The sequence below is a fragment of the Curcuma longa genome, chromosome 13 (genome assembly GCF_044706935.1).
Source record: "Curcuma longa cultivar G26 ecotype Majalengka, Jawa Barat chromosome 13, ITB_CL_G26_1.1, whole genome shotgun sequence".
In the NCBI taxonomy this organism is placed as follows: Eukaryota; Viridiplantae; Streptophyta; class Magnoliopsida; order Zingiberales; family Zingiberaceae; genus Curcuma; species Curcuma longa.
The window spans coordinates 8169685-8313863 of NC_133873.1; the positions used below are offsets into that span (position 1 = coordinate 8169685).

Below are 144179 nucleotides of genomic sequence, written 5' to 3' on the forward strand. Positions count from 1 at the left end.
TGTGTTCTTTTCGATCATCTCTGCAGAAACTTAAGCTTATGCACACATGAATGTTGATCCTTTTGTCATTTTATCTAATTTTTAAACATCTACATGCTTGTGAAGCCATTTTTCTTGTGTTGTCCAGTCAAGACATGTTCGACCAGTATCAAGCCCAAAGGTGGTGGGAAGAAAATTATGACGATGTCATGGAACTATACAATGTTCAGAGATTCAATCACCAGGCCATGCCTCTTCCCACACCACCAAGATCTGAGGATGAGGTTAAAAAAGGTTGTGCATTGGGGTGTTCAGCATCTGATTCACTTGAGCAACACAAAAGTTGCAGAGCCCATTACAATTCCTCTGGCATCTTAACTACAACACCAAAGCTGTCGAGCATCAGTGGTTCAAAGACAGAAACATCATCCACAGAAGCATCAACAAGAGCAAGTTCTTCGCCAAAGGAACTGGATCAGTCTGAGGAGATCTTCACATCTGTGAGCCATGCTAGTGATATGGAAAGGGAGTGGGTGGAAGAGGATGTACCTGGTGTGTATATCACAATCCGTGAATTACCAGGAGGAATCCGGGAGCTTTGCCGTGTCAGATTTAGGTCAGTCTTCCATCACTATATTTTTGAAAAAAATCAGCTGAATATGCTCCTTTCAAACATTTTTATAGCATCTCTTTCAGATCTTACTGTTTGATCTTCTTCTAGAGCTATGTATCATTGCACATTATTAGATTGCTTATCATACTGTTTAGCTTCCAGGCAATTATTTATTTAACATGTTCTCTTGGAAAATACAAATCTTAAGGGTTCAAAGATGACCAATCGATTTTACAATTAGAAAAATATAAAAGTAGACCAAAATATAATCAAATTAAGGCAATTAAGAATGATATATGAGATCTGAATACTAGTAGTGATACAATAGCATAGAGTTCAAGGGAGAGATTAAATAAATACATGAAGAAGCTGATTCCAAAAAATCAGGACTAACATAGCCCCTAATTATGATAAATATTTTCAGTTTGTCTTACAATGTAGCTTATGCTGACTCTATTTCTATTTCCATCATAATTTGCAGTCGGGAGAAATTTGGAGAGATGCATGCTAGGTTGTGGTGGGAGGAGAATCGTGCCAGAATACGACAACAATATCTTCGATAAAAGATGTCAAAAGCTTCCCTTATCTCAGTTCAAGCTAACAATTTGCCTTCTATGGAGTTTCCCTTATCTCTGCAGTTACAAATTTATGCTTTGAACCCATATCCTTTTCTTCTCCAGAGTCAAAACTTTAGTGGAGCCGAAGCAAAATTTTCAGGCGGTGTGTCACTACTCGTGCCATGTAACTTTGTTGCTTGAGTTTCGAATAATTTCCTGCTGCTTTGTCAAATGGCCAGAATAAGCATTCATAGGAGATGGGGTTTTGCTCAAATGAATGCCAATCAGTGTTATCTCTTTGTAGATTGTTTTTCCTAATGCTAATTGCTATTTTTGGTGATCTAAATATTTCAGTACTCTCTAGATCGGTGAAGAAGATTGGAATCGAGCTCGAAAACCACTAGTACACAATAACTGAGCTTGGATTACCAGGTGAGTCTCTCATCATTCAAAGTAGCTCTTAAGTAAATCAATACAATTTCCTTTTTATGATGTATATGAAGAGGTTACATACAAAGATGGATTACCTTCTGCTATTTCTTTTATCTTTGTCAATTCGAATAAATTGCTTGCACATGTAACCTCTTTTATGTAATGACTGTTGTTTCAATTGAGTTCCATGTTATCATATAGGCATAATCATATACATATATTGTGCTTTGTGAACATTGATCTCCCCTCCTTTTAAGAAACTTAAATAGTAGATAGATACTAAGTCTTGATCGATCGATCGATTATTTTGTACCTAAGTTTCGGTGAGGTTCAGTTAAGTATGATAAAAATGACATGGCTGATGAAAAATTGTTACCCTAAACATAACTTGGCAACTCAAATACAACACACAAGGAGTTTTTTTCCTTCAAGTATATGGTCACCATCCATGGACCCATACAGTGGAGGAACTGAAAACTAAGTTTTAGGAATACAATGTGTAGGAAATAATCAATCTTGACTTGTGAAGAGTCGATCAAATCATGGATGAAATACGATATAATCAATTAGATTGATTTGATTGAGAATAATTTATTCTTTGATAGAATAGTTTTCTTTCTTTAATTATTATTTATTCTCCCCATTGTAATTATAAAATGGCTTTTTGGTTCATGAATAAAGTTAAAGTGAGAATTTTTTTTATGATATCAAAGCCAAGTTCCCCTCTGTAAATAAACATGTGTAATTTTTTTCCTCTGAAGACAACCACGATGTCCACTGATTCTTCCACTTAGTTTATGATTGAAAAAACCTTTGTCGTCGTTTCTTCTTTTTTGGGAAGCGATGTCTCATCCTTGTAAATTATAGTCCATAATTATTTGCAATGAGCTTAATCAGTAAAGATAGTTATTTGTGACAAAGGGAAGTTGGGTTGTCTTATAGGTGACTCTTCTCAACCCATATTAAACGATGCATCGTACCAAATCTGACTAGTTCGAATTCAATCAGGCTTGCCTGACCGATTAACTCCATGGAACCCAACATCAACCTTCGTTATCTCTAGTTCAAGATGGCCAAGGAGGTGTGGGACGCAACTCGGATGATATATTCTAATCTGGGCAATACTTTCCAAGATTTTTGTACTATTGAAGCTGAAAGAATTGAAATAAAGTTCAAATTCTATGACACAGTACTTCTCTAATCTTCAAGATCTTTGGCAAGAACTTGATTTATTTCTTAAAAAGATTCAACGTGCACTGGCTGTAGTGTTAAAATTCACCGCATTATTGAAAAAGAGTGTGTGTTTGACTTTTTGATCCATCTTAATTGTTATTTAGATAATGTACGTGGTCTATTATTGCACGTGATCTATTTTCATCTCCTAAAGAAGCTTTTGTGAAAGTCTAATAGGAAAGGTCATGCTTATTGATGAGGTTATTGCACCACAATCCATTATGTTTCAGCTTTGGTTTCCACAAAAAAGTCCGTATCAAATCAGCATCAAAATAAACGCCCTTGGTGTGGACACTACAACCGACCAGGCTACACCAAGGATAAATGTTGGAAATATATGAGAAGCCAGCAAATTGGTAATTACGAAAAAAGAATGAAGGTTGTGGATTTCATACTTAATCGAGTTAAGAAAAATCTATTGTTTCGGTGTTGCAGCTCCCTTCACCAAAGAACAAATTGAATAATATTGTAAATTCTTCAACCAAATGGCCTTCAATGCGTCTTCCAGTTCTAATGTTAGCTCATGCTCTATGACTCAATTTGGTAAACTCAATTCATCCTTTTTTAACCATTCAACAACCCCTTGGATTATTGCTTCTAGGGCCTATGACCATATGACAAGTGACTCGAGTCTTTTTTGCTACTATTATTCCTGTTCTCGCCAAACAACTGTTAGGATTGTTGATTGATCATTAATTATAGTTGTTGGCATAGGCAATATTCAATTATCTCAGCATATTATTTTGAAATTTATTTTTTATGTACCTTCTCTAAAATGCATTTTGATTTCTATTAGCAAAGTCATCTTTGATAATTAGTGTTTTGTTATTTTTACCTTTGTCGTGTCAATTTCAAGACCTACGTACTATCGGAAAAACAATTGACAATGTTAGAATTCATGAAGATCTTTATTATTTTGAGGATAAAAATAGTCCGTCTTTGGTGTCTCATATTGCTTTTAATTCTGGTCTAGTAATAAGGAAATAATATCTTGTCATTGTCGTCTTGGCCATCTTAATTTTGGCTATTTGAAGTATCTGTTTCCATCATTATTTACTAATAAAGATCCTTTGCCTTTCAATTGTGAAATATGTCAACTAGGCAAGTGTACTGACATCTATTTTTTTCCCAAACGATATAAACCATCTACTCTATTTAGATTAATTCATAGTGATATTTGGGACCCTCATAAATTCATATCTCTCATGAAAAAAGATAGTTTATTTTATTTATTGATGGTCATACACGGGTTATTTGGGTTTATTTTTCTTAAGGATAGATTTGAAACTAGTAACATTTTTAAAGTATTCCATAAAATGATTCTAATCCAATTTCAAATAAATATCTAAATTCTTAGAATTGATAATGGAAAAGAATATTTCAATGTCATTTTAGATGACTATTTAATGAAAAATGGAATTATCATCAAAGCTCATATGTCGATACTTTACAATAAAATAAAGTTTCTGAATGTAAAAATTGTCATTTGTTAAAAGTTGCGCGTGCCCTTATGTTCACCATGTATGTTCAAAAATATCTATGGGGAGATGCAATCCTCACAACTATGTATCTTATCGATTGTCTCTATAGTCGTTTCATAAACTTTGTCACGCCTTTGTCTCTTCTCACTCAAACATATCTACAATTTTCTAGCTTCAATAATCTATCTTAGAAGATTTTTGGATGTATGGCCTTTGTGCATATTCATGCCCATAAGCACAACAAACTTGACTCTCGAGCCCTTAAATTTGTCTTTGTCAGGTATTCTCCTACTCAAATAGGTTATTGTTGTTATTGTCCACACGCAAAGAAGACATATGTTACTTGTGATGTCATCTTTTTCCAAGGTGTCACACCACACGATTGTGATCGTGATCTCCAGAGTGTGCTATGACTTTGTCATGTCACACCACATAGTCGTGGTCGTGATCTCCAGAGTGTGCTACGGCTTTGCCGTATCACACAACACGGTTGTAGTAGTGACGATTGTGATTCCCAGAGTGTACCACGGCCAGCTGTGTTACACCACACAACCGTGGTGACGACTGTGATAATGATCATGGTCTCTAGAGTCTGACATGACCTGATCGTGTTGCACCACACGGTCATGGGGAAGTTGTGATGATGATCATGGTCTCCAAAGTCTAACACGGTCTGATCATGTTACACCACACGACCATGGTGATAGTTGTGGCGACCGTGGAACGTCACCTGTCTCCATGTTTGATCCTATCCAAGTCAGCCCTCAAATTAGTAAAATAAGGGAAATATCAAGTCAAAAATCAGATTTCTTGATTTATTCAAGGAGAAGAACTTCTCAAGTTAATGAAGAAATTGTGAAATCTAGTCACAACTAAGAAGATGAACCAATGGTAAAATCCTATAATGAGTCAGGTACATTTCTCGATCTTGATACACCAATTGCATTCAGAAAAAGTGTCCGATCCTATGCCAAATATCCCATTTCGAACTTTATCTCCTATTCTAATTTATCCTCCATATTTAGTACTTTCACTTCAAAATTATCTAGTGAATTAATTCTTAGATCTGTCATGAAAGTACTAACTATTCTTGAGTGGAAGACTGTTGTTCTTGAAGAAATACATCCTCTCAAATAAACTAATACCTCGATTTGATAGAATCACCACAAGAGAAATGTGCCATTGATTGCAAATGAGTTTTCATGATTAAGTACATGGTTAATGGTTCTTTAAAGAGTTATATCATTTAGATATTAGATTCTCTTTATCAACATAGGCTTATGTTGAATTGCATCAAATCACTTTTGTCTATCTTGTATGTTGTCCTGATTTACTTGCTTATACATGTCTTCTCTCTTATGTGATCTTGTTTCAACTTATTTCCTTCGTGTTATCTTCTATTCTTGTGTCTCTCTGCCCATACAAGTTGCAGTTGACCACTACAAAGGAGGGCATTGCCTTGACTTTACCGAGATTCAACCCTTGCCCATTGCATTAACTTCATCCTTGCCCCGCACCATGAACCAACTCAATTATGCCCCAGGGGCCCACACGGTCAATTTCACGATCATCTGTGAGGAGACAAATCAGATGTTACAATTGGCCACTATGAGGAGGGCATTATCTCAACTTCGTCGAGATTCAACCCTTGCCCATTGCACTAATCAACTCAATCATGCCCCAAGGGAGGGCCATGAAGTTGATTCAAGTGCATCATAATCATTCACTCAGATTTGCGATGTCCCTTTCTTTTCTTCTTCTTCTTCAGTAAAAGGTGGAATCTATCACTCCAGCGATCCCACACAGTCGACCCCATGATCATCTGTGAGGAAGTAAATCGAGAAATTACAATTGACCACTATAGGAGAGGGTATTAGGGCATTACCTCGGCTTGCGATGTCCCTTTCAAACCTTATGTTTCGCGTGTTTGATAGAATTATGTGATGTAGTCGATCTTAAATAGTTGGAACAAAAGTATTGAGGTACAACATGCTCTCCATAGAGCTAAAGATAGAGTTTAAGGTAGGAATAAGAGTCACCTAATCAAATAATTAAAATCTCTCCAAGCTTTTGTGTTGATCCTTCCTTAAGTAAAATCCAAAATTATTGAAAAACAATAGTAATCATTTTTTTATTGGAAAATCTATTTAGTTGGGGAAAAATAAAATAGGGGCAAAACTGTTTCATGTCTGACCAAGATTAATGACTACTGTCCTAAAAACAGAAAACATGGAATTAATATCTCTGACCTTGTAAGTTTTTGCTTGGTTTTCAGTTGTACTCTTGTTGTTTTCTCTTTTGACTCTCTGTGTTTTTCTTACCACTTTGGTCCTCTACAAATTATTGAACTAGAACAGTGTAGTACACTGGTAAAAGAATAAATGAGAGGATTATAGTTTAAATTTCAATAGGGATGAATATTCTGAAGATCGATGTCTAAGTGTATATGAATTATACATTGGATTTACTCGATAGATGAATTAGGGGAAGGTCGTCTACTTCCAAATAGGGTTGTAAATGAACCGAACGTTCATGAACAAGCTTGGTATTCGACTTAATAAAAGTCTGTTTATATTCGTTCAATACACACAAGATTAATTAAATAAACAAACTTGAACAACTCATTAAACTAAACAAACAAGCTTATACACATATGTGTTCAACTCGTTAATATTTATGAATAATATTCGTGAACAATATTTACGAAGTATGTTCATCAATAAAACTTTTATCAATTTCTAAATAAAAAAATTTTAAAAAGAATAAATAAATTTGTATTATCAAGTTCAATAATCAATTAAACAAGTTTAAAATGTAAACATTTCAAACAATCAAATAAACTTGAATTGAGAGTTCGATAACATTTAAAGCCAAGTTTGAACCAAGCTCAAGCTCATAAAAAAGAAACAAAATCAAACTTAAACAATCATTTCAAAAGTTTGGTTGCTTTTAGGCTCGACTTGACTTGACTTGGTTATCTTATCAAATAAACTTGAACATCATAAAACTTAGCTCGGCTCAGTTCGGCTCGGCTTGACTTGTTTACAATCCTACTTCCAGGATTAATAGAGTGAACCCCTAGATTACCAAAAAGAAAAAAAAATCATTGAACTAGAAGCTTTAAGACATGAACCTAGTTAATTGAATCAATGCAAAAATAACCCAAAAAAAAAGAGAGAAAATAGTTTTGTGTTGTTTGTGTATGTAATTTAGATGATCTCTCAGATATTCTAAGTTATCTTCATCCATCACCTTCAATCCACCTTGTTATGAACTTCTAAGCTATCGAACATAGTTCACCCAACTTCATCGCATTAAGTCAACCAAAACAACTCGACCAAGCTGAGTTACAAGCTCAGCTAGATTTAGGTGCAATATGTCAAGTCTTTGTTAAATACATCAAAATGATTCAGATGGCCTTAATCACAACATATGTACACTTAGAAACCGACCTCCCGAATATTCATCCCTATTAATTAAGATTCGAATGTTGATCCTCTTATTTATTCTCTTAAGTATTTACGATGCACCATATTTGTGGGAGCCACTTTATAACATTAAAGGAGGCATACAACCAATCTCAAAGTGCGGAGTGATATGGTTAAGAGCAAAAGAGTGTAGTTGACAACTAAATAAGACAACGCCCCCTCGCAAAATCTTCCTCCTTGATGAAAAATGCAAAGAGAGTTCATTGTATACAACAACAACAATAAGGTTTTCTAATTCCTCCCCAAGATTACAATATTTATTTTATGATAAAATTTAAATAAGAAATATATTTTAACAAATCATTGGCTCCAAAAAATTACAAAGGACCACAGCACTAGTACAATGAAAGAACCTAACAAACAAACATGAAGAATCCAATGCCACCAACCAAACCCTAATTTCCCTTCTCATCCACAAAAAAAAAAGCATACCTCACTATCAACCACACAAACAAACTTCATCAATCTCAAATCTATAAACTTTCATTCCAATGATCGAGTAGTTTGTGTATCGATCTCTAGTGTGTCGGTGTATATCAATCGTATTGAGTGCACTACAAGTGGATTTATTTGAGTTGAGTGAACTTGACATTTCTATTATTTATCGTCATCTCAACCACTTGTTTTAACACTTATTGATCTATAGTGCATGATTTGAGCTCGATCGTAATGTTATCTTGATAGTGCTCGGTAACTAATTCAGTCAACACATCGAGCTAGAATGATAACACGATGAATTTATGTTAAGATCCCGATCATATCACATCCTTGCCATATCGCACGGTATGGGAAAGGTCAAAATTGGGATTATGTAGTGCAATAGTGTCGAGAAACTTCATATAAAATTAAACAATGTGTAAACATGATAAGTTATGCGAGAATTTTATCAATTATAAATATAGCAAATTTATACTATGAAGTGTTTAAACATACACGAGTTTACTAGACATTGATATATAGATTTTTCAGCAATTGACCAAAGGATGCACTTAAAATTACAGAATTCTCAAAATGTACATCTAATTTTTCAAAATTTTCAAATGACATACTTGTTTCCCATTTTATCTCTCCCACCAACTACTATGGTGTTGAATTTCTATGGTGTTGAATTTCAAAGAACATTGGACCGGACCGGCCAGTAGACTGACTACTTTTTTTTTTTGAATTTCAAAGAACATCACCACAGTAGATACATTTCAAATATCAACATCATGATATTGTTCTTTGAAATCCAATGCTATAATAATGTTGTTCTTTAAATGCAACACTATAGTGATTCACGAGAGAGATAAAATATAAAATAAATGCATTATTTAAAAATTTTAAAAGTTAAATATGTCTTTTGAGAATTCCATAACTTGAAGTGAGTCCTTAGTCAATTAGCTTAGACTTTTACATGCATTTTAATATCTTTGTGAAAAGATATCGTATAGTATGTCATTATTGCCCCCGGGGCATGGTTGAATTGGTTAGTGCGAGGCAGATTCATTGAAGTAGACAATGGTCGAATCTCGACGAAGCTAAGGCAATGCCCTCCTTGTAATAGTCAACTGTAATTTTTCGATTTACCTTTTCATAAATAGTCGTAGGATCAATCATGTAAGACCGTTGGAGTGACGGATTTTATCTTTTACTGAAGTATAGTATGTCATTGTTCACAGAATTGTATGTTAAGGGGGTCTTCACTGAAGTTTTATTTGTAGGTTAATCCGTTGGTGCTCCATTAGGATCCGATATCAATTTTATTTTTTACAATTAAACAAATTTAATTAATAAAGAAATAAAGGGCATAAATAGATCTCATCAATGATTATATTTTTCACACTTCTTCCACTACTTCAGCTTGGTGCCATGGTGCCAAGAGACGTCCCGGCCAAGCGCCGCCGCCGCCATCGCCACGGGAGTTGACGAAGGCCGCAACTACCATCGACGCCTTCTCCGAGCTGCCCTTCCTGCCCCCGACCCCGCCGCCAGCGGAGGCCGCCGGAACTACATCAGCCGCCGTGCGGCTCTTCGGCATCGACTTCCCTGCCGTCGTCGGCGAGGCCACGCCCTCGAGCCCCGCCGCCGCCGCCGGCGGGCGCAAGTTCGAGTGCCACTACTGCGGCCGCCAGTTCCCGACCTCGCAGGCGCTCGGCGGCCACCAGAACGCGCACAAGCGCGAGCGCCGCCGCGCCAAGCGCGCGCAGCACCTCCATTTCCGCCATCCTGCCTCCGCCGCCGCCCGCTCCCACCACTTCTGGCCTCCTTTGTCCTGGACAGCCGGCGAACTCCGCTTCCTCTACGCCACCGCAGCGTCGCTGCCACGGACAGTGCCGGCTGCGCCGCCTCTTCGTCGATCAGAGAAAGGCGGCGCCGTCAGTGTGCGTGGCGGCGGCCCGTCTTCTTCCTTAACTTCTCCGAAGCGCATCGAATCCAGTTGCGACAGCAGTTTGAGTTTGGATTTGCATTTGTAAGCTAATTAATCATTAATCATGATTTCATTTTGATTTATCTTTAATTATTTTAAATAAGTATTTTATATCATTAATTTATATCCAATGATATTCCTCAATCGTCAATACTTTATAATATATATATAGAGAGAGAGAGGGGATTGCTATGCTACGCGACGGGAATTTACGCGACCCGTGCGCGACACCCCCGACCCCCAGCCGCTGTCGCCACCGTCACCACACCGTCCGGCCACCGGAGACCGCCGCCCCGGGCACGATCGACGGCTCACTCACCGGTGCACCGTTCGACTTCAGATTCCGATCGGATAATGGCCGGAATCTGATCGAATTCGATTGGAAACCGCCGAATCCAGCACGCGACCACTGTGGGCCAAATCGCAGTCGATTTCTAGCCAAATCGCGGCCGGAGATCGGCCGAGGAAGGACCACCAACGGCCGACGTTCCTTCCTCGATCGGTATCCAACCACGATTTAGTCGGAAATCGACCGCGATTTAATCCACAGTGGCCGCATGCTGGATTCGACAATTTCTAACCGAATTCGATCATATTCCGACCACTATTCGACTGGAATCCGACTTCGAACGATGCGCCTAATAAGAGATAGAAAAATAGAAAATAATATAAATTTTAAATAAAAGTAAGGATTAATGATAAATTCATGAAAAATATAAAATAATGTCTAGTGAATTTTGTGTGTTCTGATAAAAATCATATTTTCAGTTGAATCCTCCTCTTTTTCATCTACTTCTTTATAAATATTCTTGGTCGATCTCTTCGTCCTTCTATACGATTGATCGAACACTTGACGCTTCATAGCATCACTTGTAGGCTTTGCCATGCGAGCATTTCGTTCTCGCATCTACCACAAATGAACACACTAGGAGCTTCTTCCTCGTCGGCGATTCCCACACACCTTGTGTGCTCCCGAACTTCGCAAATGTTGCAGCATATCATCCTTTCTCCATCCTCCTCCTTCACACCACAACCAACACAATCCACAATGTTGATCTCATTGAAGTCCTTCGCAAATTTCCCCTGTGATATTTCCTTTCTCATCTCCCGCGGGCAAATCTTCGATATGCAACTCGACTTCATTGTCTTTAACCAAGTGCTTAGCATCAAGAACACTTCTCGCTTCCATCATAATTGTGTCACGATCTACAACACTTACCTCATCGTCACATTCATGAATCTCCACTTTGATATTGCTTCTTTCATCTTCCGCGACCAAATCTTCGATATGCGATTCAACTTCAAATACTTTGACACTTATCGCTTTCATCGCAACTGTATCACAATCCACAATGCTAAACACATTGTCTCCTTCGGAGTCCCGCCTTCGATGTGGTGTTTTTCGTCTCCCACAATCGGATCTTCAGCTCGCAATTCGCCTTCAAAGTCTTTGACCAGCTGCTTGGCATACAAGACGACTTTCGCTTCCTTCGGCATTGTGCTCAGTATGTGCCTGTACAAGTACAACACGTCTCTCATGATCAGCACTCGGAATCTGTTCTCGCACTGATCCCTCATCGTCGAGATGTCCTCCAAGCAGTACTCGAGCACTCGGGTGATCGGATTCACCTTGCGACGCACAATGTAACCTGCAAAAACTCGATCTCCCAGTGTTTTCAGAACATAGTCTAGCAAACCAGTGTCGCCCACATATGCTCGGGCTGCATCTCTGATTGCCTGCCTAGTGACCCATTGGAGCTCAGAGTTCTTGAGCTTTTCGACAATCACTCGCGCTGCCATCATGACTCTTTTTCGGGACCATCGGCACGGTGGAGTTTCAGTCATGGCCTCTTGGCAGTGGTAGTCCATGGCATGTTGAGCACTACAAGAAAACACATTTTCGGTAGCATTTACAATAATATCACTTTCGCGCAGCTGAATGAACAATACTAACCTTGTAATACTTGAGCATCGCAAACCAATCATGAACCTGAACAGATCGCTCAGTGTCGACAAGATCTGCTCGGAGAATGACTGATATTTCACAATGATGGTCGAGATCAAATGATGACTCGAGAGGCAACGAAGAGGAAGGTCCCGTAGCACTTGTAGAGAATGTCGGTAAACCTCTTGGGTGGCACCATAGCTTCCGCAGCCAAATCTGTATCCCCACCTGCCAAACCAGGGCTCACCGTAGGCGATACCATGGACTAATCTCAGCTCCATTTCCCCCTTCATTGCGACGTCAATCAAGCTCACCTTTCTTCAAATTTTCAAGAATGCCAATGAATTCTCAGAAAGAATTTCTCAAAGAATGAAGAGAAGACGATATGTACCTAACTCGCAGAGCTGAGCAAATCCTGTCCCACAAGTCCATAATTTGGCGGCCAGAAATGAAATGAGAACCACCTCGAAAGCCATTATTGATCTCTACCAAGTGTCCAAAACCATTTGAGTGCATGACCCCATGCATCAAGATGCAATTTGTCTTTGATGGTTTCGCCGATCCTGAAGTATCTTTCTTTAGCCAGTCTCTAGCAACCTGATGGCTTATCGCTTGAAGCGCAGCTGATGAAGGCAACACAAAGTGAAACCTCTTGCTACAAATGATGTGGTGGCCCCAACCTGCACAAATAATTTAGAGTTCACTAATTGGCTACTCGTTTACATTTATGAAAAGGTAGATCATACCGGCAAAATGACAGTAATGACATCTTTGAGAGGCTGGCTCTTTGACATCCGCTTCTAAGACGAGAAGTTTAGTACTATGCTGATGGAGTTGGAGTTGAAATGAACGGCACTGCAGTTGATCTCCATGTCCAAGCAAAGAAGCTTCAAGGTGCCCAAACTTAAGTAAGGTCTCGATGTTCTCTCGGAATGAGCCACTGAAATGAGTTGGATTTCCGGGGAAGGTAAAAAAGCCTTGCTCCTCTGATCTCTTCCTCTTGTTCATCCTCTGTGGTCCTTTTGAGCTAATTGCTGGTCTAATGAGATAACAAAATACAGGGGTTTATAAAACCATGGGATCACACATTCAGTGCTTTTCAGTAATTAATTTTGAGGAAATTATATAAGAAATTTTGTTCTCAACAGCTAGCGAAATTCAGTAGCTAACTTGCTTTCGGCATGATTGAATTTTCTAAACTCAATCAGTAATCCACAAGGAATGACCAAATTTATTTATTTACTAATTTACAAAGTTAGCTCGCACTAACATCAATAGGATGTCCACTTTCTTTTTACATGATCACAATAGTACATCAGATCGAGTTGTCGAGGAGCTTTAACTATGAATTAATACATCTCTAGAATTTGTAGAATTTGAAACCTACTGTGAAGTGTGAAACATTTATTATTAACAGTTAGGTGGATTGGATGGGCTTTGTGATATTATTTTATTTTATTTCATTTGTTTTATGAGGAGAAACTGGAAGGTAGATTAGAAGCTGGTACCTATAACTCCAACTCTTATTGTTCATCATAAATCATAGGTTTTAGGATGATTTCTTCCATTCTACTAAATCTTTGGATTGTTTTATATGTTGCAATCTCTAATCCGAACTACAAGATCGATACAAAGCATCTAGTGGAGAATTCAGGATAAAGGTATATGGAGCTAAATTTATTATTATAAAAGTGACAATCAGGTATACTAAATCTTACATCATGATTGATATAGATAAACAAAATATAACAAAATCATGATTTATTGTGGAAAATAATGTCAGGTGATTCATAAAGTTCATAGGGCTTCTTGTTTAAGGGAAAGAACCATTCAGTTAAAAAGTTATGTTGAAGAATCATACCACTAGTCTGGGTCGAACGAGGATATTTCTGTTAGAAGAACTCCATCCAGATCAGTAGAGCTTGGTTGCATCCATCCGCAACTGAAAATAATCAATTCCAAGAGAAATATGCAATATTTTTCGCTTCTAGATAACAAAAAATATCTCATCATAATCCTCCAAGATTCATGAAAAAAATTCAAATTAAATTCTCAAGTGAAGCTATTTCTATAAGTAAAGTTGTGCTTACCAGGAGTGTTGCTATACTTGCTTCTTTTGATGATTTAAATCTCCTTTTAGATGATTCACTATGGATACTGTCACTAGCTTCTCATTCTACAAAGCAAAAAATAAAAAACAAAAAACAAAAATGACTGATACTAAATTATTTGAACTTAATGATGATCTTACTCTGGTTTCTTTTATCCCCTTCAAGTGAGACAAGGACTGAGATCGAACAAGGAATGTCTTAATTTTATCACAAAATTGGAAGAGAGACAAAAAAATATACATTTCTTTCAAAGAATGAGAAAGTGAGAAAGAAATTGCAAACATTTCCCAGCATCGACAGCTGAAATGGTCAACATTTTGCAGAGCCCATCATACTCTTTTGTACAATGTATCCTTTCTAAGGCTGTTCTACCACTATTGACACTAACACCGTCATCTTGTTGCATCAACAATGCCCCACATAAGAGATCTTTCAATAGAAAAATACTTGTCATAAATCCAAATTAGATTTTGGTACCAAGAACTTAGCAACTGCTTGATAAAGTTGTTGCTCCTCAAAAGGCTTAGAGACATATCCATCCATTCCAGATTTCATGCACTTCTCATATGTTGCTTGGATCACATCAGCAGTCATGGCAAGAATCGGCAGGTGCCACTCAGCCATCATAGGTTCCTCCCTGTATATAGAGGCTCCTTCAGTCCTGCTACGTTCATTCACCGTGCTTTCTACCAACCGTATAAGCTTAGTTGCTTCAAATCTGAAAAGCAAACCTCTATGTGAGCTCATTAGTGGATTATTATCTAGCTTTGTTCTGTTGTGTAATCACAAGTTTGCCTCCCAGGGTTTATAAGATATAAATAGTAATGCATTATAGAATTGTCGATATCGTCAAATATACAAGAAATGAATTTTTTTTGCTTTTTGGTGGGTCATAATCTAGCTTTGATCCGTAGATACAGATCAGCATAGTTAATTAGCATTGTCCATATGGACTCATTATGTAGGTATGAGAAAACACAAAGCTTAAAAGATATTCTAGAGAGTTACTAGTTCAAGAAATATAAGCCATCAAGTGAAAAATAAAAATTGGGTCCTTACCCATCCATTTCGGGCATCTGAACATCCATGAAACAAGCATCAAACTTATGAGGAAGTTGAAGGAGTGAAACAGCATCTTTCCCACTTTCAGCACATTCCACCCTCGCCCCATATTTCTTAAGGATGCCTGCAGCAACTCTAAGATTGACCTTGTTGTCATCAACCACCAATATGTTCTTCCCTGCTAATAGGGTATGCAGATTAGCTGGACCATTCAACATCTCCTTTTGTGGCTTTTCTATACCAAGCACTTGCTGAAGGCATGCTGCCACAGTGCTTGCCCTGAGAGGTTTCACGATCACAGTATTGATGAAGGAACAAGTTTTTGCTTTCTCAGATTCACGGGCCACCAAAAGTATGACCTTTGGCAACTCTAGAATGCAACCATTCTGCTTCAGCAACAACAGCTGATCATGCAAGTGAACATCCATGCCAGTGTACCATGAGTCCTTTTCGACAAATATAACATATGGTTGTCTCCTGGACACAATAATCACAGGAAAAAGGAAGAATGAGTCAAAATGACAATTGAGGTATAAGAAAAAGGCATGTTAACAAAATCGTGAATATTGTTATAATAGAAAGTATTTATGCAAATAAATCAGAAAGGTTACCATGACACTTTAGTCTAGTCCCACATGTTAAGCTATGGGCAAATGCAGAATTTTTAGTAGCTTTGATGGTTGAACCAAGGTTCAAAATAGCAAAAGATATTAAAGCAAACCTAATCCTAAGCATGATAAAGTGTTTGGAAAGGGTCACTTGAATGATAGCAGAGCCAATAAATGTTGTCAGCTAGGGATAATTTTGGGCAGCGAGTTGGGTTTTGAATCTTGAGGGAAATGGCAAGACTAAAGTATGGAAGATTTTAACACCCTAGTGCAGTGCCATAGTGCCACAAGATGAGGTGTTGGCTAATAAAGGGAGCTTAAAGTTTCATGATAGAGCTACTACTATCTTGAAGGTAAGCATTTTGGGTCAGTATTTGTGCTTGACAGGTTAGCTTATCTAGGTGGTTGTGACACACTAAAAAAGGATATAGGTTTTACTTGAACAAATGTAGGTAAGGCACACTATCAATCTAAATTGGTCAACAGATTGAAGCAAGGATTACAATGTCGATTTATATAAATGTTGATGATGGTATATGAAAATGTAACATGAAAACAAAGCATGATACAAGTCTGGTTCATGCCAAAGTTAATAAAGAGACAGCTATATCATCTTGTTCATGTGGTAGCAGCTGGATCAGGGACATGTCTTTCCACAATTTTGAATCAAGAAATCTGAACTAGGACACCTTTACATTAAAAAGTAAATCCTTCAATAGCGTGCATATAAACAAATATTGGGACATACCCAGTTTTTAGACTGCCATTACGTCTAGCCAAGGAGATTAATGCCAACTTGACTGTTCTTGAAATTTCAATAGCTAAGCCCAGCCTCTTCAAATGGTACTTTGTCACAGCACTTCTAACTGGTTTTCCATCAATTAGAAAAGCTTTCATTCCCTTGAACCCAGAAGGTAGAGCCTCAAAAGGAGTTCTCTTTGTATCTATAATTGCCTCTTTATTGCATCTTTTGACAACAGCACTAAAGGTAAATGTACTTCCAAGATTTGGTTGGCTGATGAAACTAATTTCTCCTCCCATCAATTCAACCAGACATTTAGTAATGCTCAAGCCAATACCAGTTCCTCCATAATTTCTGGAAGTCGAGCTGTCAGCTTGCATGAAAGGTGTGAAGACACGATCCTGGGCTCGTAATGGGATCCCTATGCCTGTATCTTCAACACTGATGATGAGAGTGACATTTTCCTCAGCTTTCTCAAACGGCATTTCACTTCCCGAGATTTCTGGTGATAATTTTTCATCTGAAACTAGAAGCTTGAAATTCTCCCAACTATTTCTAGCATCAGCAGCTTGAAACCCACTTAAAGTATTAAAGGAACCAACTTGTAGTTTATCTTCTTGTGTTTCCCCATGTAAGTCACCATAAACTTCTCCATCTATTGCTAGATTTGAGTTCTCAGCCAAATGCACTTGGATAAATATATGGCCCCTCTCAGTAAACTGCAAGAGAATATAAGGTATTATGAACAGGACATAAGCAAAGTGATGGATCAATTGTTCCCACAAGGTTTAGTGGCAGAGCATGCCAAAAGATAATAGAAAGCAGAAAACAAAAATGCATGGACTTACTTTAACTGAATTTCCCACTAGATTTGTTACTATCTGTCGAAATCTCCCAGGGTCACCAGTGACGACTTCTGGAACTTTGTCAGATACAAATACAGCAAGCTGCAATCAGCCGACACATTAGAAATTAGCAAGCAGTAAATTCATTGATAAAATCACCAAATCATGGAAAAGGAGAGTAGAACAACTCAAAATAGCTTTATCCTAAGGGATGTGGGCTTACCTCAATGCCCTTCTCTCTTGATTTTGAAGAAAACAAGGAAATCACATCATCAAGGGTTGACCTCAAATCAAATGGAACTGCCTCAATCTCTAACTTGCCAGCTTCAATTTTTGCCCGGTCAAGAACTTCATTGATTAGTGAAATTAATGCTCTGCCACAAACTTGAGCCGTTTGAGCATAATCCTTCTGAGTTAAATTAAGGTCAGTATCCAAAAGCATGTCCAACATTCCTTCCAAAAGAATTGTTAATGGTCAGTTTACACACTAGCAGATCATCTAAATCCATGAAAATGTCAGCTGAAAGAGGACTGATACCTAGCACACCATTCATAGGTGTCCTTATCTCATGTGATACAGTTGCAAGAAACTGTCAATTTAGCAAAAGGAAAGAAATTAGAAATATGAATGCAAGGGGAATTTCATGATCCAAAGGAAATGGCATACCTGAGATTTTGCAACATCAGCAGCCTCTGCTTGAAATTTTAGCTCTTCCATCTTCCGACAATCTTCTTTAACATTGTCATAATGATTTTTTGCAGCAAATACTATGTAACCTCCGAGCATGATGATTACAAAAATACCAAATGGGGTTGTAATAGCTGACAATGGAAGGGGAGGTTTTACCCTATACCTGCACAAAACTCCATTATTTTGGCAAAGCATGAAACACGGAAAAAAAGGAATTGCATGTGTAAACTAATTTGTAATGTCTAACCTGCAATGCATCTGGTGCTTCCTGAATGGATCTCCAAAATCAAGCATGTTGAAATGTGAAAGAGGCATATAACCCTCTGGATTTTGAGGTCCATACATGATCAGGGGTTCAGTAGCATTGGTAATGTCATAAACATTTACCATAATATCTTGACTGCCAGCAAGTTGCCTCAATAAATTTTCCACAAGTGACTCTACATCAAATGCACCCCCAAGATATCTGCTAAGCAGAAAGTCAAGGTGAACGATGGCAAAGGACTTATACCTGAAGATAAACTTACAAAAAATAGGTTGTATCTAGTAGAACATGATAAAGGAATATAGCTAATACAAGATTAACAGATTGGCACAGGGAAATTTAGATATATCATATATGCAATGCAACAATTAGCTGTGATTCCCAACTATGTGGCAGCTACCTGAATCTCCTCCTACCATTCAAATCTAAGTTGGCAATGTTGCTAGTAATATCCATTCTATTGGGAAATTAGATATATTTTTTTATTTTTGTTTTAGAATGATATGGCAAAATTCTAAACCCATTCAGGAAAAATGAATGCCATCATTGATAATTGATATGGCCTAGATTTGCCAATTTCATCTTTGTTAGGCAGGTTTTCACACAAGGCAAATCATAATCTACTTTAGCTATTAAATACCCGAAGGGATTAACCATAAATAAGATAGCATCTAGTGAAGATGGAAATAGAAATTGAAGGGAAACAGTATTTAAATAAATTATAAGCACACATATAAGCAACTATCTCACCCTGCAGTTGCTTGCAAACGTTGTCCTACTGTTGCATCCTTAGGAAGCCCGGCATAATATACTGGAAAGGTCAAAACCACACCAAGATGGTTTGACTTAAGAAGCCTAAAAGGTTTTGTAAGAACAGCTTTCCCAGTAGCCCTAGCCCGTAAAATATTCTCTCTATCCTCCTGCAAAAGATGCAGGAATCAACAAAAGCCAAAGGAACAAAGGCATCAGCAGAATTACTTAGTTATCAAGTGCTAAACCTCGCCGGACATCATATCAAGGGCGCCAATGTGAGATACAGTCTCCTGGGAGTAAATTACAGGAGCATATTCATCCTGCATGGGTGATGGCTCCCTTTTCATGGTCATGATGGTCCACCCCTGCCTACTCTCAAAGGTTTCCCTTTGGGAATGAACAACTCTCTCAGCATATGCTACCCCATTTAACAAAGGTCGTTCGAAAGCTGTTTTCGCAGTGTAATATGCAAATGTCTCCTGCAACCAAACTCAAGTTAATTCATGTGCAATGCTCGAGAAGCTAGAACAGAAAACAGATTCAACCAATGTAGACAAGTAAAGTATTCTTCCTATACGGAAGGACCACTGATATGAGATTTATACTCATGATGGTAAGAACAAAAAACATATTTAAACGATATGGAATAGTAAAGCATTCTTCCTACACAAAGAATCACAGGTATAAGATTAATTTATCAAGAACCACAAAGGAATTTTTTTGCAGCGTAGCATGTGAATGTATGATGTATCCTGCAATCAAAGTTTCAAACTCAAGTAAACTCAAGCACAATGCTCCTCCAGGAAATGCATAGAACCAAAACAGCCAAATTATTTAGCGGAGAGACCAGAATTTTGCTTTTGCCCATTCAATGGGTAGTAACAGCAAATATTCTGACATAGCCTTTCAGTACAAAAGGAAGTAAGACAGAAGAATAATGTCTTGGTTAATAAGCAAAAAGGGAACTGAGATAGGAACCATCAAACATGGCTGACAACAAAAGAGCAAGAGAAGACTAGGAGAAACCTCTGCCTCTATCGTTAGGCCTCCAAAAGAGAGGGGATTAAAAAGAAAGAACTAAAAGATTAGCCAACAAGAGAAACAGAAGAAGATTTTGACAAAAAAATATGGAAATTAATACTGACAAATCACTGTACTTGTCCCACCTGATCAAGCGCTGGGGGCTGCTTTTGGTAGTAGAATGTGGAGATGAGGATGCCGAGGGCATGCACATGGTTGACGCTTACAGCGAACTGATCCTGGATCATCCTCGCACGCTCCTCGCACATGCTCACCAGCGCCTCCTCCGCCTTGATCATATTCTCCCTCCGGAAATAGCAGTGCGACGCCAGGAACACGCTCACCGCAATCGCCACCCCGGCGACCACCGCCGCCCTCCGTCTCCACCACCACGTGCTCTTCCTTCCGGCCGCCATGAATGCTCACTTCCTTTTTCCAACTCAAAGTCGCGCCAACCTGTTGGAAAATTCCCACCTTTGGATCCGCCGTCTCACTCTGCGGCAGGAGAGCGTTCAAACTGCGGTTTAGCTTGGCTTAGCTCCAAGTAAATGGCATCAAGGCTTGTGTTGATTTGCGGGAAAGAGGATGAAGGCGTGGTTAAGACCTTCTTAAAAGGTGGAAAACCTCGCTTATTCCAATGACAATGAGGGAGACAGCCAGCTCGCCTCTGGCTTTCTTCTCTGTTCTCTCACCCTCCTCTGGTTTTCTTCTCTGTTCTCTCTCTCCTCCATTAAAAAATGCAAAGCATTGGCAAGTCCAGTTGCGGTTTGCTAATGGCGACAACACCAGAGCACGTTCCTCTCTCTCCCATTCCCCTCTGTATTAAAGAGCTCAAAAAAATCAACTTTGACCTCAAGAAATGAGATTGGGGTGGAAGCAACGTAATTAGCAGCAAGATCATAAATCATAATAATAAAATCCCGTCTTCCTCCGCGCCCGGAGCACAATTAAGCGAGAAACTTACAATATTTTGGAGAAAAATCGCTTTCCCAGGGTGGTTGCGTGGCGGATTTAGCTCAAGATTCGCTGCCATTAAAAAACTCCTTGTTCCTATATAAAATTCCGCTCCTTCCGCTTCCACCAAACTCCCACTCCCTAACCTACAAGTTTCTTTTTCTTCCCTTTCCCTTGTTGTCTTCTTCTCTCGCCCCTGGGCAATTTTTTTCCCCTTTTTATTAGTCGCAATCTACCTGTTCTCGAACGGAATCCCCAACCTCCGAAGCCAGATTTCGCAAGCCACAGTGTACTGTAATCTGCTACCGATCTGCGAACAAGAACCCCTTTTTGATCTACTCCCCTCCGATTCACCTCCGCCCGAAGCGGCCTCAAGTTCCAGCTCCAGCCCCCAAATGCGGTGATCGCGAAGGCTTCTTCGCCGTGGAAATGGAAACCCGGAGCTCCAAGAACTAGGGTTTTAGTGGTTTCCCATCACTGCGCAGTATCGGAGCGCAGTGCACTGCGACGAGGGACCACATCCGCGGCCCTTAGAACTGAAATGACCTAAATGCCCTCATCGTTGAATGTAATGGCATTCCCTACTCCCGAATAGATTTACCATTTATGCATATTCAAAAAGTAATTTTTTAAATATTTATTTTATTTAAAAATTTAAATTTTGATCTCCTACTGTTCCTTTTAGTGATTGCATTACACGTACGAAAGTCTCTTTATATATTTTTTTAATAATTTAGGTATTTGATCTTGAAGGTTGATTAATCCCGAAAATGGATCTTTTTTTTTCGTATTCATCTATCAAATAAATTTAAAAATAAAAATAACTCCTTCTACAGGAAGAAAATATCGTACAATACATTGTAATTAGGATTCGAAACATAGATGCTTTAATACTATTTACTACGGTAGGACATTCGAATTGTGATCCAGGGATTATGTGCTTCTCGATTTACCCTAATGTTCGATGGAAAATTTCCATGGAACCGAATCGGTCACCCCCAGGGATTGAGTCCATGAGACTGATTGAGATTTATCATTTTTTTAATACTGTTATTGCACTGTGCCCAAGGGCTAAGTTGTCAAATAGATCAATCTCATGATGAAGCGGATTAATCTATCGTATAACAGAGCGGGACAAACCAACCTATCAACATGATAGGTTGAAAATTTTTTAATCCAAGGCAAATTGTAAATTAAGCGAGTCAATCTACAGACATATCAAAATATAAAAAAAAAATATAGAAAATATTAAAATTTAAATTTAGATTACGATTTATATAGATTAAGTCCACTAGCTCATCGAATTTTTTATTTTAATTTTAAATTTTAAAAAAATTAAATTTTTTTATTCAACAAACCAACTCAAATCCATCCTGAGCCAACTTATGCAGGTCGTGGTTTAGACGGATTAATCCATCTAAATTTATTTTAAAATAAATTGATAAAATTTTAATTCAATCTATTTAAATTATTCAAGGGAATGGATCAATTCGATGAATCCAATGTAAATTAATGATTCTTGAGGATCAAGCAAATTTAATCAAAATTGTATCGAAAATTAACTAAAGCTACTCCCATTTGAAAATGGAGCAAAAACAGAGATTTTATTTTATTTTATTAAAGTTAGATGATCTTTTTAATTTATATATTTTTAAAGATCGATCTTTAAATTTGTCTTGATTTTCTTTTATTTATTCTTCTTTTACCACTAACTAGGAATAAAAAAGATATTTTAGGTATTTGAGTAAGTGGAGTGTTATTTTAATAATTTTAAAAAGAGATTTTTTTTATGGTACGAAATGATTAGGAGTGTCCCTTCAAATTGTATAGACAACAAATTTCTAATAAAAAACTTCTATGATCAATTAAATTAATTAAATTGATAAAGAAGTTGAGCGTTGGGTTGGATTGAAGAGTCTGTCTAATTTTTCGTCGTGATCAATTATAATTTTTTAATTTATCTTTTCATAGATGATCGTAAGTCTAATTGTATGAAATCGTTGGGATGATGAGTGTATTCAATTTTTCCCATTAAATAATTTAAGCAAATTAAATTAAAATTTTATCAATATATTATAAGATAAACTCACTAATTCACTTAAGTCCGTGATCTACATGAATCGCAATGAGTTTAGGTTGGTCAGTTAAAAAAACTTAATTTTTTCTTTAAAATTTAAAATTAAAAGAGAAAATTTAATGGACTAGTAGACTTATCCGTCTAAATCGTAATCCAAATTTAAAAATTTCAATTTCACTCATTTAAATCAAATTTAAAAATTTAATATTTTTTATTTTTTTTTTTGATAGACTCTTAGATTATTTCGTCTAATTCATAATCCACTATAAATTAAAGATTTTTCAATCCATCAAATTAACGTCCCGTCAAATAACAGATTTTCTAACGGATTAATCTGTCGGTTCTATGTAACACGTTTGTATTTTATTTTATTTTTTTTAAAAAGTATTAGTTGTTGGGTTTATTCTTTGGAGTTTCTTCTACGACTAAAAACAAAAACAAGTCTCCATCTCCTCGCCAAAAAAAATGTTTTTAAAAATACAGTTTTCTATGAAAAAAACAAAATTTAAAAATTGTTTTTTGTTTGTTTGTGCATGGAATTATTCCTTATCCCTCCTCACATGTGGGTGGCTTTAGTTAAATTTTTATTGTCCCCGGGACAATGGTACAACGATAAGGCATCCAGATTATGATTCAGAGATCTACGATTTGATCCCTAGTTACGGCGTATTTATGAGAATTTTCTTTTAAATGGGGTTCAAAAGTGGGCATCTGGATTAGCCGCCGTATGTGCTTCCTAATTTATCCTGGTGGTCGGTGGGAAACTTTCGTGGGACCAGACTAGTCACCTCAGGGATTGAGTCCATGAGACTGACCGGGATTTATCATTTTTTTTAGTTAAATTTTTATTTTCTAAAAAAAATATTTTTTTTTAGAAAAAATAATTATAAAAGCTCAGGATCATAATCGTGATCCTAGGTGATGTTTGAAGTCATGATCAGAGACTTCTGGACCAAAAAGAGACATAAGCTCATAATCGTCTTAACTTAGGATTGTATCAATTATATACAATCTCGGGACATAATTAAATTAATTATGACATAATAGAATTATTAAAGTGGATAAAGTCAAATTTCGACGAAACAGAAGTAATATCTTTTTTCATCGTAGCTAACTACAGTTTTTCAATTTACCTCCTCATAGATGGTCATGTGGCTAACCATGTGAAGCCGCTGGAGTGGGGGATTCCATTTTTTTTTTACGGAAGTATTGATCCTATACAATCCCATCAATTCTGCTTTGATCCCATCATAAAAATCATCTTATGCAATCTATGAGTGATTTAGTAAACAGAACGGATTAGTCCACCAACTTGACGGATTAGAAAATATTTAATCCAACTTAAGACGGATTGCTAATTAGGTAGGTCAACCCATGAACCTATTAAAAAATAAAAAATATTAAAATTTTTAAATTTGAATTACATTTTAAATTGATCAAGTTGAAATTTTTAAATTTGAATTGTGATTTAGATAAATCAACCCCACTAGTCCATTGAGTTTTCTATTTTAATTTAAATTTTTTTAAAAAAATCTCAATTTGAGAGCCAACCCAAGCCTGCGACGAACCGCCTACACGCGAGTCACGAGCCTAGGTGAGTCGACCCATCTGAACACTTAAATTATTTGATTGGACAAATTAATCCACCTAAATTATTTGACAAGACTAAATTATTTGACAAGACGGACTAATTTAACAAACCTAATCTAAATTGATGGTTATAATCAAACTATCTCAATCGTAATTCTACAAACTACGTTAAGGATGAAGAGGAAAAAAAAAATTCAAGTGTCAAAATTTTAATATCGTTAGGTCGTCACACAATCTCGATAAAAAATTTTTTAGAAGATTAGATTAACTAACTATTATTTTAAACTTCTTGAACACTATCATTAACGTGATAATTGAGTGATTAAGAGTTGTTTATAAAGAGATGAATAGAGTTAATTTAATTTATCCATTGGCTTAGCATCAAGTCGTTGGGTGGTCCAACACAGCACGACCACAACTATGTTGTGCCAAACTCAACTTAGCCTATGTCACAAGTCGAGCTACACGAAGGCGGCTTAGCCCAATCAAGATCATGCCGAGCTCAATACGAACCTAAGGCGAACATCGGAAAGTGGTCGGAATCCGACGAATTCGGCCAAAATTTGGCCAGAAACCGACCGTGATTTGGTCGGAACGGCCGGCGGTCCTTTCTCGGCCGATCTCCGGCCGGAATTTGGCCGGATTCCTACGCGATTTAGCCGGAATCGGCCGCTCGGCACTGGCAAGTGATTTCCGACCAAATCACGGCCGAATTCGTCAGATTCCGGCCACTATCCGACCGGAATCCGGTGCGGAGATGTGCACCGACGAGTTGCGCGTTCATCGGGTGTGACACGGCGGCCGACGATGGCCGGACGGCGAAGTGGCAGCGGCGACAACGACGAGGGGTCAGGTTGTCGCGGACGAGGAGCGCGGGATAAGGAGCGCAACATAAAAAAATTATATAAATATATATATATATATATAGAAATGATCTCCTGCGCGACACCCGTGCACACCACCCGACCCATGCCCACTGCCGGCGCTCCCGTTTCGCCGTCCGGCCACCTCCGGCCGTCGGACCGGCCCCGATCGACGCGCCACTGGCCGGCGCGTCGAATGGCATCGGTCCGGCGGCTGCCGGTGACCGGACGACAGCGAAATCGGCCGGAAACCGCCGCTCTCCCACCCACGCCCACTGCCGCCGTGATTTCATCGCCGTCCCGACGGTCCTCCGGCCGGAATTTGGTCGGATTCTGGCCGCGATTTGGCCGGAATCGCCACCGGCCACTGTGGTCTCGGATTCCGGCCGAATTCGCCGCCGTCCGGTCATCTCCGGCCGCCGGACCGACGCCGGTCGACGCGCCGGCCAGTGGCGCGTCGATTGGGTCCGGTTCGGCGGCCGGAGATGGCCGGACGGCGATGAAATCGCGGCGGCAGTGGGCGTGGGTAGGAGAAGGTGCGGACGGGATCGCGTAGGGACGGTGCGCGGCTGATCAATTTCGTATATATATATATATATTATTTTTTAAAAAGATATATTTTTAATTCCAATTTTAAAAATATTTTTAGTTTTTTGTTATATATAAAAAATGGGTTTAGGCACATGTCGGTCTAGGCATGACTGAATTAGGATTGGACCCATGTAGACAACGAGTCTAGAGTCCCAAAATATGCCTAGCATGAAAATGTGATAGATCGGACCAGGCTCGAGTCGCGCTCAGCTCCGATCAACCTATTCTGATGTGTCTAACTTAACCTGCTAAATTGTACCAATTTACTCACTCATTTTATAAATTATTACAAAAAATAAGTTTTCTTTTTAAATTTATTAATTACCCTAAATGTTTTATTCCCTAATAAGCTCTATAGTTATAGTCATGCATTACTCATCTTATTATATATATATTTTTTATAATATAGGTGTTCAAACTTCGTTGATTCACTTATCAAATAAATCTATAGTATAATTTATACACATTTAAAAGCCGACCTTTATAATATTCATCTCATATTGAAATTCAAACTCTGATCCTCTTTTATATATATAATTCTGATATTTTGTATACAACTACATCCGCGATAGAAGATTTAAGTCCGAAAGTATTCCAAGCGCACGGAATAGTAATAGTGTCATTTTTATTATTTTTTATATTTTTTGATTTATAATTAACTCATTTAAGATTTTCCTTAGGGTGTAGGAGTTGAGTTATAGTATTAAGCATAAAAAATTTCAAAATTAAAAAATTAGGATTGTCACGGGATGTGCCTGATAAAAAGTAAGGGATAACACCCCAAATTATTCTTATGAATAACTAAATTTTTATACTAATCCTATCACTTCAACTCTAAATCGCTTAAATCATAAATAAAAAAAATAAAAAATAGCACTGTTATTATTGTTGGGGCTACCAGAATCTTCTGCTCACGCACCGCACACGCAAGATCAAACGTGTAGGTATATATATATATACTCATGCGCGACATTCATGGGCAACTGGGTGCGGTTTCAATGCTCGAATCACTTTTGAACACCTTGCTCACTCAAACACGCATGAGGTGTTAAGCAGTAGGTGTGCAACATAAATGCTTTTGTGTAGGCTCCACGAGTGCAAAACCAATATGATTTGTAATAGAACTTCATGACTCTAGGAACAATAAACTTCTGAAACTATAGCAAGGAGTGTAAAATGTTGATTTCTTTTCCTTGATTGATGCAATGATGATGCTGATAATGATGCAAGTAATAACACATTTGCTTGAACGGCTAATCGAGCTACTTATCGCTTGTGGAGGTCGTATGTTGAGCACGAACTGAGAATGTTTGGTTGTCGGTGATCAAGCCACCAGTCAATATCCTTCCTCCCTCTTCGGAGAGCAAGCGTGAAACTGAACAATTGAGCAATTCCTGCGAGGAGCTAACGAGCTCTTCGATGGTGTGGGGTATCCATAGCATGACTCCCTCTTTTCGGCTCTCTATTGAATCCCTTGAGTGATAGGGGAACACTGTGCATCTCCTCCTAGATTGCATTCTCTCTTAAAGAGTAAAAGGAAGGTCTTTAGTTGGTTAGTATACATTGTGGTATGATATAATGGATCATGTTTACCTTCGAAACCGCTAGGAAGTTAGAGATTGATTGTTGGATAAGTTCTTGAGATATATACGAAGAAGAAAGAAAGAAATACTACCTTGGATTTCTTGCGCGCGCTCGGGATACTTGGAGAGTTCTTGAGATTTTGCATCTTCTAACAACATCACCATGGATTCGCTACCGCACTTCACTGCTTCATCCAAAGGGGTGTTTCCCCACCTGAAATGAAGTTTAGCCATTGCCACAGCTTGACTTAGACTCTAAATAGATTGCTCGTAGAGTTTGAATGAACGCGAAATAGTTTAGGATTCTTAAAAGAATGGATGAATCATTCATAAAGCGATACCTGTCGATAGAAAAGACGCTTGCCCCAGCTTCTGATAGGATCTTTGCAATGGCATAAAAACCAGAAGAAGCAGCTACATGGAGTGGGGTACGGCTATCGTAGTCCTTCGAGTTCAAATCGATTCCGTAAGCTAAAAGCCTTTTGATAAAATCAGAATCCCCCCTTGCGATGGCTGAACAAAGATGGCTACTGGGATCTTTAAGATTCAGTTTGGCTCCATTGCTGTATAGTAAAGAAGCCACCTTGTCATGCCCATTCTTCACAGCTTCAAACAATGGTGTGTTTCCAAAATTATCTGATCAAAATTGATACGCCATAAGTTTCACAGAACCAATTCGATACATTGATTTTGCAGGCACAAAACATGAAGCATACCGGAAACATTAACATCGACGCATTCTTGAATGAGGAATGAGGTGATGTCTTCAAACCCTCTTGAAGCTGCAAGATGCTGAGAAGAGAGTTGTTTGATTTAACTATGGAAAGCAAAGTAATGATACTTCAACAGCTATTGGTGGCCACATGTTAACAATAAGCAGTCTTTCGGAAAGAAGTTTTGCGACCAATTGGTATTCTTACCAAAGGCGAACGGCCATCATAATCTGTGTTCTTGGGATCAGCCCCTGCTTTGATCAAACCTTTCAGCTGAAGCAGATCACCATAGTAAGCAGCACTATTAACACGTAAAGCAAGTGCGGCTTCTTGCTTTCCAATATGAAATGTGATATCTGATTCAAGTTGTTTGATTCGCCCATTGGATTCATTCTCCTTCCATTCGTAGTGTTGTGTCAATAAAGCTTGTGAAACACAATTCACAAGGGAAAAAAGTCCCCCGAAAGAAACAACACTAAGGGAAGGAACAAAGCAAACTGAAATGAACATTTTACCTCAATAAGGTTGCTCAATATCGTCCTACCATCCACAAAATATATCTCCATAATATTTGCAAAAAGTTGTTTATCGAGACGCAAGAGTCTACAGAGTTCACAGACCCGAACGGTGTAAGGTTGAGGAATGTTGCAAAGGATGGAAATTTCTCCAAATGAGCTATTAGGCTCCAAGAGTAGAACAGTCTCTTCAGATCCATCTTCACCAGTTGTTATCCCTTCCTGGAGGAATAACAAGTGTCAGTAATAGGCAACGGAAATGTTTAACATCTGATGCTATTTGAATTTTAAAGTTACCACTGAATTGACCAAAAAGTACCATATGCCCTATCATTCAACCTTATTTTTGACAATGTAACACCATGAAAATTCTAAATTTCACATCCAACCTTTACGAACTCATACTTAGTTGTTTTTATCATCATCATCGCTAATGAATTATCATTAAGTATATTTTTCTCAACTATTTGGAGTCAGCTAAATGAATCTTGTCTCTTTATTTTGTATTGTAAAGAGCATTGTGTAAGGTTATTTCACTAGTAATGTGCAAATTAATTAAATCAATTTTATTATGTTAACTAAGCTTTCAAGTTTAATAGATCTCATTTTATAATCTAATGGGGATTACACCTAATCGCAATAATAGCCATTTTGTTTGGTGAAGAAAAAGTTCAAAAGGTATATTATAGTTTAAAAGATATTCTATCATTATCGTGAAGTCATATTTGTCTCAATTATTTTAGATAGGCTAAATGAATCTTTTCTCTCTATTGGGCTCTAGGGATCTATAAGACTATATCATTAGTAATATACTATTGTTCAAAAGACATTACCCCTACCGCATGATTTTTTAGATTCCAACCCCTAAAAAAGAACCAAACAGAGAAATTTAGAAAACTAGAGATCTTCAAATGAAGGAAAGTAAAAAAGCAGGAGATCCTTAATTATTAAGGTATTCCACATTTTCGATGTGAGAAACAAATATTATGAAACACTAAAAGAGGTGAAGGGAATATGAACAATACCAGAACACCATGACACACAAAATAAAATTGGTCGACTGCATTGCCTTGTTCCAATAGGACTTCACCTGGAAGGAAAAACTCCTCTTGTAGTCTGATTACCTACAATAGAATCAATTCATTTATGTTTTCATTTTGAAATAAAGTGCAATTATTTATATACCATGCAAACAAGATTAGCATTTACTATGTGAAAATTAAAAGTTGAAACCACGATGATGTTTAATTTCAGAGGGATAACTTGAGATATACGACATTTAGTCTAACAATGTAAATGAAAAGTTTCCAGGGGAAAAACAAAATGAAAGGGTGTCCTTTATTTTCAACATTGTCAAAAGGATGTTACTATTTTGATTATTATCAAAGGAGAGTCCCATCACTTATAGTATGACTACTTTATCATATGTTATCTTGATTTAATGAAAAATTTGTTCAAGTCTATTTGCTTATGCCAATTGAGGTAAAAAAATCACCCTACTTTTGACAAAAATATATGTGAATATTCACTCTTACAGTATTGACTATTCTCAAATGAAATTAGGAAATTTCTTACTTCAAATTAGCAAAAATTAAGAATAACAAATTGCAATATATCCTTAAATGTGAGTATTCTCTTGTCGTAGGTCAAGAATTACAAGAGCAATTAGAATAATTTTCCTCTTTAAATTAGTAAAATTGAACAATGTAAAATGGGTATGATAGAGTGTCCATTTGGTGATTTTAAAAATAAGGGGTCCTCTTTTGAATTTTACCCAAGTTTCATTCTGCATCAAATTCTGTGGACTTGCTAAAAACTTAGGTTTGATATCAATCTCCAGAGTGTTAAGATGAACTCGTTGCACCACAATTAATCGAAAAAGGAACGATTAAAAGAAAAGTAGAGACTTACAATCTGATTTATGAATTCCGTTGAGCATCCTTTGAATAATGGGACTTTTTCAATATATGGTCTGTACAAAGTTTGAGAAATCTGCAAAACAAGAACTTTTCTTATTACAAAAACAAATTCAAGTATAAAAGACATAAGCATCAAAATGGCATATCATTAGGAAATTAATTTCAATCTTTGAAATTGCGAACAAGTTATGCAATGACCATAAGATGCAAACTCATATAAAACTAGTATGTGAAAAAATTTCCAATATTAATAATCAGAAAGATTACGAGTAGAACAAGAGGAAGTGAAAGCCACATGAAGTGTTTTATTCATAATGAGCCAAGGATTCTGGTGGTTTGCACCTTAGCACGAATTGAAATTGGAATATCTTGGAGAACAGAAGCCTCAGTGTAGTTGCTCTCATATTGCAAACGCACATGCCCTTTGATCTGGTCGCGGATTTCTTTTCCCAATTTATTTCTGTTCATATACTTGAGGAGATCATTCATTTTGTCTCTAAACCTTTCTGTCTTTGATCCTTTTACAATCAGTGCAGTCATATTACCGATAAGGTAAGCTCCCAGAATCATATCAAAAGAGACATAGATCATGATAAATACCATTTCTCTAGTATTGACCGCATGTATGTCCCCATAACCTGTAGTGAATATGAGAATATAGAAACGAGTCATTCAGATAAAAAGGTAGACAAATAATGGAAAATTTGAACTATCAATGAAAGCATTACCTACTGTTGCCATGGTTACAATGGCAAAATATAAGGATGTTATGTAGCGTCTCCAAAGATCGATTTCTCGGAAATGAGAATAGTTGTAATCACCGAGCTTCAGGCTTCCAATCCATGTATACTCTTCCATCGACGGGGGGAGTGTTGTTGCAAGGTAGTAGAAGATACAAGCAGCTGTATGTGTGCAATAGAGTTCAACAACTATAAGCTTAACTATTCTTGTGAACAAGTAGTTGATGCGAATGTCCTTTTCCATCCTCTGGAAAAAATCTGTGACTTTTCGCACTCGAATTAATCGAATCCATAGTAGATATCTTACTTCTTCTTTATGTCCAGATAGCTATGTAGAAAAATTGAAACAAATAAGAAATTCTTCCCCTTTCTAAGAAATAAAATCAAACTTAAGAAGAAGCTAAAGTAGACAAGCCCCCCGGATGTCATGCAATGGTAAAGCACTTAGGGAAACAAATAAGAGGACCAGGGTTCAAATCCCAATAGGAATGAATATTCTAAAGGTCAACTTCTAAGTGTGTATAAATTGTGCTTTGGATTTATCCAGTAAGTGAATCACGGGAAAGATCATCTACCTCCAGGATTAGTCGAACAAAGCCTAGGCACCTAGATTATAAAAAAATAAAAAACAAATAGGCAAGACAAAAAAAGTACCTATTGGGAAAATTTATTTCATCCCATAGAGTTCACTAACCATTAAAATCGTGTCTTCTATTTTCAAACAACCCATACCAATTAACACCATCAACTTACTTGTCAGAAAATGATGTAGGACACATATGGCATGTCTTCCACAAAATTATTCCATTAGGTAAATTAACAACATTAATGGTTAGGTGGTGAAATAAAAATACTTTGAAAAGTTTGACGTTTTTGCTTTAAAAAGAGGGAAATTCCAAGGAGAAAATGAAAATTCTCCAAAAAAGAAATAATCATAGTTTTGAAATGCAAATCTTTTTAATTCACAAGTACATGAATTTCTTCACAACTTTAGTGACACTACAAGTTTTTCACATACATTCCAATTATTCCCTAATGATCAATATAATCAACATATGAACAACAAACAATAAAAAATCTCAAGAAAGGTGAAATTCAATTGAAGATTATGCTTTAAAGGAATATTACATATCAATCTCTTGAACCAAAAAGGGAAGGTGCCATTAAAAATGATACCGTATAGATGTAATCCCATGGCACACATGCAAGAACATCAAATACAAAGCTTGACTTCAAGTACCTGAAATACACATACGAAATCTTAAAGTGGAGTTCCAGATCAATTCTAAAGAGGTTCATATTGAGAAGAGAGATGAACCTAAAGGCAATGCTGGTGGGATTATAGATCATGCGATAGGTGTGGGAGTCACGATAGGCAAGGAAGAAATTGACTATGATGTCAACTAGGAAGGCAACCTGACCAGTGATGTCAAGGAAGAAAAGATTCTTCGGGAGGCCACGGAAGAAGCCAAACTCCAATGGAGTGAAAAAGGATGAGTACACTGCCCATAGTAGTATGAATTGTGTCCATGTCTCGTACCACCTGCACCACCAAGTGAGCACCATTAAGGACCAAATATACACAAGGATCTCAACCCTTCAATAAACAATTATAGCATCATTTCAGCGAGTGCCTATACTCTCTAGCTATCTAACGACAGTATTACATTAAACATAATAGCCTTTTTGTTGTTTCATGTGCATAATTTGCATTTGATTGTTACAAATAATTTTTTTTCACTATAAATTTTCAAAAAATATTCTTATGTTTTAATTTTTGGAAAAAATATTTATACATTTCATTGTAAAAATAAATTTAGAATATCAATTCTATGAAATTGTAACTCTGTATTCATAAAGAATAGTTCCGGAACAAGAAAAGTGAGATGAACAAGTTGGGTAAGTCAAACAGTCGAGGTTAGTTGGATGCATTAGTCAAATTAATCAAGCTAGCCAAGGCCAAATGGGCAAGACCAGGCAAGTAGAGTAGGTTTACTGGATAAGATAGAGAGAGGTAAGCAGCCTAGGCAGGTCGAAGAGAATTAGCGGAATTGGGTAACCTAGGTAAGTTTGGGCACATCGTAGGGTCTAGATAAGCCAAGCTCATAGGGCTAAGCAATCGGTTCAAAACCAAACCAACCGAACCGATTTAACCGAAACCAAACAAATTGAATTTTTTTTAAACTAATTTAACCGACTAAACTTTCCAACAAAAACAAAACAAACCGAACCGATAAAATATCAGTTAATTTGGTTTTCGACTGAATTAGCCGAACTTTTCAACAATGATACATTTTTATCCGATTTTAACTTTTGAGTTTTAAATCAGCGACTGTGGTGTTGGTTTTCAAAATCCAGCACCATAGTAGTGTTGTTCTTTACCAATTTAGGGATTTAAGTTCGGTTTATTTGGTTTAACCGAATTAGAAATTTTAAAACTGAAATCGAACTGAATTACCCTAAATAATTGATATTTAAAAAAAAATCAAAATTCTGAAATAACTTAACCAAACTTTTAAATTTGGCTAGTTCGGTCAGTTAATTTGATTTAACTGAACTTTTGCTCATCCCTTCAGCGAGCCAAGCAAACAAGTGAATTGAGCACATAAACAAGCCAAACAAGTAGCTTGAATTAAATGAGTGGATCAACCAAAGAGCTAATCAAGCAAGCTAGGTCAACAACCTAATTAAGTAGGTTGAATTAGTTTGATTAAAAGAACCAAGTGTGCTAGTCAAGTTGGCTGATCAAACAACGTAAGTTGGTCGAACCGATTGGCACAATCAAACTAAGCAATAGGGAAGAATAGTTGGACAACTCAAGCTAGATGGTCCAATTAAACTGGTTAGTTGATTGAACTAGATGAGTTGAGTGGGTTTGTCGAGCAAGTTGAACGGGTCATTTAGACTAGGGGAAGAGCAGTTGAGCTAATCAAATGAGAGAGAGGACTAACCACAAATAGATCACTTGGATCATCCGACATATCGTTCAAGCTAACAAGTCAAATAAAATATTTCATATTATTTTGTTCCATAAATGAAACTAAAGTAAAAAAAACTTATTCCTATTTTGTTTCTTATATATTTATTTTATAGGAATAATTATTTTATTTTTTTTATCAATTCCATTAGCGAACAAATGCACCATAAGTGTATTTCTACTGTCTCCAGTGCTTCTGCTTCCACCTCATTAGTTCCCCTTTTTGGGCTTTTTTTAATGGCTTAAGTAAGCCACTAATAAATGCCATAAATGATGCATGGGGCAATAAGGATTGGTTGGGATGTGAGTTTTTGTCTTCTTTCTCCCATGATAATATATCATATAACGCAATGGCCGTTGTTCCATTGCAAAGCAAAAACTAAAACTAAAACTAAAAATAGAAACAACTTTCTATAACTTTTGTGGAGATGATTCATTGATTCAGGCCGCAATACATAGATTGTGCACATCCACAGGATCTATTCTGGTCCAAGAGAAAGAAATCTCTACTAAAATGGCAAAATCCTTGGCATTTATTTTGGGACTAACTATACACACTGCATTTATTATTACCTCACTAAAAGTAAAATTCCCCGTGATTAATTTGTTTATTGTTAAAAATTGAAGTCATATAGATTTGAGAAAAATTGATCACTTCACTTTCCATAGTTTACTTTCCTTCTCAGAATACTTCTAAAAGTTTAGAAACAATCAATACTTTACCCGTTAATAATCGAAAGATAAATTCCGGAGTAGATTTTAAACAAGGTAAACCACTGAAGGTAAAAAATTTCACTATCAAAGAAATAACAATACTAATACTACCAAGCATATTAATAAATTCTGGAATTTGGAAGGGGGATTATTCAAATTTTTAATATTTCAAATAAGCTGCTAACTCACAACCTTAAGTGAAGAACAATAAAGCTGTAAAATAACTTTAATTGATACTATTGCCCATAATTTTGAAATCTTTCAGTTTGATCGTTTGTTAAAATATTGACTATTTTGAAATGGTATTGATATATTTTAGAATGGCAATTCAATATAATAACTAAATGAATCAAAAGTAGCGTAAATTGAAATCAAACAGCTATTAAATTATGACAAGAACATACCGTGTCAATTTGGTCAATTTGTAGCATCACGTTATAAATGCAATATCGTGATTTGTAAGCGATCATGATAATACCACAAACCATATCGACCTCAAAAAATTAATAATTAATAATAATTTAAAAATGGATCTTACCCGTTGTCGGGGCGGAAGATGAGCCGCGAGAGGAGCTCGTCGCCCGAGGCCCGGCGGAACTCGTTGGCGAGGACCCTCAAGCGGCTTCCGCGCGACGATCCGATCCGATCGTGAACATCCTCGACTCTGTACTCGTCCTCACCTCCGCCGCCGTCGGAAGCCAATCCCGCCGCCTCGTCCTCCGCCTCTGACGGCCGCGGGGCCATCACCGCCGACATAGTCCGCCTCCATTTCCTCCGCGAACTGTCCCGCTCCATGGAGCTCGCTCGACCCGAGATCGTCCCCTATCGATCGGATCGTAGCGGGAATCCGCCCTCTTCTCCGTCTCCGCCGAGATCGAGATCGAGATCGATAGAGATAGAGAGGGGGAGAGAGAGCGGAGGAGGGAGTGCTGGGGGAGTTCCAAGGAGGAGGAGATGAAGAGGTTGAGCTAAAAAGGGGGCATTTATAGGCGCGCCACGAGCTGTGGCGAGGAGAGGAGAGGGATTGAAATAGTGGGGACGTTGGAATAGTTTAAGGGAGTTGGTGCACCGGCGGTGTACCTTACCCACTCTGCGTTTGAATTGTTAATTTTTTTAAAACCGTACGTCTTTTTTTAATGTCTTTTTTCAAAAAATAATAAAAGGACTTTTATTTTTAAAAACGTGTTTAATTTAAAAGAAAATTTTATTAATTTAATCAAAATTATTCAAAATTAATTAAAATTATTTTAATATGATTAAATTCATGATAAAAATATCATAGTGATATTACTAATCGACTATAATAGTATAATAATAAATTAATTAGTTATTATAATATTATATTGTAGTTGACTATTGTAATTGTTGCTATAATAATATAGGACAACAATGAAGAAGAAGTTTTTTTTTCAAATTATTCAAAGAGTATCCTACTTTAATTTTTTTATTAAAATGACGTCTCATTTCACTGTTTAATAATGTATAATTATTTAATTACCCTTCTAAATTGATCATTACTATTATTTTTTTGTCTAATTTTTGATCGATTCAATACATTGTAGAGCTACGAAATCATAGCTATTACAATATGTCCGACCGATTTAAAATTTAGGTGGAAAATAATAATACTAAATAGTATTCGATGGCAATTAGATAATTATATATTTCAACAAAAGGTGAAATTCATCACACGGTAGACTCCACAACCATCTATAAGGAGGTAAATCGAAAAGTTACAGTCACTACAAAAATAACAGCCATTTGCGACAAATTTTGCGACGAAAAAATCAAGAATTTTCGTTGCTAAACCATTTTGCGACGAAAATTGCGACACAAAATTTTTTGTTGCGAATAGCCTGTCGCAATGAATTGCGACGAAAAATTATGAATTCGTCGCAAAAATTCGTCGCAAAATTCGTCGCAAAAAGTTCGTCGCTATTTTCGTCGCAAAACTTTAGCAACGAATAAGAGATTTCGTTCCAAATTAGCAACAAAAACTAAATTCGTCGCAGATTTTCCTAAAATGCAGACGATCAAATTTTGCGACGAAATTTCAAGTTTTGTCGCAAATTTTCCGACGAAAATGCAATTTCGTTGCAAATTCGCGACAAAACATGAAATTTCGTCGGAAATTTGCGACGAAACATGCAAATTCGTCGGAAATTAGCAACGAAACATCAAATTTCGTCGCTAAATTGCAACGAAATTGCATTTTCGTCGGAAAACTAACAGAGATAAAAGTCGATATTACAGTGTATACTGTTCCTATAGTTTGCGACGAAATTACATTTTTTGTCGCTAATTTCCAACGAAACATAAGATTTCGTCGCAAAAGTGCGACGAACTTTGCATTTTCGTCGGAAAATTGCGACGAAATATTAGGTTTTGTCGCAAAATAGCGACGAATTAAGGTAATTCGTTGCAAAAAGTCGCGACAAGAATTCGATAAGTTACGATACGTTTGCGACGAAAACGGTTTTTGTCGCAAAAATCGTCGCAAATCAAAAAAAAATTTCACAGATTCAATTTGTTTGTTCGAAACATGAAACCTGTTTACATACAAATTTGCGACGAATCCACTTATTCGTTGGAAATTTGCGACGAATAAATGGATTCGTCGCCAAATCAAGTGGGTCCCGGCTAGATAAGTTACGGCGCGCGGAAATGCCAAACTTTGCGACGAATAGGTTATTCGTCGCAATTTGCGACGAATCTACGAATTCGTCGCAAAGTTTGCGACGAATTTATGAATTCGTCGCATAATTTGCGACGAATTACATATTCGTCGCAAATTATGCGACGAAGAACCTATTCGTCGCTAAATTGGGTATTTTATTTTGCCAGGATCGCCCAACTTTGCGACGAACATGTTAATTCGTCGGAAATTAGCAACGAATTATTAAATTTGTCGCAAATTTGCAACAAATTTGGCGACAAAGTTAGGTGATCGCAATTTTCGAGACAAAATTATTTTTGTCGCAAATTCCGTTCCAAATTAGCATCAACTTCATTTTTTGTCGCAAAATTTGTCCCAAATTTGCGATAAATTTATTTTGTCGCAAAAATTTGTTGCTAAATGCCCTTATTTTTGTAGTGCGTTGTACTCAACTCTTCTGCAAAAAGGTGGAATCCACCACCTTAGCGGCCCCACACGATCGGCCCACGACTATTTGTGAGGAGGTAAATCAAGAAACTGCAGTTGGTCACGACGCAGAAGGGTAGTATCTGGCTTCGTCAGGATTCGAACTCTTGCCCTCTTCTGCAAGTCTGCTAAGTCATAACCAATTCAGCTATGTCTCGGGGGCTAATACTCAACTCAAGTATACCTCGGGGGGTCATTTAAGAGTAAGATGAGGTGTCATTTTGATAAAAGAAATAAGAAGGAGACATTTATGATTTAAAAAGATTATTCTTTTGACTTTTATCCATAATTTCATAGTGAATTTAATCATATTCAAGCTATTTTGATCAATTTTATATAATTTTAATTAAATTGATAAAAATATATATTATATTATTTTTTAATTAAATTGAAATAATTTATTTTTCCATATTATAAGTAAAAGATGCATTCCTTAATTAAATAACTGACTTTGATTTTTATATATGTATATTTTATCTCCATATGGCAAGTGTAAGTTTGGATTAACTATTAATTAAGTAGCCACTATTTTGAGCAATTTTATATAATTTTAATTAAATTGATAAAAAAAATTATATTATATTATTTTGTTAATTTTGAAATAATTTATTTTTGCATATTATAAGTAAAAGATGCATTCCTTAATTAAATAACTTACTTTGGTTTTTATATATGTATATAAAAATATTGACACGTCATCTCCATATGGCAAGTGTAAGTTGGGATTAACTATTAATTAAGTAGCCATTAGCTGATGGGTGATAAAAAATATTGACACGTCATCTCCATAAGGCGAAGTGTAAGTTTGGATTAATTATTAATTAAGTAGCCATTAGATGATGGGTGATATTTGTGGGCCCTTCTAATTCTAGTTGATTTAAAAATTGAGTTAAGTTTGTTTTTTTTATTTTTTTCCTTCCCAAAAAAAAAGTTATTTTTAAATCAATCAGTCTCCACTCAAAAAAAGTACTATTTTAAGTGCATTATTGCGTTCTTCATTTAGTGTAAATACGCCGTAGTGACCCATCGAGTGCGATAGAGGCCAATTTAGTATTGATGCACCAAACCGATCGAGTCGACTAGAGGGAGGGTTAGCACTAGGAGAATTAATATATGACTTTTGCGATCATTAAAATTGTCGCATAAAGTAATTTGCAACGTCCAAAAGTGATGAAATTTCTTATTCCATTGGCGCCAATGGTTCCGGCCTTAAACATTGTTCGAATCCGACGACACCTCTGGAGGCGTCACACGTGCCCCCGATCATGTGGAATAGTGAATGGATCGGGATTTTAAACTTATACTTTAATAATAACTTAAGTTAATAATTTTAAATAGAAATAATTTAAATAGATTTAATTAAAATTTTATAATATTATAATATTATTTTTAAAAATATATATTTTATTTTTTATTTTTAAATATGTAAATTAATTTTTTTAATTAATATATTTTATATTTTAAAAATATCGACATTATATCAGCCTGAACGGCAACATATAGAGCAGGGTTGTATTGCTTCACAAAATTGTGTTGGAAATGTGAATGGAAATAAGGAAATGGAAGGATGGAGAAACCCTCATATGGAAGAGTTTAGTTCCACATTGGTAGTTAAGGGGCAACTTGGTTGGTTTATTGTATCACAAGCATTGATGTTGTGAATAAATGCATGATAGGTATCTCTATCACGCGTGGGTGCACAAGGGAGTTGCAAATCTAGGGTCCAGATTGCACGACGAAGGTGACTCATGTGCAAGTGTGCCCTGTGCGCATCGAATGTATGACCGATCAGGACATTACAGTTTCTCAAGCAGAAGATTATAAAAGAGGCAGTGACCGATCGTGTAGAGTCGTTGATTTATCGTTTTTCTTTTTGTCAATCGCTGCTAACAAACTCCTCATCTTCCCCTAGATTGATGGTGATTGCCTTTGGATGTAACACAAATGGTAGGTGAATGATATTTTTGGTGTAACAACTACGGTCTTGTCGTATTTTGGGAAACAGTCGTCCATCACCTTCTAAAGCACTTAAGGTGCATGAAACGAATCCAGGTTGTCAAGGAATCATTCATCTCACCATGCATCTCCTGCATGTGTACTTGAGTTTAACTTCCTCCATATATCTGTGAGGTCGGTTCTAAAAGGACCGCTGAAGTGACAGATCTTTTTTTTTTTGTTAGATCACTCTTGAGTCGACATTGCAAAATATGTTTAAAATAGAAGGTTGCGTTATGATGCAAAACTAACTCAAGAGGAATCGAGTTTTAATAGAGACTTTTGACTCAGATATTAAAATGAAACATTTTATATGTCAAATCGAAGTTCATTTAGAATGAGATGTTCTACGCACAAAATAAACATTGTAATAGGCTAGTTTTGGATCCAAAAAATATCATTTATGGCATTTCGGAGGCTCCAATCATTTTCATTACTATATTTAATAATTTTTTATTTTAGAGTTTAAGGATTAAGATTTTAGTCTATTTACACGCCCTATTAGTTATTTTAGGCATTATCTTTTGTTATCGAATTAAATTCTTTGTTTGATAAAACCTAAAGGCGATAATTTATCTTCATTTGTTGATTTCTCGTATCTTATTTTCTTTATAATCCTTTTCTAAACTTCCACCTCCACCTTCAGAATAATCGATATTTTTGACAATTTTAAAATGTAGAATACAACTAGGCTAATGTACTATAATATTATCTCTAATGGTTCTTTAAATCCCACCATTATCGTGTCTTTGAGCTAATGCTTCCTTATCAGATCACACTTTATTCCAAAATAATAATCATAATAAAATTATATATAAATGCAAGTATTAGGTATTTTTAGGTGTACATTTAAATAATAAATCGCAAAGGGAGAAGAAAAAAAAATTAACAATCTAACTAAAGTTAGGTCATCATACTTTTCGCATATTCAAAATTTTTTTAGAACTAGTTGCCAAGTCTATCGATCGATCGATGAACTATAATAAACTAAACAGTAATATAACTCGATCCTTTTTATAGAACCTCTTTATCAACTATTCAATATTTAAAAATTAATATAATATTAATTATCATTAAAAATACTATTAAATATTTAAAAAATATTTCTTATAACATTAAGTAAAAACATTTTAAATATATTGAAAAGCAACGAAGAATTAAGTCTCTATTTGATGAACTAATATGTGACAATATGAAAATGGTCCCGGTAGGACTAGATTCGTATAAGAAAAGAAAGTTAATATTCATTCGAGGGCATGACGTTGAATTATTGAACTTCTCTTCTTCTTCTCCTTTCCCTGTTGAGATGAGACTACGGTTGTCACTCAATCTCCTATAGAAGACCTTTTGTTGTGTTACGGGTATATTCAACCATAATATCGTGGGACAATGGCATGGACTTTGAATTCAAGTTAGCCTTTTGGTTTTGTTGTTGTTTCGATATTGATATTCAATTTAGTCATATTGATTGATGATAATTAGATCGTGTAGATGTATCATTTGATTTTGATTCGATAGAGAGGAATTCATCGAGAATGAGGCTAAAGAGATCCTCGACATTCACTTGATTGTGAGTTAAACTTACGATGAAGAGAGGAATTCATGGAGAATGAGTCTAAAGAGATCCAAATCTAAAATATGACTCAATTTTTGTAAGGTTTGATTGATTTGGAATAGAGCAGTCAAACGGATTAACTCATGATGGAGCGACTCAACCTAACAGAAATCCATCATATGATGGGACAGAGCGGGCCGACCCATCAACTTAGTGGGTTGAGAAATATCCAACTCAATTCAACTCAAGGTGGGTTGCAAGTTAGGATTGGTAAAAAAATAAAAATGTATAAAAAATAATTAAAAATTTTAAATTTAGATTATAGTTTAAACAGGTTAAATTAAAAATTTTAAATTTAGATTGCAATTTAAACAGATCAAGTTATTGAGTTTTCTATTTTAATTTTAAATTCTGAAGAAAAAATAAAAATTTTCAACCCACGAGCTTAATCCAAGCCCACTATTAGTCGATACAGGACGCGAGTCTGTCCACCTGAATCCATCTTAAAATTGATTAATAAAATTTTAATCTAACCCGCTCAAATTGTTTGACGAGGCGAGTCAATCTAATGACTCAAATTCAAATTGACGGTTCTAATTTGAATATCTATTTGTGATAAATTATTATTTTCTTTAATTAATAAGGAATTAATATATGATTATGAGCTACTGGGCAACTATGACGATATATAGTGATTTAAGCGAAATTGGTTTATCGATTGGACAAGGGTAAAAGCTTGTATAAGAGTGTAAGTGGTAGATATTTGTAAACTACTGACTTGAGTCAATCTGAAAATTATTAGATTCGAGTGAGAAGTTTTTGGATTCGAGTCGGATTTAGATTGAAAATTTTGGATTGAATTGAGTTTGGATTAGATTTGGATTGACCCAAATTGACCTAAATTTATGATTTAAGGATTTGTTAGGGTTAAATTAAATTTTATTTTGAAAAATAAGATGTTTTAGTAGGATGTTAGTATGACAACAATCAAATATTAAAATAAAAATGAAAAATTATCGAAAAGAATAACAAAAAATGGTTTTTTGTCTGATCATTCTGGTTGATCGGGTTATACGAGTTTGGAATTGGGTTTAGAATTTTCATATTGAGTTTAGATTCTAGTCAAATTCGAATTGAAATTTTTTATAATATTTTTACTTCGAGTCAATCCTATTGACACCCTAGTATTAGAAACAAACAACAGCCAAATGGGCTGCTTTTGTATTGGCCATGCACTAAGCTTCTTTACATAGGCTTTTTGGGTTAATGTGGATAGTCGCAAGATTAAAAATGAATGATATCGTTTTAAAAGAATGAAAGTTTTATTTTATTTTTAATTTAAAAAGTTTGTTATGACAACGAATTAATGAGTTGTGACTCATACCATGCTAAGCTATTGATGATTCAATGAATTCATGATCACTTATAAGCTTTTGAAAGCAATAACAAAATATCGAACTAAATCAATAATGTATATACAAGAGCTAGTTATCATTGTCTATAAGGGCCGTAATTATATTCTCAAAAAAAAAAAAATCATGGAAACTGTATTTCTCAATAGGATACAAAATATTATTTAAATATTAAATTTGGTGTTGTGGTGTAGTTGGTTATCATGTGATCAGTCTAACATGTTGAAGGTCTTCGGTTTAAGTTCGAGCAATGTTATTTAAGTTATTTTTTTCAAAGTTAATTTACATTTTAAGCAAACAAAAACAAATAATGGTAAGAGGGGCAAACAAACGCCACATAAAAGTAGACTCTTTTTTCTCAAGTAGACTCTTTTTTCTCTTACAGATGGTTAGAACTTCATCTGGGTTCGAATCTTATTGAGAGGTTCACTAGAGATAAAAAAATTTTAAAGAAAAAAATAAGATGTTTCTTTTGTCCCTTCTAGGTGAGCAAAAAATAAGGAAATGGTTGGTATATTTAAGATAATTATGTATTTATAAAATACCATCTCAATTCATCCTATTTCATTCTTGAACAAAAATCTATTTTTTGATTTATTTCATCTATTCCATGATCGGAACAAAAGAGAGTGTAAGTTTGATACCTGATATAAAAAACATTTGGCTTAGATCCTTAGGAAATATCAAGGAAATTATATTTTTAGGATGAAAAATTTTGTCTGAATACTAAGCATGGTGTCGTGGTGTAGTTGATTATCACATCAATCTAATACACTGAAGCCTGAAGGTCTCTGGTTCGAATGTAAGTTGGATACTTGATATAAAAAAAAACACAACGATGAGATGTTTTCTCATTTCGTAGATCCTCAGAAAATATTATGGAAACTGTATTTGAGTTTTTTTGTATTATACTTTTCCCAAGTAATCAGGGTTTAAAACTCATGCATGCATTTGAACAATTAGTGATGCTAAAACGTTGCGTCAAGAGTCATCTCACTTCTTGGATTAATTGTTATAAGTTGGATACCTGATATAAAAAAAGAGTAAATTTTGGCTCACAATGCTACGATGCAATGGTGAGATGCTTCGACATTCACATAATTAGGGATGAGCAAAAGTTTGATTAAACCGAACAAATAGATCAAATTTAAAAATTCAGTTCGATTATTTTATATTTGATTTTTTAAAAAAAAATCAATTAATTCGATTTGATTTTGACTTATAAAAAATAATCGATAAATTCCTAAGTAAGTGACTTATAAATCTTTATTTAATTGATAAATCTTCCATAATACTTTAAAAATTTATGTTTCGACCGAATTAATTGATATTTTATCGGTTTAGTTTGTTTAATTTTTATTTGAAAATTCAATCAGTTTGTTAGCTCATAAAAATTCTATTCGATTCAATTTCGGTTAATTTGGTTTTGTTTAGTTTGCAGGCTTTAACTAAATACTTAACCCTATATAAGGCTAAAATTGAAAACTAAATGCAACGGCATAAACCAAAATGCTGACCTAAATCCGATGCTAAAGTTATTGTCTCTTACAGGGATCGAACAACAACCGAAGTTTCTTTTCTATGGGGAAGAGAGGAAGAAGAAGAAGTTTCCATTCAGATCATCATCATGCCCAATTGAGAGAGGTTTCTCCGCTTATATACCTTAACTCATCTATAAGGATAATCTACATAAAGTTCATACCCGTTAACTCATTAATTTGAATGAACCGAGTTGATGGATATACACATGGAATCTACATTCAATATCTAAATCCCTTCATGCTACAAGCATTAAATCACTTAATTGAGGTTTACTTCCTTAATTGAGGATTTTCAAATAATCAATCAACTAATGCAGAGTATCAATTGGCTAATTTTGCATATTTTTGACTAAAATAGGACGTTTAAGTCATTTAACTTCACTCATAGGGCACATTTAATTCAGAACTATTATTGATAACCTTGGTTATATGTCCACGTTTATCAACGATAACCTTGTTTAGTTTAGATTATAATCGATTCTTAAGTAATATAATATTACTATTACATCAACAAAACATTAGCAAATGAGTTAAAAACCAAGAATGTGATTACTTCGGCAGTCTTAAGGTTTTATGTAATTTTGGAGATTAATAAAAAAAATTTATATGATTACCTTTCGATTTTAAACTGAGTTAATTGAAATGTACCGTGAAACCTAATTGAAACCGAGTTAATTAATTCAATAAACTTTAATTTAAATACTTGTAAAATTAAAAGAGATAATTTATTTTAAATTTTAAAAAATAAAATTAATAAATTATATTCATTAATTTAATAAATTATTTTATTAAAATAATTATTTTAATGAATTATTTTATCAAAATATATATAAATTTATTTTAAATTTTAAAAACTTATAAATAAATTATATTTATTTATATATATTATTAATTTATTATCATCATTAATATTATTAATTTATTTCAAAAATAAATTGAATCAGGGTAATATAGTAAATATTAAACTAGTTATGTTTTATTCCCGACCTCCAAATAAATAAGTTGAACCAAACAATATTAGGTTATGTTTTATACCTCATAACCTTGGTTATATAATTACCTGATAATCACATAATCAAAGTTTTGTATGATAACTTGAACCAAACACCCTCTTAGAGTTTTTATCTATCCCTAATCCTTTGATATACATAGATAAGTATTCAAAGATAATTTTCTTGATGAAAATGAGAAAGGGAGGTTAAAAGGAAAGGAATGAAATTTAGATAGAGGTTTAGATTTAAAGTTGATTTTTTAACCTCATTACTTATATTTTGGATTTACTAACAGTTTAGAAACTCCAAATTATTGTTAGTGCAATGATTAAAGTTGAAGCATACTTTGAGAGGGAAGTCTTCCTTAAAGACATGATTTCAATATAAAAAGAGGAGAATGTAAGAATTTGAGAATGAGTGAACGAATAAATAATTGTATGCTCAAGATTGAGCATTGGAGATAATGGAAGGTAGGGAACCTCCATTATGATGTTGGAAGTTAAGAATGGAATGAATAAGATAAATGAATCTTGAGAAAAGATTTGATATGTGTCAAAGGGGAGAGAATATAGGGTTTAAGTTAGAAAATTCTCATTTATATGTTATATTGAGAGGTGTCCTAAAGCAATCGCCCTTATGATTATACTATTTATTTGATAAATAGAAATTCACTATTTAAGTGCACATTCTCTATGTATTTGATTGGATCTTAAACTTATTTACTAAATGTTCACAATATAATTCATAGCATGTGAGAATTTATAATTGGATCACAACTAATGAACATCTCTACATGTGTAATTATGAATGTATTGAAATTATCTCTAATCGATGAATTGATGAACACAGACGTCATCAATTCTGTTGAGACTAGCACGTTTTAAATTCCTTGATATTCTAAGCAACTGTTCTTACTGACTGGAGATATTAGTGTTGGATCGAGATCGCGCTAGAGGGGGGGTGAATAGCGCTCGTGGCTTTCACTTGATTTGGAAACGAAAAACTTGCAGCGGAATAAAAACAAGACACGGGACAGAAACACCAAGATTTACTTGGTTCGGAGCCTTGAGCAACTCCTACTCCAAGGCCCGCGATCGTTGATCGCTTTCGATGGGCAATGATGATTTAGGATTTTTATAGTTTAAACTGATTCAATTTTGGGCTTTTACATTTAAATAAATTATAAAATGGATCGGTTTGACTTTAATTGTCCTATATTGCTTAAATTGAGGCTTGATATAATTTTTATGATTTAATGGTGAATTTTGGATTAATTGATTTTAATTGATTGTAGGGCTCAAATCGGGTCAAGATCGAGTTCAATCGCGATCGAATCGAGCCAAGTTCACCCAAATTGACCAAGCCACATTCAAGATATGATCTAACTCAAGCCCGATTAAGATCCATGAAATTTTCCAAACCCTAGACTTCCTTTAAACCTCAAATCAAGCCCCCTCCATCTGATCAAAAACGGACGGCTGAGATCAGCCGATTAATCAGAAGATATAAACCAAAGTTTCGCGAGTGAACAGTGTGGCCGCACTGTTCATCGTCTCCGCGCGAAGCCACCCCTGCTCAGCGACGTAGCTCTACGGGCAGCGATTTCCACCCAAACCTTTTCCATTGCGTTCCTTGATCAACGAAGAGTACGAAGCCGGTCGATTGGGCATATCCCAGCAGCTGGATGAGGCACGCCGGCGGGGGTTCTTCCGGCGGCTTTCTCCCCTGTCTCGGCGTGTTCCGGCCAACCACAGGAAAATACGGTGCTGCGAACCTTTGAGGGGTTCTCCTAGGAGCGTCAAGCATCCGGGAACTACCAGAAAGTCAATCGGAGCACGAAGAAGAGAGGAAATCCAGTTTTGCAACCTCAATCCCGCTGTGCAGCAACCTGTTCTTGGCTGGGGAGGGTTTTTCCGGCCGATTTCGTGTTGCTGACAGTGAGCAAAAGCCACAACGACCAGTTTCAAGCTCTACGTGGATCAGTGAAGCCACATTGTGGACTCACCTGCTGGTTTGACACCCATTTGAGGAGACACAATCGGAAAAGGGACGCTGAATGCATTCCTTTGTTTCTGCATTTCTGAACAATCTCATTTCTGCAATTCCAAATTCTGAATTCGTGTTTCTAATTAAACCCTTGTCAATTAAATTCAACTAGTTAATGCTTAGCTTGTGTTTGGATTTGGAATCGTTTTAGAATTTGATTACAGTTTTGATTCTTCTTGCAACCGGATTTTGCTAGGCTTAGAGTCTGATTAGCTCAGTTTCTTTCTGATAACTTAGTTTGTTTCTTTCTTTTTCCACTGTTCCGTGCCATTTGAGTGACATGTATCAGTTTGTTAGGCTTTACAACTTAAGCATTGGAGTGATGTGAGTTGAGTGAACACGGGTATGTTAAGCAATTGGCACTGTTCCGTGCCAAAGGATAGGGTTTTGTTGGTTGAATTTGTTTCTTCATCGTTTATAAGTTAGGATTTTGCAACTCTAGGATTCATGCTTGATAAGAATAGGTTTAATTTTTGCATTTTGCATTTAGTTGTTGATTTTCAATTTCATTTCATTCAAAAACACCAAACCCCCCCCCCCCCCCCCCCCCCCCCCCCCCCATTTTTAGAGAAAATCCAAAAACACGACACGATAAGCTCAAATTAGGTGATTTTCTACTAGTCCTTGGAAAAATACGACTCGAGGCCCCTATACTTCATTTATTTGTATTTATTGTGGGTTTTCGATAAAATTATAAATTCTAATTTGCAACCCTACTCGTGACATTTCCATAGCAAATCTAGGGTTGTCAGACAACCAGGGGCGGAGCTACAGGGGGGGCGCCTGGGGGCGGTCGCCCCCCCTGCCCCCCTGAGTTGGATGGTGAAGTGCAGCTGTGCACCAGACGTGGTCACGTACTCGACGCTCATCGCCGGGCTATGCTGGGCAGGGAGAGTCAAGGAGGCGTTGGGCATCCTCGACCAGATGCTGGAGGAAGAATGCCTCCCAAACGTCTATACTTTCACGCCCATCGTGCAAGCTTATTGCTTCAGCGGGAGGATCGACAAGGCAAAGGAGCTAATGAACACCATGGAGATCATTAGCTGGCCGCCCAACACCGTCACCTACAACGTTTTGGTGGAAGCCCTTTGCAGGATCGGAGCCTTCAACGAGGTCGAAACGCTTCTGAAAGATGCGACCTTGAAGGGTTGGCAACCAGACACGATCACATACAGCATCTATATGGATAGTCTCTGCAAATCGGGGCAAGCAGACAAGTCCTTCGATCTGTTTGAAGTAATGCTTGAAAGAGGATTGCGACCAAATGCCGTGACTTTGAATATCCTTCTTGATTGCCTTTGTCGTGCTTCAAGGGCCAGGGAGGCTAAATGCTTGTTGGAGCAGAGCGCCGACGTAAAATGGATTGCTAGTGTTGTCAACTACAACACGGTGATGAGCAGGCTCTCCGATGGGGGGAGATGGCCAGCTGTTTTGAAGTTGTTTGTTGATATGCTCAAGAAAGGCATCACAGCCAACTCTTGGACATTCAACATCGTAGTTCACAACCTTTCTAAAGCAGGAATGGTAAGTTTAGCAAAGTTGGTCTTTGACAGCAATGGCTTTGTTCCTAATGTGATGAGTTATACTACTCTTATCCATTATTCCTATATAGCAGGCAAAACACATGATGCCCACCATTTGTTCCAGAAAATGGCCATGGAGAACATTGCTCCAAATTGGATCACTTATAGTGTAATGATTACATGTCTTTGCAGAGACAAGACATATTTGGAGGCCGTCGGCTGCTTCTGTAGGTCCCTCAAAGATGGATATTCCCCAAAACTAGTTGCTCATTTGCTGTATCAGCTAGTCAGAGGTGGAAAGCTAAGGGAGGTGGATTGGATATTGAGACAGGGTTTGACTATAGATGTGTGTGTATTCCATAGTTTGATCAAGGCATTTTGTAGGATTGGTTACTATAGAAGTTTGCGAATATATGAAATTTGTGGCATGCTCGACAAAATGCTCCAAATTGGATGAAGCTATCTATGTATTTGTTCTGTTCATGATTCATTGATGCAACAAAGTTGCATACTCCAGCTGATGTTATTTGCTAGTTGAAATTTGCATCTGGTGCAGATGAATCTCGAGATGAATTTGTTAGGGAACAAATGTGTATTATTTTGAGATTTGTTGACAGAGAGGATTTTGTTCGGGAAAGATTTTTTTGACATTGTTCATGTAAAAGCCCTCTCTCGGCAATGCGATGTTAAAAAATGGCCCCCCCTCGGTAAAAATCCTGGCTCCGCCCCTGCAGACAACAACTATAATATCAAAAAATATTTATACAAGAAATATTTTAATTCAAATGCTATACTAGAATTATACCAACTATTAAAAGAAGAAGAACGTTGAAGGTTGGTTGAAGCCCTTTTTCGAAGCAACACGTTGGAGAAGCACAATCTTGTTCACAATTTTTGTTGTTCCTTTTGCGTTGCTTTTTCACGTTGCACACCAAGGCTCCCTTTTATAATTCATGCAAACTAATCCAGATCCTCAAAGCTTGGGATTTAGTTTGACCGAAAAGGATGTGTTGACCAAATTCAATGCTCAATTGACCAATCAAATAATTCCAACCTTATTTGCTCGTTCATGCTAATTTTGCTTTGATCTGATCGACTCCTATCCCAAGTTCGGTCGACTCTGACCTGATCAACTCGATCGGCTTGATCAGTTGACACTCCTCCCTGGTTTGGTCGACCGATCCTGACCGATTCCAACCCTGCACAAACATGTTAGTTTCATGCAAAACAGATTTAGAACACAACAGATAATATATAAGGAAAATAGGTTTGACAGTCTTCGGACTGTCCGGTTCTGACTTCGAATTTCCAACCGAAAACTCTAGGTCGAATCGACGCCTACTGTTCCCTATTCCGGGGAACGCGCCCTCACCTACTTCCCTCAGGAGAGATTACCTGATGCCGGCCCGGTCCTCCAGACCGACTGGATTTTCTGCCTAGGGTTACCACCCCCTAGGACCTAGGGTTACCACCCCTTAGGTTTTTTCTCCACCTAGGGTTATCACCCCCTAGGACCTAAGGTTGCCGCCCCTTAGGGTTTCCATCTTGCCTAACCGCAGTTAGGACTTTTGCCTAAGAACACTTAGGACTTTCCTGCAAGCTTAATCAAGCACATTAGATAACAAATAATCTTAACTTTGAATCCCTTTGCCATTATCAAAACTTGGGTTTGATCGTCGGATGCTTCCCGCACCAACAATCTCCCCCTTTTTGATTATGACAACTGAAATTCAAAGTTAAGTAAAAGTACAAAAAAAATGATAGCAATAAAGGGAAGGCAGTGATGGCACAAGTATAAATTTAGCATAGACAATGCATATACAAAAGCTTCCCTTAAGAAAACTCCCCCTTAATAAAAGCTCCCCCTTTTGAATTTTTGAATTGTTTATTTTTCTTTGAATTGAATTTCCTTATACTCTCCCCTTTTGACATATATCAAAAAATAGAGCTTCGATTAATAGCCCTAGTTAACTTTACAAAAATATATAGAAAGGTAAGGCTTGGAAAGAGACTTTAATAATCATTTAGTATTTGTAAAAGATTCCATTAATAGAACAAACTTGAAACGTACATAGCTTAAATTTTGAAGAAATACCTAGGTAGAGTACTTAATATTGAAAAATAATTAATTTTGAAAGTACTTAATATTTGAAAAAGCTTCACTTAGTCAAATTTGAAAACCGTTTAAATAACACTTAACCAAATTTTGAAAGACTTTGAAAAGGTTAACTAAGGCCATTTACACTTTTTTTAAAAAAATTTGTTAAGTCCTAAAGTCCAAGCATGAGGGAAAATATTGAAGTTTAACACTTAATTTTCTAGACCAAATGTCTATTCTACTAAACACATTCCTATTTGTCTTCTAAGTGCACTGAACTCAAGTTCAGGTAAGGGCTTTGTGAATATGTCTGCCAGGTTTGATTTGGACTCAACATAGTTAAGTACAATATCACCCCTGGCTACGTGATCCCTTACAAAATGGTGTTTTACTTCTATGTGTTTAGTCCTTGAGTGATGAATTGAGTTCTTTGTTAGGTTGATTGAACTTATATTGTCAATTGAAATTTTAGTATTTTGATATTTTAACTGATAGTCCTTTAGGGTATGCATCATCCATAATAATTGAGATACACATTCTCCTAGAGCTATGTATTCAGCTTCAGTGGTGGATAGAGCAACACAATGTTATTTTCTGCTTGACCAACTTACTAGACACTGACCTAGAAGTTGACAGCTACCACTTGTACTTTTTCTATCTAGTTTGTATCCGGCATAGTCTGAGTCAGAATAGCCGGTCAATTCAAGGGTGCAAGTCCTTCGGTACCATAGTCCTACATTTAAGGTTCCCTTAATATACCTAAGTATTCTTTTAACATGAGTTAGATGTGACTCTTTTGCACACGATTGGTATCTTGCGCACATACCGACTGCAAAAAGAATGTCCGGTCGACTTGCAGTTAGGTACAGTAGACTTCCTATCGCACTCCGATAGTACTTCAAGTCTACTAGTTTTCCTTCTAAGTCTGAGTCAATTTTAATATTGGTGGCTATTGGTGTATTAATATTTTTTGAATTTTCCATCCCAAATTTTTTAATTAACTCTTTATCATATTTAGTTTGGAAAATATAAATTCCATCTTTTGTTTGCTTAATTTGTAAACCTAAGAAAAAATTAAGTTCCCCTACTATACTCATTTCAAATTCATTTTCCATTAGTTTTGTGAATTCTTTTAAAAATTTTGAGTTAGTTGAGCCAAATATTATATGATCCACATAAATTTGGGCTATGAAAATGTCTTTATCTAGGGTTTTCACAAAAAGGGTTGGATCTACTTGACCTTGGTGGAACCCTTTTTGATTAGATGTTGAGAGTTAAACATGGATGCTAGTTAGAGGCAACTAGTTCATTGGAGTGACCTGCCATGAGACTTCATATGGTTTTATACATAAAAAGATATGTTAATGAAGATCTCAGTGCAGCTTAAGTGCGAGTTTCCTTTGACTTGCGGTATTCAAGTCATCTTGGTTATGAAGGATTATACTTTGACATCTTAAGCAAATATCTCCAAGGAGGTGTGAACTCGAGATAATTGGGTGTAAATCAAAGTGTCCGAAGGTGTTTGGATAGCCCACAGAAGATTCATCGCTCCTTGAAAAATGATATGTATACCCTGCGATCGCTTGTTAGAATTGTTACTTGAAAGTCTTTAGTCAAAGCATTGCATGTCAAGAGTATGGTATTCTTGGACACATGTATAAGTAACTTGAATCCATGACCATAAGATAAGAAAGCAAACTTGGACTAGGTATGACGTAGTCAGCCTAGTGAGGATTGACACATATAGATTATGTCCTGAAATAAATGGGTATAAGACAGTGAAAGGAACGAGTCATGTTTCATTGTAGCTACTGAAGGGTTTAGAAATGGTTTTAGAATCAATCGTTGATTTTTCGATCAATTGAGAGAATAATGTACTACTAGGTGTCACTCATGATCATTCCGTAATTAATGATTAATTACAGATGACCAACATAGCCAGAAACCTATTGGGTCACACACATTATAAGTTTTTCTGAAGGACTTAAAACGAGTTTGAGAATTGAATTTTCAGAACGAGAGAAATAAAATCTGGTTGAATCGGACAAAGGGCAAAGATGATGGAATTCGTCTTATAAAGACGAAATGAAACAAATGGTTTGGTTATGATTGAAGATATTTTGGCAAATCAGAAGCAATGATGGATTTCATCTTATGAAAATAAAATGAACTAAATTGGTTTGGTTCTAATCGAAGGTGTTTTAGTTATTGAACTAAATGATTTAGTTTTGAATCAAATTGGACCAACTTGGTTTGGTTTTGAACTAAACTTAAGTTAATTGACATTTGAGTTTTTGAGATGGAGTTTTGGATTGGATCCAAACCCAATAAGATGTTGGATGAGATACAATATTGAACATAGATAGGATTAATCACAACTATTCAAACCTTACCTCTATTTAAACTCGATTTGCTATAGTACTGGTTCGGTTCGCTACAGTAAATCCTAGGAATAAAAATTCGATTCGGCATTTCCTCTTGATCGCGCGTCGTGAGGGAAATAGAGATCGCGATTGCAATCTTTCTTCTCCTCTCAATAGCGATTTCGCCAGCGTGAAAACCATGTGGAACTCAATTTAAAGCTTCCCTGGCTACGTGGGAGAGGAAGGAAAACCCTAGCACCGCCGGCTCCTCTTCCTGGTCGTGTGCCACAGTTCTTTTCTGCTCCCGATCGCATGGTCACCGATTCCTTATCACGAAATCTTCTTCCTGTCGACGACAATCTCTTTGATTGGAATGGAAGCTTGTAGCTTCTCCTGAAGCCTTCCTACATCGTCGGACCTCACTGTCCAGTCGTCAAAGCACTGGTGAAGCACTGCCGCCAACCACCAGTGAAGAGGTGCTGTCAGAGTTACTGTCGGAGAGTCGAGTTGCCGCTGGGATTTGTTATCAAAAACTTGGGCGCTTTTAGAGATTTCTCCATCTTCGTCGAAAAGGATCCCGACAGTTTATCCTACACCGGTGGTCAAAGGTTGACCACCGAAACTACACTTAGAATACAATTGTCAGTGATAGTTAGAAAGCCTCGAAAAAATGTACACGACGTGTGTTGTTGTGTGTTTTCCGTTATTAAGATTTTTTTCTCATATCGACCATTGTTGATCATCAACTAATACCGAAGACGGTGACACGACTCCTTACTTGGGAAGTCGATCCAGATGAAAGTTTGGCGTGGATCACCAGTAGAGGTGAAGTTTTGACAAAGTCACTTGATTGATGTCATTCTCACTTAACGTCATCTGTCAGGTATACCTAGAATAAATTATTATTCTAAAAAATTTTAATTTTTAATTATGCCATGTACATGTTGTATCCTGTATGCGAATGTTGTAATAATTAGTCTTAATTATTGTCTTTTCTTCCACTATGCACGTTTGTGAAACGTGTAAACACGCGCAATACACCAATCCTTACCTAACATTATACTTTGGCATGAGAAGAAGGATGATGAAGGAAGTTGGGCTAATGAGTTAATCTAACTTAAATATATTATCAAACATTAAAAAGTGAGAGATTGTTAGTACAATCGATCTCAGATCAAGGTTGACCAAGCTCAGTTTGACTGGAGTTGAATTTCGATGTTTGATGAATATGTTAGTTCGATATCAAGTAGGTTAAAGTTGATCAAATACTTGACGATGAAATAAAAGTAAAGTAGATCAAGATTGATTGGATACTTGACAATGAAATAAAAGTCAAGTAGGTCAAGATTGGTTGGATACTTGAAGGTGGAGAAGTCCAAGTGGGTGATGGTTGATCAGACGCTTGACATATAAGAAAGAGTCCAGGTGAGTCATAGAGGACCAGACACTTGCACATGAGATGGAAACTTCAAGTGAGTTATGGTTGATCGGATAGTTGGCATACAAGAGAAAATCCAGGTGGGTCATGGAGCACCGGACATTTGGCATGAGATGGAAAGTTCAAGTGACTCATGATTAACTGGACACTTGATAATCGAAAGTTTAATAGAGAGTTGACACGAGAAAAAAAGTCTAAATGAATCATGGTTGATCGAACATTTGGTGATCAAAAGTATAAAAGATTATTGGCATGAGGTGTGAAGTTCCAACAAGTCAAGATTGACTGGATGCTAGGCTACAATAAGTCTCGACGGATCAAGGTTAATCGAATGTCGGGTAAAGGAAGTCTTGATAGGTCAAGATCAACTGGATACTAGACAAGATGAGAATTCGACTTTGATAAGGCTGAAATAGGAGTATTAGTCGATTGATAGTGATGTGGAAACAATAGAGCAAAATTTTGAAGGTCATAATTTTTGACTTGGATATCAGAACGATATGATCTTTAATGGGAAACGGAGCTCGTTCAGAGATATATTTTGTTACTCGATATCAACCGATTGATCATGGGTATCAGTCAACTGATCATGGGTATCAGTCGACTGATGTATATCAAAAGTGATCAAAAGCAAATTAATTGCTTGATTCGACTAACAACATCGATTGATGGGTTGTATTAGTTGACTGATGACAGTTTATAGCGAACAGAAGCAAGTAGAATTCAATTGCTTTGTTTGATTGAAGGCATCAATCGATTAATGAGTTGCATTAATCGACTGATGTCGATCGAAAGTCGAATAGAAGCATATCGACTCAGTTGCTTGAGTGAACCTTAGATAGTGAGAAGTCTTAGAGGAGTGAACTTCAAGCAAAAGAAAAATCCTATGGGAGTGAACCTTAGGTAGTGAAAAGTCTTGGAGGAGTGAACTCCAAGCAAGTGTGGCCGAAATAAGATTTATGATTGACCTGCGCGGTTGACTAGATAGTGTATTTGGTCAATCGAAGTATAGTGTTTTGCATTGAAAGGGTAGTGAGGGCGTGTCCTAATTGGGACAAAATATTTAGGCGATGACCCGATTAAGAAACCAAATTGGAGTTCTAAGTCGAGATCAGATAGTCTAACTGTCAAAATAACTCATGCATCTATATAACTGTTCTAACTTTGTTTTGCAGGACTATTCTTGTTGTGCTAGCTTTGTTTTGCAAGTAAAATAAAGTTTAGGTTGATTGAAGGTATCGGTCGATCGAACAGCAGGATTGGTAGATCAAACAAGTTTAGATTGATTGAACATTAGGTTTGGTCAACCGATAATAAGAAGATGCACAATAGGCTCGTGATTAAGTCACAAATGAAAACAAGGGTTCAGTTGACTGATCAGGAGGATCAGTTGACTTGAACAACTATGGAAAAAGCAGATCGGATGAGATCGAATCATTCAGAGAAGGAAATACGTGGGATCAGTCGACTGATCAGAGTACACAAGTCCAGTTGTGTGATAGGTTCATAAAGATGATCAGTCGAACGAGCAAATTGATTTCGTGGGATTGATCTGATCTGATCAGAGCACACAAGGAAAGAGAAAGTCTAGTCGTTTGATAGGTTCAATCGACCGAACGATGTTTAGTCGACCGGATGAAACCTATAAAAGAAGTCTTAGGATCTGAGACTCAACAACCAATTCTCTCATTGACTTATCTTTCTTTACTGTTTAGTTCGTGCAAGTACTATTGCTGCTACGCCAAGAGGCTTTCCACAACCATGATAAAACTTTAATCTAAAGTTGTTGGTATATTCTTTTGTACTTGCATTTATTTAAAAGGGGATAGTAGTTTGTTACTATCTTCCTCATTTCTTGTACGCTTTCTCTTTTCTCTGAAAGTTTTTAGAGAAGGATTTTAGTAGATTGCCCAATTGAAAATGGTTCAAGGGATAGGCCTTGTAGTAGCAGTCATTGGATTGTGAACCAAGTCACTGACCTTATTTGTTTTTTTCCACTATGTATCTCTAATTTTATTTTGTTAAAAGAAATGAATAAGTTTTAAACTTAAGTGACATCCACCTATCCTCTATCGAAAAATAAAAAACTCTTATTTCGATTGATTGATTTTTGTAAAAAAAAAGCAGAGGAGGTTGCTTCCATGTATAAAATTATATTTAAAATTAGACTTTGGCATCGTTGGATCCAATGAGATTAATTAATTAGTTAATTAATTAATTAGTTAATTAATTAATTAATTAATTAATGCCAAATGCCAACTAAGATTAGATAAGGATTGCATGTGTTCTCTTCCAACACATCCGGTCCAATTTATTTATTTAATTTGGTTAAAAAAGAAGATTTTTGGATGACTCATCGGCCCAACTCTTGTTCACCGTCTATTTTGTTTATCTTATTAAAATAAAAGTCAAAAATAAAAAATGTGATCGTCACTCTGCTGGATGATTTACTTGGGCTGATTTAAATTCTTAGATTATGCAAACAGTATACCCCGAACTAACTTTTTAAATTTTTTTTCTCCTTTTTAAATTCAAAATTTTTTTTTCTCATCGCCATCGAACCCCCCGAGCTACCGCCGGGGTGATGAGAAGGGTGGCTCCGCCCTTGATTGTCATCCCCTTTATTCTATTTTTTTCCCCACATTTACTAAATCGTGCAAGCTCAACTTTCATAATATACAAATCATCTATCATATTCTTCAAATATTTCTTCTCTTTCTCTGTGAATCTATCAATTAATTGACTGAATCGATTTAAAAAACTTTAATTTATTTTAAATTAAAATTAATATATTTTTGAAACATCATTAATGTATTTATGTCATCGGATATAAATTTAATAGCGTAAATTAAGAATAATAAATTAAATATATATCTCTATTAATTTAAAATTTTATCGTTCTCAATAAATGTTATCGAATATATATATATATATAATATATATATATATTAAAGAGATTTTTAAAAATATATTGGTTTTAATTTGAAGTTATTCAAAGTTTTCTAGATCCATCAATCAGTTTTGAATGGAACTGCCTGATGAACCTACACCGATAAAAAATTTAAAAGTTTGATATTTTTTAAATTAGACAGGTCCTAAGAACCCATTAGTGGTATTGATTAGTGAAAATTATTGTCTTTAAGTCTTATAATAAACTTGTGATAAATTTTATCTAACATTTATAAGTTTAAAAATTTACTATTTTCAATTTGCACTATTGCATTCAAATTTGAGGGTATAACTACATTAATGAATTTTTGAGAAATGCATTAATTTTGATTTGAATTGATTTGGAGTTCTCTAGTTCTATCAGTCAGTGTAAGATGAAATTGACTAATGAACTAAAAAAATATGTGAGAAATATGATATGATTTGAATATTATGAAAGTTGAGTATGTGATGTAGATAATTTTAAAATTTACTTATATAGTTTGATAAAATATTAATTTTTTATAATTCAGATATATAAGTTTCACCTGATTAATCTTGTAGTAGATCATCTTCTTTTTTATTCACATATTAAGTAAACTTATACATGAAATATGACTTTTAAAATCATGTTGATTTTCTTATTTATTTTGAATGATTTAGTACCACAATATATCCCATCATTCGATCGGTGCACCATGGTATTGCTTTAAACATTAATTAAAATTATTTAATATTATAATACTTTTAGTTAAAATTATAACAACTGTATTATAACAGTTTTAATTTAAAATTATTATTATAGAATTGAATTAATTTTCTAAATTATAATAATTTCAATTAAATATAGCAATTTTGATAACTTAGAGTAGTATTTGAACAAATGTTAAAATAATGTTAACCTAATTTTGATCAATATTAAAATATTTTTATTATTTTTATTAATGATAGAATAATTTTAATCAATATTAGAACACTTTAATCCATGTTAAAATAGTTTAAATAATAATATAATAATTTTAAAATTAATTTATAATAAATTGAAATAAATTAATATTAATTAAAAAAATTAATTAATGCAAATCTTTTGATTTTAAAATTGTTTACCATTTTCCTCGAATCAAACAGTCGTCAAACTTCCCCGCAAACATGGACGTCGATGATCCGGAATCTAAGTAGTTTATATGAAATCCTACTTGGATGAGATCCCAATATCAGAGTTCTTTACTACTAGAGTCCAAGCTCGCCACGTTCCCCTCGATTCCTTTCCTTCCATTCGATTCCAGAGATCGAACGAGAGCGAGAGAGAAGAAGAGATCTCCAATGGCGGCGACGTCTCTGAGGAGCTCGGTGGGTAGTAGCGCGTCGCTGGGGCCGCGGGCGGCGGCGCCTCGGCTGGATCTCCGGCCCCGGCGGGTGCGGATGGCGGTCAAGGCGGCGGCCGGAGCGGAGGATGGCGCCGTCGCCGGGCCGGATCTGCGAGTGCGCGTCAACGGACTGGAGTTGCCGAATCCCTTCGTCATCGGGTCCGGGCCTCCGGGGACCAACTACACCGTCATGAAGAGGGCCTTCGATGAAGGGTGGGGCGCCGTCATCGCTAAAACGGTGCGATTCGATCCTTAATACTTGTTTCTCTAGCTTTTAGCTATCTGGGGATTCTACCAGGATCCCCTTTTTTGTGTGGATTCTACAAGGTTACTTTGCATTTTTTTTATTTATGCTTTTGTCGATATCGATTGATTTTTTTAATCCGCGCTCTGTTTGACGGAGAGCATGGTTGGACCTAGCTTTCGGGAGGAAGGAGTACGCTGGTTTCTCTTTTCGGGTGGATCTGGTTGTTGAATGAAGGGGATCTTTCGATTCTGATTTCGCATACCAGATTCGTTTCTTTTCAATTGGTTTTTAGAGAAACGTATATTTCATTGAATAAACTGGGATAGAAAATCTGTTGTTTCTTGGCGATTGAAGTATCTGCCAAACATAGTGGGATAGATGCCACATGCTTGATTCGAGTTCATATTGCAGAAGAAAAAGGATATAGTTTTGCAGATTTTTTTAGTCGTCCTGGATGGGAGCATGTCAGACGATGACGAGAGCCGTGTTAAGGCAACCAAAGTGGATGAATTTTCAATTTTAGTTTATTTACTTGTTCAAAATAAAAATGAAAAACAATTGAGAATAAAAAAAGGAGGCTGAGATAGTTGAAAGTTTTTTTTCTACTTTTTTGTTGAAAACATCTGCTGCATAGAATTATGATGTAAGTTGAATCTATTGTTGGCGTGTATGGCAGACACAATTCCATTAAAGGAACAGAGTACCACACGACCTAATCTCTTAGGCAAGATGGTACATTAGAACATCTACAATGAGTCACGGACAAAAACTTTTGACTCAGCAATGATGAGAATATATTCTTGGGCAAAAAATGAAAGGGACGGCTCTTTTTACTTAAATGGTGGAAAGAATGTCACGTTTTATTTTTATCAAAGGGCGTCCCTATTCCCAAATTAGCGCCCAAAAAAAAAAATGATAAACACACATTTCTCTTTCCTGGAGAAGAAGATTTGTATCCTAATAACAAAAATATTAAGATTTGCAAGACAAACATAACCGAGAATGTCATTTATGGTGAGCATGAAAGTCCTAGATGCCAAACAAAATTCAATAGCTCAAGAGAATTAACAAATGATTATTCCATGATATAAGATTGTCTTGATAGGTTTGTCTAAGAAAAGTATTCTTTTAGAGGATTATGCAAACAAATTCTTTGATGGTGCTAACTGTATTATCTCTAGACTTTCTGTCAGTGAATTTTGTGCAAACAGTTTGCTAATACATTTGCAGCTATATTTACTCTTTAGCCTTCTTAATGGTTCTTATATAACATAATACAACGTGGACTGCCCTAAGTTTTTCTAGAATGACTATATTATGGACTTTTGATGTCATTTTCTGATGCTTTGTGAAAAAGAAACATACGTAGTTGTTAACAGTCCCATTTAAATAGTTGTTATTTCGTCAAATAAGGGCATGCTGCAGTCTCTGAATTGTACAGTTGACTTTTCTCTGCCAAGCAGTAAGTGCATGTATCATGGAATTTGATCTGATCCTATACTTCCCTGGAACATAGTTTTGTGCATGCCTCTGCATCTTTTAATCAACTGAAGTTCTTAGCAGTTTTATGGTGATGCAGTAGTAGCATACTCTGAATAGCATATCTCCACCTGAGTTGATATGCTCCCATCAGTTGGCCACATAAACTGTACAGGAAAAAACATCCCTAGAAACTATGATAAAGAAGTTCATTGTTCATAACAAAGTTTAACTAAGGACGATGGGAGTGTAATTTTGGAGATGCTTATCGATTGACTGCTGAATGTGGGTCCCCTCTGAGCTAAATTATGTGAAGCATTAGTCAATAATACTATTAAGATGTTTAAGGGCCATTAATTACTGGGTCATCATAGGGGTGCACTATATATATATATGAAACTGTATAAGAAATCAGGATATCATAATAAGAAACATTTTTTTATTAATTAATATGGAAAACCATGTATAAGAACTTAAACTCTTTGATGAGACTTTGGCTTTCTACCAATATTGTTTATGATTTTTAAGACTGAACTAAGGTGATTGATGCTAATTAGTTTTGAGCTTCTTAACTGCATTAACCTTTATTCTCTCTAGTTACTAGTTCTAGAGTTAAATTTCCATGCACTATTCCTTGCATTTGCCACTATTTGTAAAATGAATAAGCTGTAGTTTTCTTGTTTTTGCTCCTCCCTTTTCACTTCCTTTTTTGCTAAGATAAAGTGATAATTCCTGTGTGATAGGTTTCTTTGGATGCTGCAAAAGTAGTGAATGTGACTCCTCGTTATGCTCGACTTCGAGCAGGATCAAATGGATCAGCAAAGGGTCCAATTATTGGATGGGAGAATATTGAACTTATTAGTGACCGCCCTCTAGAAATTATGTTAAATGAATTCAAGCAATTAAAGGAGGAATATCCTGATAGGGTACTTATTGCTTCAATCATGGAAGAATACAATAAAGAGGCTTGGCAAGAACTTATTGAGCGTGTGGAGGAAACAGGAGTGGTACTTCTTATTCACCTCTTGTTAATATTTGAGGCTTCTTTCATGCCCTTGAGGTTGACTTGCTAACCATCCTCTGAACCAGGATGCTCTGGAGATCAATTTTTCTTGTCCTCATGGCATGCCTGAGAGGAAGATGGGTGCAGCGGTGGGGCAAGACTGTGCACTTCTGGAGGAGGTATGTGGATGGATAAATGAGAAAGCAACTGTGCCTGTATGGGCAAAGATGACACCCAACATAACGGATATTAGTCAGGTATGCAAATTTTTCATATCAGTTAATTCACTCTTGCATTCATGCATGCCAATATCCTCCATCTGTTTTCCCTAATTCATATGAGAAAAATATATCCTTTGAAATTTTCCTATATGTTCTTGAGCTACCCCACCGGCTTTTGCAACTTCATTTCTACTTGTTATTTTAACTTGGTGATTGCTATATTAACCAACCAGTACTCTGAACTACCGGTTTGTTATTTATTCCACGCAGCCAGCTAGAGTGGCTCTTAAATCAGGTTGTGAAGGAGTGTCTGCTATTAACACAATAATGAGCGTAATGGGGATCAATCTGAATACTTTACACCCTGAACCTTGTGTCGAAGGGTTAGTTTACAGCTACTACTCAAACTAGAAACCTGTGGTTTCACATAATTTAACAATGCATGTTTTTTTTTCTTTCCTTTGAAATGTAGATATTCTACACCTGGTGGTTACTCTGCCAAGGCTGTCCATCCTATTGCACTTGGGAAAGTTATGCAGATTGCAAAAATGATGCAATCAGATTTTCCTAATGGAGATTTCTCACTTTCTGGAATCGGAGGAGTTGAGACCGGTGGTGATGCTGCTGAATTTATTCTATTAGGAGCAAACACTGTTCAGGTAGCATTCACAAGAGCATCTTATATTTGTAGTTAAACTTGATCAACATTTTATTTCTAGTAATTCCTGCCAATACTATGTTAGAAATAAGATCTCGCTAGTCGATCTTTTTCTTTACTGATGTTGAACCCACTTAATATAGATGTATATATCATGGAAAGTAGTCTTTATTTACAATAAGGGTTGGGTTTTGAAGATAAAAGGCATAGGCATCCAGGAATGCTGGCAGAGTTAAGTTTGGTTTATTTTTTAATCTCAATTTTCCTTCTGATGGTATATATTTCTCCATCTAGTTGGTAGAAATGGATTGTCATTCTTGTTTACGGTTGGTTGTCCTCTTGATTCTCTGATTTTCATTTGTATATCCTGAGGGATTCCTTAACATTCTGATCTAGGTATGCACTGGAGTGATGATGCATGGCTATGGCATTGTGAAGAAGCTTTGCGCCGAGTTGCAGGAGTTCATGAGCAAACACAACTTTTCATCCATAGAAGATTTCCGGGGGTATTTGGCCGGATCTGCTTTCTTTTCTATAGTTTTATCTTTCAGTTGCCAATTTATGTTTCTTTTACATGTGTAATGGACTCTTATCTAGCATAATGTGAGTAAGCATAGGAACACTCCCTTCGATTATATGAACTCTATTTTGCTATATTTCAGGGTCTCCCTTCAGTACTTCACCACCCACACCGACTTGGTGAAGCGGCAGCAGGACGCGATACGACAAAGAAAAGCCATAAAGAAGGGGTTGCAATCAGACAAGGACTGGACTGGGGATGGGTTTGTGAAGGAGACTGAGAGCATGGTCTCCAATTAGTGAGATATGAGGTACCATATCGAACTTTCCTCTTGATCGATCACTTCCTTCAAGTTTATATCAAATAAAAGAATTTTAACTCATATCAATCAATCCTATATATTTCTTTACTTGGCTTTCTTTCAAATTGGCAATGTAAAATCGACAAACTGTTGAACATGCATGGTAAATAGTCTCAACATTGGGATCGGACCAATTGTATCTATATACATCAGAATCCCTGATTGGTTGTTCTTGTGGCATGATCTTTCGCAGTTGGTCGAATCTTGGTTCAATTGTATCTACTTAAAATTGCATCAAGCTTGTTCTTCAAGCTTTTAGATTGCTGATACTGGTTATAATATTTTGCTTGGGCTTGTTTTGGTCACTCTACATGTCGTACCGCAAAGTGCAGCACACTTATGATGGCTTGACAATCGAGTTGTGTTAGCTCGGTTAGACAGTGGGCTCGTCGATGAGTCATGCTTTTCGAGTCAGTGAGGGCTATATATCGCTTGTTTAGAGTTGTTTCTAGTTGAGCATGACACATGATGAGTTGGGTCTAACAAACTGTGTCGATGTCCAGAGTCTTAATTAAATTAAATATTCGTGAACAAGTTTAGTATTTGATTTGGTAATATCTTGTTTATATTTGTTCAATACACATAAGATTAATTAAATAAATAAGTTTGGATAATTTATTAAATTAAATAAATAAGTTTGAATGTATATGTTCAGTTTGTTAATTTTTGTGAATAATGTTTGTGAATAATATTTGTAAAAAATATTTGTAAATCATGTTCGTTAATAAAATTTTTATCAATAAATAAATAAATAAATTTATATTATTAAGTTTAATAATTAATTAAATAAATATAAAATATAAAAAATTTAAATAAGTTTAAATTAAAATTTTAATAATATTTAAACGAATTAAGTTCAACTCAAATTTAAAGTAAATTTAAGTTTATAAAAAAGAAATTAAAAAAATTTAAATAATTATTTTAAAAGTTTGATTTATTTTAGGTTCGACTTAGTTTGATTTAATTTGATTATCTTATCAAATAAATTTGAACATTATATAATTTGGTTTCGCTTGATTTATTTATAGTCCTTTCTATGTCTGACCTAAACTTACTTTGGTAGGCAAAGGACACCATTGCACATGACTGTAAAATGAAGCGAAGAGAAATAGGTTTAAAGTTTGACAGGGTTGAAAACCTTCATTTTGTTTAATTAAAAGTTCTTAAAAACATTTTTAACTTCGATTTTAGAAACTCTTTCTTATCTGTCGATCTAGTTCATCTCTGATCACTCTATAAATTTATAAGGATGATTTCAAAGGAATATTCAAAGAACAACTAATAGTCTCATTTTGATTTTTTTTAATCAAAGGATGACATTTTACTATTTAAATTATGTATAATTATTCAATTACTTTTATTTATTATTAATTTTTATTTAATTTTTGAATCGATCAGATCTATTATAATAATTAATTATGATTTCATATTTTATTTTCAATTAAAATGATAAAAATTTATGTGAATAGAAATTTAAATTGTAATAGTTATAAAATCGTAATTATATATAAAATTATGAAGAAAAAAATTAAAAAAAGTCCCCTATTACTTTTATGAATTAAATAGTAAAATATTTTCACATAATTAATGTTCAACATGTGCATTAAATACCAAATTATCTTAAAGTTATCAATTAATTAAAATATAAATAATTTTAATGACTTTATTGTGTAAATCAACTACTTTCATATTATAATTTTTATTTATTTTTGAATCAATCAGATTTATTTAATAATTAATTATGATTTTGTAATTGATAATTGAAATAATCAAAATTTATAAAGTAGGAATTTAAGTTGTAACAAATAATTATAATTATTATAATATAAATATAGGAATTTAAGTTTTAATAATTTGAAATATAGTTGATACAACGGATGGATTGTCATTTTGATAAAAAAAAATCAAAGTGAGACACTTTAAGAATTTAGAAAAAAAAGTCCCTTCTTGCTTTTGCCGCTTCCTTAAATAGTTAAAATTATTTTCACATAATTAATGTTTAACATGTGCAATTAAATACCAAATTATCCTCTATAAAGTTGGCATCAATTAATTAAAAAAAGACATAATCCAACCAATGGCATCCATCCACCATTCAAACCTATCATTCAAGTCAACAAATCTCTCCCACCTAAAAATTTAGAAAGGACAAAAAATTAGTATATTCCAACAACAATAACAAAAAAAAAAACCCTATCTGTCATTCAACTCTACAAATCACTCCAATAAAAAAATATTTTTTTATTTTTTTAAAAAAATAAAATTAGCATTGCGAGTTTTAAACACAACTAACATCTCTTATGGTTCTTTTAATCTATAAATATCACTGTAGTTTGTTTTATCATTCACTAACTTCTTCCTATAAAAATATCCAATCCTTTTCCTCAAAGCATTTTTAAAATTAATATAAATCATGGAAATTTCATTCAAGCCTAAAATTTAATTAATTTATTTTTTTTTTACAAAAAATAAAAAATGTTTTTTTTTCTAGTTTTAGTACGAGTTCCAACTGTATAGAGAGAGAGAGAGAGAGAGCACGGCGACTCGTTTGAGGGCGAGCCGTCGAGGAAGAGAAAATGGAGAGAGAGGAGGACTCGAGCGCCTCGGCCCTTCTCCGGCCGGCGACGCCGCCTCCGCCACCGCCTCAGGGCTCAGGTTCCCGGACGAGCCGGGTGGTCTCCATCCTTGGCCGCGCCGCCGGCCGCCGAAGGCCCTCGATGCTCGTCCGCGAGACGGCGGCGCTCCAGCTGGAGGAACGCCGCGCCAACTGGGCCTACTCCCGTCCGGTGGTGGCGCTTGACATCGCCTGGAACCTGGCCTTCTCCGCCGTCGCCGTCGCGGTGCTCGGCGCCACTGCGTGCGAACGTCCCAGCGTCCCGCTCCGCCTCTGGATCGCGGGCTACGTGGTGCAGTGCGTGTTCCATGTGTTTCTGGTGTGGTCGGAGTACCGGCGTAGGATGGGTGGTCGGAGGCTGGATGCCGAGCAGGACGGCCAGGCGGCGCCGAACTCGGGCGACGAGGACAGCGAGGTCGATGCCGACGAGGATGGAGTTGGAAGCAGGCAGAGGAGGTATGGTATTAAGGCAATACTAGTTAAATTTTGGTATATTTCAGCAAAATTCAGTGAGCTTTTCGACCGATCCATAGCTCTGTGCCTAGGGCTTCTTGCCTATGCCTGTACTACCGGTCGGTTTAATCAATCACTCCGGGGAATTTAGCTAAACTTCTTGATTTTGATTCTCTCTCGATATAGAATAACAAAGTTGATGATTGGGATCTTTGTGACAAAGGAGAACACGAACAGATTGGCAATTCAACAATACTGCAAAAATTCCGTTGTTCATAAATCCAAAGACCTTTTGTAGTTAAACTAACCAATGACAGCAAGTATATCCTAATCGATAACTCGTCATCATACACAAGAGAGGTTTAGTTAAGTCATTAAGTTCATGATAATAATTGTAGGGATATCATTGTGTGTGACAAAATAGAAATAAGTAAAGAGTATAAAAACATTGAAGTCTTATGAAGTCTTCTGATCATTTAGTCTTATATGCAATTAAGAATATGCCTACTTGAAACTTGGAACATGGAACGCATGAAGAAGCAGGAAAAAACAGAAAAAGGATGTAGCTTAAATGAGTAGAAAAAGGAAAAAAAAGGGAACTGTTTATCTTATTTCCATTCATCTTGTTTATTTGGCAATTGAAAGGAATGAAGTACATTTGTGTTTGTTAGAGACTGAAACTTCCTTTCTCCTCATTTACATCTAAATTGGGCAGAAATGAAATGAAAAAATTTGATGGAAATAAAATCCTTCCTCTCTTCTACCTTCCAAATAAACAACAGAAATTTGGCAAATATTGATAAATTCATTTCTTTCCCTTCCTTTCTGTCCTCATCCATCCAGGTAAATATACCATAAGTGAAATTCTAGCTCTGTTTCATAACTTATGATTACAGGCATATTAATATATTTACTAAAGCATATTATATTTATTTATAGCTTCTGATGGAAGGCACTAAGTACGGGCTCATGAGTCATGCCTTGTCCATATAGCATGATTTAACGTCCTCGATTTATCACATGTTAAAAATGAAGTCGACACATACTAGACAGAGTACAGTCCTTTATGCAATGCTTATAAGGAGCAAAATTAAGTTCTTACTTGCCTATGCTAACTTTGTTTATTTTGTATGGTTCTGAATTAGTTTCCAAGTAGATAACACAACAGCTATATGCTACAGATGTGTCTTCTTGATTAGTATGATTGTTTCACAAAACTTATAGCTTGTTGCTTTATTGAATGGCTAGTCAACTTCAAATCTTGTTCGATTTACAAACTTATGTGATATTCCTATTCTGCCTGTCTTCTGAACTGAACTAAATGCAATGCTGATATTTAACATATGGTTGTTGACTCAAAAGTATGCTTTTATTATTTACTCTAATCATCATGGTGATTGGATGCCAGCTTTGCTAAACAATGTGAATCAGTTAATACCATTCTATCATTTCTGTGGTGGATTTTGGGCTTTTTCTGGATCATCTCTGGTGGCAATGATCTCGTACAAAATGCTCCTAGACTCTACTGGTATGCCCCAAATCATAATAATTCTCTTCACTGACATTGACTTGCTTGATTCATCAGCATTAGCAGTTCAGTATGTGCTAGTTTTGTACTGAGTATGTTATCTAAACAGGCAGACAATCATAAAAAACTTCTAGCCTATGAATGACAACTTTTCATTCTTAGGATAATCACCAAATTTGACAAAGAAAACATACATTCATAACATTTGACAATTCCCTGGAAGCTGAATGCTTAAAAATTAGGAGGTTAGCAGTTCGGTTAAATTTGCATCTGTAAAAGCTACTGATCAGTAATATGCCAAAAAAAAAAAAAAAGCTAATAACCAGTATTAAGGACTTTTACCAGTCAAGAAGAATTTTACTAATAAGACATAAACTGTCAATTTGTGACTGATTTAAATTGAAATTCTTAACCTCTTCAGCAGGGGAAACTATTTCATACATGTATTTTATGATTTTTATCTACTTCTTTCTTTTTCTTAACTCAGAAATAGTAATAACTGACTTTTATTTATTCTTGCAATTATTCCTCTAAATTATACCATTTTTGTGGTCATCCTTAACGATCCCATAATATCTTGATCTCTTTATTTTGTTGTTCAAAATACTACAATCCTATTACTTGAAACTGCAGCATGCGTTGTTCTGAATGATTGTCTATTTATGTGCACAAATATTTTTCCTTGTTGATGGACAGGTTGACTGTGGTTTTCCTTGCATTTGATGTATTCTTCACTATCTTTTGTGTTGTTTTGGCCTGTGTTATCGGGATTGCACTGTGCTGCTGCTTGCCTTGTATCATTGCGATTCTATATTCCATGGCTGGCCAGGTAAGCATGTCATTCATGTCAAGAATAAGAATTCCCTTCTTACATAACTCAATACTCAAGTATAAAATAGTTACCTTGTTGATATCTTGATGTATACAGGAAGGTGCATCAGATGCGGATATTAGCATTCTTCCAAAATACCAGTATCATGTTTCTTGTGAAGATTCGGAAAAGACAGCCGAGGAAGGAGTTATGATCCCCTTGAATCCTGGCCATGGAAATTTATCAAGTGCACGCATTCTTCCGCATGAAGATGCGGTATTAACACTTATCTTTGGTTGCTAAATATTACTATTATATATATATAGTAGTGTTAGCCTGCACACCACTTTGTGGATGACGACATGGGCAACTGAGTGCACATCCGGGCTCTTGGATCACTTCTGGGCTCCCCGCGCACTCAATCGCCCACAAGAGGGCGTGCGCGGGTGTGTGCAGCATAACAAAACCATATATATATAATATACCCTTGAATTTAGTAATTCTATTGATGCAACCCCAAGAACCAACAATCTTATTCAGATAATACACTTACAAAGGCAATACCTTATTAAATCGAAGATTTCTTAAATTGGAAGAATATGCAGCAAGAGGGAGTTGGGGTTCCTTTTAAAGGCCCAACTATGACTTACTCTCTGAAACTTAATCCCACAAACTTGTTAAATAAATAACCAATTCCCAAAATAACTTATTCTACTAAATAAATTTAAGTTTCTCTACTTGACTTCAAAACAACTTTCTACAAAAACATAAAATCTAAAGCTTTATATTTTAAGACTTCCAAATTTAAAAACTTAATTTTAAACTTCATCATGAAGTGCTCAACTAGAAGTAATGCCTTACAATTCTCTTGCTATATCTAGAACTTTGTTGCGAGTATACTACTACATTTCTATTGACTGGTTTAGCTAATTGCAATATTTTCTTCTGAGATATGCTTCTTTGATTGGTTTTGCATGAATGTTCTATAAGCTCAAACAATGCACTAGTGAACAAGTTAAACAAATTGTTGCTTGATCCTCATCAATAAAACACTTTTTAAGATGCTGCAGCTTAACACGGTTATCTGTTGATATTTAAACGCTACAAGTTAACCCCCATACTCATGTTGGGCGTACGTCAATTGATTTAGACTTTGATACTCATGTTGGACAGAACCTCCACTTACATGGAACCTCTGTTGGTTCTGCTCACTAGAATGATCTATGCTGAAGAGAAGTTTCAGTATCAGCTCTAATACTGTGTAGAAGTTGGTAGGGAAAATTAATTGGGTTCTACAATCCCCTCTGGATTCATCAATATAAAATCACACTTCCACCCATCTATTATATGGCATTTGTAATTCTGTTCTTAACAAAAGAGAACTGAAGAGCAGTAAGATCAAGCGAACCAATTCATGAAAGTGATATCGGGCAGCATCAAATTGTAATTGGAGCCCAAATGTTGTGCACTGGTGATCATTCACATCTTCCATCACTTTTCCACTGCTGTAGGATTTGGAAAGTTTGTTAGAGCCTACAAGGAAACTGGAAGAGTTAAGCAAAAATTCTATTTGTGAATACAAAAATGAAAAACAGCCGCAATTTACCATGATCAAGTAGTGGATGAAGCCATCATTTCACTATGATTTCGTCTTGTGCCCGTATTATCAGTTCATGTTTGTTGATCCTCAAATTCATGCTATATACTCGAGCATATTGCCTACATTGTTTAACTGCAACATTCAAAGGCTGTTTGCTGTGCGTTCTTTCTTTATCATTTTGTGCTCGATATTCACTTTGATTTATATTGAAATCTCGCCCTCCTCTGTTCCAGGAATGCTGCATTTGCCTCACACCCTACGAAGACGGAGTCGAACTGCTTGCACTGCCATGCAACCATCACTTCCATTCCTCTTGCATCACGAAATGGGTTCGGATCCACGCCACCTGCCCGCTCTGCAAGTACAACATTCTTAAGGGCAGTGACATTGTTTGATCGACAACAGTCATTGATGTTGAAATGCACAGAAAAGGTTAAGTTGGTGCATGGCCGGCCATCCCGAAATGCATTAGTTTGGATAAGTGCTTGGTTTGAAATCTATAGGCTTTATGCTCTCCAGGTATGTCCTCTTGTTGTGGCTTCCCTGCTTTGATCTAACACCCCACACACACACACACACAGATCCTTGTACTAATTACTTAGTTTTCGGGTGGTTTAAATCGCATAACTGTCATTTTTTTGTTGCCATATGAAGAACTTTTATGAATTGAATCAGCTTTGAGCTTTAGGAGATCATCCAACTCTGAATGCTTCATGCTTCAATTTGTCTAACTTTAGGATGTTGTATTTGAGAGGCAAAGTAGGATGAGTTAAGTTGTTCCTACCGAACTCGAACCCGAACCCAAACTCGTATATGATAAATCAGTTTATAATGAGGTATGGGTTAGCACAGTAACAGAGAGGCAGATTGAGGGAGACACTTCTTTAGCATATCTCTTTCCCTGTTGTTTGTTTGTGTCTCCTTCTGTGGCCTGGGCCACTGCCATTGCTGGCAAGTCGAAGGGGATGGTCACCTGAAGATGACAATGAACAGGGAGAAGAGTCGAGTAATTAAGATACATGTGCATAAAGATGTTTCTCAAAATAATATATAGATTTCCATGAGTGGTGTTAAGACTGGTCTATCGGATCCGACCGTATCGGCCGGATCGAGCCTAGCATGGGCAGTCATGGATCGATAAAATATTTAATAAATTTTATGCTTGTCTAGATCATTTTATATCAACATTTTAATGCTAAAACCATTATCATTCCCAAGCTTATATTATTTAAAGGTATATATACACACACACGATTTTGATATGTTGTGCGTCTTTCTGTGGGTGTAGCATGCATTGGGGTGAGTCAGGGTGTTCGGTTTTAAAGTGATTTGGGCACTTTTAGTCGCAGCCGGATATTACGTACGGGATGACATATATAATTATATATAATTATTGAGGATATATCTAGACTAAATGAATGAAGTTTTTTATTATTTTATTTTATTTTGGCATGTTAAAGTAGAGTAGCCACTTGAATGTGTCTCCCAACAACAAGGTTGAGACCTAAAATCTTGTCCCAAAAATCTTAAATAATTCACTAAACTCCACTTGAGTTTGCTTCTCATAGAGGATAAATGTCTCTCACATCCTAAATTTATCTTCAAAATGTTCCATTGAAAATTATTATGCATAAATACGGATGAGTAAAAGTTTGATTAAATCGAATTAATTTATCGAATGGATCGAATTTAAAATTTTAGTTTGGTTATTTCAATTTTTTTTATTTTTAAATATTGATTATTTTGGATAATTTGATTGGTTTTTTATTTTAAAATTCATAATTCGATTAAACTGTATAAATTGATATAATGTGGTGCTGGTAGAGGTTCAATTTTGGTATTCCATGCGTTTGATAAAGTTTTAACTGATGTAGAGGAATCTATGATGATGATCAATAAAATCTGGAGTTTTGGGATCATTTTGATCGTAAATTTTGAGAGATCATAATTTTTTATTCAGGTTGAATCATGAAACGTATAATATATCAAATCGAAATACATTCAGAGGGCTACATTTATTATTGGGTGTATCTAATAACGACCTAGTCTTATGTTTAAAAAATATTATTTAAAATTCTTTTCAAAATTTTAAAAAGTTTTAGTCCTTTTTATAAAGGTTATTTTCATCTTTTACATAATTAGAGTTTGTAGACTATTTAAACATGTCTTAGGCAAAGTTAATATAGGATAAAAATATATTATTATTTGAAAATTTGATTAATTTGATTTTTAATTGAATTAATCAATGTTTTAACATTGGTTTTGTTTGATTTTTGTTGGAAAGTTCGGTTAGTCTGAATTGCATTTTTTTTTATTTGTCCAATTTCGATTTCGGTTAAATCATTTCGGTCTATTCGATTTTGAACTAATTGCTCAGCCTTATACATAAATATTAGTTACATATTAAATTTGTCATCCTTTTGGTGGAGCATTTTGATAATTCACAACCTTTTTAACATTATTTTGCAAAGATGGTAAAATGTGGGGTGCAAAGTGAAAATTCAATTTACATATTACTTAAGATCGTAAACAAATTAAATATTCACGATCAAATTGATATTCTACGCGTAAGATCAAATAAATAAATAAAAATAATTCATTAAATTAAATGTATAAATTTAAACATATATATTTAATTTATTAATATTCTTTAATAGAGTGAAACGTTCTAACCAAATTTAAATATAAATATAATTATTTTAGTAGTTTGGTTACTTTTAGACTTAACGTCGGCTTGATTATCCTACTAATCTAGAGCCGTCAATTTGAATTAGATTTGTTGAATTAATTCACTCTATTAAATAATTTAAATAGATTGAATTAAAATTTTATTAATACATTTTAAAGTAGGTTTAGATAGGTTGATCCGTCTAGATTCGCGATCCATGTGGATTGATTCACAGATTGAGAAAATTTATTTTTTTTTAAATTTAAAATTAAAAGAGAAAATTCAATGAATTAATAGGTTTGATCCATCTAATTCATAATCTAAAATTAAAAATTTTGTAAATTTAAAAATTTTAATATTTTTTAATTTTTTGATAGATATGTGAGTTGACTCGTCTAACCCACAATCCATCTTAAGTTGAAGTTGGATTGGAAAATTTTTAACTCACCAAGTTGGTGGGTAAGTCTGATCCGCTCCATCATATAATGGATTTCTAATGGGTTAATCTGCTCTATCATAAATTGATCCGTTTGACAATTCTAATTTACATCTTGCGTTGAAAGGAAAAAAAAATATTGGCCTAGTGAAATGGTGCCTTCATAATTTGAAACTATGAGGGTTCTTTACAAAATAAGGTAAAAATATGGGGTAAATAGAAATTTCTCTTCTATAAATAGACTAACAACAACCTTCTTCTTCTCCATCTTCCTTCAACAGAAGCTACATTTCTGTCTCTCTTCCTCTTCCTTTCTGAATCATTTCCACAAACACATCACGAGCTTAAAATGAACACACTCTCCTTCTTCCTCCTCCTCGTCGCCTCCATCGCCTCCCCGGCGGCCGCCGCCGACTCCACCAGCGCCTTCATCTACGCCGGCTGCTCCCAGACCAGCTACGCCCCAGGATCCCCCTCCCAGCTCAACGTCGACTCTCTCCTCTCCTCCCTCGCTTCCGCCTCTTCGGCTTCTCCCTACTCCAACCTCACATCCGCCCCTGCCTTCGGCCTCTTCCAGTGCCGTGGCGACCTCCAGGCCTCCGATTGCGCCGACTGCGTCCGATCCGCCCTCTCCCGCATCTCCTCCCTATGCCCCTTCGCGGCCGGCGCAGCCGTCCAGCTCGCCGGCTGCTTCCTTCGCTACGGCAATGACTCCTTCGTCGGGAAGCCCGATACCAGCGTCCTCTACAAGAAATGCGGCGCCGTCGCGGGCGGGGGGTACGGGCCCGACCAGATCGGGATCCGCGATGCAGCCCTAGCCGCCCTGGCCGGCGGAGTAAACGGCGCCACTGCTGGCGGGTACAGGGTCGGCGGCGCGGGGTACGTGCAGGCGGTGGCGCAGTGCGTCGGGGACCAGAGCGCGAGCCAGTGTGATGACTGTGTGGCGGCGGCGGTGGCGCAGCTTAGGGCTGCGTGCGGGTACGCGGTCGCCGGCGACGCCTACCTCGGCAAGTGCTACGCCAGGTTCTGGTACAACGGCAACGGGGCCTACAACGACGAGGCCGACCACCACCACCACCATGACGGTAAGCTCTTCTCAGCTCACCGGCGGTGGTCGTACTATCTGCTTGCATCGTCTTAGAATTTCAAATTTTGTTACTCTGTTTTCCTCTCGGAGAAAAATTCCATTTTACCCCAATACTTTACTTTTTTCACACAAAATTCGCATGAATGCTTTTTATAATTTATAAATCTTAATTAATTTTTAGAAAGCATGATAAATAACTGTATGGACTACTTTCCATAACTTATAAATCTTTCTTGTTTAATTTTTAATACAAATGTGATATAGATATATAGGTTTAATATAGTTCATCCTTGGAATTTTCGTGACAAAATTAAAGTATTTGCTATAAGGTGTCTTGAATTTGCAAAATTTGCAGGAAATTTGATAACACTACATTTACTTGAGCAAAAGGTTGAATTATAGTAACAATTCACAAAATATATTTTTGGGAAAATTTTCATCTTGCCCCTGCAATATAAAACTGACAAAATACCTCTTAAAATTTTAAACTTTTTGTCATTTGACCTTCTAATTATTAACACCATTAAATCCCCTAATAGAAAGTAACAATGTGAATGATCAGGGGTGAAATTTCAAGTTTAAAAATATAATGGGGCACTTTAATGATTTTAAAATTTTAAAGGGAATTTTGAAAAAAAAAAGGTAAAGCCTGAAATTTCTTTTCTTCTTATATGCTTGCTTACTACTTTGGTGTTTTAGGATGTTATGGTGTGATTGGGGCTTTCTCCTGCACATGGTTTTCCTCTTTGACTTTACATTTTGAGTATATGATTGGATATGTTTAATTAACTGATCAATTTGTTTAGTCATCCATAATTTCATGAGATAATATATGAGTGCCAAGTTTCTGTGATACAAAGAACTGACCAATTGACCAGTTGGTACTTGGTTGTTCAACAATTCTTTAGCATTTGAATTGATTCTTTAAAATTGACAGGGCAATTTGGTCTTTGATGCAGCACTATGCCATAGACAGTTCTAGTTGGAAATTTCTTTGATGCTAAGAACTAGTTGACACTTTGTAGTTCAACACTTAATTTATCATTTGGATTTACTAGTTTTTAATTCTACATGAGGGAAATTGAAGTGGTAATTTGATCTTGCATTAATCCATGGAATTGCTAGTTGGTACTGTAGATAATATAGAGAATACTCTTGTCATCTCTGTCAAGATGCATGAGTCTATTCACTTGGGTAGCTATTCTATATTTGTCACATGAAATCCATGTATGTAGAACAGATGAATCAAAGATAAAACTTAAGTTAAAGACCTCCCTTGTTTTGGTCTCAAAGACCACCTTCATGAAATTAACAAAGCTGATAGGTTGCTTGAGCTTTAATGACAAACCCATATAATTGAAGAGCATTTAAGGAGTTACAGTTGTAGATGTTCTGCTTTCTCGATTTCAAAGTTCCCAAATTTCATTTTTTTCAACATGATTAGACCCATCTTGATCTTTAATTTGTTGATGTCCTAATCAAGAACAGTTTGGTTTGGTTCAATAGAAGCTTCTTCACATTAAGAAGACTTTTTTATTCCTGTTATCTTTCTGTATGAATTCCTAAAGCACGTGGACCTTACTAGTGCTAGACAAATCACATCTGAAAACAGGAGATATATGAAGAAAACTAGAAAAATTAGGACACAATTTACTGGTGCAGCACCAAACCATAAACAGTTCTAGTTGGAAAGTGCTAGTTATCTCAAGTCTTCTTTATTATTAGAAAATAATATTACATACTTTTTTGGCTGGTAGAATAGTATTAACAAAAAGACCTACCTTTTAGAAAGCAACGTAGCTCTTAGGTTGCTTGAGCTTTTACTATTATTGAAGAGCATTTAAGGAGTTACAATTGCAGATCTTGTTTCTTGATTTCAAAGTTCATAAATTGCCAAAAAAAAAAAATCAACATGATTAGTCAAGAACAGCTGGTCTACAAATTTAATGACAATTAGTTTTGCTTGATTGATGAGAAGCTTCTGCACAGGAAGGGAGCAGTTTTCTTTTTCTTTCTGATCTCTTTCTCTACCTTTATCTTTATTAAAGTGGGTTCAAATTATTGGATGATTGTGTCAAATGTCCTCAAATCATGCAATTCGTGTTCAAGGCCCTTGGAGTGAAGACACTACTTGCTTCCCTTGATTTCAGTTTAGGTTTGTTTTTTTCCTCAAAGGAATCATATTCTCCTTCCTTTATGATAGGATACCTAATTCCATGCACAGAAAAGCACTGGAAAGGAAGGACAAAAGTGATGGTTCATATTCAATTTCTTTCCTCGAATGATTAGCTTTATCATAGATAAATGTTTTATCATTGTAGCAGTTGAAAATGATCAAACTCCAACAATTAGGAGTATGTGAGAGTACTTGAGACCTATGCAAGTAAGAATTAGTTTTCTAACTATCCTTACTATTTATGATCTAAAATTTTGGATATAAATCAAAGTTTACAGTTTCTGTCAGCTGTTTAAAACTAAGCATATGATGATTTAGCAATTGCACATTCTTAATTTGTTTTTTCTCTTCCAATCATCAGATGATGAAACTGGGAAAACAGCAGCAATTGTCATTGGCCTCATAGCTGGAGTTGCTCTTCTCATAATGTTCCTCACCTTCCTTAGAAAGTCTGGAAGCTACGGTATGTTCTCCATCCCCTCTTCGACACTTAAACCTCTCCTTTTCTTATACCTTCAAAGTTTTCTTCATTTCAAAATGCATTTTAAACTCCCTAAGGTTCAAATTTTTGAACCACATATAAAAGTTTTGATCTTTGACCAGAACAATATTATTTCAATATCATATCAATATTTTGATGCATGATACTAGTAATGAATTGAAATTGAAAAAAAGAAGAAATGAAACATAGGAAGGAGACATTGTACTGAACATGATTTTAAATTTTATACCATGTGGAGTGAAATGGTCAAAACACGTCATTCTGATAAATCATTGGAACTTGATATCATGTCTTCTTCCTTTGTTTCGTATCCTACCTCTTTCAATCTTCAATCTGTCACCCACATCATGCATCAAAGTGTAGGGATGCTACTGGAACAATATTTTTTCAATTAAAGATCAAAACTATAACACGGCTTAAGATTTGAAACCTTGGTATTGAATGGTATTGATTTTCGTTGATTTATCATGAGATTTCAAACTAGGAAACTTCTATCATTTCACTTCTTAACATGATTATTTTATTGAATGGGAAAAAGATTACTTCAATATCTATTAGATCATTATTCTACTAGGTAAATTAACAACTTTGTTATTGATTATGAGCTGAAATGATAAAAGTCTAAAAATATTAAGAGCATTTTAAAATGTTTTGTTTTAAATTTTTATACTGCAAAATCTCATCTACTCCAACATAATTCTCCTTGGACCATTTGCAGGAAAAGATTGATTAAAGATTAAAGATGTTGTGGCCCAAGTTTTCCTTTATTTTTGGCTCTTTATGAGATTGTTCTCTTTGAGACAATTAATTCCTAAAGATTAGAGTGGAGTGGAAAAGGCCTAGGAAGAAGTGGGTAAGAGCCAATCATAAAGTCAATCATAAAGTTGACCTAAAGAGGGAAAGGAGAAGACCAAAGGACAAAATTGGTTGAATAGATTATCCACATTGTAGCTTGATCTTTCTAATAAAGTCATCATTACTTTTTAAAAAATATTTATTATTTATTTGGTTGGTTACATAGCGGTGCAAATGAATTGAAACGAATTGAATAGTATGAAAATATTAATATTTAAGTTTGAATTTGAAAAATATATGTGATTGAATTATAACTCGAGTTGTTTGAACTTTGATTCGAGCAGAATCGAATTATAACTCTAAATGATTTAAATTTGAGTTCGGTTCGAATCTGATTCATGAATTATCAAATATGTTCGAGTTTGATTTGAATTTGATAATTTCAAATACGAATTAAAATTTTTTTGAGCTAGTTCGAAAAGTTCATGAATAAGCTCGATTCATTTTGCATCCTCTTAGTGTAGTAGTTGAGTTTAATTGATTGTTTAAGGAGTGTTTAACCATTTTGTAGTTGTAAGTTAGTGAGGATGACCAAATGGAAGGAATGAGAAGAGCATGTGCATATTAACTAAATAAATTATCTTTCTAATTATATAGTATTATTATTATTATTTTATTGTTTATTTAGTAGGTGACAATGGGGTAAGTGATTGATAAGGTGAAATAGATAAACTTAAGGTGTTCTTAGCCACTTGTCACTTGTGAGTTGAAGCAAATATAATGTTATTTGTTCACCAACTCAATTATTTTTTTGCTTAGTTAATAAGTGAAAATGTAGTAAAAGAAAATACATAAAAAACTATATGTTTAATATAATATTAAAAGGAATATATAAGTTTATAAATAATTAAATAGAAATAAATTGGATGAAAATATAATTTTTTTTCATTCACATTTATGAGACAATTTTGAGAATTAATATAGAAGAAGAAGAAAAATAGGGGGGGGGGGGGTATTAAAAAAATGTATACATGCATGTGTAACTTAAAAAATATACCATATTACTTTTTAGTCACGGTAGTAGGGCCATTGGTGGATTCTCTAAAGCATTATGGTAGTAGGGCCATTGGTGGATTATCTGTGTAAATAATAAAAAAACTATTAAAATCTAGCAGAAGTGATTACCTGTTTGAATCAAACTACCACCTAACAGACAATGTTTCCACAATTCTAATACCTAGATGGAATACTACGATGATAGATTAATCATGAAGGTTGATTGTTGGTGACCTCAACATGAACACTTTTTAATTTATTTTAATGATCGGTGAAAAATTTTTATGGAACCAAATCAATCCCACTTTCAAGATTAAGTCGATTTAAAAAATTAAAAATCTTGAATTATCATAAAAAATTCATATTTTCCAAAGGAGAAAATATACATTTAAAACCCAAAAGTTTTAAAATCACTAAAATATCATCAAATTTTTTTTTTAAAAAAAGTTTTATCATTTTACCCTTTAACCATTAACACCAAAATGATATAACACATCATTCATTAATTCTTCAAAAGGATTAACAACATTAATAATTAGAAAGTAAAAGGACTTTTGCAAAAATAAATAAATAAGAGACACAAACTTCACTGGCAAAATGAAAATTTCTGTAAAATGGATCATAGTGCGAACTTGATCAAAAAGTTTAAGTTTAATTAGTCGAAATTCCAACTTAGAACAAGAAACAATAACTTATAACTCCTCAACTTCAATAGAGAATCCACATGGACACCTCTTGGTACACACCATCGTTTCCTCATCGAAGCTCTGGTTCTCGGCCGGATACACATGGACATGGTCGTGCCCGGATGGCGCAAGGGGCCTCAGAACCTCGACGGATCCATGTTTCGAAAACTTTGGGGTCGAGGTTGATGCCGTGTTGTTAGGAGATTCATTTTGTTGAACTACATGTGGGGCTGAGGAGTTCACAACGTAGGAGTTCTTCAACTTTTGCCTTGTGATGATGGAGGAGAGGAGCTGAAACCACCTCGAGAGAGCTTGGCTTTCCATCCTTTTTTTCTCTTCGACTTCTCTTCTCTCTTCTTCTTCGGCGTATGCCTGATAGGGATGCAAAAAACAACCTGAAGACAAAATTTAGATGGAAATATGTTGCAGCAACTAGCGATCGATTAGGTGCCCAGGAAGCACGATACGACATAACATGTCAACAAAATTGCTACATCTTCAAAAGCAGGAGAAGTTTGCTTCACTAAATGGAATAGATAAAGAACAAAATAGTGATGCAATAATTAACATAAAGATTTAGATGTAAAGACATCGGTGACTAGGGAGCGGTTAGTTAGCTTGAAGCAAGCATCGATAAAACATGGGGGCAAGAAGGTTCCAACTAGCTCGGTGAGTAAGGACCTTCGAAAATTTGTTGCTAAGTTCTTCGGTTCAAAGTCCATTTTCATCCAAATGTGAGTACTCAAGACATCTTGTTCATTGAAAGCTAGTGAACTGTGTATGGTTTTAGGGTCCATTTGGTCGATAGAATGGAATAATATAACAACATGATGAAATAGCTAGTCGAAACGATTATTTTTATATTTTGCTCGTGGAATGTTAATAGACAAAGAATAATTTTCACAATAATAAATAAATATCTCTACACTAAATATTAGCTTACACAATTTGTTCAATCCAAAAGTCTACATGAGTTGTTTATATGAAATGAGTCGGGCATACACTAGTTGTTTGGCGAGTTGGGTTGTCATAAATGGGTTGTATAGTTATAATACATAGCTATTCATTACCATAAATATTTGTATTAATAATAATTAACTATATAATTATATACATATAATCTAATAAATAATACCCTAATATCGCATTGCCGCTTAACCTATTTAATGGAATGAGTCATATCGCATGACTCATCTGACCAAATGAACTTGTCAAGCCCAACTAGTCTATTCATCCCATTTAATCTGGCTAGCCTATCCAACCCAACCAACCCGCTCGACTAGTCCACCTTGACTCGCTTGCTCAATCCAACAATTGGCCCTCCAACTTTCCTTTGCATAAAATATAGGCTTAGGAGGGTTGAATAAGGAAAAGATTAGTATTTGGATCAATAACTATTCTTATGATAGAATCATAATTCCATGGGAATAATTCAATTTAGGAACACTTATTCTATGAGAATTTACCAAAGACACTATATAAGTAATTGCTCGAATAAAATGCATTTGATGTGCAAAAATTAACTTCACCTCCAAGATAGCATCCTTGAACTCCCTGCAAACCACAATCCCATCGAACATGGGAACACAACGGGCATTGCGGAAGTCGAATCCAACCATTGCAGGTGCAAAATCAATCTCCAATCTCTTCGCAACCAGTGCTGATCTGGGAAGCCTCAGGTGCACAGTGCCAGGAGGTAGGCATTTCTCAGACCACACTTCTACTTGACCCCTCTCATTCTGTGTAAAAACATCCATGTCAGCATGAGTTAGTATCGACTTGAACATCTAGAAACCGATGACCTAAATCCTACTATTACATGTGCCGATCCAACCAAGTCATGAAACATATGAGAATCACTAAAATCTTTTTCATTGTTCACTACTCAGTATCTCAGTAGTCCTGGTCCAATATGGTCGAAACAAATGATGTTTGCCGAATAAGTTTACTTACGCAAAGAAAAGAAAACAATTATGAATGTTAGTTCAGTAATGGCAATATCACCTTTGGCACAATACCATTTGCTGCATGAGGCAGTTGTAGGGGTTCCAACTGCCACATACCAAAAAGCTCCGTGGATGGCTGACCGGAAATTTCTATAGAATCGTCCATTTCGGGTGTTTGATCACTGACAAAATATTTTGAACGTCTAAGAACCTGGAGGAAAGAATGAAAAGGAAGCTCACAAGGTAGCTGGATCCTGGTGTGGTGATGTTTGAGTGAAAGTTTTAAGTTTAGACCTTTGCAGGAGTTTCAGCAGCTCTAACTTGCAGGCCCTCTCGTAGCCACTTCTGCTTCGTTTGGAGGGTCTTGACACATGATCGAGGGTAAACGGGATGGCCTGAACAATAACCCAGAATTGGACCCTTTGGATGAAGGACTTGAGTCTTACTCAGCCACTTTTCGATAGCATAAAGGTGGTGATTCTTGTATGCCTAAATTGAAAAAAATGAGTTTGACAAGCAAGCCATTAGCGAAAGAAAAGGTTTCAGCAGCAGTTTTACCAGTTGATTGGTAGGAAGAGGCTCAGTTAAAGCTCTGGTTGCGAGTTCCATATCTTCAAGAGAATCCCTCGAGGCACTCCCATGGAAGTCAACCGAAGCTTCAATATTCATCGACTTTATGATCTCAGAGACTTTGTTTGTCGATCTGTCTGGATCATTTGCACTTTCAATGGAGCTCGCTTGTAATTGCTCCAACTGAACCACACTTCCGGATGCAGCCGATTCCAATGTCTTCAGTGGAGCTACCACTGAATCCCACCAATCTGAGCTTATTCTTTTGGGAGCAATCTTGTACCAGTGCATACAATACCTGAAAGTATGAAACAAGGTTATTATCCACAAAAAGTATACTGGGATATAAACTGGTAGTTGCTAAAAAAAATGATGTGTTCATAATGTATAAATTATTTTTGTAATGAAAATAAATAAAAACCTTGTTAAACTATAAATATGTACACTTTCATAAAACCGAAACTTTTGGTTAGCCATGGCTTTCTAACTATGTTGCAGCAAGTCAGCCTCTCATGAAAACAAGAATGATGATTGTAGATGAAGGCAAACTAGATCACTGGTCAAATTGATTAGGAAAAAAAGTCAACTGATTGCTAGATATTCTCTGTTACATACCCTTTTTATCATGTTGCAGCTTGCTCTTATTTAATTAATGTCTTAGTGTGGATAAATAGAGGGGTTGATCCATTATCTAATAGTAAAACGAAACACAGTAAAGGGTTGAATTCTTATGCTGTCAACATTTTGATCAGTTATTCATGTTCAGAGTTATCACTACAATATCAGGAACAAACACAAAAGTGAAAGTACAAACCACAAAGAACAGAATCACTGTAATACAGAGTTCCATAGATGAAAAAGAAAATATAAGTAAAAAAAAGACACTCTCTTGTCCTATGCATGAGAATTCAATATCTTATGAAGATAACAAAATATATTATAAATTGTGATAATTTGACTGACTGGAAAGGTGACTTTTGAAAGAGCAAATTATTCAGTTAGTCCATAGGTTTTGAACTCTTATCTTATACTGGTTCAACAACCTGTTGCTCTAGGATATTATCAACAGACATATTGGCATCTCAGTAGGTGTTTCCTTCCATGAATGAAAAAGTAATAGAAAGATTTGTAGCTAGATATGGCCTAGAATCATGGTGCCGGTCTGACTACCATTTGAAACCATGGCTAAATTTCTCTATTTGGATGTTCCCTTTCTCAACCCAAATAATGACATGAAGGGCATAGCAAGTAGAAAATATAGCTTTTGGGTGCAAAAAAAAAAAAAATAGAAATCTGCCTTAGCGAAGAAAATAATGGTCATACCTGCGTGTCACATCTTTAGCACCTTTTCCGGCAAAAGCGACGACATATCTTAATGGCTTTCTGCAGGCAGCAGCTGCAGATTCTACCTTTTCAGAACCATCAATTACAGCATTTGCAGCATCAACATGCACCCACCTTCCAGTTGAAGACTCTCCATTACAGTAGACTTCTGCCCAATACAAAGGAGGTCCAGTCCTTCTAGACCACAATGCACCAGAGCTACTATGCCTTGAAACCGAGGAAGTTTTCATGGAAGTAGTTGGTGCCACTGAACAATCAGGCAACTCATCGGTCGTAGAATCTACCTTGTCATCTGGTACAGCTGCAGCAGTAGCTGAAATGGCCCTTTCAAGCTCCAACATGAACTCCGTATCACCTTTTCTTTTTGATACTTCAGCCAAATTTGTGGCACAAGAATTCAAATCATCATTGCATGCTCTACTGGTTGATGCAAGATCAATGTGATCATTAGTCTTATCCAGCGATTTAACATCAGATGGAACATCAATTTGATGAGGCACTAAGACTGAGGTTGAAGGAGGGGATATTTTAACATCCAAGCTCCCTGCATCTTGTTTTGTAATTCCAATCATATCGGTATCCGGCTTAAGGGAGGCTACATCAAGTATGGATACAAACCTGAATGGAAAACAAATCTCTTTAATACCTACAGCAAGTTGCCTAACAGAAAGAAAGATGCTTAAGCATACCCATTCATTATAATTAATCTGCTATTGTGTTTGGATAAAAAGAATCCCAGTACCAGAGGGTTCCTAACATTTCTCGGTTAACAAAATAATGTCTAAACTCTATGCGAATCATGCCCAATGAAAAATGAGCTAAACAAGTCACAACCTCAAATCTTCATATGCACCCTTAGAGAAAGACTCGGGATAGTTTCATCAGGTTGGTTTCAAACATTTTAAGAAGTGCAGGTACATGATGTGAAAAAGTTTACCTGTAAATTTCAATTAAGTATGATATGTTTGTTTACATAAAGATGAAATGAAAGCATCTCAGAAACTACAAACATATTCTAGAATCTCACTCCTCAAACATGTTTCTATAACTCAACATAATAATCAAATGAAAATGCATCACATTTCACATGTTTGAAATCGAGCACCTAGCAATAGCTTCTCCAACTTAGTACAGTAAAGTAGGGATGACAATTTCCTTCAAACCCAATGGAGGATCCCGATACCCAACCCGAATAGAGAAGGGTATGGAGGGATTTTTTAGACCCGATTAAATAATTGGATAATCGGGTATGGGGATTTTCGGATATGGGTATGGAGGAGGCAATCTAGTAAAATTACTCATACCCGACCCGAATATCCATTAAATAATATATATATACCCACTAACTATTTTTTTTATTTCTTTTCACCGGCGACCAATTAAAGAAAAAATAAAAAAATAAATATGATCTTCTCTTTCTCCTACTCCTTCTCGACTTTTTCCCCTATAGATGTTTATTCTAACCTATAGATGTTTATTCTATTTTTATTGAATTATATTTTATTGGATATGATGTTAATTCTAATATGCTTTTGTTGAATGATGATGGTTGGATGGAATGGAAAAATTATTAGTATAGAGGATATCCGATCCTTGATGGGTTTGGGGATAAGGATGGATATTTGATCCTCCAATGAGTATGGGAATGAGGATGAATATAATAAATGAGAATGGAGATGGAGGCAGAAGATATGGACTTTGACCCAAATCCGACCTATTGTCATCCCTAAGGAAAAGTATCAAAGGCATAAATTTCAATGTTGAATATGATGTATATACTATTTGATGAAATACAGACACTGTGTGCTCATTCAATAGAATATTTCATAAGTTCACACTTATTGGCCATATATTTCTTATTAAAGTGGTTTATGATTTTATAAATCAACACATATGGACATCATCACTGTAAAATTCTATCCTTGTATATATTTGCAAATCACTGTACATACTCTCATAAAGCACCTTAGAATTGAAAGCAATGAACTTCACTTTAGAATTCTTCATGCCATCATCACATTATTTTATCTAATCATTTACTGTCAAACTAGAGATAAGAGAAGGATGGATAGCTTAAAGAAGGTGATCTCATCTTTTTCTTCACCGAGGTCGAATCCAAAACCTCCCTTAAATTTAAATTTTGATTAGATCCAACACTCTTTAAGATATATACACTAAAACTCTCCAAACTAATTAAGAATGAAATGGTAACATGGAAAATTTGAAAAATCTACTTGGCTAGCTATACAAAGTCCGCATACCGAGTTGTTAGGTTAAGAGCTCTGAACAAGGCAACTGAAAGTGCTGCAACCTGCATCACAAATTCAAATTATTCAAAAACAAAATCCAAAGTTTCTTTTATTAGTATATAACAACCATGCAAGTGAAACTTTTATAATAATCGAAAGAGCAACCATGAAGTGAACTTTTTACACAAATTGGAAACCACCATGAACAAATCAAAGAAAATGAGGGAACGTATAACATGTAGCTTAAGCTAGTATCAATCACAGCATGTAAAATCACAACCAAGGTTATGTTACATCTATTTAGCATCTTCAATTATTCATTACCTATCAAATCTTTAATGTGTTTGTTATACTCACGTGATTAGATAGCTCTGTAGATTCTACTGTCAATACAAAGATCAGAGAGAAAAAACTATTCCCCATAGTATGATGAACAATTTGTCCACTTTAGCCATCCATGAACAACTTATATAGCTCTACATTCAAGTCGAAATGGATTCCCCCCCCCCCCCCCCCCCCCCCCCCCCCCCCCCCCCCAACCCCACCCCACCTGGTATGATACGTATTTAACCAGTTTGGTCCAGGTGATGACCCAATATAAAATTTTTCCATGTCACTTTGCAAGTGTCAATCCCTCACACATGAACCTGACCAATCTGCTAATTTAACCAGACTATTCTATGGCACTTAAAAGTCTTAAACTCTCTTGCCAACTGTTATTTTACCTCATTAAGGATGTTGGGATAACACCTTCAATTTATGAAGCTAAAGATTTAAATCGCGCAAAGAGGTAGTAGTTTTGTTTGTCATTTTCTTGAATCAGGTTCTTCTCATCAGCAGTCCACACTGATGAGAATTGTCTAGCCTTTAACCTCTTCAAATTACCAATGAGCTACACAGCTTGATGATCTCTAGTGCTACACTGCTTGAACACTAGTTTTCAACTTAAAGTCAACATACCTGCATTATAGTTCTTAGCACTGGTTGAGATAACAATAGATATTTTCTAAGCAAGGTTGCTAAATTCTTGAATATGTGCAGATTCATCAATGCTACCATAATATTACGCAAACATACTGTGTGACAATCACCTTAACACAAAATGTCACACTTGTCATGAGCTAATGCAAAAGATAAGAGAAACTACAACAATCCAAAAGAGATATATCTTTAGCAATAGCAGGCAAGACCGTATCAGACCACATAAAAATGCAACATTTTAAATTCACAAGAACAGATCCTTTAAAACACAACGTGCAGTTTAGCAAAGAATATAAGATAAGATTGATTCAAACAAATAATACCTCTTCAGCTGTCCCCTCATGAGTTTGAAGGGCAAAAGCAAGATTTTCTTTAAAAGAGCCGCTATCAATATTGTGACTTCTTACTTGGAAATTGTCCCGGAACTGCAGAAAAGGGCATGATTCTAAGAATATTAAATGTATAATACAAATTATTTACATTTGTGTCTTTGTTACCCAATTCACAAGGTAGCATAATCCTTTGGCTGACAACTTCTGAATCTCTCCCACTGCCAGCAAGCTGGGTGGTAAGAGTGAAAGTAAGGAAGCCTGCACAAAAATTATAAGCTTAAGAGGGCATCTGTCTACTATAAACAAAGTTTGACTAGTCAGCAATGAATTACCCTTCATAAAATCATATTCCAAGATATATAAAAATCTTGGAATTTCATATTCCCCCATCTTCATTATTCTCTCAATTCCTTTTTATTATTGAAACTAATATATTCAATTTTAGTTCTACTTCACTTAAAACCTTTTCATTTCTAAACTTTTTTTCCACAATTTAAGCTCCAAATTTAATATTTTTCCACCCTCATCAATCAATACAATATATGGATATAACATAAACCAAGCAAGTTTATCTTCAATGTAAGTGGTGAGTTATCTAGTGCTAATGTCAAAAGTAGGATCTTAAAATTGGCCCTCGTAGAAAGGAAAAGAACAAGGTAGAAGTAAAACTGCACGGGCATGATCTGAGTACCTGAATCAAAGGATCATTACACACATCGTCAACAATCCTCCCTCTTGCAAGTAGACATAGCAAATGAACTTTGTGAACAAGCTCAGCTAGTTCCTGAAAAAATATTTGTCATATAAAGTAATGGTTTGATGAAGGAAAGGAGAAAAAAAACCATTGCCTAGCAGCATATTTGACTGTCAAGCTAACTATGGCTGATATTCACCTTATCTTTAGCAGAAAATCTTCTAGGAAGTTTCTTTCCAGAAGATGACGGTGTATCTGTAAATTCTATAGTTAGCTCCCTACCATCATCATATGAATAACCTCCTTTGTTCTCTGAAACAGGAACTCTGCCCTCTTCCCAGACTAATTCATTTGCATCATCTCCCACATTTTCACTTGCTACTGATGTGCTTGCTTTAACATTTCTCGTTTCACAGCCCTTCAAATCAAGTTCATTGGCATCCTCTTTTGCATCTTTTCCTTCACTATTCTTCCCAACTGATACCTTTACCTGAGAGAAATAACTAAAAAACAAATTCAACAAATGACCATTTGAACTATTTTATTAGAAAAACGATCGGTGATCATTTGGCAATTAGTTTTTCATGAAAGGAAAAAAAATGGAAAAAGAATGCCACCTTCCTGTCGTGTTTACTAATCTTATTTCACATGTTATTCTCTCATCACCTGGACTTGTCACATGATAACAGATAGAAAATTCATAAAAGAATAAACAATGAAGTAATTAATAACTAAAAATTTGGAGCAAATACATGCATGCGTGAATGATAAAAATCCATAAAGGGGGAGAAGCCATTTTTGGCATTTTTTACGTATAGAATATGGATCTAACAACTAATCATTGTTTGCATCAATCGAAACTCTTTAAAAAGATCTAGCTCCAGGAACAAAGAATGCGATTAAAGTTCACCAAAGCTAACACATGCTCTATGTTTTTTCCCATTTCGGAGACAGGAAGTAAAAGAAGTAACGAACTTACCGTTTCTTCACGCTCCGCATCGGAGGTTCCAGTTTCGTGCGGCAGTTTCCCACCCACAAGTGCGTCAGAAGTCGCCTTTTTCGACCGCTTCGTGATTTTGGAATCCGCGGAACCAGAAACTACAAATTGCAGAAAATAACAAAAGACACCTTTTTTTTCAAAGAAATCAAAACCTTGCCGGAGAAGACAACAGCAGGAGAACAGTAGAACCTCTTCTGCGCTTTGGTTTAGTGGCGGTGCTAGTTCCCGCTTCCGAATCGGCCGGAGCTATGGAGAGGAATCAAAAAATGAGGTACTTTGCAGCGAGAAATCAGAGTCGAGAGAGCGGATAGGGTTAAAGGGAGCAAACCGGGTGGTGGTTCGGCGGATTTGGATTGGTTCCTCGTTCTCATCTCCGGAGTTGTCCACGCCCTCCTCCTCCTCCTCCACCTGTTCCTCTCCGTACCTTGCTCCGCGGGATCGTCGTCGTCGTCGTGGTGGTCGGAAGATGGAAGAGCGGGGACGGCGATCGGTTGGTCGTTTGGGGTTCCGCCGCGCGGGAGGTTTGGGACGGCGAATTTGGGAGAAAACTGACGTCATCTCCTTCTAAATATTAAATACTTTCGGTAAAAAACCCCCATTTTATTGGTATCGAAAATGTCTCTTTTTCATTTATAGTCAATATAGTATTACTTATTATTGTAGTAATTATATATATATTATACGTGTCCTATCCTGCTCGATTCGTTAAATTTCGGACGCCCATTTTTTATTTTTATTTTATTATTTATTTATTTATTTTTGACTTATAAATTATTTAAGATTTTTTTTAGGGTTTAGGGATTTTAAAATGAAAAAAATTTAGTTGTTCACGTGGTGTATCGGATTGTTATCTCGTACTTCTTATCTGGTACACTTCATGAGCAACTAAATTTTTTATACTTAGTACGATAATCTAATCCATAAATCCTAAAGGAAAAATCTTAAATGGCTTAACCCGTAAATAAAAAATAAAAAATAAAAATAAAAATGACACTGTTATTGTTTCGGGTGTTCAAAATCTTCTATCACGGACGAGTGGCATAGGATAAGATGCGTCAGATATCAAATCCTTATATATATAAGCATCCAGGCGTTTGAATCACTTTCGGACATTCCCGGATCACTTTCGGATGCTCGGAATATGAACAGTGTAAGCCATTTAAGATTTTCCCTTTAGAATTTAGGAGTTGAGTTATAGTATTAAGTACAAAAGAATTTTTAAAATGAAAAAAATTTAGGTGCTCCTGGGATGTATCATATTATTATCTCATAATTATTTTCTATCAACAAAAATGATCTTGTGTTCGTGTGTATAGCATGTGTTTCAATTTGAGTACGGCCAAATCTCTGATAAATCATGAATGATCGACTTTTGGAGATAACAATGGAAATAAGTGATCCTCTTTTCGTAAAATCGTCTATAATTGATGCAACCTTTCATTTGAGTTCTATAACTATTGTCATAATTTTTGTAACTGATACAACCTTTCATATGACTCCTTGTAACTGATGTCATAAATTATTATATTGATAGCGTAACTGTTTGGATGACAATACCCTTGAAGTCAACTGAATTCCCTCTTAAGATTCTGAATCTTTTTTTTATACTAGATCTAGAACATTAAAGATGATCTGACTTCTTTAATCTCAGTTGTTGGAAAATGAACTGACTTCTTTTTGTAAAGGATCTAAGTTAGAGAGAAATGATCCAACTTCTTTTTATAATGGATCTGAGTTAGATAGAGATGATCCGACTTCTTTCTATAACAAATTTGAGTTAGAGAGAAATGATTCAATTTCTTTCTTTAACAGATTTGAGTTAGGGAGAGACGATCTAACTTTTTAATGAATTTGAATTAGGGAGAGATAATCTGACTTCTTTTTGGTTAGAATGTCATGTGTTACATACTTTGACCGAGTCCTAAGTTTTCTTATGTGGCAAAAATATTGATATAGTCAATATTGCTAAACTCTAAATCACAAGTCCCCCCCTTCTAAGTTTAGTCGAAGGAGAGTGTAAACCCACTGATTGGACTTGTAATAAGAAAAAAAAATTCTGATAAATAAAATTATAAAATGGGTTTATACTTGATTTTTTTAATTACAACCTTTTGAAATCATGCCTTGAATTCATAAAATATAATCCAACAGTGGCGATTAATCACCGCCATTCATAACCTAGATCAATCGATTTTTCTCTTTTACAGTTTGGGACTTTTCATTTCTTCTTCACTCTTTTTCCACTATCTTCTTCGATACTCCTCAACTATTCCCGCCTCATCCTCTTAAGCGAGTTTGATTTCTTCAGTAAGTTTTCTTCTAACCTTACTTGGGTTTCCGTTTTTCATTCTCTTTTCTATGATTGGTCTTATGGGTATTCAATAATATAGTCGTCAATTTAAGTTGGACCCATCGAATTAGTCTGCTTCCCGTCAAACAATTTAAATGAGTTGGATTGAAATTTTATCAACCCATTTTAAGGTGGGGTTAGATAGGGCAACCGGCCTAGGTTCGTGACTCGCATGGGTCAGCCCGTGACGAGCTTGGGTTGGCCCGCGGGTTCAGAAAAGTTATTTTTTAAAAAAATTTAAAATTAAAATAAAAAACTCAATGGACTAATAAACTTGATTCATCTAAATTGCAATCCAAATTTAAAAATTTTAATTTAATCCATTTAAATGGTAATCCAAACTTAAAATTTTAATATTTTTATACTTTTTTATTTTTTAGACAGACCCGTGAGTTAACCCGCTTAACCCGTAACCCGCCTTGAATTGGGTTGGATTGGAGATTTTCTAACTTACCAAGTTGGTAGGTCGACCCGCTCCACCTCGCCATATGATGGATTTTTTACGGGTTGGTCCGCCCCGCCATGGGTTGACCGTTTGACAGCTCTATTCAATAAGCATGGAATCGTTTTTGTGGTTTGAAACAACTTCATCAATCTATACGGAAGCTAATAATGTTGCCATTCGTGTTAATACTGAAGCTAATAATACGGTCATTCATACCCTACGGTTGAGTAATAATTGATCCATTCATGATAGAGGATAGCAATCCTTAAAGTATACTTTGTTGAGATCTCGAAAATCTACACATACTCTCCATTTACCCCTGGATTTTTGTATGAGTATAGCATTAGCAAGCCAAGTTAGAAATTGAACTTCCCGAATGTGGCTTGTTTCCAATAATTTGAGGATCTCTGTTCCGATAATCTTATATTTTTTTGCCCTGAAGTATCTTTTCTTTTGTCTAATCGACTGAACACCCGACAATATGTTAAGTGTGTGCTCCATTACATGAGATGAACACGAACCTCTAATGTTGATCAGGCAAAGATATCTCTATTTTTTATTAGACAAGAGATTAATCTGTCTTTTAAGTCTTCAGGAAGATCAACCACAACATAAGTAATTTTATCAGGTTGTCATGGTATGATGGATACACTTTCTTACTCTTCTCTGAATGATTCTAACATAGAAATCTCTTCTAGAACTTAAACCTCTTTGCACTCAATCGGGAATATTTATTTTGACAATCTCGGCTTTGTTTGCGATCCACTTAGATCATTTCCACATAACATTTGCGAGCAAAAATCTGATGGTCTCGTACCTCACCTACTAAGGGTCTACCAGGGAACTTCATTTTTTATAGTGTATGGACACCACTGCCCGAAAGCACTGATTGCAGATCTTCCTAATATAACATTATGAGCAGAAGGAATATTTACCACTATAAAAATAGCAACCCTGATCCTCCATGAGGATTCGCTCCCTAAAGAAATAGGTAGCATAATCTGTCCTAGAGGTTGGACTTTGTGTCCTATAAATCTAAATAGAAAAGTAAATATAACATATAATTTTGTTGGATCTACTTGCATTTGATTTAAAGTTCCTTTGAAAATGACTTTAACTGAACTCCCCGTGTCCACAAACACTCGGGCTATCTCATAATTGGCTATGGTAGTCTGAATTACTAATGTATCCGAGTGAGGCATTGATACTCCTTCTAAATCTTCTGGGCTGAAACTAATCACTGGTCTCTTCATGGATTTTTGACCAATCTTTACACCATAACTCTCTAACAGTCGACCATGAGCTTTCCGAGCATGGTTTGAATCTCCGTCAGTCATTCCTTCGGTGTAATTATGTTTATCATACCTCTCTGAAGGGAACGACCTCAAGGTATCTGATTCCTTTCTTCAGGCTCAAATTCTTGAGGATCATATTGTTGCTGAGAGTCGTCTCTTCTTCTTTCCTCATGTCAGATTCGTTGAGGAAAAAATGCTAAAAAATTATAGTATTGAATTCTCTAAAAGAATGAATAGAGTTAGAAGATAGTCTGCTAAATCAACGCTGAGCAGATCCTGATAAAGTAGTTAAAAAGACTATGCACCTTATGCCATCCGAATATTGATATAGAAGAGAAGTGTTCTCAAATCGCCCCAAATGCTCTTCTAGGTCAGTTGTTTCTGCATATTCTCCTACTTGCAGTGATCGAAATCTAGCCGACAACTCTTCATCTAAAATAGCTTGAGAAACAGGAGTAATCTGCAGAATTGGTCTCACCATAACACATTCCTGATTTCTCGAAATTTGAGGAGGTGGTGCAGTCTGTTCTATCCATAGGAGACAGTATTCCTGACATTCCCGCTGGACGTGGGTTGGGAACTTATTGTTGTTGTAATATCTCATGAACAATAGCCGCTATAATCTGTCCTATGTTCTCTAGTACACATATAGATATAGTTCATTCTCTATCAGTGGAAGCAGTTCTTCTGTCATCTTCATGGATGTCGCCTATCTCTACGTCTTAATCCAAATTTCTCACAAACAATGTCAAAATATTCCGATCTGAATATGGGGTGGGTCAAATCCCTGACATATCACGGAAGATTGGCTTTTGAAGATGACATGACAATAACTTCTGAAATAAAGAGTCGGCTAAAGGAGTCGACAGGAATGGGAAGACTCACCTAAAGGAGTTGGTAAGAACGGGAAGACTCAGCTGAAGGAATCAAATATTCTTGAGAAGACTTAGCAAGAGGTTAGAAGGGAGCTAAAGCGCACTTTGACATTGCCCCTCCGATGCTCAAATCAAAGTAGAGTGGAGAAATAAATAGAGAATATGATACGTTGTTATGATCTCATAGATCGTATACCTTCGGGTTGGAGAGATAAAGTACCTTATATAGAAATGAACGAACATGTCTATTCATTGATGGAAGTCTTCTTTTAATGAGTGTGCCTTTGCCTCTAATTTTAACTATTAAAATCCCTTTAGATAAGCTACTTATTATTATCTTCCAGTCCCCGAGCAATGGTGCAACGGTAGAATATCCGGGTTGTGACCCAGGGACCCGCGGTTCGATCCCCAACTACGGCGTATTTGCAGGAATTTTCCTTCCAAATGGGGAACGCAATCAAAGGATGCTGGGCATCTGGATTGGCCGCCGTATGTGCTTCCCGATTTCTGGTGGTCAGTGAGAAATTTTGGGAGGATCGGCCACCTCTAGCCACCCCCACTGATTGAGATTTATCATTTATTATTATTTGAGATTTATTATTTTTTATTATTATTATCTTCCAAAGATACGGAACAGACGCACCCCTTAGCTATTCAAATAAGTGATATGTAACTGCCTCTTTTTGTATAACCGCTTGTAACTGATGCAACATTTCATTTGAGTTTAACTGTTGTCATATACAACCTTTCATATGCTGATGTCATACATAATTATATTGATGGTGTAACTGTTTGGATGACAATACCCTTGAAGTCGGTTGAATTCCCTCTTGAGATTTTGAGTCTTTTTCCATATTAGATATAGAACATTAAAGATGATCTGACTTCTTTAATCTGAGTTGTTGGAAGATGATCCAATTTTTTTTATAATGGATCTAAGTTAAGAGAGAGACGATCCAACTTCTTTTTATAATATATTTAAGTTAGGGAGAAATGATTCGACTTCTTTCTATAACAGATCCGAGTTAGAGAGAGATGATCCAACTTCTTTTTGTAACAGATCTGAATTAGACAAAGACGATATGACTTCTTAACGAATCTGAGTCAAGGATAGACGATCTGACTTCTTTTTGTAATGAATCTAAATTAAAGAGAGACGATCTGACTTTTTTCTATAACAGATCTACGTTAGAGAAAGGCGATCCAACTGCTTAACGAATCTCAATTAGAGAGAGACGATATGACTTCTTAATGAACCTGAGTTAGAAAGAGTCGATCCAACTTCTTTCTAGTTAGAATACCACATGTTACATACTTTGACCAAATCTCAGGTTTTCTTATGGGGCAGAAATATTGACATAATTAATATTTCTAATCTACATATCAATATGTATGAACCGTAACTATTATAATTGTATAACAATTATAATCCCGTAGTTACTATAACTATAGTTAAATTATTTTTTTTGTATTATAGTAATTATAATTAATAACAGTTATAATAACATCAAAAATAAAAATATTTTCTAAATTAAAAATAGAATTAGACAGTTTGGTGATAAATGAAAAAAAGGACACCCTTTTTATTTTGCCCACATATTTTTACCGTGATGGTTAACCGGGAACATTTCACTTTACTACAGTAATTTCCCAAATTTTTAAAAGCCCCATAATGTAAATAGTATCATATCACTTTGCTAACTTTAACACCGATCCTAAGAGGGATTTGTGAGTTCAAAATTGTTGAACATCTTAAAACTTATAACACACGAGCTCATTTATAAATCAACTTACAAAATCACAAGCTGATTTATAAATCATAGTTGCAGTATAGAATTATAACTCTAAATTATCAAAAAAAAACTAAGTTGATTTATAAATTGATTTATGCTCCGAAGATAACAGAAGGTAAGACTTAGGGGTATTTTGATTACAGATTGTAACTACAAGGGTGAAATGACAATTTCAACCAGAAAACTATAGGGTGCAAAATGAAAATGTTCTCAATATATGGAGATATATAGAATGGAAATTTCACCAACATAGATACATCAACATTATTCAAACTTCAATATAGAGAAAAATAATGCAAAACATATGAAATGAAATACAAGAATTAATATTTAAAATGATAAAACTCCTCGGCAAATCCTGGTGGAATAATTTGAGAATTAATATTTAAAATAATGCAAAAATATACCTGATTTCTCGAAATTCCTCAACAAATCCTTGTGGAATACTTTGAAAGGGTTCTTGAGCTCTCCTTTTGGCTGCTGCTACTTACAGTCTTAGAAACAACCAAAGGTTTAAGGACAACTCTGCGCCTTCATCGACAGGGATTCAACATCAGCATTGCGCATTCTCATCGACTGGAAGGTTGCTGCAGTCTATGAGGATGATTCTATGCCTACGACACACTGCTCGTTTGTCGGTGGGGGGATTCAACATTGGCACAGCTCAGTCTCATTGATGTTGATGCAGTCTAAAAACAATCAAAGGTTTCGAGGATGATTCTGTGCCTACGACGCGCTGCCTCATTTGTCGATGGGGATTCAACATCAGCACTGCTTGCTCTCATTGATATGCAAGTGGAAGAAGCAACTGTGGCACAAAACTGAAGTTGGTTCCTGAACTGGAAGGTTGCAGTCCATGCAATACATGTTGATGCAGTCTAAGCAAAATCAAAGGTTTTGAGGATGACTCTGCTGCGCCCGACACTCTGCTCGTTCAGGGATTCGGCGTCGGAACTGCTCATTCTCATTGATATGCCAGCGGAAGAAGTAACTGTGGCACAAACTGCAGTCAGTCTCAGGCATGAGTGCCTGTTTACAGAGTTTCATCCTGAAGGTTCAGCATAGCACAAGGGATCAGTTTCTTAAGTAGCAAGAGAAATTTCTTGAGAACATAGTGTTGGAATATCGGTGTTTCCTTGAGACGCAGAGCAAGACCCTCGCGTGTTGAGATCAATAGATTGCTCAATGATTCAGTCACACATGCAAAAGATTGAGGCCAAAACTCTCCTAGCATATGGAAAAGCAAACAATCAGTGATCGTAAGTAGGGAGATGTATGAACCAAACTTTGTGCATCACAGTTAATGTGAAATGCATCAGGAATCAGCTTGATCGAAATGATTCCCCACCATATTGAGACATAAGAGCTTCTTTGGAACAAGGAGAAAAAAAAATCAATGGAATTGGAATTCCAATTCTGAATCTATTTGTTTAAAATGATAAGAAAATAGTAAGTTATAATTCTATCAACTATAAAATTTGATATTTTAACATTCTCCATCCACTTTGATCTTGAAAGACCACAACAATCCATAAGAGTTTGTTTGGAACAAGGAAAAAACAATGGAATAGCTGAATCTGAATTTCCAATTATTTAGTCCGTTCATTAACATGATAAAAAAAGAAAGAAAAGAAAATAGTAATTAGAATTCAAGTGAATAAAAAATTTAGGATTTTCAACGATATCCCATGCATGTTGTTATATTAAATTAGTATTTTGAAACCTTATTTTGTAATATTGGATGTCATGAGAAAGTTACAAATCCATTTCTTAAAATAAAAAACATGCATTTCCTATTCCTCAGTGAAGTACTATTCCAATTCTTATTTCTCTAGACATAAAATTGGCATTTAAGTTATTACTAATTTATGTTTATTTGAGTATAAACAACTTTTTCGCCTACTAAATGGTTCCGAAGCAGCTTTATAAAGATCCCTTAGTTAAGCGGCAGCATATTTTCTTGATTCTATTTGACAAAAAAACAAATGACTGTGTTTTTAGAATGGTTTACCTTTGATGGCAAATCATAATCATTGTCGCCTGGATCCTGCTGTCACTGGTGAAAAATGACTAAAGCCCGTAGAATCTCGATGTGATCGTTTGACGAATGGATGCTTCAACAGTTGGGCAGCAGAGGGCCGATCATCTGGGTTGAACTGCAAGCACTTCTTGATGAAATCACGAGCCTCTGCAGATAAGGAATTAGGAATAACTGGTAGTTCGCCACGACCAATCTTAAAGAAAGCTTCTACCTGAAGTCACAATTACCAAAACAGGAAAAGAAGAATCAGCACATCCAACATTCAACTGAAAATATAAGTTCGATATAACTGATTTGTATGAATCATCATGAATTCTAATTTGACCAAAACTTTTGTCTGATGTCAAATAACTAGAAATTGTGTAAATTAAACATATAGATCACTCACCCATTCAAGGTTAGGATAGGGAGGTCGACGAGTCAACATCTCTAAAACAGTGCACCCCAGGCTCCATATGTCAGCTGAAGGTCCATACGGTTTGGTCTTCACAACCTGTTATCAAAAGATGATAAAATGTCTCCGTGGTTTACAAATGTGAATATGGAGCTTCTGACAATCAAAAGAACATATATATATATATATATATATATATATATATAGCCGGGGAAGGAGAGACCGCCCCGGCCGGTCTCCGGCCGGAATTTGGCCGGATTCCGGCCGCGATTTGGCCGGAAACGGCGCCAGTCACTGTGGTCTCGGTTTCCGGCCAAATTCGCCGCCGTCCGGCCATCTCCGGCCGCCGGACCGACGCCGGTCGACGCGCCGGCCAGTGGCGCGTCGATTGGGTCCGGTCCGGCGGCCGGAGATGGCCGGACGGCGATGAAATCGCGGCGGCAGTGGGCGTGGGTAGGAGAAGGTGCGGACGGGATCGCGTAGGGAAGGTGCGCGGCTGATCAATTTCCTATATATATATATATATATATATATATATATATATATATATATATATATATATATATATATATATATATATATATATATATCTGGCATCATCGATAATATCCCAGCAACAATAGACACATCAAGGGAAAATTCAGCATATAAGAAATGTGGATTCATATCTTCAATAAACTAATAATAATGTAAAGAAGAATTAAAATAACAATCTTTAATGATAAATCTAACTTCATTGGGTCGTTGAAGTCAAATTATTACAGCCATACTCTGGCAAAATAGTAAATTTGATTAGGTGTGAAAAATGTGGCACAAAAGGAAAATATGATACCTCTGGAGCCATCCAATACACAGTTCCTTTGCAAGATTTTGCCCAGTTCAATTTAGATATCTGAAGGTCAAACAACATTATCAGAGTAACTTACTAATCATCCTTCATACTCATGAAATGTGAAGACCAAGAAATGAGAAAGACCTCTTTTGCCAAGCCAAAGTCAGCAAGTTTCACCCATCCATTTGCATCAACCAAAATATTTGCACATTTGATGTCTCTGAGAACAAGACAAAGACATGAGTACCTTTTAGAAAAATTAACAACTCTACTTGATTATCTGGACCGGAAACCATAGATTCAGGGGGAAAGGATTACTAACAACAAGAACCATCATATAGTAATTCATAAGCCCACCTTCAGGTGTAAAGTTGGAGAAAATTCACAAGTTATGAAAAGGATTCCAATTAATATCTTCATTATTTTCTATGAGGTTCTCTAAACACTAAATGTGTCATGTATATCAAAGAAGATAGAGGTTTCAGCACATAGAAACCTAATATATGTATCTCTCCAGAATATTAAATGATTCCCAAAGCCAAATATAAGAACCAAGGATAAAAGAAGAGTCGGTATCCAATTCCAAAATATCCATACTAACAAAAATTGGAAATGAAAGTTTATCAGTATCATCGCTCTCAGTTCATCATGAGTGAGCTCTCAAGTAATATCCATACCAATGATCGGATGTGGCAAAGCTAACTTTGAACTGTTTCACTGCAATCTTTTTTGTTTTAGATAAAGTTGAAACAGATCTACATTTCTCAATTGCATAATTTTCTATTTTTATAAGAGTATTGGAGTTATTACCTTCAACGATTTTCAAAAACAGGAGGAGCTAATTAGTTCAGATTAATTGAATTAGGGGCAAATTGCAATCTGGAAGTGTTAAGTCTCACAAAACTTCAAGAATAAACCAAGGTGACAAATCATGTCTCCTTTCTCCTAGCTGGCTGGCCTCTTCTTCCTGTTTGACCATTCTCTGCAGATTATTCTCTCTTTCATGTCATCTAACTTTCGATCCCCCTGACTCCTCTTAGCTTTATTCATCTCGTATTTAACACTTTTCTGATAGAATTATATAGTATTGTGTAGTCTAGTTCAAAATAAGTGGACATCAATATAGCTATGGTCTTGTAGTGGCTCTATAAAGATTTAAAATTTTGGTGTCGTACGATTAATTTTAAGAGCTTACTTTCATTGTCAGTTCAAACAAACACATCCTAATGAGCATGACACATTTCAGGATAGAAAAGCATCGGGATGACCCATGTGGTGAAACAATCTAAAGACCAATCAGTCTAATGTCAAGATGAATTTGTTGGTAAATGAATCCTTTTGAGACCTTGTAAAAATCAGTTGCACCTATAGAGACATTCACCTGTGCACCACATGTTGATTATGCAGATAGTTTAATCCTTCCAAAATTTGTCTTGTGTAAGCAGACACTTGAGAATGTTGCAGTTGATACTTCTGATAAAGTGATGCCAAAGATCCTTTAGCAAGTTCAAGGAAGATGTACAATTTTGAACTATCCTGAAGATTTAGAACATGCAAAAAAAATTATAAAAAATCATAATATTCAAAAAGAAAAAAAGCAGCAATAAGACTATGAAATTATATTGACTAACCGAAAGAAACAACAACCAACCACCAAGTTTTATTCCACTAGGTGGGGTCAATTATATGAATCCTTCTATGTCATTGGGTTCTATCCCCTATTATATCATCATTTATATTTAAATAAATTTTATTTTGTTTTATTGTTGCTAACTAAATTTTTTTTGTCTTTCTCTTTCTCGTTTGATGTGCACATTTATCATAGTTTCATATCATCTAACTGGAGCATTTATTAGTTGCCTAAGTACATGTTTGTTACCATCTTAAACGTGTCTCTTAGAGTTTTTCCTCAATAAATGTAATCCCGACTTTCTTTCTAATATTTTTATTTTTCATCCTGTCCATCCTTGTATGTCCGCACACCCACCTTAACATCCTCATTTTTGCAACTCTTATCTTCTGTTCATGTGTTTGAGTCATAGCCCAACATTCAGCTTTATATAACAAAGCAAGTCTAACCACCGTTTTGTAAAACTTTCCTTTAAATTTTAAAGGTACTTTAGGGTCACAATAAACACCTAACGCTCTCTTCCATTTTAACCATCTCGCTTTATTCTATTTAAGACATCTCTCTCAATCTCTTCCATCATTTTGTAAAAATGATTCTAAAACAAGTACTTAAACTCTTAGTTACAAACAACTCGTCATATCCTATCTTAACAATTGTCTTATTACGTCTCATATTACTAAATTTAAATTTCATATATTCTGTCTTTACTCTACTAAACCTCAGCTCGGTTCGATTACACCCCTACTAAAACATTTCACTTCTAGCACTTCCCACCAAAATTTGGGTTTAGCATTTACTCCTTCACGTGTTTCATCTACCAAAATAATATTATCTGCAAACAACATACACTGTGGTAACGTATCTTGGATGTGTCTAGTGAGTTCATCCATGATTATGTAAAAAGATGGGGAGTTAACACTCATCCTTGATGTAACCCTATCTTTAGGGAAAACATTTTGATTAATCTGCCCGAAGTCTTCCCTCCTTATGCATATCCTTAATTAGTTCAATATATGTTATACTAACACCTCTTTTTTCTAGAATTCTCCATATAATTTTCTTTTTTCTAGGCCAATGAATACCATATGTAAATCTTATTTCTGTTCCCGATACTTTTCCATTAGTTGCCTAAGAAGATGTATAGCTTCTATTGTAGATCTTCGAGATATAAATCCAAATTGATTTTTGATCATTGTAATCTCTTTAGTTTTTTTTTATTACTCTTTTCCAAAGTTTCATAGTATGACTCATTAGTTTAATACTTCTATAGTTTGCACAATTTTATACATCTTCTTTATTCTTATATAAGAGAACTAGAGTACTTACCTTCCACTGATCAGACATTTTTTTAGTTTTCAATATCATGTTTAATAACTTTGTAAGTCATTCAATACATTGTTTCCCTAGATATGTCCATACTTCTATCAGAATATCATTTGGTCCAACTGATTTTTTATTTTGCATCCCATTTAAAGTTTGTTCTACTTTTGAAACTTGAATTTTACGATAAAAATTAAATTTCTATACTCATTTGACCTACTTATATTACCTAAGTTAAATTGATCACTTAAATCTTCATTAAAAAATTGATGAAAATATATATTCTATCGCTCTTTTATTTCCTCATCATTTACTAATACTCTTTTGCATTTATCTTTAATACATCTTATTTGAATAAGATTTCTTGTCTTCCTCTATCTCACTTTAGCTATTTTGTAAATATCTCTTTCCTCTTTTTTATATCCAATTTTCAATATAAATATTTAAAAGTTTCATTCTTAGCTTCATTCACTACTTTCTTAACTATTATATTTTTTTAAATTTTTCTCATTCTTATAAGTATATAATACCTTATAGATTGTTCATTTTCGCTTCACTTTTTCTTATACTTTTTCATTTCATCACCAATATTCTTTACTTGTGGTGCATGTCTTTTTGACTTACCAACTACACTATTGGCTACTATTTTTAACTTTGATACCATTTTATCTCATGTCGTATTCGAGTTTTCATATATTTTTCCTAATATTTATACTCCTATCATTTCTTTAATATGTTTTGTTTCTCATACTTTAATTTCTACCACTTAATTTTAGAAATGGTGTATATTTTCCTTCTGTTGATACTATGCTTGAGGTGTATATCCAACACTACTAACCTATGTTAAATAGTTAAGTTTTCTCAGGGGATGACCTTGTAATCTTTACAAAATCTTTTTATCTTCTTCTTAACCATAAGAAAGTCAATTTACGATTTATTATTCTCACTTTTGAACATGATTATGTGTTCTTCTCTTTTCTTAAAAAATATATTAGCTAATATAAGGTCATATGCTATCGCAAAATCCAATATAATTTTTCCTTCTTCATTTCTTATTCCAAACTCATAACCCCCATACACCCCTATCATATTCCTTATTTTTCACTCCTACATACTCATTTAGATCTTCTCCTTTTAAAATCATTTCGATTGGCAGAATGTTTTGTAATACTTCATCTAGGTCGTCCCAAAATCTAGATTTGGTATGTTCATCTAACCCTACTTGAGGTACATATATGTTAATTACATTAATAGTTTCTTTCACCACAGTTATCTTAAGAGCTATATGTAGGGATCTGCATGCGCCTAAAAACAATTTTAGCCACATAAAACGCAGCGGAAAAAGGATCCCTCCAGAAGATCCATGCAAAACCACATTCGTTTTTACCGATTCTATCTACTGGAATCAAGGTTACCTTCGATGCGAGCCCTTCGCAATCCCGACAGCAACTCTTGCCTTCAAAGGTTGACGGATCTCGGCACAATCAGTATATTCGCGCCTCCACGATATCCACACGAACACTGAGATGGAGAGGAACCAGATCGTGGTGCTAGCCACAATACTAGGTTCAGCCAAGGTAGAAGAGAAGAGAAAGAAGACCAATAGTCCTTCTCTCAAGAGCCTCTCATCTCTTTTTATATCCAACCATGGAATATGAAAGGTTTTTGACTCTTGGGATTCCATGGAATTAATGCATTTAATAATCCCATGCACATGCATGATGATCATGCAACCCTCTTAATGATGCTCATGCAACCCTCCTAATGATGAGAAAATTAATACCCCATTAATCTCATGCATGATGATCATGCAACCCTCTTAATGGATTCGATTTGACTTAAGTCTAACTCGAGTCTCACTCAATCCGAATTGGCACTAAGGACTGACACTAACACTATAATCCTATTCCCCTTTCTAATTACTCCTACTACTTTATCTTTTAGCAAACTATCGATTAACCGAAAGAATGATGATTAAAAATAGTACATATTTTCTTTGCCTTGTGGAGTACATAAAAATTATTGTAAGTACAAAGGTACAAACTCTAAAAGTATTATATGATGATCAAGCTCTCAAAAATATTATTTATAGCATAGCATCATTCCTGACCAACATTGGTTTCTTCATGTTCCAAAGCCTTCTATAAGTCTTAAACAATTCATGAAATGTTATACTGAAGTGTCAATGCACCAAAGTAGCATCTAATGACTAACAATTACAGTAAGGGCTTGATAAAATTTCATATTACCATAAAGTTGAAAATGATGAAAAAAAAATGTGGAGATGATTTTTATCCACTGAACATATAGAACACAAGCATAACAATTTTGTGATCCAGAAAGTCATTTGTGTGTCTTGGCCGAGGAGAAGCTTCACAAGGAGGCACATCTTTTGCAAATCAATCGTTCAATTGATTATCATGTTCCATGTAATGATCAAGGAGATCTCAGAAAAATGCATTGATATAGAAGAAATGCTAATGAATACAAAATAACAGAATAAAAGTCATGACCGTTCATTTACCTTATCTGTCCCATAAAACTGAATTAGATTCGTGTGAGTAAAACGACTCAAGAGTTCAATCTCCTGAAGGCAAAGAGCTGATGTCAGAGGATTAGAGTAGTAGAGATATATTAGATGCCACTTAGTATAAACAACTCAACTCCTATGAACTAGGAGTAGAGAAAACCAGTAAAAAAATTCTCAAAGTAGAAACTGCATAATTAACGCCACATAAATCACAAACGGGTAATGTCAATCTGTGGTATATCACCTGCTCCAGCTGAGATACGCATTGTTGGGCATCCCTTCCTTGGTCCAGCAAGGAGACTTCCTTAACAGCAAGGAAAAATCCATCACTGAAAAGATGAAGTTAACAGGAAAATGATATTAGTCTAGAAGGTGTTTTTTCAATATGGAAAATTAAAAGATGCAAATTATGGCATCATATGAATTGCAAAACATTAACGCAACCATTTTGTCAACAAAAAAAAACAAAGTGGAATTACAAAGAGGAATTCCTCCTTGTTTTCTCTTTGCTTACAAGCTTGCAAATGGGAAATGATGAGAAGCGGGACGAGAAGACAAAAAACAATAACTTGTCATCTGCTCCCTATGCATCTCAAGGAAATGCTTGTGCGCAAACTTGAAAATTATGTAGTTTGAATAAGTAGTTCATCACATTTACACAAGAAAACAATATTAAGTAGAACAAAGCAAAAATAAAATACAAAATTGAGCCACTAAAAATTTCATGAGATGTATTTTGATCAACGAATATGACCCTGCCAGTTGAAGAAAGATGATCCCGATTATGTGTGAAGATGTCAAAGATACACAATCATGTCCAACCATAAGCAAATGCAACAAAATACCTTTCTTGACAATTAAAAGCAAACTATCATGTAATGGAATAAACCAATCGCAAGAATATGGACTTAGCAGCAAGAACTTGTTGGAGCAATAGCAAGAGAATGTACTTACTCACTGATAGCCTCAAACACAGTCCCAAACGACCCACTTCCAAGGTGTTCCCCTCTCGTCCAAGACACCATACTCCTCTTCAACATTGCATTTGCTGATATTGCTATAGCCCCTGACGCTGAAGGACCGTGAAGAAGGGCCTCTCCCGCGTCGATCCTGTGAGCTCATTGTCCGTTTCGCCCAATCTCACACTCAAATCTTCCCCGTCATGGCTCGACTCTACATCAGAAGTTCCCCTCCCTGTATCCTTCCCATCCTCATTAACCCCGTCGTCGGTCAGTTGATCCTCTTCGGATTCCGACAGTATTCTCTCCTGGGCTGGCCGTTCTTCATCATGGTCGGGAGCAAAAGACCTCACAATATCCCAAGCAGAGCTCCGGTCATCGACACGAGGCAGGGAGATCGGCGGCGGAGGGCTGAGACTCAAACCCGCCATCCTATTCGGCAGCGTAATATCCGAAAGCTCAACCGCTCGCTTGACTCCCTCACCTCCTCTTCTCGCATCAGTAGGAGGAGGAACGCTGTTCACAGGCTCCACGAGAAGGGACGCTCTCCGATCAGTCAACACCGTGGGCGGCGGCCGCGAGAAGGAATCGCGGAAAGGGGTGAAGGGGGAGTTGTCGAAGGACGAGCGCGCCTTCCGCGCCTCCTCCCAGACGGCTGACGGGATGCCGAAATCCTCCGGGTCGGTGAAGCCGAGCTTGCGGCAGATCAGATCGAACTCCCCGTCGACGCCGCGCATCCTCAGGTTGGGCGGATCGGCGTCGGGCGCGTGGGGGTGGAACTGGGGGGAAGGTAGGGGAGTCTCCCCGTCGGCCGCATCGTAGTCGACGTTTTTGAGGGCCTTGCTGCGATCCAACCGCCGGGCGCTGCCGATGGGATGGCTCGATCTTGAGCTTCCTTCGTCCATTACGGGCGGCGCTAGTCTCCGCCAGCTGCCGGCGACGAGGAGGAGGAGCCGAGGAGGAGGAGGAGGAGGAAGAGGCGGCGGCCACCAATTCAACGTCCCCAAATTGGCTATCGCCCCCGATATTTAAAATAAACTCGCCCAGTCGTGACTCAAGTCGTGATACACGCCGCGTCCCAGGTCGTACTGCGGGGTCAAACTTGGTCAACTGGATATAGTGGAAAACTTATAATTCTTTTTATTTTCTTCTCGATTTCTAATTTAACACTGAATAAATTGATTTTAGGAATTAATTTATTTCCTCGAAAATAACTTTTTAGGGAGTTGACCAAGTTCACTTGTTCCTCGCAATTAAAGAGTGATCGAAAAATAATAGTTTGATTGATTCAATTTATTCTGTGAGGTCAAGTCAAATAATTTAAACTAAAGAAAATGAAACATTTGACTCAAGAACATTATCCTATTTTTCATCCAAAAATATTCTTCTTTTAATATTCTTATATCAAAACTAATTTTAAATAATATTATGAGATAGTTTTATTATCAAGATCAATAGAATTAATATATATCAAGATATTGTCCATTTTAAATCTAATCTTTGTGATTTTATTTTTAAATTTTACTTTCAAATCAAGATATCTTCCATCTTATAAATTTATAATTTTTCATATGTATTTTTAATATGAAACTTTAATTGTAATCCCAAGATTTCATATTCTAACGGTTTAATTTTGATATTTAAGTATTTTTAACGTTCCTGCTCGATTGCCTTCGGATGAGTCATCGGACACCTGACTTGTGTTGATAGAGTCACGCAGTACCCACGACCGACGTCGAGGAGAAAGACACCAGAATCTGCTGCGTCACCAAACTGCAAGAAGAAGGAAGAGGGTGAGAACAGATGTTAGGGGTGCTCTAGCTCAATCGCTCTGGTGCTCAAGTTAGACAGTCGCTTGGAGATGGGGAAGAAAGACTAGGAAGGGAGAAAGAAGTATGTTTATATATTCTAGCGTAGCTGCACCGGTGCACGGAGGGGCTATTATATAGGATTACTAGGGAAGAAGATGTCTCATCTTCGATAAAGGAAATGTCACATTAGTGGAGATGTCCTATCAGAGGTAAGGAGAATATCACATCGTCGCCGCCATAATGAAGGGTCACATTGCCCATGCCTAGTACAATATCAGACCCTGTCGTCATAAATCATACTATCTCAATAAGCGAATTATTTCAAATATTATATCATTGCATGTGTCCTTCTAGCAGCGATCTGACAAGTTGAATGATGGGATGACGAGAGCAAAGTCAGTCAAGCACTGAGTAGGACACTGGGTGGGTGGAGCTCTGGCGGCAAGATGCAGTCCGAGATGGAGCTCGAGGCCGAGTGGAGACTCGATCAGGAGGTCCAAACTCGAAGCTTGGTGTTGAACCCAAGTGGAGCAGTCGAGTGTTGCGTTTCGAGTCAACTTGGTTGCCGAGTCGAAGAGTCGAGCTGGTTGCCGAGTCGGATGAGGAGCCGAATCAGAGCTCGACTACCTTGCTAGGTTAGGGGGTGTGAGTGTAGAATTCAGGCGTGGAGCTAGAGTGTGGGACCAAATTAATCAATCCTAAAGTCAAGTCTTATGTCCGACGTGTCATCTCCAATCGGATCGGATCTTGACTTTCTGAATTAAGATATACCAACCTATAACATTAACCAAATCATATTATAATATTTTTTTATAATTCAAATATTCAAATTTTACCTAATTAATCCTAGAAAAAAAATGATAATCCCAGTAGCCACATCTCTGAGGGTGGCCGGTCCGGTCCCACGGCCCCGACCACCATTTACAAGGAAATAAATTGAGAAACTGTAATTAATCACGATGAAGGAGAGACTTGCTCTGGGGAAACTATGCCTTATCCTAAGTCTTCCTTTGGGTTGATCAATTCACTCAAAGATCCCTCTTATTTTATTTCTATGGATATTTTAATTTGGCTCTAAATTGTAATAATTTTGATATTTCATCGTTAAACGCTGTGTCCTATGTCGCACGTGCTGAGTCAAATTTAGTCGACTTATAATTCTTTTTCTTTCTCTCTCAATTTCTAATTTAACATTAAATAAATTGATTTTAGGAATTAATTTATTCCTCGAAAATTATTTTTCAGAGCGTTGACTTGTTCACTTCTTCCTCACAAAGTGTGATACGTGAGGCCAAGTCAAAACAAATTAATTTAAAGAAAATAAAACATTTGACTTTGTTCGAATAGTCATAGGTAACAAAGTCGATCTCGACAATTAAACATATAATTTGTAGCCAAAAATAGTTTTAAAAAGTACTTTTTATTTTTATTAGCACATATTTAAAAGGCTAAAAATAATTCTTCTTATATTATTATAAGCAGTTTTGATCAAAATTAATCTAAATAATTTTATCAGGAGTCTTCCTCTTCACTTACCCAATAAATTCATAATATAACTTATGCATATTCAAAAGTCGATCATTTCTATTAAAATTGATCTCCTCCTCTCTTGTCTTCTTCGTCCTCTTCCTCCGAGCACCTCTAGTTGGATTTCAATCTCATATTGTAATATAATCAAAGTTTTACATTGAAAATATATAAAAAAATCTTAAAATTATAAGATAAAAGATATTTTATTGGTATGAGGTCTTTTAGATAAAGTCTAAAACAAAATTATAAGAGTTTGGACTTAAAATGGATAATATCATACCGTTATGAAAATATATATGAATTCTATCGGATCTAACAATAGTATCAGAGCAAGATCTATGTGATATCATGTGAAAGCCCTCAGGAAAAACAAAAAAACGATTAGGAGCTTCTAATAAGGAATCCATTAAGACCGTTAAGGGGACAGGTCCGTTGAAACTCAGACTAGTAAAGAATCTGTTGAAACTGTTAAAAGGAACTCCCAGTAGTCCTTTATTTAAAAGATAGATTATTATGATACAATTAAAGTTCCACATTAAAAATACATAAAAAAGATTCTGAGATTATAAGATGGTATGAGATCTTTTTAATAAAGTCCAAAAATAAAATTATAAAAATATAGACTTAAAATGAACAATATCATACTGTTGTAGAAATATATATGGATTCTATCGGATCTAATACTTCAAGCCAAGACAAAAATTTATGATTGATACATAGAAATGGATCATCGAGGCATTAAGGGTAAATTAAAGGAAATGAAACATCGAAAAATATTTTCGATAACTCAATCAGACATATGAAGTTTGTTTCTTTCTAAAACACAGTTTACATAATTAGCATTCATCCTCTCCATCTATCACACTAAATGCCTTCTTGTTTCATCTCTAAATCAAGTAAAAAACAAAATTCAGGCATCATTTTATGATCAAGAATCCTCCAAAAAGCATAAGCAACACCAGTTTATCGAAAAGGATAGCACATAATTGCCTCCGAGGAAGAGAGCAAGTGTCGATTCATCGTATGGTGTTCATGTTCATGAGGAAACCTGTTCTTCATCTTTCAACCAGCCTTTCTCCAATTGTTCGATGTAGAAGCAACAAACAAACAAACAAACAAACAAGCAAACAAACGTCGATATCCCATTAGAACAAAGCACTCCACACTCCATCTCCTTCGCCACACCTTTCATGGACATCCTTCATCTTCTCCACAGATTTGCATATACCACTGCAACTCCAGTCAAACGATGCGACGCAAACATTGCCTGCCTGGGCTTTCCACTCGCAATCTGAAGAAGAAACATTGGATATAAAACTATGAATTCACATATAAATGACCGTGCGAGCGCAAGAGGAGAAAGCCTGACCTGGAGGAGTTCCACAGCACATACTCCTCTCGTCGATGTGTTCGACTTCCAGCCCGATAAACCATGAACCTAGTGATACATCTTCATTGGCATACTTGTGTAGTATCGGCCTGCAATCAATAAGTTAACACTGAACGCGACGCAGCTAAGGCCAAGCAACTAGCAAGACGATGTATAATGACACTCACTGGTTGATCGAGATGTATGTAGCTAGATCCTTTGAGATAGCATAAATCTGCCCGGTCGCATGGCGGAAGTACTTGTTACCTTCTTCTCCGAACTTCCAGTTTTCGGGTTCGTGGTACTTCACATTCCTGCAAGTCATTTTTGTTTCAAGGAACTTTGCACATTCATAGTACGCAAACAACGAAAAGAAGAATGCAAGAATATTACTTATCGGAAAGTACTGGCCCAGACTTCATACACCCTATGTAGGTTCTCGGTTTGGATCTATGTCGAGCAAGAGTCGTGGCTAGCATGCCTGCATATCATATAAATTGTAATTTACATATAGTCGTCTATGAACTCTGTTCGAGGAAAACTTAGAATATGGAAATGAACACTACTAGCATTTGCACCTAGATTCACATGAACATCATCATCCACTTTGACGAAGAACTCCGCGTCCCAAATTGTGACAGCAGTTGAAAAGAATATTTTTGTTTTCGCAGAAAGTTCATGGTAACCTTCAACATGATCCTGCAGAACAAATGCCACGAAGATTCAGGTCCAGCAAGTAATCTAAAAATGCCATGGCAGTCGAATGTGGGATTTAGAATCTTGGACGTTATGCAGTACCAGCCTGAGCAAGTCATTGTGCTGAGCTTCCTCCGAATCTATAGCCTTATCCAGAATGCTGTTAGATGTAGCGCTGTGCCAAAAGCATAAATGTTTAGGGTTTCCAGTAACCGATAAAATTATTATCTGGATTAGTGTAATTCTCAGAAAATTGTTTGAAACAAGAAAACCGATAATGAAGATGGAACACACAATAGCTTCAGGTTCAATAGTTAAACTGATAGTCTTAAAAACTCATATTCATTATTCATTCAAAAATATATAATATAAAATGCATCGCACGACATTATAGCGCCTCTTTTGGATTGTTAGCTAGTTCCTTAATCACCTTGTCCTATAAAAAATCAATTCAATCATAATAGCAATAGGATTTCTTGATTACTCACGACATAGTGAATCATGTTTATCTAAAATATTTTCACAAACATATTCCATAGCAGTGTTTGGAGATCATTATTGTTAAAAATCTCTGGTAGTATCAACATAGTGGATTAGAGTTGGTATATTGAGGCCTCATGGTTTCTGATTGCTCACGATATAGGTGTGCTTCAAGTAATGCAAGAATCAATAGGGGGAGAAACACTAGATGCAAAATGAAAGAAGATAGCAAAGTATCATGAGAAAATAAGCAAACGAGTTAAGGACTAGAAGTCCAAAAAGCAAGGTCAACTGTTTCAAAATTTACAGAGATTCAACTCACACTTCATCATGAATACCTCGCGGATACAACTTCACTTAATACAGAAATGCAAAATTTGCAGATCAGATCATTTGTTAGTGAATGAGAAGAGATCAGCTGAAACAACAAATTCTACTAGAAAGCCAAGTCTAAAAATTTGCATCTGTATGACAAAAGTGGTTCAACAAGAGCAAAAAAATAATATTAATAACAGTAAGAACTAAGAAGATGCTTCTTTTGTTTACCTATGGCCGATTGTGAATCGAATCACAATCCCTTTTTCATGTTCTAACTGTTGGAGCTTTTCGCCTAATCAATAGCAAAAAGAGAAAGGGAGAAGATAGTTAGTAGAAGCTCTGCTAACATTCATGTAAGATGGTACTCATACAATCAATACAGCCACAGCTCCCAAAAATAAAATTCAGTTAGAAAATCAGCAATCACCAATGCAGTAAAGATGTGATCTTATTGAGAGAATCGCTTATCTAATCTACCTTGTGGCATCCATGTCGCTCTCACCGAGTCCCTTCTCTTCCTGCTACTGAACGCAGTATTTATCCCAATCACAACAAAAGCCTTCCTCCTATGCTCACTCGAAGGATCTGCCGCCGGCGAGCCATCTGTGCCGATCAACTCCCTCGAGCTCCTCTTCGCAGCCAACTCCATTTGAAGCGTGGAGATCGCCTTGTCCAGAGATCTGGCACACAATGCATCCTACAAACTTTAGTATTTTGCCTTAAAATACAAGTAACCTCGAAAATGTATACTACGCACTGAATCGCCTCGTGTGTTTTGCTCACTTCGCCCATAACATCCTTATCTTCCTCATGCTTCTGTAATCAAGTTCCGATTTTGAATCACTTGAAGACCAAATTCAACGGTTTAAGAGCAAATAGGGAAGCAAAACAGACCCTTTTGGTGGTACAATCTTCCGAGATGATCTTGAGCTCCTGTTCCTGCCTTCGTCTACTCGAGATGATCGGGCTGTTTGCATCCGGAAACGCCCAAAACCTAATCACAAACAAAACCCCCCAATTCCGCTCCAATCAAAATTAGATCTTTAACACCGAAAAAAAAAAAGGAAAAGGACTTGGATCTAACTTGTCAGTTAGAAGCATCCCGAGAGAGAAGCTACAAGCGCAGAGGATGACCATCCATCGAGGCGACATTCTCCTATCACAATCGCCTCCTCCTCCTCCGCCGCCGCTCCTCCCCCGCATCTCCGCTTCTGAGCGCGGAGCTTCTCGAGCTCAAAGAACCAGATTTGACCAAACGAATCCTCCCAGCCGGCGTGCTACCGACGGATTTCAAGAAGACGATGGTGGAAGGATCACGGAACTCGATCGGGGTGGGATTTTGTCGCGGCTTGCTCGCTCCGACGCCTTCGATTTCTTCATTCCAAGCGTTTCAAAAGCGTAAGTGTGAAAAAGACTCACGTCAGCTCTTGGTCAGAACGATGTACTATTTTTCCAACACATTATTTTACCATTCTCTCTACCTTCTATTTGATTGCTCCACAAAGCGGGACCCACAGCTACTAAACCGCGTGCTTACAAATCTCCATCTAAATATGTTCTCACGGGCGACCAAAGTTCACTCAAATGTGTACCGGATCTTTCATTGGAAGCTGTCTGGGTCCCACATACAATAAAGTGAAGGGGTTGTGGGTGCCATGTGCAGAAGTATGGAAGTGCTTTTTATGTTGATATCTTTATTAATTCATGGAATCTTTTACTAAATCATTGGAAAAAGAATTTTTTAAAAACAAATAAAAAAGAAAAAGAAAAAGGAAAAGGAAAAGAAAAGAAATGTTTTAAATTATTAAATTTTAGGTTGGTTAGAAATGAAAAGTTATGGGGTTGGGCATGTGCATTTGTTGTGGGTTAGATAGATGTGGAATGTTGAAGGTTAAGATTTGAATATTTTTGAGAGAAGAAAATTACTTTAGGATAGAAGAGATGACTGAAAGGTATAGAGAGGCGAGCGAGACAAAGGAATGGGATCTGAAGGGGTGATCTTGTTTGCTTATTGAACAAGGAGGATAGTCGTAAAATCATGCCTAAAACAATAGATGAACATAAAGAAAAATATCTAAGTTATTATTGTATTACGAATAGAACACTAGCATTATAGTGATTAGAGTTCAAAAAGAGAGAACACTCTTTCCTTCTTAGTCAAAATAGGGAATTTGATATTTATGTTGTTAATTAAAATTAGGTTTTAATTTATTAAGATATATTATATGTATTGATTTAATAAATCACTAGCCCGTCTAGCTCAGTTGGTAGAGCGCAAGGCTCTTAACCTTGTGGTCGTGGGTTCGAGCCCCACGGTGGGCGTCCTGTGTTTTTTATTTCATTGGGAAAATTTGCAATTATTCAAAATAGTTTGTTTTCTTTCAATTTGAACCTTAAATTTTGGGGAAATTAACGAGTTAAACTGATGGATAGTCAGACAAGGCCAAAATTGGCCGCCCGTGTTTCTAGAGTTGCTTTCTTTCAATTTGACCCTCAATTTAAGAACAATAAACGGTACAAAGTGTCAAAATGGATTTATATAAATGTTATTTGTTTCATAAGTAAAGTCAAACGGATCAACTTTGGCATACATATCCGAAATTTCATGCCAACCATGAACTTTCGCTATTTCGATCACTTTCTCCTCTTCTTAAACCGCAACACATTCCGCAATCCATAAACAAGCACTTCTAGTTACATTGTTGGTATATTCTTAAAGGAATGGCTTCGATCAATAACAAGATGCTTGTTCTTGTTCTTCTCGTCTCGTTTGTTCTCCTTGCATTCACTTCGACTATGGTGAATGCTGTAGGATGCTTTGACGACTGCGTAAAGCGATGCTCAGAGTCTCCATCTGAATGTGTGAGGATTTGCGGCTTTACTTGCATTAATTTTATGGGGCATCGGAACTAAGAAGATGGAGATTCTTCGAGTGGGCTATCATCTATCTATCTACCTATTTCTATCCATCTATCTATTTCTATCGAAATAAAGTCATAAGTAAGTTTGAGATATTATTTATGTATTCTTTGTTTCATTAATGAATCAATGAAATGGAATTGTTGTATGCTGATTTGGGTATAAATTGTTAAAGGAAGAAAGATTATTCTTAATCCAATTCAAATTTTATGCTTAAAATCATTTCGATCTATTGTCATATAGTATCATCGATGTATTTTTGTTCATGTTATATATATCTTCGATGTTCTCTCGATTTGCTATGAAATGATATCATTTTTGTATGGTTTTTTGATCGTCACTCCAATGAAGAAATGATCTTCTAGCATCCCAAAATCAAAAGTGTTGGATGCACATATGGACTATCTTGGCGATAGTTCAGTCTTTTTTTATTATCTATGTAAATTTTATTAAGTATAAATTAGACATGAAGTGAAGGTGCTGAATTAAAATTAGATTACGGTTGAATAAAATTCATCGGGTAATTAAGCAAAGAGACAAGAAGTATGTTGATCTAAATCGGAATTAATTTAAATTTGATTTAATTAAGTTATAGTCGAATCAAATTTAATTAGGTTAAACTCATTTAATCGATTTAAAATGAGTTAAAAATTTTATGAAAAAACTTATTCTCTTTTACGTACTCAGCCTCACTCCCACCATCTCACACGCAACTGTCACAATCGGATCAACATGTCTTTTACGTTGGAGTACTCTTACGAGTTACGTCAACATCGGAGGCGAGCTAGCAATTGTACATTGAGGTCCTACACGAGATGCTCAAGTACGACCACGATGTGGATTAATTACCTCTATCTCACACTGCACGTACATATAAGACCAAAAAAATTAATAAAAATTTCTCTATGAAATATAGAAACATGCAAAATGGTATCGTACTAAGTCGATGGCACGCTCTCTAACACCATGTCAACTGTAAATTAATATAACAATTTCATAAGTACTAAAAAAATCATTCAATAAAAATTTAAAATTCGATGAAATACAGAAACATGTAAAATGGTATCGTGCTCAGACGAAATAAACTAAGACCTCTTCTATGGCGGATTTGGCCAACTCGAGATCAGCCCAACCTATTTCAAATTTCTAGATCCATCTCTAATTCACCATAATGCATATTAGAAATAATCATAATATTTAAATGCTCTATGATCTTCCCATTGCCATTGAAGAAGAAAACATTTTCGATAAAATTGACAAAATAATCATAACATTTAATAGCATCAAACATAAAATGACATAAATTACAAAAATATATATTATTTTAAATTTTATTCATAAATAGAGATCACCATTAGTAATCACATTATTTAATTCAATTAGTAAATGAAATGAAATTATTATATGACCATTTTCAATTTATTGTTGGCATATTTAAATAATAGTCTAATTAATTAAGTCGCGCTAGTTAATTATTATCTAATTTGGTAAGTAGCAATAATAATTGATTAATATTTTAAAATATAATAAAAATAACTTAATTATATTAATTAATTTGTAAATGCAAATACCAAATGTTCTAGTTATCGAGATATTAATATAATTTATTAAATACTGGCGTAGGTCCGGCGGCTGACGGTGACCGGACGACGGCGAAATCGGCCGGAAACCGCCGCTCTCCCACCCACACCCACTGTGGTCTCGGATTCCGGTCAAATTCATCGCCGTCCGGCCATCTCCGGCCGCCGAACCGGACCCAATCGACGCGCCACTGGCCGGCGCGTCGACCGGCGTCGGTCCGGCGGCCGGAGACGGCCGGACGGCGGCGAATTTGGCCGGAAACCGAGACCACAGTGACTGGCGCCGTTTCCGGCCAAATCGCGGCCGGAATCCGGCCAAATTCCGGCCGGAGACCGGCCGGGGAAGGACCGCCGGCGCCGGGCGGTCCTTCCCCGGCCGGTCTCCGGCCGGAATTTGGCCGGATTCCGGCCGCGATTTGGCCGGAAACGGCGCCAGTCACTGTGGTCTCGGTTTCCGGCCAAATTCGCCGCCGTCCGGCCATCTCCGGCCGCCGGACCAGGCCCGATCGACGCGCCGACGAGTGGCGCGTCGATCGGGCCTGGTCCGCGGACCGGAGATGGCCGGACGGCGATGAAATCGCGGCGGCAGTGGGCGTGGGTAGGAGAAGGTGCGGACGGGATCGCGTAGGGAAGGTGCGCGGCTGATCGATTTCGTATATATATATATATACAGTTCTGCTATTATGGGCGCCATCTCCTGCGCGCTCGTGAGCGCCGTCCTCGCTGGCGTTTCCACATCAGCGCGTGATTTTCCACGGCGAGCAGCGAAAGCCTCTTCTCCCTCAGTCACGCGGATCGCACGTGACGAGAACGCGTCTGCCCTTCTCCCGCTCCCGAAACCCTCGACATTTCGGTTTCCCTCCGCCCAAAATCCTTCGCCAAAAACTCATGCCCTCGTCTCTCTCGCGAAAGCCCTAGGTGCCCGACCGCGATCGCCAAACGAGCAGCCACCCTAGAGCACATTCTCCAGCCGCAGCTCTTCTTCTTGCCCTCTTCTCCAGCCGCGACCTCAACTCCGACGCCAGTGGCAGGCTTTTTCTTCTCCACCTCCGACCTCCGACCGCCGACCCCAGCTCCGTGCAACTTCTCCGGCAGCCACGCTTAAGCTGGTGAAGCAGGCTGGTCTCTACGTTCATCTTCGGATCGGTCCTTATGTTTGTGCAGAATGGAACTTTGGGTAAGCTTCTGATTACTGTCAACTAAGGATTTTTTCTAGGTTCCTTCAAAAGAAATGAAAACAATTTCTCAACTTGGCATTTCAATTATATTTACTTGTTCATCTTCTGTCGTGGAACAGGGGATTTCCTATCTGGCTAAAGTATGTTCCTGGTATTAGCTTCCGGACTAACAATGGGCCTTTCAAGGTAAGATTTTACACATTCTTCTTCTTTTATTTCTCCCAAGTTATTATTTTGACCTAACCATTCCTTTGTTCATGTAAAAGGCTGTGATGGAGAGTTTCACAGAGAAGATTGTCTCCATGATGAAGTCTGAAGGATTATATGAGTCTCAAGGTGGCCCGATAATCCTCTCTCAGGTATAATTTACTCTATTTTTTTTCTCCCTAATGAATTGGAAACCAAAGTCTTTAGTTTCATCCAAGTAATTCTCTAGTTCTTCTAAGTTGTGTGCTTAAATTGAACAGATTGAAAATGAATACGGTCCATTGGAGGACTACAATGGTGGCTCCGTCGCCAACAATTATGCAACATGGGCAGCTCAAATGGCAGTTGGCCTCAACACCGGTGTGCCATGGGTCATGTGTAAACAAGATGATGCACCTGATCCAGTAGTAAGTTCAAAAGAATACTCTTTTTATGCCCACTTGAATTATCATTGCAATGAATGTTTATAGATTATGATAAATGTTAAAGTGCATGTATCAAAATTGAAATCCCAATGCTGGTGTCTTTTGCTTTGAGTTCCCTTGATTTGTTACACTGGATCATGTCAACTAATCACTTGTTTTTTTTTGCATGCTATTTTTCACACAGTCAATGGCCACTTGAATTGTCATTGCAATGAATGTTTATAGATTATGCATTGCATAAATTTTTAAGTGCATGTATCAAAATTGAGATCCCAATGCTGGTGCCTTGTGCTTTGAGTTCCTTTGATTTGTTACACTGGATTATGTCAACTAATCACTTTGTTTTATTTTGCATGCTATTTTTCACACGGTCAATGATTATCACAAAAATATATTATCATGTAATAGTACTATGGGAATTTCTTTTCAGATTAATACTGGCAATGGGTCCTACTGTCAACTAATCCCATTTTGTTCTTTGAAGTCTTAAAGCAGTAACATATAAACATGGAATAATGCCGAATTAGAAATTCCTTCACCTAACAATGTTCACTATACTCAGGTCTCTTGAGGCAACCAAAATGGGGTCATTTGAGAGATCTTCATAAAGCAATTAAAATGTCTGAGCCGGCCCTCATATGTGCAGATCCAACCTTTTCAAAACTTGGAAATTATGAGCAGGTTCATCTCACAAGCTCCTGTAGGCTGTAGGATACCAACGAATCGTGTGAATAATTGAACTAATTACACATAATTCCTTTCAGGCACATGTTTACAGAGCAAAATCAGGTGCTTGTGCAGCATTCCTTTCTATTATAACCTGAGATCATCTGCAAGGGTTACTTTCAATGGAAGGCAAGACAATTGTTCAAGATATACTCCTGGTGATCAGTGGAGAAGCAGGAACTGCAGCCATTGAGAGCCCAGGATTTTCCTGTTTAAGTTTGAGAAGATGTACATAAAGCAGCATGTTCGACATGGCTTGCCAAAATGTATATGGATTATTGGATGCATTTTGACTGCAGGATGCTGAATATATCACTATCACATGGAACTCTGGATATACTTGAGTCCATGTATCTACACCTATAATTATGTCATAGCTAACCATTTGTCTGTACTATGTAAGTGGTCAGGTTAATGCTTACAGAAAACAGTATGGATATTCAAGCTTGTAAGACTTTTGATCTACAGTAAGCTTATCCATCATAACCTGTGCAGTTCTGTTATATGTTTGTTATCGCACAATTTTGCATTACTTTGCAAAGGTTGTGGTCCTTTTGGCTGTTGAGGAATTGAGAAATCAAACTAGATGAAAAGAAAAAAAAATCCTTGCAGGCTTCTTTTCTGTTTCTTTAAAGTTCATCTTTCTCATGATGATTTGAAGAAGGGAAACATTTAGATTTGTTGATAGAAATATCCAAGAACAAAAGAAGTGGACATCCTACTAGCTTTGAGAACGCTCATAGATTGACTTACAATTTCTGAACCGTTGGACTGACTCCACCTTTACAACCATAAAATATCAAGCAGAAAGTGCAAGTTCAGAAACGAGTGAAAGAAGAAAATGTATGAACAATAGTAAGTCGTATTCTCAACTTTTGTATGAGACCTGCATTACATTTATCATATTTTGTCCATGATGTGGAAGGAAAAAATTTACAAAATTTAGTTTGTTGGTTTGTGTATGAGAGTAACTAAATTAACCTGATCAAAAGTAAGGCATTAGTATCTACAGGATGATGATCTTCTCTTCAATTTGGGCATCCCTCTTGCATCTCTCATAGCATATGCAAATTTCTTTAATTCAGCTTTCTCATGGATGCTGGTATCTTTTTCCTTTCTTGATTCTTCCAGATCAAGCTTCCCTATGCTTTGCAAGTCAAGAGAGAGCCTCGAGTTAATCTGACAGGTCGGATCTTTACCATGCTTGCTTTCAGTTGTTTGTGCCACCATTGTAGTCCTCCAATGGACCGTATTCATTTTCAATCTGTTCAATTTAAGCACACAACTTAGAAGAACTAGAGAATTACTTGGATGAAACTAAAGACTTTGGTTTCCAATTCATTAGGGAGAAAAAAAGAGAGTAAATTATACCTGAGAGAGGATTATCGGGCCACCTTGAGACTCATATAATCCTTCAGACTTCATCATGGAGACAATCTTCTCTGTGAAACTCTCCATCGCAGCCTTTTACATGAACAAAGGAATGGTTAGGTCAAAATAATAACTTGGGAGAAATAAAAGAAGAAGAATGTGTAAAATCTTACCTTGAAAGGCCCATTGTTAGTCCGGAAGCTGATACCAGAAACATACTTTAGCCAGATAGGAAATCCCCTGTTCCACGACAGAAGATGAACAAGTAAATATAATTGAAATGCCAAGTTGAGAAATTGTTTTCATTTCTTTTGAAGGAACCTAGAAAAAATCCTTAGTTGACAGTAATCAGAAGCTTACCCAAAGTTCCATTCTGCACAAACATAAGGACCGATCCGAAGATGAACGTAGAGACCAGCCTGCTTCACCAGCTTAAGCGTGGCTGCCGGAGAAGTTGCACGGAGCTGGGGTCGGCGGTCGGAGGTCGGAGGTGGAGAAGAAAAAGCCTGCCGCTGGCGTCGGAGTTGAGGTCGCGGCTGGAGAAGAGGGCAAGAAGAAGAGCTGCGGCTGGAGAATGTGCTCTAGGGTGGCTGCTCGTTTGGTGATCGCGGTCGGGCACCTAGGGCTTTCGCGAGAGAGACGAGGGCATGAGTTTTTGGCGAAGGATTTTGGGCGGAGGGAAACCGAAATGTCGAGGGTTTCGGGAGCGGGAGAAGGACAGACGCGTTCTCGTCACGTGCGATCCGCGTGACTGAGGGAGAAGAGGCTTTCGCTGCTCGCCGTGGAAAATCACGCGCTGATGTGGAAACGCCAGCGAGGACGGCGCTCACGAGCGCGCAGGAGATGGCGCCCATAATAGCAGAACTGTATATATATATATATATATATATATATATATATATATATATATATATATATATATATATATATATATATATATATATATATATATATATATATATATATATATATATATATATAGGAATTTGATATCCTGCGCAACCGCCCGATGCGCGATCGTGCGCGCACCGATCGCAGCCGTCCATTTCTCGCGATTGCACAGTGTTTCTCCTCGGACGTTCGTCGCTTTCCGGCGTCCGTTCATCGCCGTCCGACCACCGATTCCCGCCGGACCGGACCCATTGGAACCGCAACTCACCGGCGGTCCGGCGGGTGCCGGAGTCCGGCCCCGATTCGGCCGGAATCCGGCCTAATTCCGGCCGAAATCGGCCCGAATCGGGGCCGGACTCCGGCCGCGGTCGACGTGCCCGGCGCCGGCGCGTCGACCGCGGCCGGATTGAGTTCGGCCCCGATTCGGCCGGAATCCGACCGGATTCCGGCGAAATCGGCCACCAGCGCGTCTGCTGTGTTTCGGCCGGAATTCCGGCCGGATTCCGACCCAATCCGGCCGGAATCCGATGCCGATGTGTGCGCCGTCGAGTTGCGCTTCCAACGAGTCCGGGATGGTGGCCGGCGGTGACCGGACGGCGAAGAACGGTGGCGATGAACGTCGAGAGGTCGGGCGGTCGCGTATGGGTGTCGGGTTTTTTCGTCGCGCGGGATATCAGAACTCTATATATATATATATATATATATATATATATATATATATATATATATATATATATATAAGGGTAGCTTCTATATTTGTAGAAAGGGACTTGTTTCTGAAAACACATGAACAAAACAGAGTTGATTTAAGCTAAACTTGAATGGACAAAACAAAAGGTAGTATGAATCATGAAGACCATAAGAAGAAAAGGTAAGATAGTTTGTTGCATTCTGCCTTTTACACAAGGAATAATGTGAATCAAATACAAGTTACCAGCTACAGACATTTTGAGCAAGCAAGGAAGGAACAACTTGCGGCCCAGAAGTTTACCTTTCTTTTGTGAAATTTCAGGCTTCTCTGGGATGCTGCTGATTGAGTAATAGTTTGACACCGGTGCGCCAAAACCTGTCAAATTACTCTAAAGGGGAAAAAAAGACAGGCAATAGGTGAGCAAGCTACAAATGAAAGCACTCAATTTGAACTGTCTCACCATTCAATTCTAGCTCCTAGAATATCTTGCCTAACTTTAGAGTATAGTCAGGATATTGGAGGAATATACTGATGCCTAACTTTAAAAAGTTTGAAACAAAATCCAAAAAGTTTTGAGTGCTAGAACATTTACATTGCTGTTAAGAAACAAAAAAAAATCGTAAATAAGATTGGTTTGTGGCATAAACTGACATTCTTAAACAGTGAAAGAGATTAAAATCACATCTACATTCTGATCAGTTCAAGTGTTCTTACATTTCCTTGGTCCTCGTTTTCTCAAACGAGGACAAGATGTACATGAAGACTCCGATAACAAACAGCAGCAACTTTTGCTTCATCAAGAATTGTCAAAGTGGCGATAAGTTGCTTCAATATGTGGAACTCCTTCAGATACATTCTTAGGAACCTTCTGTAGGATGACTAAAATGGCTGTTTGAGTCAACAAGATGAAAATAGTGCATAAGCACGTACGGTGAGATTATTCTGTTGTTGCATTTATGTTCTCACATCTTTCAACATTCCGCCTTTGTCCAGCTCTGCAACTAGATCTTTCAGCGACGGAACTTTACTGGCCAAGGTCCTGTACAATCTTGAGTACCTGGCTCTCGTGCCATCTGCTGTTCGTGCGAGCGCTAGCAAGCTAATTGCTTCAGGCAATTGGTCGAACACCTTTTTGATCTCCTCAAAGCTCACATCAGCAAGAACCGAAGGTCTGGGAACAACTCTGATGATCTCACCACCCTTGGGTTCCTCCACACGTGCATCCGCTTTAATGACCAACTCAGAGCTAGAATTCGCGCCACATTTCACGATGAAGGGGGTTGTAGAACCAGTGTTGAATTGCAAGACATTCCACTGCGATACAACCTCTGGACTTGAAGTCGAATCTGCTTGTGGTTGTAATGTTCGTGTTTCATCATCATGGGGATCATCTTTTTCTGGTATTGTCTGCAAAAAATAGTACAAATATATATTGAACTCAGGAATCTGAATCATTTATCGTCACTGTCTGTGTCATTTATGTTAAATGAACTATGACCTATTTGAAAATTTTATAGATATATCAATCATTTCCAATCATAGCCGATGAACATTCGCTACCAAACTATTGGATACATTAAACCGATTGTTGGAGAATGTTAACCACTAAATTTTGAAATGAGAGCTAGCAGGATCAAACTTAACTCTTATTTAACCAAAACAATTATAGAAAGCAAGGCAAGACAAAATACGTATGAAATATTGTGCTCAACTTACCTCAACAACTTTACGAGCACCTAAGATTTCCTTCTTTGCACATGGATGATCAATGTCAAGGAGTGATGGCATCCTCTCCAAAAGTTCATCCAGACTTGCAAGCATCGCTTTCTTCTTGGATTTAGTAAGCAAACTTGTGGATGTTTGTCTCAGAATTTCCTGCAAGATGAAAGGTATATGTTAGTGATCTGCAGGACAAACATGGAGTACTCTGTCAAGAAGTAACGGAAAGCAAGGAGACAAAAGATACCTTCACTTCTTTTAAGATGGTATCCAATGATATGAGAGATGCCAATCGTGCATCTTCGGCAGCCGTAGATGGATTTCGAATGGGTGAACCGCCTTGCTCTTTTGTTAATAATGCTGAATCACTTCTCATTTGTTGTAAAATCTGTAATAGAGAAGCAGCAAAGGAACTCAGATTTATGTAGGGAAGGAATATTTCAAAAAGAAAAGGTAGCATGAAATTAAGAAAACCAAACAAATTATGTATCATAGCTCATAAGATAGCTCGTCAAACATGATATAGAGCACAAAAAGCACACTTCTCAACAATAAATATGAACCACAAAATCATCATGGAGTCACATTTCTCCCAATAATTTAGAGTTGGCTTGGCTATATGTAATAACATAAACCACGATATAATAAAAGAAACCATGGATTCAAGTGTCGATTGATATTGGTTAGCAAGGCTAAAGGGTATCTTCTGGCCACCAACTAATAAATGTATTGTGCATGGGTAACTATTGTGCCTCCTATGCTGACATATTTAGGAAGTATCAACTGAAATCACACTTGTCCCAGTTGGTACCATCAGGGATCAACTGCAATAGGAAGATTCCAGAGTATCGGCACAGTATATAACTGTATGACCAGACAACAAAACTCCAACATGGTGCTATGCTTTAAATCTCACCAGAAATTGTTTTTATATCTTTTTATTATTGGACACAAGCATAAAAATTTCTCCACTGAACTAATTGCATAAATAAACCAATGAATTTTTAACACCTATTGGTATCCATTAATGAAACTTTTATAGAGGAAAAGTCCATCGATGAACCCCCCAAATTTTAAAAATATTTTAATTAAGATAGGACAGTTTGTGTTTCATTACCTTTTTTCTCTTATGATCAACAGATTCCAGAGCTGATCGCAGCTTGTTGACATGGGCTATGTCCTCAGCTTCCTCTGTCGCCAAAGTACCTGCTATATCCTGTTTAACTCAAATATAATGAGGAAAGCTCCAAGTAGGAAATTTAGAAATTAACAGAAAATGGGAAGTGCTTAAGGTAGGTTGTATAGTTTAGCACTTAATCACTAAAATAAATACATCCAATGGAATATTAGAAATAGAATGTTACTATGGATAACAGGGAAAGAATAGAGATATGCAATCAAGAACAACATGTGAACTCATGTAGAAAAGAAGACATACTAATGGAGTGTTTGATTCATGGAATTGAATAACTATTCTTAGAGAATAAAATAGACAAGGAATAAAATAAAATAAATATTCCTTTGATTCATAGACGGATATATATATGAAATAACTATTCTTTATGTTTGATTCATTAAAATATTATAAGAAATAGATACAAAGTTGTTTTTACAATGATAAAATGTTTTACAAGAAATATTGCCTAATTCATCTAAATCACATGAGTTGCCTAGTCCAGTGTGATTGATCCACCCTGCCCCCCCCCCCCCCCCCCCCCCAGACTAAGGAAACTGGCCAGTTAATATGCCTTTCAGATTGAATAGTCCATCCAGCCCCAGCCCGACTTGTCCTTGTATCTTCCCCAACTTGTTCTGCCCACTCGGTCCTAGTTATGCTTGACCCACCCAAATTGTTCAGCCTACTCAATCCTACACCGTCCACCACATGCAGCCCAATGTGTCAGGACCATTCGGCCCAGCAGTGCCTATCGGGCCACCTGGCAGTAGCCCATCTGGCTTGCGATGTCTTGACGGGTCAATCAATCCAACCACCAAATCAATTCATTCAACTCCCCCCACCCACCTGCTTTGAATGAATTCCACTTCACTTAACTACCTTTGGCTGCATTCCTTACAGGTCAGAACCAATTCCTCACACTAGCAGACCAATTATAATCTGTTGTAAAAATACAACACTATATTTGAAATAAGAAAAAGAGATAAAGGAATGTAATTGGCTGTAAAACTTCAAGAACTTGCAACCATTAGTAGAATAATAACAATAGTAGCACCTTTAAATGTTGCAATTGTGATGAATAAACCTGCTTGGTGTACTCAGACAAAAGTTGGCCCAAAGCATCAGTACTTGGAGGCTGTGCAGTACCAAGACCAGCCATCCATCCATCCATAATGGCAGTTGACAAAAGTTCTAGTTGGCCAGTTGAATTTCCACTGATAGAATCAGCACCCGCAACAGAGAGGAAATCATAATTCTCTGCAAGCCATGACCGAATTTGGCGCTGCAACTCACCAGCTGGTGTATGAACAAAGAGTGCAGCAAGTGCCTTATTTCCAATTGCAAAAGCTTTAGCCTCCTCAGTTATTTCTCGAAGCTTTCCTCCAGTAACATGCTGCCTCCATGTCTCCTACACTTACAAACAAAAGAATACTTAGGACATAAGGAAGATATGTGTCAGCCAATAGTCTAAGTATTACTTTTTCCCTGTCCTGAAAAAGGTTTATACCTGATCAATCCCTCGAAGCTTTAAGACTATGGATGACAATTTAGACATCTTTTCTTGTTTTATGTTCACCTTAAAACCATGGACTGAATCATAGTGAACCAGAGATCTACTAGGACTACTACCACGGCTGGAGCTTCTGCTATGGCCAGCATTAGCTTTTTCAAGGAACCGTTCTACTGAAGAAACCTACTAAAAAGGAGTGGAACAAGATTAAAGGATTTCACAGCTAGCAAGAAATGGAACCAGTTCAGTCACTTAGAAGGTAGCAGAGAGTGGGATACATTACCTTGATCGATTGCAGCTCAGGTGATCTGGCAAGCAAAGATCTTATGTATAATATTCGGACACGTGAAACTAGCATAGTATCCATAACCTTCTTTGGTTCCATTTTACGAATAAATGAAAAAACAGCATCTCTGATCTCAGCAAGTATTTCATGTTCCCTAGCAGCACCTGCTTTGATGACTGCAGCCAAAACCTGCAACACGATTTATATTTTACGAGTAAGACACTCCAGATGCCATAAGGATTATGAAGTACCAACAAAAAAAACTATTATAGCACACAAAAAAAGAACATTTGTGATTATTCTAAACATTATGTGCCAAATTACTCTCCAAATAATTCCATAACTATAACTAATTCCCAACTTGCCGAAACCCAAGATTTGAAAACAAATCTTTTAAAAAGTTGTATGGTGCTGCAAATTTGAGTGAAAACATTCCTGGAAACACCAACCCTAGAATAGCAGCACCAAAACTCATTGAATTTATTCATCTATAAATTGTTAAGTATCAATTATATCACCAAAATTGAAAAGTAGATCACTTTGTATTTTTCATAAAGAACCAACTTGGTTCAGTAATAATGAAAGCAATTTAAACTATATGCTTTGCACTGAAACTTTGGAGGACTATGCAATTTCTACTGAGCATCAGACTATCATCCTGCAACGGAAGGACACAATTCACAATATAATTCACAAGCAATGATGATATAGGTTTATAGCAATAAATACAAGCTTGATATGGAACCAAGAAAAAACTAGCATAAAAAATATAGATATACCAGCTCGATATCTATACAATAAAAAATATATACCAGCATCAAAAGTTTATTAGCACCATCAGATATTGCAGCAAAGCTCTCAAACTGGTCCGGATCAAAATCAGCAAGTGCAGTAGTAAGATACTCTCCAGCAGGTGTTGTCTTTCTTATCTCATTACTTGATTTCACAAGAGCTCCTGCGTTTTCATTCTTGTCCTGTGAACCAGGCGATGCTAGGGCATTGAGTGAAGGCACTCTGTTGTTGTCACCCCTGCCCAAAATAGAAAGAAGGCATATATATTGCAGTCTTAAAAACTAGAACAGCAGTCAAATGTGAAATGTACCTGTTTAATTCTCTTCCCTGCATGTCCACAGTTCTTCCAGCAGCAGGGCTCGGCATAATCTAGGGGATAGAAAAATTGAAGGAATTTGAGATGGAATGACCAACCAAGAAGAATGTTTCTTTTGAATTTATTCAGCTTGAACAATATTTATAGTTCCAAGCATTGATATATTGCTTACTCCCAAGCTTGTCAAGGACAAGATCTTTAGTACAATGAGAGGTTCATAGGATAGGAGCATAAATGTAAGATCTTACAAATACAATTAACCAACAATAATTTTTTGCAATATCAAAATAAGATGTTATCATCATTGTTGTCGCCATCATCAACCTATATTTGTCCCAACTCTTTGGGGTCAGCTACAATAACCCAAACCCAATGAATTCAATGAGATAATATTATTGTCACAAACATATTTGAAGATTCACAAAGTAACTAAAATTGATTGGCTAACTACTTATGATTCAAAAGCTTGATCTGCAAGGAAAGTGACCACTCTGTATATTTATATTCTTAATAGATATGATCTTCCTACAGTGCATTAATGTAAAGCCATTAAATGAATAGGTACTCAAAGAATTCAGTCTTGGCAACAAGAGACACAAGTAGCACTTAGACATGTTAGTTCACAGCATGCTTTATGTCCTGGATTTTGGTGCCTGACCATAACCAAGTTTGAATCCTACCAACTATCTCAAATTCCATTTGAAGTCTATTAATCAAACTTCATGCGACTATATCAAACATGACAGCAACTTTAGACCAAAGTCTAATTGGCAATAAGTATAGATAGAATACCCAATTAGTTGTCAAATAGATGAACCAAGTATCACTACAAGCTATATGACCTGGTTGATGAAACAAGTACAAAAAGATTCAAAAATAACCTGAGGTGATGAAGCAAGTGATGATTTTTCTGTAAGCCTATCAAATAGCTTCTCATTCTCTTGGTGCAATTTCTGCATTCAAAACAAATTCAAATCAGAATTCAACAGGTTCTTGGAAAACAAAGCAACACAATAAATAAAAAAGAAACCAATCAGAATTAGCATAAAGCATATTCCAAAAGATAAATTCAAATACCAAATAATGCATCAAAAAATTATATCCAAAATATATTTCTCTATCAAAAAACTGAATCCAAAGCCATTCTAATCAGCATGTATCCTACATAAACTGAAAAAATCTGTGATGTAAGCATGAGAAGTATAACTGAGGAGAATAAATTGAAATAGTTCAGTAACCTCAATAAGAGCATCCCTCTTTGACAGTTCCTCTTCAAGTTTCTTTATGACCTGTGAAGAATCAGCAGCATCCTCTATTACCTTAGCAGTGGAAAGAACTCCAGTAGACCTTGTCTCAGATCGGCTAGTTATACGGGCATCACTTGATTGGAGGACCTCATTAAGTTGAGACTCAATCCCCTTTAGTTTGGCCTACCAAGTGAAAACAAAGGCATTCAGTCAAAAGCATCATTTTAGAAAATATGCACAATTTCATCACAACCTTTAAGATTCTTGATTGGAAAACTATGGAGAAAAAAGAAATGATACCTTAGCATTTAAATGTTATTATATTACAACATTAACTAGTACTTGAAATTTCCAAGATGCTTATCACCAAAAGTTCCTGATGCAAGACATGTCATACTAATGTCAACAAGAATAAAGGGACCATCAAGGCTCAACAACTTCAAAGTTGTATCCAATGATATTTCTCTTCCAGTTATATACAACACTTAAACAATTACCATGACAAAAGACTCTTTGCAGGAAATCATTCAAAGATATAGTATCAGGTATAAAAATAATGTGGCCTAGAAACAAAATTTGTTTTCCTAAGGTAAATTGTAAACTACACTAAACCATTTTTAAGTTATTGCCATTACAAGAAGCAAATTATTGGAGAATCATAATTCCTAGGTATATGCTCTGTTATTAATATCAACAATTGTGCCTAGACATGTTTAGTTGATCTAGTAAATTCTCAACTTTTAACAAGCTCCAGTATGAAACTTGTCGAAATAACCTTAGGAATGTTTAAGCCTACAATGCATTTCAAAGAAGTGGAAAGTATGATTCTATAAAAAAACAAGCTGAATGGTAAAGGAAAAAATATATATAGGCACAAAAATAAAATGAGTAGAAGTAGCAGAAGCATTTCCAGTTCGGAAAAAAAAAGTGGTTAGATGTTGTACTTCCAAGTCTCTTATTTGAGTCAGTAAGGTCAGACTCACTATTTTCCCACAATGACAATTTCACCCAATGTTCAACATGTAGAAAACACTAGTGGGAAATGGAATAGGTACCAATGGGAGTCAAAGAAATATATCTTTTTGCAAAAGATAAGAAGATAGAAGATGTGCAGAGCTAAATGCTCAAAACTGCAATCAAGGTAATATGACAGAATTGTTTCTATTTTCAATAATCATTCAATATATCCAAACTGAATTCAAGTAGCATCAGTGATCAAAAATCTTACTGAAAAAAATAAAAGATAGGTGAACCAAGCTCCCCAACTTATATTATCATCTGAACCAAGATAAAAAAAAAAAGGAAATAAAATACAAGATCATAGAAAAATCAATCTTGCTTCATGATTTAACCTGCAGCTTCTGAATGACTTGATCACGTTCATGGATCTGGGTTGTCTGTTCCTGCTCAGATTGCAATAGGCGAGCAACTTGATTCTGAAGCTGAACATTCTGTTCTTCAACATTTTGTTTTTCTATCAGTGTTAAATTTTCTGCCTGCAAATGGAAGCGTTTAGTAGATCCTTACCAGTGAACTCATACTCGATTAACATTCTAGCATTAACCATAGTAATCAAGAACTCGTACAAATGAACACAAGTAATTAGATCTACTCAAATGCATGCATGTAAATGCCATCAGGCATGAACAAATCTAAAATGCATGGCAGGGTGTGAATTTTTTAAGCTTCTACAAATTATTTTAGGCTACTAATGCTAGTCCCAAGTTTGAAAGGAAAAAGGTTGATTGAGCGGTGCATTAGGACTCGACAGTAATCATAAAACCCTATGAACATCATGCTTTAGGTCCATACAGTATAGACTCAAAATGATTAATCCTGGAAAAATAATATTTAGAAAAATAAACTCAATATTCATGAAACATTTTGTCTATCAAAATGAATATGAATAAAGCTTAATTTTTTAATTTTCAAAACTATTAACCTTCATATGATTCCATAATTATTATATGAAAATTACAATCTCATCTTTTACTATGGACTTTTTAAATCCCACCCCGTATAGGATTTATAGTCCTATAAAACCCATAACTAACCAAACATGGATTTTGTTGGCTGCCAACCAAATCCTGTGGCAGGGAAAATAAAGCTTCCATGCCGAAGAAGGGCCCTTGCATAGAAATGCTGAATTTGTAACGTCAAGTCCCAGTATAATGCTAACAACAAAAACCATGGTTTAAGGTACAGGTCTAACATCAACTTAGAGGTCATAAAATGCTTTGAACAAAACTTCCATACTTCAGCGTGCTCAGTGGGTATACTTCCATACTTCAGGTGGATCAAAAATCAGCTGTGACTGTGTGGAATTTAACCGAATTTGAACACAGGAAATTTGAACTTTGGACAACCATTGGTTTTGGAGATCAATCTTTTAAAATGGAGATATAAACAGTCATAGAGACAAAAGCCAGAATAGGACCTTTAAATCTGCTTGAAGTGTAAAAGAAGCTTTCTGAGCTTTTTGAACTTCATTAAACAACTGACTGCATTGATCATTAGCATCTTTAAGAGCAAGCTTAAGCTCCATCACTTCATTCCTAAGATCAAGGATTTCTTTTTCTTTCTCATAAAGCTCCTTTCGTGAATCATTTGCCTAGAAAATAAAATAATAATTTCATCACATAGCTTATCAACCCTATAATTATTGAGCGAGAAAATTATGAAAATTATTATATAATGTCTTACCACATCTTTCCATTTCTTAATTGTATCACGATTACCAAGGCTCAATTCTGCATTTCTAGCTCTAGCAGAAAAGTTAAGTGTAGACAATGTTTCAGAAAGATTTGAAGCATCTGAGCAAACATGGGCAATCAGCAAGGTCTTTGAGCTACCACCTACCACAGTAAAAAGGCATAAACCATCTAGCATTACATTGAAGAATTTAATAATAGCAAACAGAATGTAGTGAATTAAAGTGCAAATAGAATGTACTCTAGTTCATTATACTCATGATTAATAAAGTAGCTGTCATCAATGAAACCTGCTATTAAATAAATTAAGAACGGTCATCTTTTTATGGAGTCATAACAGCAGGAAATATTTGAATAGGATATGGCACCTCAACCAAGAGGTGAAGCATCCAATAGGATTAATCCTAACTCAAAGAAGACAGAACACAATGGTACTGCCTTCAACAGGCTTAATCAAAGTATTATAAAAAAAAAAAGATAAAAATGCCCACTTTTCAGTATGATCCTCCCCTGCTATAGAAAAATTCGCAAGATATACAAAAAAAAAAACAAAGAGTAACAAATAAATGTTGTGGCGTCATAATCTGAATCGTGAATGTGTTAAATCCGATGGAAATCTATATATATCTCTATAACAGTACGATATTGTCAATTTTGGACTCACGCCCTCATGGTTTTATTTTTGAACTTTACTCAAAAGATCTCACACCAATGAGATATTTTCCATCTTATAACCCTAGGATGTTTTCCATGTATTTTTAATGTGGGACTTTGATTGTTATTCCAATAATCTACCCCTCAAACAAAAGACCACTAGGAGCCCCCCAACAGACCTCTTAATGGGACTCCCACCACATGGATCCCTTATTGGTATGGGTCCCAACGGACCCTACCCCTTAACGACTGACCCCTTAATAGGAGCACCCACCACATGGACTCATTCTGATACCAAATAAATTGGCATCAGATAAACTCCGAAAATCCGTAAACACCGAATGACTCGAAAATCTCGCTCTGATATCAAATAAATTGTCACAACTAGGAAGACGATTGTCCGAAAATTTCGACAATATCTCCCTTGTAACAATTGAAGTTTCCCTGAATACATATATCATAAGGTCTTACATGATCACAACAAGGCATACACGGCCACAATCCATACATGACAAAATACATAACAAGTATTAAACTATGTGAATAAGGCCCACTCGACCACAACCAGTAATCTATAACACACCAAAACCAACACATGTATACGAAAATTCATACGATATAGAATAAGTTTTGAAACATAAATACTGATAAAATAAATGAAACGTAAACAAAACGTTGAAGTCATCTCGACAGGCGACAAGCAGCGGCTCTCCAAACAAACGTCATCGTGGAAAAAAAACAAATAAACCAACGATAAGGATAGCGGATATCTAGCAGACATGCATAATAAGCTATCCCTAGCAGTAATAATCATGTCAGTACAGTCTCCTGAGAGGTAGTAAGAAAATACACAAACTGAAACATACAGAAGAGCTGTACTTATCAGAATCATTTATCCTGACACGACGGCACGAACCAAATGCATAAGGCCTCCTGTATGTGCATGTCAAACATATGCAACAACCAAGCATAAATAAATGCAATACATGCAGCATGCACATGATGCAATGACATGGTCACCCTGATGTCAGTCAGCCACCGTCACCGCCAATGGTGAGGTTGAGTGGGTAGAGTTGTGACAACTGTGCACTCTGCCGTCACTGCTCCTGCGTGACCGAGTGGACAAGATGCTGGCGGAGTACACCTATCCTCCTACCCCAAATCATATGGGGGAGCATCGCTCTCATCTCCTTATCTCATAGTAAGGAGGAGGGATCCCTGTATGCTACCACGCCGCGGCACCACTACCTCTGAGAGGCCGAGCGGAGCTCTAACAGAGCAACTGCACACACCCTCCTGATATGCCACTAACCCGTGGGTAGTAGTGTGTGCAGATCATGTAACTGACGACGGACTCAAATTACATAGGAGTCGATGATCGCCAATATGCAATCATGCAAGAATGGTGCATGACACTAATGCATGCAACACCTACCAATTTATGGCTCCATATAATACACACCAATTTGGGCATATCAAATGACCTTAGTATCATAAGTCTAGGTATACATGCAAGGTATATCTAGTAGTTAATCCATGCCCAGTAAGGAACAATATATCACTACTCTGATGAATATATATGTACATGACAAATATCAAGATGATATGGAACTAAACAAGTAACAGATAAAAAGGGCATACAACATATACTAAGTAGTGATATACCAGGACAGATATAAAAGCATAGAAATTACTACCAGCCATAGCAAAACCATACACATCAAAATGACATATCTAAAGAGATAAGTCAAGATACTCGCCTTCAGAAAATAGTCCATGTCAAAAGAAAACCTCCGTCCAGAAGTCCGGTTCAATATCTTGTAATTAGAATAGATAACATTCCTAAATACAATGATATATATAAATTTTTCCATCAAATAAAACCCTAGCTGATTTTTAATGTTAGTTTAACCCCATCCAACTTAATCTAACCCAGAGTTAAACTAATCCAACCATGATTCGATCAACACTAGAATCCAATTGGATCCAATTAACACCACTTATCCAATTAACTAATTAGTTATATTAACCAATTAATACAACTAACCTCAACCCATGTTTAACCAACCGGATCCAACATTTCAAATCAAACCAAAACAGAATCAAACAGTAACTAATCTACCAACTCTAAAACAGGGCAACCCTATCCCAGTAAATCCAACCAATAAAACAGTAAAAAATTACCATCTGAACAGCCCTAGCTCCACCCATTACAACCGAATCGACACTTTAACAGATTAATCCCCATTTACAATAACCTAGCATCTAAAATTAAATCCAATGGAATCCATGAGAATCGAGAAATTCCCAATCGAACAGTAACCCAATAGTGAAATTCAACGGACCATATCGAGATTCATCAACAATAATCCTATTCGGTTCCCAATTAAGAACTAATCGAAATTTAAACCTACTTACCTCAAATTCGTGCCCTAGACTTCAGCCCTTTCTTCCCCGATCCAGAACTAAATCCCAACTCACGGCCGAAACCAACGAACCCCCTCTGATCTGCCGATCCATAAGAAACCCTCAGAAGTCCGAACGAAATCCAAAGGAAACAGAAGAAATCCAACACAATCAACAAGGATTTCAGCCCTTACTGATCAAGGTCAAATTCACTCCTCCCCGGTTCCAATTTCTTTCTCGCGGCAGTGGCAAGGGTCTCGGCAAACGACGGTGTCGGCTTCTTCTCCACACGGAGACGCCCGAAAGGTAGGGACGGCGGCTGGGTAAGAGGATTGTGGGCTTTCAGCGCAGTAGGGCGAGCAGCTGCGACTGGTACTGAAGTCCCCAAACAGAATTCTGCGATACCGTAGGGGCACTAGAGTGCTCCTGTCCGTGCATGTCGTATGCAGCTACTGCAAGGGGGGCTGCCCTCTGCTGGCGATGTGAAGATTGGGTCTTCTGCCCCCCTCTCTATGATCCCGTCTAACCAAATTGTCCTCTCTGAATAGAAACCCCTGAAGCCACATGCTGCGCCTTCAGCAAACAATCTCGGCTCATGTGTCCAGGCAGTTTACAATAATAGCAAACTAACTGTCCCAGGGAGCAGACTAATGTAACACGTTCTCTGGTCCCACGAGGACAATGAGTGTCACTGACGGACTGCCTCAAGTCCTGTCGGAAAGATCTGGAGCGTCCTGACAAGGATTGTCCTGACTTCTGGAGCTTACTCGATGCCCCGGAAGCAATCTGACCCGACTCTCTGCGACCGGCACGCTATTGTCCTGTAGCTTGTGGCTGCTGGGTCTGAGCTGAACTCTGAGCTGATTGCTTAATTCTCTTTTTATCCCCAAACGCCCTCTGCTGGGCAGACTCTATCAGAAGAGCACTATCCAAAGCCTCACGGTAAGAGGAAATGTCAAATTCTGCTATCTTCAACTGAAAATGTCCATCTAGCACCTAGACAAACTGAAGCATACAGGACCTATCCTCAGCGACTAATTCAAGACAAAATCTGGCTAACCGATTAAAGTCAGCATTGTATTCCATCACTGTGCAACCCTTCTGCTTAAGACTCTGAAAATCCTGACGGCGTCGTCATCTAATATGATAGTGGAAAATACTGACTCTTAAAAATCTCCCTAAATCTCGCCCATGTAATGTGTTGCTCACCTAGGATTGCGCTGCTTGGCCCACCAGATCTCGGCCTCGTCCCGTAAATGGAAGGCAGTCAACTCTACCTTCTCCCACTCGGAGCAAGCTGTATAGAAAAAGATTTGCTCCACAGTCTCTAACCAAGACTGAGCCACCCTCGGATCCGTCCCTCCGCGGAATAGCGTGAATCGGCTTTTCAGCGACTCCGCTAATACTGGAATCCGAGCTGATGCCGCAATCAAATCCGTAGGATGAGTAGGGTTCGCCACTGGAACTGGCGGAACCAAAGGAGCGGGTACTATAGGTGGTACCGCTGGAAATCCAGAGGCGAGTGCTGCAGGGGGTGCTACTGGATAAACCGGGGGAGGTACCTCTGGTGGTGCACTTGGATGTGTTGGGGCCGGTACTGCTACATAAGCAGGGGCAGGTGGCAGGTGGCAAGATAAACATAGGCTGGAGCAATTGGAGTTACTGCCATCCCAGGCAACCTCTGCTGTCGTATACCTTGATGTACCACCGGTCGCCCCTGCTGCTACATTTCCGACACCGCGACCGGCAATGCTTGCTACTGCATACCAGACACCTTCACCTGCAGTAACTCCAGTCGCTCCAGCCTATGTTTATCCTGCAGTGCCACCTGCGGTACCTGCCCCTGTTTATGCAGCAGTACCGGCCCCAACACATCCGAGTGCACCACCAGAGGTACCTCCCCCAGTTTATCCAGCAGCACTCCCTGCAACACTCGCCTCTGGATTTCCAGCAGTACCACCTATAGTACCCGCTCCTTTGGTTCCGCCAGTTCCGGTGGCGAACCCTACTCATCCTACGGATCTGATTGCGGCACGAGCTCAGATTCCAGCATTAGCGGAGTCGCTGAAAAGCCGATTCACGCTATTCCGCGGAGGGACGGATCCGAGGGTGGCTCAGTCTTGGTTAGAGACTGTGGAGCGAACCTTCTTCTATACAGCTTGCTCCGAGTGGGAGAAGGTAGAGTTGGCTGCCTTCCATTTACGGGACGAGGCCGAGATCTGGTGGGCCACGCAGCGCACGATCCTAGGCGAACAACACATTACATGAGCGAGATTTAGGGAGATTTTTGAGAGTCAGTATTTTCCACTATCATATCTGATGACGCGCCGTTAGGATTTTCAAAGTTTTAAGCAGAAGGGTCGCACAGTGATGGAATACAATGCTGACTTTAATCGATTAACCAGATTTTGTCCTGAGTTAGTTGTTAAGGACAGGTCCCGTATGCTTCAGTTTGTCCAGAGGGCTGGATGGACATCTTCAGGTGAAGATAGCAAAATTTGACATTTCCTCCTACCGTGAGGCTTTGGATAGAGCTCTTCTGATAGAGTCTGCCCAGCAGAAGGCGTTTGGGGATAAAAAGAATTAAGCAATTAAGCAAGTTCAGCTCAGACCCAGCAGCCATAGGCTACAGGACAACACCGTGGCGGTCGCAGAGAGTCGGGTCAGATTGCTTCCGGGGCATCGAGCAAGCCCCAGAAGTCAGGACAATCCTCGTCAAGATGTTCCTGATCTTCCCGATAGGACTTGAGGTAGTCCGCCAGTGACACTCATTGTACTCGTTGTGGGACCAGAGAACACATTACATCAGTCTGCTCCCTGGGACAGTCAGTTTGCTATTATTGCAAACTACTGGACACATGAGCCGAGATTGTTCGCTGAAGGCTCAGCATGTGGCTTCAGGGGTTTCTATTCAGGGAGGACAGTTTGGTCAGACAGGATCATATAGAGAGGGGGGCAGAAGGCCCAATCTTCACATCGCCAACAGAGGACAACTCCCCCTGCAGTAGCTGCATACGACATGCACGGACAGGAGCACTCCAATGCCCCTAAGGTATCTCAGAGTTCTGTTTGGCGACCTCAGTACCATACTCATGTTTAGTACCAGTCGCAGCAGCTGGCCCTGTCGCGTGAAGGCCAGCAATCCTCTGCCCAGTCGTCGTCCCTACCTTTCAGGCGCTGCTGCGTGGAGAAGAAGCCGACACCGCCGTTTGCCGAGACCCCTCACCGCCGCCGCGAGAAAGAAATTGGAACCGAGGAGTGAATCTGACCTTGATCGGTAAGGGCTGAAATCCTTGTTGATTGTGTTGGATTTTTTGGTTTCCTTTGGATTTCGTTCGAACTTCTGAGGGTTTCTTCTGAATCGGCAGATCAGAGGGGGTTCGTTGGTTTCGGCCGTGAGCTGGGATTTGGTTCTGGATCGGGGAAGAAAGGGTTGAAGTCTAGGGCACGAATTTGAGGTAAGTAGGCTTAAATTTCGGTTAGTTCTTGATTGGGAACCAAATAAGATTATTGTTGATGAATCTCGATATGGTCCGTTGAATTTCACTGTTGGGTTACTGTTCGATCGGGAATTTCTCGATTCTCATGGATTCCGTTGGATTTAATTTTAGATGCTAGGTTATTGTAAATGGGGATTAATCCGTTAAAGTGTTGATTCGGTTGTAATGGGTGGAGCTAGGGTTGATCGGATGGTAATTACTGTTTTATTGATTGGATTTACCGGGATAGGGTTGCCTTGTTTTAGAGTTGGTAGATTAGCTACTGTTGGATTCTGTTTAGGTTTGATTTGAAATGTTGGATCCGGTTGGTTAAACATGGGTTGAGGTTAGTTGTATTAATTGGTTAATATAACTAATTAGTTAATTGGATAAGTGGTGTTAATTGGATCCAATTGGATTCTAGTGTTGATCGAATCATGGTTGGATTAGTTTAACTCTGGGTTAGGTTAAGTTGGATGGGGTTAAACTAACCTTAAAAATCGGCTAGGGTTTTATTTGATGGGAAAATTTATATATATCGTTGTATTTAGGAATGTTATTTATTCTAATTACAAGACATTGAACCGGACTTCTGGACGGAGGTTCTCTTCTGACACGGACTACTTTCTGAAGGCGGGTATCTTGACTTATCTCTTTAGATATGTCATTTTGATGTGTATGATTTTGCTATGGCTAGTAGTAATTTCTATACTTTTATATCTGCCCTGGTATGTCACTACTTAGTATATGTTGTATGCCCTTTTTATCTGTTACTTGTTTAGTTCCATATCATCTTGATACTTGTCATGTACATATATGTTCATCAGAGTAGTGACATATTGTTCCTTACTGGGCATGGATTAGCTACTAGATATACCTTGCATGTATACCTAGACTTATGATACTAAGGTCATTTGATATGCCCAAATTGGTGCGTATTATATGGAGCCATAAATTGGTAGGTGTTGCATGCATTAGTGTCATGCGCTATTCTTGCATGATTGCATACTGACGATCATCGGCTCCTATGTAGTCTGAGTCCGTCGCCAGTTACATGATCTGCACACACTGCCACTCACGGGTTAGTGGTACATCAGGAGGGTGTGTGCAGTTGCTCTGTCAGGGCTCCGCTCGACCGTTCAAGGGTAGTGGTGTCGCGACGTGGTAGCATACAGGGATCCCTCCTCCTTACTATGAGACGAGGAGATGAGAGCGATGCTCCCCCATGTGATTTGGGATAGGAGGATAGGTGTACTCCGCCAGCATCCTGTCTACTCGGTCACGCAGGAGCAGTGACGGCAGAGTGCACAGTTGTCACAGCCCTACCCACTCGACCTCACCATTGTCGGTGACGGTGGCTGACTGGCGTCAGGGGTGACCATGTCATTGCATCATGTGCATGTTGCATGGATTGCATTTATTTATGCTTGCTGCATTTTTGGTTGTTGCATATGTTTGACATGCACATACAGGAGACCTTATGCATTTGGTTCGGCGACCTTGCATCTGTTTGCATGGTTCGTGTCGTCGTGTCAGGATAGGTGATTCTGGTAAGTACAGCTCTTCCGTATGTTTCAGTTTGTGCATTTTCTTACTACCTCTCAGGAGACTGTACTGACATGATTATTACTGCTAGGAATAGCTTATTATGCATGTCTGCTAGATATCCGCTGAGTTCATTGAACTCATCCCGTTGGTTTATTTGTTTTTTTTCAAGATGACGTCTGTCTGGAGAGCCGCGCTGCTAGTCCCCTGTCGAGATGACTTCGATGTTTTGTTTACGTTTCATTTATTTTATCAGTATTTATGTTTCAGAACTTATTCTATATCGTGTGAATTTTCGTATACATGTGTTGGTTTTGGTGTGCATGTTATAGATTACTGGTTGTGGCCGAGTGGGCCTTATTCACATAGTTTAGTACTTGTTATGTATTTTGTCATGTATGGATTGTGGCCGTGTAGGCCTTATTGTGGCCATGTAGGCCTTATGATATATGTATTCAGGGAAACTGCAATTGTTACAGGGGAGATGCTGTCGAAATTTTCGGACAGCCGTCTCTCGGGTCGTGACAGAATGCTTTCTCAATGAAATAGAAACCATCCTAAATCCATAAGTTGTTCAGTGGCCATCCCGTTAACCAAATGGTAATTATAAACTGCTGAGGAAAGTTGTCTGTTACTCGTCAAAAGACCATCAATAAGGATATGAATGGGATAATGTCAACCTACTGAAATCCAAATGTTCTACTATATCATTGTCATATCATCAATCAAAATTGTAGATATATCAACACCCTAATCAATCAGAACTGAAAAAAAAGGAGAGAGAAGGTAAAGAAGCATTGACTTCTCAAGCATGAGTAATGATTTTATTGCAATTTCTGCAAGTGACTTATTCATAATTTGTATTATGCATATCTTATAGGACTGAGACCCCTACCACCCATGCTATGATGCCTAGAAATAGAAGTGAACCTAGTCATGCTCTTCAACCTAAATCACTTTGCCAATGAGCTATGAATGAAAATTGAGCCTATCCCACAGGACCCAAACAATTAGCCCGTTATAAGGCTTGAGCAGGGTTTCATAGACCTAAAGCACATTCAGCAAAAAAAAAAAAAAAAAGAATGCATATTCGTTAATCAGTGGAAGAAAATCCCACGCATAATGAACTCCTAGGCCTCGAGCAACATTATGTGCTCCTAAGTCATTAAAGAAACTGCACAAAAATCATAGGGATCAAAATTGCAATATATATCTTAATGGCATGAAACACCATGTAAAAATTTGATGAAATAGGACTTACCCAGAGAATCAGAAAGAATTTGAGTCATCCTTGAATTTTCAAATGGTATAGACTCTTTCTTTGTAGTCAATGAATTCAAAACATCACCCAACCTAATCAGTATACAAAGAAAAAAAATATTTGAGAATAAAAATATCATGAATAAGCATTCTTCAAAATTCTAACTAACAACAAAACGTAAGAGCAACATGCATTTCAAACTTACGCAGAAAGTGACTTTGAAACGTGTAAAAAGTTTGTTAAATGATCTCCTGTAGTATTTTTCACCATAAAGCATTCACTTCCAGGTAAATCAACAAGAGAGAGTTTGCTGTAAAGAGTTTCTCCAATGACCCAATTGGAATAATGAATATGAATGGTAACAATCCTGGGGAAAAGATACAAGGCATGTATCAGGCAGGCAAGTTTCGTGATTGACCATTTGATTGCAATTTAAATGACCACCCAACAATGCAAAGAAGTATTGATGATCAAACAATTAAGAGAACTAGAAAGTTGACAAATTTTGTTTGAAATGAAATGCTACTGTGAGATTAACCACAAAAAATATTTTCTCCAACTAAACTACGATATATAAGATCAGCATTTTCTTAGTTTAACAGCTAATCTAAGTGATTTTCATGAATGAAACTGGGATCACTCTCAACAGTGTTTACCATATTTACTGAATCAGTTGGAAATCTGATGCTAGCATCTTATGCCATACAAGCTACAATCTTGAAGTCCAATATGTCCAGATACAACATAGCGCAAATAATAGAATCTTTGATATAATGAATGTTAATTCTTTAACATGATCGTCAACGAGTTTTTGTCTGAACTATTTGAGGTTGGCTAAATGGCAATTAAAATGACAGTGTCATATAAAATTGCAGGTGTAACTAGAAGAAGAAGACAATCCTTATGGGCTCAACTCATCTTCAACCTCCATCTTGAACGAGAGATGTTCCATTATGAATGGAAACAGAAGTGGCATTATCATCCAACTTCTCAACAGTAAGAACTGAGCCCTATGGAAAGATATCAAATTCTCTAACATTTCCATCCCCGCAAGGAAAGCTGCAAGTATTCAAGAAAGAGCTACCTCTAGCTGTCTGCCAGATGCTGTCATATCGACATTGTAAATCATTGCTGAGAGCAGTGTTGCCTTCGGTGAGTGGTCTACCTTGTGAGGGAAACTTGAGTCTTTGGTATAAATTGCAACAATCAAACCTCTTGATATGACCAATGGAGAGAAAAAGACAAGTTAATTACAAAAGACAGGAGGGGCAGGTGTAGTTTTACACAAGAAAGCAACAGGATAGGGTCGGCATGCAGCAGCCTCAGACTATATACTAATTATTCACTCAAATATAAATTTTTAAGGTTGTGTCAGATTTTGCAGATTAACTTATGCTGATATGGACAAATATGAACCAAATTCAACAATAAACCCTAGCAACAATGTCAAACAGGAGACAGTTCTTGCAGATAATAGATAAATATCAACCAGTTCCAGAACAAATCCAACTAAAACATGTTGCTCAGTTCTTCACAGATTCACAGTTGATCCAGCCTATTTTAAGTGCATATAAAATTGCTCAACTGTGGATCTGAGACAACTATCTTAAAGAATCCTCATCCAAGACAGTTTTTATACATACAAATGTGACATGATGGCTTTTGAAGAATCTGTCCCTCGACTCTGCAGTGCAACTTTAAGTATTTTAGTAAATTCCAAAGGGTTATCTACTTTCTCCTGCACTAGTTCCAAGGATGAATCTTGGCTGCTGAACTGATTGCTTGATGAGGTGCTTAAAGATTTTGCCAGCAAATCTTGAACCTAGCACAATATAAAAAGTGAAAACAACAAGATAAATTAATCTCATTTGAGAAATACAAGCATGCAGATTCTAGGAACTAGAAACAAACGCTGTGCTTCCTTAGAAGGCTATACGAGGAATGAGAGATATGGGCATAAAAATAAGGGGAGAAAGAAAGAGAAAGAACTTCCTTTTATGTTACCACCTCAACGAAAAAATGCATAAAAAATAAAAATCCCTAAAATAGACTCAACTTCTATTGTGCAGACATTGCACTCACCCATCTCCATCCCTATCCTAAACATGGCCAAATGCATGAATTGTTGTTGCTAACAACTTCTGCCTATCTTCCACCATCTCCCTAACCACCATCTACCATTGACCCAAGGTTGTTGCTTGAATAGCGTCAAAACAGACAAAAATCATTCCCTGCATCCTCATGTTGTCAGATTTGCATGGCTCTTAACATTATCGCTGGCAGAGGCCACAAATTCTGACTCAAGAGCCAAATGGCAAAGATGATGATGCAAAGACACAAAAGGATGATGCCGACACAGATGGCTGCATTGAGCAAGGGCATAAGGATCAGAGGCACTAGAGGGGGCTTTCCATCCAAGTTGGGTGGTTTCTTTTTGAGAGAAAAATATCCCTAGCTTTGTAGTTCTCACTTTTCATCCTACAAAATAGTAAAAAATTGGCTTCCCTCTTTTGCTCCCTCCTTGTGTTGCAC

At 36.8% G+C, this 144179-nt stretch overlaps 12 protein-coding genes, 1 non-coding gene and 3 pseudogenes across 14 annotated transcripts in view; 8 read left to right on the forward strand and 8 right to left on the reverse strand.

The window, feature by feature from the left end:
• LOC141844393 (protein Brevis radix-like 4) overlaps positions 1-1352 on the forward strand; it is a 4599-nt gene extending 3247 nt beyond the window's left edge. The window contains exons 3-4 of the mRNA XM_074732451.1: positions 128-595; positions 1074-1352. Coding sequence (XP_074588552.1) covers positions 128-595; positions 1074-1155 — 550 coding nt within the window. The 3' untranslated portion in view covers positions 1156-1352. The remainder of the gene's footprint in view (positions 1-127; positions 596-1073) is intronic.
• A 9574-nt stretch (positions 1353-10926) lies between these two features.
• On the reverse strand, positions 10927-13169 carry LOC141844587 (PHD finger protein PERSISTENT TAPETAL CELL 1-like). Its single transcript, XM_074732632.1, is given in 5 exon segments — positions 10927-11255; positions 11257-11573; positions 11576-12456; positions 12530-12818; positions 12885-13169. Coding segments are annotated over 5 exon segments (1953 nt in total). The 5' UTR covers positions 13147-13169; the 3' UTR covers positions 10927-11051.
• A 1268-nt stretch (positions 13170-14437) lies between these two features.
• On the reverse strand, positions 14438-20790 carry LOC141843876 (putative histidine kinase 6; annotated as a pseudogene).
• Positions 20791-27408: 6618 nt separating this feature from the next.
• On the reverse strand, positions 27409-36379 carry LOC141843877 (potassium channel KOR1). Its single transcript, XM_074731896.1, has 13 exons — positions 36010-36379; positions 33099-33323; positions 32957-33020; positions 31769-32108; positions 31383-31678; positions 31033-31113; positions 30147-30245; positions 29122-29343; positions 28814-29002; positions 28610-28685; positions 28235-28529; positions 27986-28107; positions 27409-27832 (listed from the first exon to the last, which is right to left on the reverse strand). The coding sequence occupies exons 1-13, from the start codon at positions 36264-36266 to the stop codon at positions 27573-27575; spliced, it is 2526 nt and encodes an 841-aa protein (XP_074587997.1). The 5' UTR covers positions 36267-36379; the 3' UTR covers positions 27409-27572.
• A 12542-nt stretch (positions 36380-48921) lies between these two features.
• Positions 48922-50134, forward strand: LOC141843986 (uncharacterized). The gene has a single exon (XM_074731984.1). The coding sequence runs from the start codon at positions 48974-48976 to the stop codon at positions 50132-50134; it is 1161 nt and encodes a 386-aa protein (XP_074588085.1). The 5' UTR covers positions 48922-48973.
• Positions 50135-59780: 9646 nt separating this feature from the next.
• On the forward strand, positions 59781-64665 carry LOC141844162 (dihydropyrimidine dehydrogenase (NADP(+)), chloroplastic). Its single transcript, XM_074732186.1, has 7 exons — positions 59781-60109; positions 62341-62604; positions 62687-62857; positions 63092-63204; positions 63294-63480; positions 63876-63985; positions 64142-64665. The coding sequence occupies exons 1-7, from the start codon at positions 59828-59830 to the stop codon at positions 64296-64298; spliced, it is 1284 nt and encodes a 427-aa protein (XP_074588287.1). The 5' UTR covers positions 59781-59827; the 3' UTR covers positions 64299-64665.
• A 2238-nt stretch (positions 64666-66903) lies between these two features.
• LOC141844263 (E3 ubiquitin protein ligase RIE1-like) lies at positions 66904-72157 on the forward strand. Its single transcript, XM_074732298.1, has 5 exons — positions 66904-67430; positions 68836-68955; positions 69652-69784; positions 69884-70042; positions 71600-72157. The coding sequence occupies exons 1-5, from the start codon at positions 66937-66939 to the stop codon at positions 71759-71761; spliced, it is 1068 nt and encodes a 355-aa protein (XP_074588399.1). The 5' UTR covers positions 66904-66936; the 3' UTR covers positions 71762-72157.
• A 2610-nt stretch (positions 72158-74767) lies between these two features.
• LOC141844381 (plasmodesmata-located protein 7-like) lies at positions 74768-79202 on the forward strand. The gene is made up of 3 exons (XM_074732437.1): positions 74768-75555; positions 78095-78196; positions 78954-79202. Exons 1-3 carry the CDS (start codon positions 74820-74822, stop codon positions 78962-78964), a joined length of 849 nt encoding a protein of 282 aa, XP_074588538.1. The 5' UTR covers positions 74768-74819; the 3' UTR covers positions 78965-79202.
• A 1469-nt stretch (positions 79203-80671) lies between these two features.
• On the reverse strand, positions 80672-90417 carry LOC141844598 (DNA repair protein RAD4). 2 transcript variants are annotated; one of them, XM_074732643.1, is made up of 14 exons: positions 90217-90417; positions 90078-90134; positions 89868-89986; positions 89088-89378; positions 88886-88978; positions 88360-88452; positions 88186-88287; positions 86894-86943; positions 84612-85250; positions 83277-83586; positions 83013-83207; positions 82777-82929; positions 82302-82511; positions 80672-81144 (listed from the first exon to the last, which is right to left on the reverse strand). In XM_074732643.1, the coding sequence occupies exons 1-14, from the start codon at positions 90257-90259 to the stop codon at positions 80779-80781; spliced, it is 2721 nt and encodes a 906-aa protein (XP_074588744.1). In that variant the 5' UTR covers positions 90260-90417; the 3' UTR covers positions 80672-80778. The 2 variants fall into 2 exon arrangements, with proteins under 2 accessions (XP_074588744.1, XP_074588745.1); XM_074732644.1 differs by lacking the exons at positions 80672-81144; positions 82302-82511 and having other exon boundaries at positions 82818-82900.
• A 6444-nt stretch (positions 90418-96861) lies between these two features.
• Positions 96862-107267, reverse strand: LOC141844144 (mitogen-activated protein kinase kinase kinase 1-like; annotated as a pseudogene).
• Positions 107268-110442: 3175 nt separating this feature from the next.
• On the reverse strand, positions 110443-113953 carry LOC141844065 (beta-1,3-galactosyltransferase 7-like). The gene is made up of 11 exons (XM_074732054.1): positions 113641-113953; positions 113451-113550; positions 113314-113372; positions 113034-113236; positions 112785-112848; positions 111861-111933; positions 111641-111761; positions 111456-111543; positions 111251-111376; positions 111063-111172; positions 110443-110984 (listed from the first exon to the last, which is right to left on the reverse strand). Exons 1-11 carry the CDS (start codon positions 113757-113759, stop codon positions 110839-110841), a joined length of 1209 nt encoding a protein of 402 aa, XP_074588155.1. The 5' UTR covers positions 113760-113953; the 3' UTR covers positions 110443-110838.
• An 852-nt stretch (positions 113954-114805) lies between these two features.
• Positions 114806-114878, forward strand: TRNAK-CUU (transfer RNA lysine (anticodon CUU)). The gene has a single exon. It is a non-coding gene; the product is annotated as a tRNA-Lys (tRNA).
• Positions 114879-117738: 2860 nt separating this feature from the next.
• LOC141843987 (beta-galactosidase 4-like) lies at positions 117739-120022 on the forward strand. Its single transcript, XM_074731985.1, has 7 exons — positions 117739-117951; positions 118057-118232; positions 118353-118419; positions 118500-118592; positions 118701-118847; positions 119428-119546; positions 119630-120022. Exons 1-6 carry the CDS (start codon positions 117739-117741, stop codon positions 119434-119436), a joined length of 705 nt encoding a protein of 234 aa, XP_074588086.1. The 3' UTR covers positions 119437-119546; positions 119630-120022.
• Positions 120023-120523: 501 nt separating this feature from the next.
• Positions 120524-121816, reverse strand: LOC141843988 (uncharacterized). Its single transcript, XM_074731987.1, has 5 exons — positions 121604-121816; positions 121323-121498; positions 121136-121202; positions 120963-121055; positions 120524-120855 (listed from the first exon to the last, which is right to left on the reverse strand). Exons 1-5 carry the CDS (start codon positions 121814-121816, stop codon positions 120802-120804), a joined length of 603 nt encoding a protein of 200 aa, XP_074588088.1. The 3' UTR covers positions 120524-120801.
• A 1397-nt stretch (positions 121817-123213) lies between these two features.
• LOC141843846 (kinesin-like protein KIN-14L) overlaps positions 123214-144179 on the reverse strand; it is a 25945-nt gene continuing 4979 nt past the window's right edge. Inside the window, exons 7-23 of the mRNA XM_074731865.1 lie at positions 143291-143469; positions 141853-142014; positions 141648-141739; positions 132295-132446; positions 132029-132202; positions 130944-131087; positions 129583-129774; positions 129226-129297; positions 128339-128397; positions 128049-128265; positions 127234-127425; positions 126948-127133; positions 126495-126848; positions 125381-125479; positions 124511-124651; positions 124261-124419; positions 123214-123951 (exon numbers count right to left, since the gene is read on the reverse strand). Coding sequence (XP_074587966.1) covers positions 123499-123951; positions 124261-124419; positions 124511-124651; positions 125381-125479; positions 126495-126848; positions 126948-127133; positions 127234-127425; positions 128049-128265; positions 128339-128397; positions 129226-129297; positions 129583-129774; positions 130944-131087; positions 132029-132202; positions 132295-132446; positions 141648-141739; positions 141853-142014; positions 143291-143469 — 3027 coding nt within the window. The 3' untranslated portion in view covers positions 123214-123498. The remainder of the gene's footprint in view (positions 123952-124260; positions 124420-124510; positions 124652-125380; positions 125480-126494; positions 126849-126947; positions 127134-127233; positions 127426-128048; positions 128266-128338; positions 128398-129225; positions 129298-129582; positions 129775-130943; positions 131088-132028; positions 132203-132294; positions 132447-141647; positions 141740-141852; positions 142015-143290; positions 143470-144179) is intronic.
• Positions 137112-137949, forward strand: LOC141844437 (uncharacterized; annotated as a pseudogene).

Excerpts from the sequence above, each read along its gene's own strand:
- LOC141843877 (XM_074731896.1), bottom strand. The coding sequence starts at position 36,266 with ATGGAGCGGGACAGTTCGCGGAGGAAATGGAGGCGGACTATGTCGGCG. Across the intron at positions 33,324-36,009 it reads ATCTTCCGCCCCGACAACGG|GTGGTACGAGACATGGACAC; the intron begins GTAAGATCCATT and ends TTGGTGGTGCAG. Across the intron at positions 31,679-31,768 it reads TGTAACCATGGCAACAGTAG|GTTATGGGGACATACATGCG; the intron begins GTAATGCTTTCA and ends TATTCACTACAG.
- LOC141843986 (XM_074731984.1), top strand. The coding sequence starts at position 48,974 with ATGGTGAAGTGCAGCTGTGCACCAGACGTGGTCACGTACTCGACGCTC.
- LOC141844162 (XM_074732186.1), top strand. The coding sequence starts at position 59,828 with ATGGCGGCGACGTCTCTGAGGAGCTCGGTGGGTAGTAGCGCGTCGCTG. Across the intron at positions 60,110-62,340 it reads GCGCCGTCATCGCTAAAACG|GTTTCTTTGGATGCTGCAAA; the intron begins GTGCGATTCGAT and ends CCTGTGTGATAG. Across the intron at positions 62,858-63,091 it reads ACATAACGGATATTAGTCAG|CCAGCTAGAGTGGCTCTTAA; the intron begins GTATGCAAATTT and ends TATTCCACGCAG.
- LOC141844263 (XM_074732298.1), top strand. The coding sequence starts at position 66,937 with ATGGAGAGAGAGGAGGACTCGAGCGCCTCGGCCCTTCTCCGGCCGGCG. Across the intron at positions 67,431-68,835 it reads GTTGGAAGCAGGCAGAGGAG|CTTTGCTAAACAATGTGAAT; the intron begins GTATGGTATTAA and ends ATTGGATGCCAG. Across the intron at positions 70,043-71,599 it reads TTCTTCCGCATGAAGATGCG|GAATGCTGCATTTGCCTCAC; the intron begins GTATTAACACTT and ends CCTCTGTTCCAG.
- LOC141844381 (XM_074732437.1), top strand. The coding sequence starts at position 74,820 with ATGAACACACTCTCCTTCTTCCTCCTCCTCGTCGCCTCCATCGCCTCC. Across the intron at positions 75,556-78,094 it reads CCACCACCACCACCATGACG|ATGATGAAACTGGGAAAACA; the intron begins GTAAGCTCTTCT and ends TCCAATCATCAG.
- LOC141844598 (XM_074732643.1), bottom strand. The coding sequence starts at position 90,259 with ATGAGAACGAGGAACCAATCCAAATCCGCCGAACCACCACCCG. Across the intron at positions 90,135-90,216 it reads ATCCGCCGAACCACCACCCG|CTCCGGCCGATTCGGAAGCG; the intron begins GTTTGCTCCCTT and ends TCCTCTCCATAG. Across the intron at positions 82,512-82,776 it reads CAAATGGTATTGTGCCAAAG|AATGAGAGGGGTCAAGTAGA; the intron begins GTGATATTGCCA and ends GTTTTTACACAG.
- LOC141844065 (XM_074732054.1), bottom strand. The coding sequence starts at position 113,759 with ATGCGGGGGAGGAGCGGCGGCGGAGGAGGAGGAGGCGATTGTGATAGG. Across the intron at positions 113,551-113,640 it reads GGGATGCTTCTAACTGACAA|GTTTTGGGCGTTTCCGGATG; the intron begins GTTAGATCCAAG and ends GTTTGTGATTAG. Across the intron at positions 111,762-111,860 it reads ACAATGACTTGCTCAGGCTG|GATCATGTTGAAGGTTACCA; the intron begins GTACTGCATAAC and ends TTTGTTCTGCAG.
- LOC141843987 (XM_074731985.1), top strand. The coding sequence starts at position 117,739 with ATGGGCGCCATCTCCTGCGCGCTCGTGAGCGCCGTCCTCGCTGGCGTT. Across the intron at positions 117,952-118,056 it reads CGCCAAAAACTCATGCCCTC|CCGCGACCTCAACTCCGACG; the intron begins GTCTCTCTCGCG and ends CCTCTTCTCCAG. Across the intron at positions 118,233-118,352 it reads TGTGCAGAATGGAACTTTGG|GGGATTTCCTATCTGGCTAA; the intron begins GTAAGCTTCTGA and ends GTCGTGGAACAG.
- LOC141843988 (XM_074731987.1), bottom strand. The coding sequence starts at position 121,816 with ATGGGCGCCATCTCCTGCGCGCTCGTGAGCGCCGTCCTCGCTGGCGTT. Across the intron at positions 121,203-121,322 it reads TGTGCAGAATGGAACTTTGG|GGGATTTCCTATCTGGCTAA; the intron begins GTAAGCTTCTGA and ends GTCGTGGAACAG. Across the intron at positions 121,056-121,135 it reads CTAACAATGGGCCTTTCAAG|GCTGCGATGGAGAGTTTCAC; the intron begins GTAAGATTTTAC and ends TTCATGTAAAAG.